The 144,179-nt window shown below is 39.4% G+C and overlaps 1 long non-coding RNA gene and 1 other non-coding gene across 2 annotated transcripts; one reads left to right on the top strand and one right to left on the bottom strand.

Annotated features, from left to right (window-relative positions):
• Positions 1–54,094: 54,094 nt before the first annotated feature.
• On the bottom strand, positions 54,095–133,005 carry LOC114112899 (uncharacterized). Its single transcript, XR_003588038.3, has 3 exons — positions 132,920–133,005; positions 56,258–56,414; positions 54,095–54,675 (listed from the first exon to the last, which is right to left on the bottom strand). It is a non-coding gene; the product is annotated as an uncharacterized LOC114112899 (long non-coding RNA).
• On the top strand, positions 114,964–115,089 carry LOC114113425 (U6atac minor spliceosomal RNA). Its single transcript, XR_003588460.1, has one exon. It is a non-coding gene; the product is annotated as a U6atac minor spliceosomal RNA (small nuclear RNA).
• Positions 133,006–144,179: the final 11,174 nt, after the last annotated feature.

Genomic DNA, 144,179 nt, shown 5'->3' with positions numbered 1-144,179 from the left:
GGCAAAATGGTGGCCATTAACCTTCTTCCATTACCCCTTCCAGTACCCTTGTCTCCACTGGCATGCTTCATCCCTGTCTCTGGAGCCCAGTGTCCCTGCCCATGGTAACTCAGAAGGCTTCTGTCTCCCTCTATGCTTCACTACAGCACTTCTTTGCAGTAACTCTGCATTCAATCTACTTCCTACTGCAAAAGGATCCAATGAAAACTCACAAAATTATACTCCTCCTTCCCCCAAGTAATACCCTCCTTTCAGAATCACACTTTTATCTAACCAAAAGAAGTATGCTTTTCTTATATACTTTGCTCCATAGGGAAAAGAAAATCACTTTAAAAAGTAGAGAAATCTGGATTTACCAATACTTTTTTCTGATTCTTGTGTATGAAATGTTGAAGAAGCAAAGATACTCTGTAAAGGTTCTTCTGGCCCATCAACTAAGAAAAATGTCAAACTTCCTTCTGAAAGTATTAAGACATTACCAGAGCTGTGATTAACTCTTATCTCTGAATTCACACACATACATACCCACACACAAAACAGAGGGGTATTTATTTTTAAATGACAGCATTTTTTAAAATCCAGCTATGTTGTCTGGTTGAAGTGGTGCAACTTCAATAAATCTATATCTTCTAGAACAAATGGCTGGAAAGGATGAGCATTTCCAGTCTTTCTCTGGATGCTACTGACATCAGAACAACTCTGACCTCATATATAATATTACTCCTTGGACACATTCACCAAGCACTCAACTGTATCACAAGCTAAGTGCTTTAAAAATGTATTGTCTCATTTAACTCTTTTGACTGTAAGTGCCAATAACTGACATCCTTGTCAAAAATTTATTGTACTTAATAGTTGTGTCTAGATTTTAGACTTCTGCTTTTGCCCTGACATTACTTTTATCAAGTCATTCATTTATTCCACTATATAAAACCAGAGTAGGTAATTTGATGAATACTGATTAATTTAAAGAATGCTTCTATAATATCTTCCCATAACCTTTTCTCTGCTGATGTTTTGTAACATATGCTCTTTGTAAGTATAATTACCATGTACTGCTTTTCACTGAGAACTGTTTGGGGGAAAGGAGAGGAATTTAACAGGATATATTTCTTTCTGGAATTAGAAAATAAAAGATTCAGGTTTAAATCTGGCTTTGTCACTTTTCTTTAAGTGTTTTTGCTCCAAGAAGTTTGAAATGTCTGTCAACCTATTAATGTCCTAAGATGATATATGAGTAATCTTGAAAATAAATGAAAGCGGGAGAGACCAGTCTTGAAATAAATGAAAGTGGGAGAGAATAGATGAGGAAACGCACAAGAAAGACTCTCCATCCTACATGAAAATATCCATCTTTTCTTCTCACATACCCACCAGGGGCTTAAATTCCCCTCAGTTCAGTTCAGTCGCTCAGTCATGTCTGATTCTTTGCGACCCCATGAATTGCAGCACGCCAGGCCTCCCTGTCCATCACCAGCTCCTGGAGTTCACTCAGACTCACGTGCATTGAGTCAGTGATGCCATCCAGCCATCTCATCCTCTGTCGTCCCCTTCTCCTCCTGCCCCCAATCCCTCCCAGCATCAGAGTCTTTTCCAATGAGTCAACTCTTCGCATGAGGTGGCCAAAGTACCGGAGTTTCAGCTTTAGCAACATTCCTTCCAAAGAACACCCAAGGCTGATCTCCTTTAGGATAGACCAGTTGGATCTCGTTGCAGTCCAAGAGACTCTCAAGAGTCTTCTCCAACACCACAGTTCAAAAGCATCAATTCTTTGGCACTCAGCTTTCTTGACAGTCCAACTCTCACATCCATACATGACGGCTGGAAAAACCATAGCCTTGACTAGACGTACCTTTGTTGGCAAAGTAATGTCTCTGCTTTTCAATACACTTTCTAGGTTGGTCATAACTTTTCTTCCAAGGAGTAAGCATCTTTTAATTTCATGGCTGCAGTCACCATCAGATTCCCTATTAAAATGCAATTTCCCAAACAAAAGCAACAACATATTTTATCCATTCTAAGATACTCTTCTATTTTCCCATTTTCTAAAATCTGAACATATTTTGCAATCAATGTCAAAGTATACATTTAACTTAGGAGTAATTCCTCTGCCCTCTGCAAAAAACTATAAAATCAGGGACATTGTTTATGATTAATGGACTCTTAATATTGAGGAATCATTATCAAGGAAATATGAAATTTAAGGTAGCTTGAAAATTAGTTTCACAGAGAGAGGAAAATAATTCTACATTTTAAGGACAGTTTACAGGAGCAAGGCATGGAAAAGATGATGCTTACAAGGGGAAAAGGAAAATATAAGAACAATATCACATTTTACTTGGACTTCAGTAAATAGAATTTTAATCTGAAAATTTCCTGAAGGTCTATATCTCTCCTTGGCACATAGGTAAGTTTGACCTTCTGATACATTTTCTTGACATGAAGTGAAACATTTAAATGCTGTCCTCAGATCTCATGAGATGTAAAGAAAAGGAAAACAAAGAAAGCAAAATGAGGCAGAGACTCACTGACACTACCCAGGGAATCTTTAAAACTGGCCTTAAAGCCAGCTATTTCTCAATCTGTTGCTCCTGTTCTTAAACTTGTGTCCTGATTTCCTAAAATCCCATTATCCTTGGGTGGAGTGATATAAAATTTTATTTTGGAGGCAAAGATCACATATAGAGCCCTTTCCACTCACTTCCAATGCCAAGACACAAGCTCAGGCTGCATTTCAAATCTTAGGTCCATGGAGGAGCTTCCAGAAGGGTTATGAACCAAGGAACACTCATAAGTTTTTACAATTTTTCTATTATTTTGGAAACTATCTTCATAGGCAAGAGAGTTAATGTCACTTTTGCAACAATCCTATTATTTCCTAATAGAAGTAAAAAGTGATATGCTGACAAGTGCTCAGTCATGTCCGACTGTTTGCAGTCCCATGGACTGTAGCCTGCCAGGCTCTTCTGTCCATGGGATTTTTCCAGGCAAGAATTCTGAAGTGACTTGTTATTTCCTTCTCCAGGGGATCTTCCCAACCCAGGGATCATACCCCAGTCTCGTGTCTGCTGCATTGGCAGGTGGATTCTTTACCACTGGCTCCACCTGGAAAGGTGATATATGATGCTAATATTGTATAGAATGGGGAAGCACGTAGCTTCTATCAGTTTCATAAAATCATTGATCAGACTAGAAATTGAAAAAAAATTTTTAACCTCCTCATTTTGATTATGGCACATGTCTGTTTGCCTCAGGATTCTTGTGCTAGAAAATATAAAAGAAAAAAGAGAACTACAAAGCTTCTGCATACTAAGGTTTTATTTTCATTCTGAAAAGTCAGAGTGTTCCCTCTTCATGGAAAGGGTCTTACCTTCTCACAACACAAGAAGTAAGCACAACCAAAGCAATACCACGTGTCTTCCATCTTGGAAATACATCCAACAGTGTGGCTGTTTCTTGAGAGAAAATTCTTGCAAAAGGCAAGGACTTCAGCCAAAATTGGAATTGTCCCAATACAAATGTTTTGCGTATTCAGCATAGAAGAAAGGACTGGTGGTGAAAGTCTGACTGCTCTTCTAAGTGACCAGTCTGGGAGAGAACTTTAGAGAAAACAAATTTAGAATGATGGAAGAAGAGCTCGTGCTGGCTGGAGTCAAAGGACTGTGTAGAGCTGCAGATATCCAGAAAACCAAATGTTCTTGAAGGTTCTGCAGTGCAGACCTCAGTAAGTGTGAAATGAAGATTCACAATCCTCTCCCAGCTGATGTAGATTCAAGAATGAGGATGTTGCAGAAATAATCTCACAGATTCCTGGACAAAGAAAATCCATTCACTTATTTAAATGTTTAGTGAGTATTTCCCATGTGCTGGGTACCAGTCTAGGCACTGGGGATGTGTCAGCTGAACAAATCAGTTAGGATTCCTGTCTCTGGAGCTTACATTTTAATGCAATGTGATAAGAATCTTTAAATTTTTGTTGTTCTTCCCTCCCTACTCTCTTCTGAGTTTCAATACCTGTTCTTGATTTTCATAGAAATGGAATCATTTAGTACATAGTCTAGCATCTTTCATTCATCATTATGTCTGTTATAGTCATCTGGTGGATGTTATAGCAGCTTGTTCTTTTTCATGCTGTGTGGTTTCTTATTGTGTGAACACACAACAATTTACCTAGCATACTATTGTGAACATCTGAGTTGTTTTCAGCTTTTTGCTTTAACAAATCAGGCTACTATGAACATTCTTCTGTGTTTTCCTAGAATTTAATAATAATGTTATGGTTTCATTATATTCTTTATGGTTACTTTTTATTAAGGCAAGTAATGCTGGTTTTCTATTTGAGATAGTAATAAGCTTTTTCTTTTCAATTTAATTAATTTGAAAAAAAGACTAACTCTATAGAAACATACACATAAAAATTTATAGATTAAGGAATGAATTTGTTCAAGTGCACAAAGGAAACAGTCAGAAGAACAAAGCTTGGAGAAGTGTTCCAAGACAATAGTAACTGATAGCTAGGAATGGAAGGGCTTCCCAGGTGGTGCTAATGGTAAAGAACACGCCAATGCAGGAGATATAGGAGATGTGGGTTCAATCCCTGGGTCAGAAAGATCCCCTGGAGGAGGGCATGGCAGCCCTCTCCAGTATTCTTGCCTGGAGAGTCCCATGGACAGAGAAGCCTGGCAGGCTACAGTCTACAGGGTTAGAAAGAGTCAGACACGACTGAAGCAACTTAGTACAGCACAAAAATGGAAAGGTTTAGAAAATAAATACTCTGGAAATTGAGCAAATGAAAGAATTTCATGGGACTGGAGCAAATACAAAGCCTTTAGATCTCATTGAATTATGAATACTTTGAAGGAAAGAATGATTGCTTATTTATATTGACATGTCCATCACCTGAAAAAAGTACCTAGTCTCAAAACTTGTTCCGTGAGTATAGGCTGTACCTGTACCTGAGGAACAGAGTTCTCTAAGAAGAAGTCATAGAGTAAATCTCTGGTGTTGGAGAAGACTCTTGAGAGTCCCTTGGACAACAAGGAGATCAAATCAGTCAATCCTAAAGGAAATCAACACTGAATATTCATTGGAAGGACTGAAGCTGAAGCTCCAATAATTTGGCCACCTGATCCAAAGAGCTCTCTCATTGGAAAAGACCCTGATGCTGGGAAAGATTGAGGGCAAGAGGAGATGGGGATGACAGAGGATGAGATGATTGGATGGCATCACCAACTCAATGTACATAAGTTTGAGCAAACTCCGGGAGATTGTGAAGAACAGGGAAGCCTGGCCTGCTTCAGTCCATGGGATTGCAGAGTCAGAAACAACTGGATGACTGAACAACAGGCCCCTGGCAGGGGAAACAATGTGCTATAGAGAAAAAGTCAGGCCAGAAGAAGTAATGTTCACAAAATAAAGAGAACCAGCTGACTCAAGAAGAGCCTTTTAGGGGAGCAGCAAAGGATAAAAGTGAGAAGGGAGGGGTGAAGCCAGACACAAGGCTAGGGAGGCATAAAGCTGAGTTGCAGATCTCATCTTTGTGGGCTGTAGTCAGACAGTTAATTTTGTAGACAGCGCACTTGAATGTTTTCCTCACTATGGGAACTCGAAAAACATGAAGTAGTTTATCAGCGGACAGCAGCTCAAGGAAAGCTTCTGAAATTTCCATAGTGAGTGGGGGCCTCATCAGCTTATCACCTTCCTCTTTATCTAAGAGTTTTCTGCAAAGTCTCAGATGTTGATCGCAGTTTGCACTCTTGTTCTTTGTGAGAGGGAATGTTCTCAAATGAATTACAAAGTACTGCCACTTGACTCACATGTTCCAGGAACTTTGCTTCCAGACAAGAAATTTAGTCTTTGTGTTCCCTATTTTTACAGCCCATGAACATCTCATATTTCATCTGAATGGGAAAGTTCTTCAAGAAGAGTCCCCCTCCCGGAACGTAACTGACATTGGTTTAGAAGGGACTAATTAAGTTTAAAGCTAGTCAGAAATATATGAGGCTGTAGACGGTGAAATATATTCTCATCAAATGCGCATGTTGCAAAAGCAGAGATGCTGCAAAATTCTGCATCTCTCATTACGAGTGTGCTTCACGGTGTAAACAGAAATCTTAATCTCCCTGCAATAATTATTCTTCTAGGCCTTATGAGTTGTAATCAGCTTTGTCATCTCTGCGAAGTGGAAACTTGAAAATATAACAAATAAGGACAGTACTAAACCCTGTGTGCTGATAAGAATATGCTTGCTAAGTCGCTTCAGTTGTCTCTGACTCTCTGTAATGCTATGGACTGTAACCTGCCAGGCTCTTCTGTGCATGGAATTCTCCAGGCAAGTATACTGGTATGGGTTGCCATTTCCTCCTCCAGGGATCTTCCCCACTCAGGGATCAAACCAGCATCTCACAGGTCTACCTACATTAGTAGGCAAGTTCTTTACCACTAGCAACACCTCATCTTGTCAACACATCTGTGTTGAGGAGCAGCAGAGTCCAGCACTGATTTGGGCTATGCACAGAGCAGAGTGTTGCCTCACACACAGGCTGGGCATTAGAACCAGGGCCCAGAGCAGGCCTCAGGTAGTGACTAGAAGGCAGGGCCTGCAGAATTTAGACTTAGGAACTCTAGATTTTTCCCTCTCTGAATTATATGATCTCGGGCAAGATGTTTTCACTTAACAGCAGCTTTCATTGTATGGGTAAGCAACTGGGGTGCAGGAATGGCTCCAAGGAACTTCTCAGCTCTAATATTTCAGTTCCTAGACCTTCTGCTGCTGCAAGGAAGTGGAAATCTCTAGATGAGCTCCTTGTACTCAAGCATAAATCTTGCAGAGGTATATTTTGCATCATCATAATTATCATCTTCGTTTCCTACGCCACAAAGAATGATGTTTGTGACACACAGCAAGACATGCATTTGGAATTAATTTTTCCAACAGTGCATAAAAGGTTTTCATGGGTCTAGCTTTATTCTTGGCCACCATTCACCTGGGAATAAAGGCAAAGAGGTGAAAATATGATCTTGTGATAAAAAAAAGTTTGGGGAAACGTTCGTATTATTTTATGCTTCTTAGTATTCATATCTAGAAAAGACCTTGATTCTGGAAAAGATTGAGGGCATGAGGAGAAGAGGACGACAGAGGATGAGATGGTTGGATGGCATCATCAACTCAGTGGTCATAAATCTGAGCAAACTCCGGGAGATAGTGAAGGACAGGGAAGCCTAGCATGCTGCACTCCATGGGGTATCAGAGTCAGACATGACTGAATGACTGAACAACAAGTATTCATATAGTAAAACTCTTAAAAATACTAAAGTAATAATTCCACTTCCTCTCAATTTCTTTCAGCAGGAGTGAGTGTTTCCCCTCTTTGCCAAAGCTCTTACCCCATCCCAAACCTCAAAACATTATTGTCCTATCACATTTTAAAAGATGCTATTGCTTTGTGCTTTATTAAAAGATTAAAAGAGAAGAGATCAATGTAGATTGAAAAATTTAACAGCATATAGAAGAATTTGTTTGGTAGAAATTAGATTTCCAGTCATTTTTCTAAGGATTAGACAAGAAAGGAAAGGTTTAAATGAGATGAAAATTGGGGGAAATTCTAGATTGAATCAGACAGCCAAAAGTAGTCTGGATTCTCTGCTAGAATTGGGAAGTAACTAAATGGGGAAGTCACAAGAGAAGAAATGCAAACAACTGATAACTGTATGAAAAACTACACTTCCTCACTAGTAGGGTACATTAAAACTTATTGAGATGTCATTATTTATTCTCTTGGACTGTCAAAGGTTTAAGAGATAGCTAAAGATCATGACTAAATGGAATGTAAATTGTTAACACCTCAATAATGGGCCATTTGGACATACTAATAAATGCATCTGAAAATAGAGGTTTCATTTAATGTAGAAATTCCACTTTGGTGGATGTATCCTGAGGAATCAATTAGACAAATGCACAAAGATGTATATAAGGTTGTTTATTGTAGTATAATTTCTAATAGTGGAAAACGGAAATGGTGAAAAATGGAAAGCCATTTAAATATTCATTTAAAGGTGACTGATGACATGGACCATATGTTCCATTAAAAACTACTATGGAAAGATATTTTACTCAATGGAAAGTGCTTGGGATGCATTATTAAATAACAGGAAGCAGATTTACAGCATAATGAGTGCTTTGATAAGATATTTTTAAACGTGTGTGATGATATACAGTCTACTATTAACGGCAATTATTTCTGGGGGCTTGAATTACAGCCATTTCTTGTTTAAGTTACCTGACTTTCTAATTTTTCTAAAGTGAAACATATTACTTATGTAATAAATTAATAAAATAAATTTAAAAAAATTTTTTAAGAAAATAAACTTCTCTTTGGAGGTAGCAGCAGCATGAAAGATTCCTTAAGAGATTTTCGGCACCAAAATGTTAAGACGTTCTGAGGCCCCCTCAAATGTACCACATAGAATATAAGTAGCAAAAAAAAAAAAAAAAACCTCATTCTTTTATTACAAGTTTCATGAGATTTCTTTTGAAAAGTAATCTCATTGCAAAATAAATTAAAGAAGCATTTTAGAAACTAGCTAGAGCTTTAAAAAAAAAAAAAAAGAATGACCTTGACTGATTTTATAATATGAGTTAGACTCCAAGGCCTTGCGTGTGTGTGTGTTCAGCCACTTCAGTTGTGTCCAACTTTTTGTGACCCCATGGACTGTAGCCCTCCAGGCTCCTCTGTCTATGGGATTCTCCAGCCAAGAATACTGGAGTGGGTTGCCATGCCCTCCACCAGGGGATCTTCCTGACCCAGCCATCAAACCTGAGTCTCTTATGTCTCCCACATTGGCAGGCGGGTTCTTTACCACCAGCACCACCTAGGAAGCCCTTGAAATAATCACAACCCTTGTTAATGGCAGACTGGGGTCAAAATTGCCCACATTCTTTCAACTATAAACCTATAGAGCAAAGAAGTTCATGGGTATAATATAATAAAACATACTCACTGGTAAAGGATATAGTCATCTGAAAACTATTCAGAACAACAACTGACTAGACAAGCAGTGAATAAGCCTTAAGATGTCATCAACAGCATCAGTATCTGTTCACCTCTATGTCATTTTTGCTATATGATTTTTTTGTTTTATTTTTTAAAATAACTTTTTCAGGAATTAAAAAAACATTTCAAAAGCCATAGAAAATACAGTTAAACATCAGAAAAATCATCAAAATCACCTGATATCCCATTCAAGATTTTTGTTCTATGTATTGAACATACATATTTATTTTAGAAAAATAGGATTATGTTCCATCTACATTTTGTAACGTTGACTGTTTTACTATTGTAAAGTTCACCATTGGTTTAATTTATAAGAGCTCTTTAAAGAGCGTCACTCTCAGTCATGTTTCAAACATTTTTCCCCATTTGCTGTTTAGCTTTCTATTTTGCTTATGATCTTTGCTATACTTTATTTTTTATAGTAAAACATCTCATTATTTTCCTTTATGGTTTCTGCCTGTTTTCCAAAGCCATTTACTCCTAGAAAAAGTATCAAATTACTTCATAGTCAACTCTATGCTTCTTTTTCTTTTTAATTGAAGTATAGTAGCTTTACAATATAGTGTTAATTTCTGCTGTACAATGATGTGAATCAGCTATATGTATATACATATGTCCTCTCCCTCTTGGACCTCCTTCCTCACTCCAATCCCACCCCTCTAGGTCACCACAGAGCACTGAGCTGAGTTCCCTGTGCTATCCAGAAGGTTCCCACTAGTTATCTATTTTACATATGATAGGTATGTATGTCAATCCCAGTCTCCCAGTTCATTCAACCCTCCTCCCGCCTGCCCTGTATCCACACGTCTGCCCTCTGTGTCTGTGTCTCTATTGGGGTGCCTTTTTGAATTGTGGCTTTTTCAGGGCACAGGCCCAGTAGTGGAATTTCTGGGTCATATGATAATCCTATTTTTCATTTTTTTAAGGAACTGTTCTCCATAGTGGCTGTATCAGTTTACATTTCTACCAAGAGTACCAAGTTTCCCTTTTCCGTACACTCTCTACAGCATTTATTGATTGCAGATTTTTTAATGGTGACCATTCTGGCTGATGTGAGGTGATACTTCACTGCAGTTTAGAGAATGTCATTCAGAGTAAAGTAAGTCAGAAAGAGAAAAAGCAAATGTTGTATATTAATGCATATACATGGAATCTAGAAAATTGTACTGATGAACCTATTTGCAGGGTGGGATAGAGATGCAGATGTAAAGAATGAATGTGTGGACACAGGAGGGAAGGGGAGGGTGAAATGAACTGGGAGATTGGGATTGACATATATAGACTACCATGTGCAAAATAGATAGCTAGCAGGAAGCAGCTGTATAACACAGGGAGCTCCGCTCTGTGCTCTGTGATGACCTGGAAAGGGAGGATGAAGGGGTATGGTGGGAGGGAGGCCCAAGAAGGAGGAGATGTATGTATGCATATAGCTGATTTATATCACTGTACAACAGAAACTAGTATAGCATTTTAAAGCAATTATATTCCAGTTTTTAAAAGGGGAAAGGAAAGGACATTTTCAGGGAACTTCAGTTGCTGAAGGTTGATGGGAGTTTACTTTTTTGGCTTGCTTGCTTCTTTCCATCTTTTGTATGTTTATGTCTGTCTCATACGGAAGGGAAATGAGAAGCAAAGTGAAGGGCTCTTTCCTCTTCGGCTCTGGTTAGTATCCAGAGCTACTTTCTGATTCCACTTTCTCTGAAGATAGAAATTATTTGTTCAAAGTCACACAATTTTTTCTTAGACTCACTTTCTCTCTCAGCAATATTTAGACATGCTTATTTCAGCTGTGTCTTAGGTAGTTGCAAAAAACGTATGTGCTCCCAATGTGTTTGTAGAGAACATTTTCAATAACAAAGGAAATATTTTTTCTTTCTCTATGTATGATTTTCGTCTCAGAGTGTGGCCCTTAAGAAGAAAATGAGATTGGTGACTCAAAACCAGTGAGTGTGCCCTCCTGGGATGATCAAGTTTGATTCACTGACCTCACAGTGGTCTGTCACCAGGAGATTTTCATCCTTATTCACACCTTCTGCATTATTCAGAGTCTCCAAAACACTGTTTTTCATTGCTGCAACAGCTGAACCCTTGGAAAACAATTAACATTTTCCAAATAGAATTATTCGCATGTCTGTCTCTGGATTTGCCTAACCTATGACATATCTCTGTCCCATATATTAATTATAAAAACTCGAAAATAACTTACAGAGATACGCAGACATCCCGTCAAAACCAAAGCACAGAAGAAAAATAAAGTAGAACTATTCTAGGGCAGAATATCTTGGTTACTGAAACTTTCTTGCTGTTTTTTTAGAGAGAAATTTTCATATCCCTTTTATTCTTAAGGCTGATTGAACCACATTCTGACTGATTCCTTATTTCTCAGGATTAAGCTCAACTTTGCCCTATAAAAACTGTCAGATTTTCTAGAAATTTAATTAAAAAAATAAAATCAATCAAGGAAAGAGAAAATACTCAGCCAAAGGAGGTAATACCTAGGATCAGCTTTCAGACTAATTTTTCCTCAAGAGAAAAGTAAGTAAAACTTGAATTAAAGTAATTAATCTTTACTAAGAAAGAAAAAAGGAATTTTGAGTCTTCCAAAATTAGATTTAATGTGTAAGAGAAAAATTATGAGTTTTCCAGTCAGCAGAGCTATGTTCTATCAGTTATTTAGTTGTATAAACTTCAACAGGAAATTCAACAATTCTGGATCCCTTTTTTCTTCTTTGTAAAAGGTAAAATTAATGACTCCTCCATAGGGTTAAAATACAGAATAATAAGAGTTAATATTTACTTCCTGTATCAGTTATCTATCACTGTGTAACAAACCATCCCAACACCTCTACTCACAGGTCTTTGGAACGGAGGGGTAGTTTCATGCGGGCTTGCCCCTATGGCTGTATCCATCTGACGGGACCACTTGAGACAGAAAGTCTGTTATGTTCTCATCCTCATGTCCAAGTTCTGATGGGGATGGCTGAAAGGCTGGGACCTCTCTCTTTACATGATTTCTCATCATTCAGTAGAGTAGCTCACTTCTTTCTTTCTTTCATTTTTTTTTTTTTTTGGCAGTGCCACAAAGCATGTGGGATCTTAGTTCCCTGACCAGGGATTAAACCTGCCATACTCCCTGCAGTAAAAGCATGGAGTCTCTGCCAGGGAAGTCCCCTAGCCCACTTTTCTTTAAATGGCATTTAAGACTCAGGAAAGTGAAGACAGAAATTTCAAGGTGTCTTGAAGCTTATACGCTAGAGCTCTTACAACATCATGTCAGCCACATTCTGTTGGTCAAAGCAAGCTACACGCCAATCAAGATTCAAGGAAGAGAAAAGAATCTACGTTTTGAAGGGAAGAATGGCAGCACCACATTGCCAAGAGTGTGAACATAGGGAAGTGTTATTCATTAGAGCTGTTATTATAATGACCTCACTTCTGCCTCTCTTCCGTAGTCTGGACATGCTGTTTTCAAACTGTATAAAGTTTAGGCAGAGTCTTTTATAATCCTGTTGATTAGAAACTGCAGTAAATTATTACAGTAGTGGTGGAGGTTTAGTTGCTAAGTCATGTCCAACTCTTGTGACCCCATGGACTGTAGCCCACCAGCCTCCTCTGTCCACGGAATTTCCCAGGCCAGAATGCTAGACTGGGTTGCTATTTCCTTCTCCAGAGGATCTCCCCAACCCAGGGATCGAGCCCAGGTCTCCTGCACTGCAGGTGGATTCTTTACTGATTGAGCCACCAGGGAAACCCATCGATTATTACAATAATGGCACCCAATGTATCATGCCTATCCATATCCATGCCTTTGTGTGCCCCCCTTCAAGCGACTCTGAACTTGATCATGAGACTTGCTTTGGCCCATGGGACATCAGTGAGTAGAACACAACCAGAAGCCTCATAAAGGCTGGTACACTGAGGCTTGTTCTCTTGAAAGTTTACCTTGAGACTGTCATGCCATAAAGAAACCTGGGATAAAAGACCAAGTAGAAAAATTTCACCTGAGCCCTGGTTGCAGAAGCTTCATCAGTTAGAAGCAGCTACATGAGTGAGTCAAGATAAGACAAGCAGAAAAACCACCCAGTCATACCATGGAATCATAAAACTAATAAAATGTACTTCCTTTAAGCCACTGAATTTGGAGATATCTTGTAACAGATAAATGAAACACAATAAAAAAATACTCTGTCCAAGGGTAGCTTAATAATCACTGATAAATAGGAGCTTCAATATAAAATCACTTCATGATTTTAAACATATCACAGAATCATATAGTTTTAGAACTTGAAAATTTTAGGGATAATATAATCTAGTGATCTTCAAAATATCTTTTAGATATATAATTTTTTAAAGTAAGAAGGATATTTAAAATAAAGAGGTATCTTTTAGGATAAATTTATTTTATTGGGTATTTTATTTATTAGGATAAATTTATTTATTTATTCACTTTATTGGTCCAGGTTTATAGCAACTGCTTATAAGGTCATTTAAAGAAAATGTAACTTCCTTTTTTAATACAAAGCTATAAACCCAAGAACTTACATGGTAGTGAAACAACTCTAGCTTTTTAAGATTACAATTGATATATTTTCTTTTAGCAAAATGATGTAATAGAAATCCTTATTCAAGAAAAGCAGTTGTAAATATTAAAAATCATTTCACTATTTGCCTTGAAAGCTCAGGATACCAAGTAGTCAGGGAAAGTATTATAGCTTATTTGTATTCAGAAATAAATGAACCCATCAGTACAAGCAAATAATTAATTGATGGCCTTCATCAGTCTATATTTAAAATACATGACATTTGGTGATATAAAAACTGCAATCCTGAAAGACTTTAAAACCTGTGCAAAAGTAAAATTAAAACCAAATATGTGTGGAGCCCTTGAAGAACTTCAATGGAACTCTGCTATTCTCTGGAATTTGCTTTGGAAACTACTGTAACATTTAAAAACTTATTTCTCTTTGTTGTTGATTTTGTTAAAAACTGAAGGAAGCTGATTGAACATATTTAAAGAGGTTTCTTCCATGTTTCAGGTGTCAGGGCATCCTCATAACCATTTTTTGGGCTATTTAAGAAATGTTGCTGCTATGTTCCCTCTTTATTTGTGAATAATTTTTTTAATTTTTTTTTAAAGAAAGGGAACAGAGACAGGAAGATGGGGAGAAAGGGACCACTCAGCAGAGGAAACACCACCATTAAAGTTGAATGGTATTTTTCAACTCATTTGTGTGAACTAGCAACGTACTTGAAGCCTAAGTAGGACATCTGAGTTTTGTCAGCTCAGCCAGTGAGAATGTGCTCTCTTCAAAGCTTGAGTTTGCCTTCACATCTATTTTTCCAGGGCCAGAGGTTTAAAGACAGGAAGTTTTGTGCTCTACATCCAATTTTAACAAACGCTTTGCTTCCAAAAGGGAAGACTGACAACACAGAAGTCTTCAAGTAAGCCAGGTAATTCAACCATTTGACTAGCTCTTGCAAGGAATGGAAGGGTTCTGCAAAGGGTGGAGAATGATCAATGTGGTTATTACTATGTTGCTACAATGCAAGGCCCAGCAGCCCAAGGGGAAAAACCAATTGATTTCCATTCTAAGGCACCATCAACAGTGAGACACAACACAAAAATTGTGCGTGCATGTCAAGTCGCTTCAGTCGTGTCTAACTATGCAACCCTATGGACTGCAGCCTGCCAGGATTCTCCAGGCAAGAATACTAGAGTGGGTTGCCACGCCCTCTTCCAGGGCATCTTCCCAACCCAGGAATAAAACTCACCTGTGTCTACCTGCCTTGGCAGGTGGGTTCTTACCACTAGTGCCACCTGAGAATCCCACAAAAACCTGCAGATGAAATATATATCTAGAGTTTAGGAAATCTGGAATTTTTACATTTCTGCTGCCTGATTAGAAGGAAGGAGAGAAGGAAAGGCAGAATGGAAAATGTCAGGCATTATTAATTCATTTTATTTATTCATTCAAAAATACGTATTGATCTTCTTTGTACAAGCACCCACTGAGCTAACACTAAAGCTACAGTCAGCCATATATATAAGCACATGGCCCCTACCTTCGTGTGGAGTTACATACACAAAAGGACAGAGTGGCACACCCCTAGAGGAGAATTTTCAAGAATGTGAGACCAGCCATGGATGGCATCTGGATGATTGGTGGACACATTTCTAATTCTTATTTAATGCCTTACTTATATTTACAGTGTGTTGAAGGTTGAATGGAAATGATAAGGTGAAATCATGATATCCCTGAGTATAGCTCTGTCCTTCTAGAAGTGAACCTCCCACCCTCCAACACACACCAGCATCACCTTGGTGAATTCATCACAATTCAGGTTGGGCTTGCAGGCTAATAACCCTGAATTGTTAGCACTCTGAAAAGTAAATCTGTCTTTAAAGCACAGCCCACAGTGCTTGTGTATAAACCAGGATACCAATTTATTAATTTACTCTAAGAAATAGAGCTACTAGATAAACTAGCACAGAGTGTCATCTTGTGACAGGTAGAGCTCCGTGCTCATCTAAATTATGGTCAAAAAAAAAAAAGGTGATTTTAGACAGCATTATCCACTAAGATAGTATACACCCAAATTCCTTACTACAAAGCCACTCTTGCCTATGAGACTATGTGGTAGCTTTTGGTTTGGGTCATCTCTGATACTTGTGCTATTAGCTCACTTCCAACTGGTGACAGAAAACACTGCCCTGCTCTAAGAATGGGCATAATCATGCATAGCTAATCAGGGCACTTCCAGCCCCTGAGTTAGTCAGTTCAGTGGTGGTCATATCACCCAAATCCAGCCAATCTGAGTTCATTTCCAAGATGCTCTCACCAAGGTTAGGAGCAAAGACCTCTGTGTTCTTGGAAATAACTCACTGTTGCTCTCCTTACTTGTCTATCACTCTGAGTCATCCTTAAAATTCTTTAATATAATAGCATTAAAGAACATGGTTCTTCGGAGACACTTCGTAATATCCTGTACACCTCTGCACAGATTGCTTTTTTCCCCTTTGAAAGATTCCTTAAGAAGTAGCAGGAATCTAATCCTTGTTGCAGGATATTTTGCACAATCATTTGAGAAAAAAAATTCTGAAAGCATTGTATTATAGAGTACCTGCTATACTCCAGGCAGAATACAGACCTGTAATTTAGGGCTAAGCAAACACATATACACACATGTGCCAAAAAGTCCCAGCCCTTTCTGACCATAAAGTCCAGTGAGAAGGTAGACATATCTTTTTTAATTTTTATAAAAATAAATACATAATTATAAACTCTCATGAACACAAAGAAAAGAAAATTAATAGAGACAAGCTTCCTAGTGTAATAAAAATGTGTAAACAAAGTTGCCATGGTTTCTTGACTAAATTATTGAATTTGCTCTGTGCTGGAGTTTTCATCTGTAAAATCAGAACACTAGAATATGCCTCTGAGTGTGGTTGTGGAGATGAAATAAGAAAGGACTAGAAGATAGCCCTGGTTGGTGGTCAATCAAGTTTAGTCATGACTAATACTGTATTGTCATCATCATCAACAACAACATCATTATTTGTGGAAGGGAACTTCACCTGGCCTGGGGATGGGGAAGCTTTCCCTGAGGAATAAACTTTTGAGTTAAATTGTAAAGGGTTAGCAAGAGTTTATTTGGCAGAAGGGTGGAGAAATAGCAGCATAGGTGTAGGGAAAGGTGGATAGCACATAGGCAACTTAGAATGAGAGAGGGCCAGTGAGTTCAGAGCAGTATATGAAATGCAGAGGGCATCAAGGCTGGAGAGGGTTTGTCTGTGGTCACAAAGGAGAGTGAGGTGAAAAGCAAGTCTGTCTGCAGTTCATGTATTGAAGCTGCAGCTTAAGCATCAGTCCATCCAATGAGCATTCAGAGTTGATTTCCTTTAGGACTGACTGATTTGGTCTCAGACCATTTTAGAGTCTTTATTAAATTTGTTACAATATTGATTCTGTTTTATGTTTTGGTTTTTTGGCCATGAGGCATATGGGAGCTTAGCTTCCTGACCAGGGGTCAAACTCACAACCCCTGCATCAGAAGGCCAAGTCTTAACCACTGGACAGCCAGGGAAGTCCCTCAAATTTGCATTTTTAAACATCACTGTTATGAGCCAGACGTCTGTGTTCCTGCAAACATCACCTGATGTAGCTCTAACCCTCCATGAGGTATTAGAAGGTGAAGCCTTTGGAAAGTGATTAAGTTTAGATGAAGTCACAAGGTGGACCCCCTCCATTATGGAGGTGTCTTATAAGAGGGGAAGAGATACCAGAGCTCTCTTAACCATATGAGGCCACTGCAAGAAGACACCTTGATCTTTGGCTTCGTAGCCTCCAGATCGGTGAGAAATAAATGTCTGCTGCTTAAGCCACCCAGTCCATGGTGTTTGTTATAGTAGCCTGGGCCTGGCTAATGTGAGTATGGAAAACCTTTTAACCAAATATTATGGTCACCTGCATAGGGCAGTGGCAGTGGGTGTAAAAGAAATAGAGATTCAAGATCTAGTTTGGGTCAAAACTCTGGAACTTGAGGAGAGTTGTTACCGATGGGAGCCAAGGGCGAGGGATGTCAAGGTCTTCTAGGTTGAGTTTATTGGTGGAGTTGGATGGAAAGTGATGCCACTGACAGGAAACTGTAAGAGGAAGGAAAGGGGAGCCAGGAAAGTGTCAAGAGAGAAGGATAAGAGATTCATGGTGGTTAAGAGTTCAGACTCCAAAAGGAGCAGAAATAATGGAGTTTCCCAAGGTCATTGAAACCCTGGTCCTGATAAAGCATCATGAACTCAGGGTCAGTTATGACCCTTCCTAGAGACCAGCTTTGGGTCTTCAAAAGTAACCTCCTATGAAGAGCACTTTCTGTCTCAGCCTCCCTGTGGTTTCCCTTACATAACCAGGCATTCCTTCAAGACTGATGTCCCAGATTCCATGAAGCAGCAGGAGGCTATGTGAAATGTCTTGTCCCCAGAAAAATAATATCAGAACAAGAAGTTGTTGACTCCAAGGGAACTTTCACTGGCCACACCCACAGCTGACTGATGCATGTCCTCCCAGCAGCCTTCATCACCCCATGCTACTGAAAGCAGAGTTAGACACTCCAAGTTCTAAATCATGGGCAAAACTGAAGACACCCTAGATTACTAACACATTTGAACAGAAAATGTTACTTGAAGAAATGCCTTGTTATTGTGTATAGGTAGTCCTTTACAAAAATAAATTAACCATGTATTGTATGGTGGAGTCCCAGAAAGAAAGCTTAAGCAGAGTGGAAAAATAATCCTTTGAAATTAACATGTCAAGATTTTAAATAAATGGAAACTATATGGCACTGATCTCAAACTGACAACTTTAAATAGTTTTGCCCTCAAAGTGTTTTTTAAAATAATTTAAATTAGTTGCCAACACTTAAAAACTCATAAATTCCAGTGAATATCTGGGCTTTCAGTTTTTCTTTAAAATGAAAAGTCCTGCCAAAACTGGCCCCTTCTCACAAACAACAACAATAAACCAAAGCTCCTAAGCATAGATGTGAGTTCCCTGGTTTATCTTAGTGCTCAGCACTCCTTGAGGTGTCCCATATACTATGGTTGAGTAACTCTTCTGTTTTTATCATGTTAATGCTACTATTTTTCTTAAACAGCATGAAAGCATATATTTCTACAACCCATGTTTCTATCAAAAGTTAAGGAAAAATTAAGACTACCTCAAGATAACCAGTCTGGTCCAAATACTCTTTATCACTATCAGTTTGGTTTGGGAAATCAGCAAGTGTCAAGAAAACAGTACCACTAGGCAGAAGTTAAAGTGAACCACTATCAAGAGGAGAAAAACTTGGATTCTGACATCTTTTTCTTTCAAGTCTTCTGACTTGAGTTTCCAATCAGAGACCTAACCAATCATGGATCAACTCCCCCACCACCATGAGACCTACCCCACTGATGCCTCTATATAGTGGATTAAATGATCAGAAAAATAGCTAAGATACAGTTTGCTCTACACGTGCCCTGGTAAAAAGAATGCTTTATGAAAGTTTGGCTGAAATTTTTTTTCTACTTTTTATTATAGGATTGGCTCTGAGCAGAGAAAGTAAATTTTCTAACTTCATGAGGAAACAAATCATATTAGTTTTCAGGGAAGAAAAAAGCTTGTTTTGTTGTCTTTAATGATAAACACATATTTATTATAAGCAAGATATTATGTTAATGAGTTCTACCACTGCTGGCTGGTTCAGAAGTGATTGGCAATAAAGACATGAATGTAAATAGAGAAAATGAGTCTTTACTTGTCTGTAATTTAAAGACTATTATTGGGAAAAATAATAACAATAAAATAATACTAATAAAAACAACAGAAGAGAAGACTCTACACATGGACATCACCAAATGGTCGACACCGAAATCAGACTGATTATATTCTTTGCAGCCAAAGACGGAGAAGCTCTATACAGTCAGCAAAAACAAGACTGGGAGCTGACTGTGGCTCAGATCATGAACTCGTTATTGCCAAATACAGACTTAAATTGAAGAAAGTGGAGAAAACCACTAGACCATTCAGGTATGACCTAAATCAAATCCCTTATGATTATACAGTGGAAGTGAGAAATAGATTTAAGGGACTAGATCTGATAGATAGAGTGTCTGATGAACTATGGAATGAGGTTCATGACATTGTACAGGAGACAAGAAGCAAGACCATCCCAAAGAAAAAGAAATGCAAAAAAGCAAAATGGCTGTCTCAGGCGGCCTTACAAATAGCTGAGAAAAGAAGAGAAGCGAAAAGCAAAGGAGGAAAGGCAAGATATACCCATTTGAATGCAGAGTTCAAAGAATAGCAAGAAGAGATAAGAAAGCCTTCCTCAGTGATCATTGCAAAGAAATAGAGGAAAACAATAGAATGGGAAAGACTAGAGATCTCTTCAAGAAAATTAGAGATACCAAGGGAAATTTTCATGCGAAGATGGGCTCAATAAAGGACAGAAATGGTATGGACCTAACAGAAGCAGAAGATATTAAGAAGAGGTGGCAAGAATACACAGAAGAACTGTACAAAAAAAGATCTTCACGACCCAGATAATCACAATGGTGTGATCACTCACCTAGAGCCAGACAGCCTGGAATGTGAAGTCAAGTGGGCCTTAGGAAGCACCACTATGAACAAAGCTAGTGGAGGTGATGGAATTCCAGTTGAGTTATTTCAGATCCCGAAAGATGATGCTATAAAAGTGCTACACTCAATATGTCAGTAAGTTTGGAAAACTCAGCAGTGGCCACAGGACTGGAAAAGGTCAGTTTTCATTCCAATCCCAAAGAAAGGCAATGCCAGAGAATGCACAAACTACTGCACAATTGCAATCATCTCACACACTAGTAAAGTAAAGTTTAAAATTCTCCAAGCCAGGCTTCAGCAACATGTGAACCATGAACTTACGGATGTTCAAGGTGGTTTTAGAAAAAGCGGAGGAACCAGAGATCAAATTGCCAATATCCACTGGATCATGGAAAAAGCAAGAGAGTTCCAGAGAAACATCAATTTCTGCTTTATTGACTATGCCAAAGCCTTTGACTGTGTGGATCACAAGAAACTGTGGAAAATTCTGAAAGAGATGGGAATGCCAGGCCACCTGACATGCCTCTTGACAAAACTGTATGCAGGTCAGGAAGCAACAGTCAGAACTGGACATGGAACAACAGACTGGTTCCAAATAGGAAAAGGAGTACGTCAAGGCTATATATTGTCACCCTGCTTATTTAACTTCTATTCAGACTACATTATGAGAAATGCTGGGGTGTAGGAAGTACAAGCTGGAATCAAGATTGCTGGGAGAAATATCAATAACCTCAGATATGCAGATGACAAAACCCTTATGGCAGAAAGTGAAGAAGAACTAAAGACCCTCTTGATGAAAGTCAAAGAGAAGAGTGAAAATGTTGGCTTAAAGCTCAACATTCAGAAAACTAAGATCATGACATCCAGTCCCATCACTTCATGGTAAATAGATGGGGAAACAGTGGAAACGGTGGCTGACTTTATTTTTCTGGGCTCCAGAATCACTGCAGATGGTGATTGCAGCCATGAAATTAAAAGATGCTTACTCCTTGGAAGGAAAGTTATGACCAACCTAGACAGCATATTAAAAAGCAGACACATTACTTAAAGGTCCATCTAGTCAAGGTTATGGTTTTTCCAGTGGTCATGTGTGGATGTGAGATTCTAACTATAAAGAAAGCTGAGCACCAAAGAATTGATGCTTTTGAACTGTGGTGTTGAAGAAGACTCTTGAGAGTCCCTTGGACTACAAGGAGATCCAACCAGTCCATCCTAAAGGAGATCAGTCCTGGAAGTTCATTGGAAGGACTGATGTTGAGGCTGAAACTCCAATACTCTGGCCACCTGATGCAAAGACCTGACTCATTTGAAAAGACCATGATGCTGGGTAAGATTGAGGGCAGGAGGAGAAGGGGATGACAGAGGATGAGATGGTTGGATGACATCACCGACTCAATGGACACGGGTTTGGGTGGACTCTGGGAGTTGGCGATGGACAGGGAGGCTTGGTGTGCTGCTTTTCATGGGGTTACAAAGAGTCAGACACAACTGAGCGACTGAACTGAACTGATTGGGAAAAATAGGCAAAAAGTTATCGAAAGAAAAAACTCTGAGATAATTGCCAAATATAAAAACTAAAGATAACATCAAAAATTCAAATTTTACACCTCTCTGTCTCATCCCCAAGGCAGAGTATGAGATAAAAAATTCAGTGGTGAGGTAGGGGTCAAAATTTGGTAGTTATAATATCATATATGAAACAAATCGCCAATGCAGGTTTGATGCATGATTCTGGATGCTTGGGGCTGGTGCACTGGGATGACCCAGAGGGATGGTACGGGGAGGGAGGGGGGTGTTCAGGATGGGGAACACGTGTATACCTGTAGCAGATTCATGTTGATGTATGGCAAAACCAATACAATATTGTAAAGTAATTAACCTCCAATTAAAATAAATAAATTTATAGTAAAGAAAAACTTTCAACATTTCTCAGAGTGCTTCAAAATAAATATTCCCTGGGAAATTGATAGCCCCTTAAATTTTTATAAAGTAAATGATAGCATGCATTCAGAAAAAAAATTCAAAAATTGTAAGCCTATAGATCAATAAATTACTACATAGTCAACATACCCATGTAACTACTACCTGGACCAAAAAATAGAACATGAATTCCTTTCCTCCCTAAGGTAACTATTTACCTGACTTGTAACTCTAGATTTCTCTTGCCTGGTTTTTGAAGTTCAAGTGTAGTCACAAAGAATGTGTTCCTTTGTGAATTACTTCTTTTGCTTAATGTTATAGTTAACAAATTTATCTATATTTATATGTATGAGTGAGTGAAGTCACTCAGTCATGTCTGACTCTTTGTGATCCCATGGACTGTAGCCTATCAGGCTCCTCCACCTATGGGATTTTCAAGGCAAGAATACGCGAGTAGGTTGCCATTTCCTTCTCCAGGAGATTTTCGCCACCCAGGAATCAAACCCGGGTCTCCCACATTGTAGACAGACACTTTACTATCTGAGCCACCAGGGAAGTCATTTATATGTATACCCATGTAAAAAATTTCATTGCTGTTTTGTATTCCATTGAGTGAACAAACCACAGCTTGGTTATTCATTTTGATGTTGATAATAGACCTTTGGACTATTCTTAGTTTGAGGATGGTATGAAATAATACTAAAACGAACATCCTTAGGCAAGTCTCCTGTTTCACATAAGTGTCTATTGAGAGTTGATTTGCTGTCATAACATCTGTATCTGTTCAGTGAGAATAGACAATGCTAGGTTTTCCAATGTGGTTCTACCAGAAGAGTTTTCCCATTTCTTTACAGTTGGTGTGGTCATTCTGATTAATTTTACTTATTCTGGTGGTTCTATCAAGGGTATCTCATTGGGGTTTCCATTTGCATTTTCCTGATTGTTTGTGACATTGAGCACCTTTTCAAATGTTTATTGACATTTTTGAAATCTCACTTTGTGAAGTAACTTTTCTAGTCTCTCACTACCTCCCCCTCTGTTTAAACCAGGTTATGTCTTTTTTATGAATTTGTAAGAATTCTTTACATATTCTAAATAAAAGCCCATTGCCAGTTTTATGAGTAGCAATTATCTTTTCCCACACTGTAGTTCACCCTCTCACTCTCTCAATTTTTAAAAGAACACAATGTATCTTAAAGTATATTAATTTATTAAATTTTCTTTATATTCAGTTCAGTTCAGTCACTCAGTCGTGTCCAACTCTGTAACCCCATGAATTGCAGCACACCAGGCCTCCCTGTCCATCACCATCTCCCGGAGTTCACCCAAACCCACATCCATCGAGTTGCTGATGCCATCCAGCCATCTCATCCTCTGTCGGCCCCTTCTCCTCCTGCCCCCAATCCCTCCCAGCATCAGAGTCTTTTCCAATGAGTCAGCTCTTCGCATGAGGTGGCCAAAGTACTGGAGTTTCAGCTTTGGCATCATTCCTTCCAAAGTACACCCAGGACCAATATCCTTTAGAATGGACTGGTAGGATCTCCTTGCAGTCAAGGGACTCTCAAGAGTCTTCTCCAACACCACAGTTCAAAAGCATCAATTCTTCAGTGCTCAGCTTTCCTCACAGTCCAAATCTCACATCCATACATGACTACTGGAAAAACCATAGCCTTGACTAGATGGACCTTTGTTGGTAAAGTAATGTCTCTGCTTTTAGATATGCTATCTAGGTTGGTCATAACTTTCCTTCCAAGGAGTAAGCGTCTTTTAACTTCATGGCTGCAGTCACCATCTGCAGTGATTTTGGAGCCCAGAAAAATAAAGTCTGACACTGTTTCCCCATCCATTTCCCATGAAGTGATGGGACCAGATGCTATGGTCCCATCAAAAGAGATGAAAATACCAGACCACCTGACCTGCCTCTTGAGAAACGTATATGCAGGTCAGGAGCAACAGTTAGAACTGGACATGGAACAACAGACTGGTTCCAAATAGGACAAGGAGTACGTCAAGGCTGTATATGGTCACCCTGCTTATTTAACTTATATGCAGAGTACCTCATGAGAAACGCTGGACTGGAAGAAGCACAAGCTGGGATCAAGATTGCTGGGAGAAATATCAATAACCTCAGCTATGCAGATGACACCACCCTTATGGCAGAAAGTGAAGAGGAACTAAAAAAGCCTCTTGATGAAAGTGAAAGAAGAGAGTGAAAAAGTTGGCTTAAAGCTCAACATTCAGAAAACTAAGATCATGGCATCTGGTCCCATCACTTCTTTATATTAGTCACTTTTATATACCATTTAAGAAATAGTTTCCTGTCTCAAAATTATGGGAGTATTCTCCTATATTATCCTTCACAAGCTTTCTGTTTTTCCATTCAAAATTAGATTTAAATGCATCTGGAATGAATTTTGTGTGTAATATAGGGGTCAAATTTTCTTTTTTTCACATGAGGATATCCAATTAATCCGCAATTTATTGAAAAGATCATCTTTTTTTCCCACCATTCTGCAGTGCCACATTTGTCATAGGTTAAATGTGGATTAGTTTTAGTTACTCCACTTTATATTAAGTCTTAAGATCCAGTAGAATATGTCCTCTCAATTTTTTCCTATTTTTCAAGGCCAACTTATATTCTTGGCTCTCAATTTTCATATAGGTTTAAGAATTAGCCTGTCAGTTTACAAACATACATAAGTACATTACAAACATACATATACACATTACAAACATACATACATACCATCTCCTGGGATATTGATTCTGATTGCACTGACTATATAGATTTAGAGAAAATTGACATTTTTATGATTGATTTTTGTATTTGATGACATATAATATTTTTAAATTTTATTTTCTAATGTTTTGTGGCTGGAATACATAAATATAACATTGCTTGGATTGCTCTTATTAACTCTAATAATTTATCTGTAGTCTTTTAGATTTTCTACTTACACAACCATTCAGTATCAAACTCTGATGGTCTGATTTTTTTTTTTTTACTTCTTATGACTTTTGTTTCATTTTCTTACCTCATTGCCCTGGTTTGGACCCTCAAAGCAATGTTAAATAGAAGTGTCAATAGTGACCATCTATCAGCTGGGGACTTAAACTTGAAAGCAATGGGAATATCCTTCAAGTCCTGAGCATGACACTCAAGGTGCTCATGAATTGTGATACAAATGGGGGCTGATAGGAGGAATTCAGTACATATTTGCTGAAAAGACTAGCTTCAGCTCCCCTTCCTCATCTCTCCTACTTTACCCTGCCAAGTTCCATCATTGCAAGAAAATGCATGCTTCTCCAAACAATTCATGCATTTTCACATCATTTTTGTTGCTCATACCCAGAAAGACCTAACCTAGCATTTCCACCTACTCAATCTTCAAGACTACATCATATGGTCCACCAATTAATTCATCCTCAGTTCCCCAGTAGAGATTAACCATTGCTTTACTATCTAAACTCTCTTTGGAATTTTAAACTAACCTTTACTATTATATCACATCTTATGTTACCCTTATTGTTTCAATATTTCTCCATTTTATTTCAGAATTTTTACCTTAGAATTACTAGAATATTTAGAATTTATGTATCTATTCTTGTGTTGTTGGGCTTCCTAGGTGGTGTAGTGGTAAAGAATCCATCTCCCAGTGCAGGAGACATGGGTTCAGTCCCTGGCTTGGGAAGATCCTCTGGAGTAGGAAATAGCAACCCACTCCAGTATTCTTGCCTGGAAAATTCTATGGACAGAGGAGTCTGGTGGGCCAAAGTCCATAGAGTCACAAAGAGTCAGACACAACTGAGTGACTGAAAGCACACATATACACACACACTTTATGTTATTAATTCTCTGTATATAACTCACCTGGTGGGCTACAAAGAGTTGGGGTCGCAAAGAGTTGGACACGACTGAACGACTTCACTTTCACTTTTCACATTCCTGCATCAGAGAAGGAAATGGCAACCCACTCCAGTGTTCTTGCCTGGAGAATCCCAGGGACGGTGGAGCCTGGTGGGCTGCCATCTATGGAGTCGCGCAGAGTCGGGCACGACTGACGCGACTTAGCAGTAGCAGCAGTATATAACTCACAGTAGGCACTTAACGAATGGTTGTTGAATAAATAAATCAAAGGAAGGTCCACACAGTTGTTCTCATATTTATTCAGGCACTAAAGCCCCTGAAAATTTACTATCCTCTGCTGGAACATTATAAAGTGTTGTTTATAAAGTTTTAAATGGAAAAATATATACCATTATGATAAGTTGAAATTATTAGCTTGAAATCTCTGAGTAAAAGAAGCAGAAATATTTAAAAGACACAGATGTATAGAACAGTCTTTTGGACTCTGTGGGAGAGGGAGAGTGTGGGATGATTTGTGAGAATGGCATTGAAACATGTATAAATCATATATGAGACAAATCGCCAGTCCAGGTTCGATGCATGATACAGGATGCATGGGGCTGGTGCACTGGGATGACCCAGAGGGATGGTACGGGGGTGGGGGAGGGGGGGGGGTTCAGGATGGGGAACACATGTATACCTGTGGCAGATTCATGTTGATGTATGGCAAAACCAATACAATATTGTAAAGTAATTAGCCTCCAGTTAAAATAAATAAATTTATATTTTAAAAAATAAAGTAAATCAAAAAAAAGAAATATTTAAAGGAGAAAAATTATGATAGAAAACATTAACAGAGCAAAATTGTTTCCAGTAATTTCATCTTTCTCTAGTCAGGAAGCGGCTCCCATTATTAGTGTCAAAATTATATTCTGAGGGGCCGTAGATTGTAGATCACTGGTCCCACCTGTATGACTTCTGTTACTGCTGCCATTCTGAAGTAAGGGAAAATGTAAGTAAGCTGAGAGACTCAGCATCCTCACCAATCTAGAAGATAAACAAACCTCAAGAAATAATTACTCTCTCAAAAAGAGTTATTTTTTTATTTTTTCAACCTGGCATTTAGGCTTCAAGCACTCTAATGCAACTACACGTCACCATGAATAACTTATCAAGTCATATCAAGTCAACAAAGGCAACAAAGTGTATTTGATATTTTAATAACTCATTTTACCTCTGAATACAAAAGAGAAGCGGTCTTGACATAGACTGGAGAAGCACAAATACTTTACATCTGTTTCAAATATCTTCTCATCTTCACTTTAACTAGTATAAAAGTGGCTTCCAGAAATAGCCAGTTCAGCTGTGTACAGTGGGAATGAGGCTTCCTAATGTCATGTCAAACAACTGCCCCGGGATCCCCTCCCCATTTCCACAGCCTCCTCTCCATGATAGACTGTCAGGTTCAAGTCCAAACTCACAGCCTAGAGGTCACAGATCCATACATAAATTGGGAATTCAGTTGGAGACTGGACGGCAGGAATGAGAAAACTCAAAGTTGGGATTGATTTGAGAGCAGTTCCAGCAAGCTCTTTTCAGATGCCTCTAATTCATCCTCTATTTAAATAAGGACATCATCACACTCCTGAAATTTGCATTTTTGAAGGACTATAAATGGTAGGATACTCTTTAATTTTGTACCCATATTTGTTCATATTCACCACCACTGGTTGATCTCTGTACTCGCATACTGTCCCATCAACCTCTTCCTAATGACTGGCTGCTGGCTTGACTTCATCTCAGTCTTGGTTGGTGCCTGATTTATTAGCAATCACTCACTAAATATTACTGAATGAATGAATAGACAAACAAGTTTCAAAGACCCTTTCTGTCATCTCTCTACCAAACCCTTTAGCTGTCACTCATCTAGTCATGAAGAAAGTTAGGATCTTTAATTTTCAAAACATTCCTGCCTCCATGAGGGTGGGAATCTTTGTCAGTTTTGCTTACTGATTATCCCAAATGCCTAGAATGGGGCCAGATATATTATAGGTACTCAGTAAATACTTCACGTAAATAAATAACAATATGTCTTTGTCTCCAAACCTATCCTTTTTTGTTAACAACACAATATATCAAAACTCACCCTACTTTGCAGAGAGTTTGATCTAATGTTGTACAGTTCTTTCCAAAAACCTCATTGAGATAATTTATTTTTGAAGGCTAAAGAACATACTATTTATTTCTCCTCTGAAGTCACTTAGTTCTCTCCCAGTATATACTGAATACCAGAAAGCTAGACCACATTATTTTTATACCCCATACAAATGTCTTCTCAAAACAAGAATTAATACCATCTGCTTCAAAGTAAATTTAGAATATGAAATGGTCATAGGAAAATATGTTTAAAATTTGTGTAAAATTGCCATTGAAAAGATTTTCAATTAAGTTGCTGGTTGTAAACAAACCCACAAAATAAATTTCTCTTGGAATAATGTGCTAAATTCATTTGCCTTGCCTAGAAAATGGCATGCTTCATTTATCAGACAATAAAGGTTATATAAGCCATTATGTTTTTTTTGTTTGCTTGCTTCTTATGTCATTGGAGAAATAGATGATCTCAGGAAAGAATGACAGCCTTCAACCACCAAAGCTAGCCATTCTCTGCATTAGCACCCTCACTCTTGGCTCTTCTTCCTGTTAGAGGTATGAACTGACACCCTTCTGTTCTAAGACACTCACTTTACCTAGATCACCACCTTCTTGTTTACTCAAAGACCTCATGTCTCTCTCAATTACCTTTCTCTTGCCAGGTGCTCAGTCATGTCTTACTCTTTGTGACCCCATGGACTGTAGCCTGCCAGGCTCCTCTGTCCATGGGATTCTCCAGGCAAGACTACTGGAATGAGTTGCCATTTCTTCCTCCAGGAGATCTTCCTCACCCAGGGATAGAACCTGCCTCTCCTGTGTCTCTTGCATTGCAGGCAGATTCTTTACCTGCTGAGCAATCACGGGGCCCATCTCTCTCTTAAGCATTACCAATGTTTCTCTCTCTCAACTGGGTATTTCTGTATCCATGCAAACAAGTTGAAATATCTCCCATGTCAAAAATGTATGTATTTAAAACTTTCACAGTTCTCCTTCAATCCTGCTCCATTTTTTTGAGTCCTTTTCTAGCAAAACTCCTAAAACAATTGTCTGCATTTGATGTATCTATTTTTTAAACTTTTATTCTCTCCTTAATCCTCTCTAGGCTTTCATCCCAATTATTCCCAATCATCAGATTCAATGGAACTCATCTTTTTAGACCTCTCAGTCTCATTTACATATCTGATATCTTCTTTTTTGAAACAAGTTAGTCTTTTGGCTTTAGGAAGGCTATACTCTCTTGATGTGTTCATATATTTTTGACCACTTCTTCATCTCCTCTGGATCTTCTTTCTTTTCTCATCCGTAAACGTTGAAGGGTCCCTAGGCTCAGCCCCAGTCTTCTTTATCCCCCATTTGCATGTTCTCCTTAAATGATCTCATCTGCCCCACAATTTTAAATATTATCTATATGTTTTCCAGTGGTCATGTATGAATGTGAGAGTTGGACTGTCAAGAAAGCTGAGCGCTGAAGAATTGATGCGTTTGAACTGTGGTGTTGGAGAAGACTCTTGAGAGTCCCTTGGACTGCAAGGAGATCCAACCAGTCCATTCTGAAGGAGATCAGCCCTGGGATTTCTTCGGAAGGAATGATGCTAAAGCTGAAAGTCCAGTACTTTGGCCACCTCATGCGAAGAGATGACTCATTGGAAAAGACTCTGATGCTGGGAGGGATTGGGGGCAGGAGGAGAAGGGGACGACAGAGGATGAGATGGCTGGATGGCATCACTGACTTGATGGACGTGAGTCTGAGTGAACTCCAAGAGATGGTGAGGGACAGGGAGGCCTGGTGTGCTGCGATTCATGGGTTTGCAAAGAGTCGGACATGACTGAACGACTGAAATGAACTGAACTGAACTGATATGCTAAAAACTCCATAACTTTTTATCTGAGCCACCTCTTCTCTAACCTTCAGAGTAGTATATCATACTGCCCACCAGCCGTCTCTTCTTGGATATCTAATAGACAAGGTAACATGTCAACCAAACTCTCATTGGATAAATGATTCATAATCAGACATGATTTTCCTGTATCCAAAGACTAAGTTTATTCACAATGTCAGTGGAGTTGGGGAAATGCTGGTTTCAGAAACAGTGAGGTCTGTTAAGCCAACACAGATTCCAGTATTTATTCTTTATATGCCAATGTTAAAACATGATTTGCTTTGCAGAGAAACTGAGAATTAAAATGGAATTTTACAAATAACAGAGCTGCTGTTAACTATTAGCTTAATACACAAATGCCCTCAAACAAAGCTTGGAGAACATGCTTAAAATTAGAGCAGGCTAGAGGCCCAGAGGCTTTATAATCCAATAATCCTATTGGTAGGTTTGATGGTGTAGTACATGCAATAAATTTCTTGGTCTACCTTCATCTTTCCTCTGGGACATTCTACCATCACACCTGTTATCACTGAAGCACCTGACCTATGAGCTTATATTCCATTGTCTCCCTACTGAACATAAAACAAGGAACACTCTCCTCAAGGTCAGTCTGCACAGGTGGCCAGGAGGTCACCAAAGACCTCTTGCCTTTTCCTTTTCTACCCCATCACTGACTCCTATCACTGCTCTGCACTTCTGTGCCTCCCCAAGTCATAAGCAAAATGATCATTCCTCACATTTTTCCCTTTGCATCCAGATGGCATTTGTACTTTCCTTGCCTTTTCTGCCTAACTCAGGGAGAGTTCTTGAAAGTGGGCAACTCCACAGGACACACACATGACACTGGTGTGGATAATCTCCAAGCTGGCAGCGTGTCTTTAAGTCTTTTAGGCAAACAGAGTCTACATAGGCCTCCAGCTTGATGTGTAAAGAAATGCCAAGAATGATTATAATCAATGACCACAGTCAGAAGCGAAGACTAAGATAGAAATAATGGCATAGGCTTTCCAGGTGGCTCAGTGGTAAAGAATCCACCTGCCAGTGCAGGAGATGAAAGAAACTCAAGTTCCATCCCTGGATGGGGAAGATCCCCTGGAGGAGGGCATGGCAACCTACTCTAGTGTTCTTGCCTGGGAAATTCCATGGACACAGGAGCCTGAAGGGCTACAATCCATGGGGTTGCAAACAGTCAGATACACCTGAACACACACACACACAATGGCACCAAGCCCTCTGGAAACAGTATACTCTAAAAGTCACTGCAAGAGCTAGACATATCGCCGGCTTTGAAATACCTGTGCAGAGTCTAAAGGTCTTAGCACTGATTTTGTACACTCCAAAGAATCACTGCCTTACACTCACATCAAAATAGTCATAAAACCAGAGTTCCTGAATCCTGAATGCCTTATCTGAATTGTTATCTGCAGAATATATCAACCACCCAAGCACAGAATAATAAATCTGAAGATTTTTCCAGAGGTTAGAGTGAGGGGAACATAGAATTTAGGAGCAATTTTTTTTTTTTTTTTTTTGCTACTTAGAATTTTTCAAAACTACTATAAATTACCTAAGTCTCCTATAATTAATAGGCTTTCTTGGGGTTTTATGAGCTCTCAACATGGCCTTTTCAGTTCCTATTAAAGAAGAGTTAGCTTCTTAGAGAAAATATATTAATTAAAAATCTTTAAAAGTGTGGTAACTTAAGGATGTTTCTTTGTGTTTCCATAGCCTCTTTTCTAAACTTTTAAAAATTTCTTTCTTTCTTTCTTTTTGGCTGTCCTTGGTGTTCATTGCTATATACAGCCTTTCTCTTTGCAGTGAGTGGCCTAGTCTGCACTTCTGTGCCTCCCCAAGTCATAAGCAAAATGATCATTCCTCACATTTTTCCCTTTGCATCCAGATGGCATTTGTACTTTCCTTGCCTTTTCTGCCTAACTCAGGGAGAGTTCTTGAAAGTGGGCAACTCCACAGGACACACACATGACACTGGTGTGGATAATCTCCAAGCTGGCGATTAGAGATCGCCAACTAGAGAATAGTAAACTATTCTCTAGTTGTGGTGTATGGGCTTCTCGTTGTGGTGGCTTCTCTTGTTGCAGAGCATGGGTTCTAGGACACACAGGCTACACGGGCCCATATAGTTACGGCTTGTGGGCTCAGTAGCTGTGGTGCAAGGGCTTAGCTGCTCCGAGGCATTGTGGAATCTTCCAGGACCAGGGATCACACCTATGTCCCCTGCACTGGCAGGCAGATTCTTAACCACTGGATCACCAGGAAAGTCCTCCATAGATTCTTAAAGAGCAATAATAGCTAATCAAAAATACTCAGAAATTTTTACCTCAAAGACCTGATTAGTATGTTAGGGGGCAAATTTTGACAATAGTTTGAAAATAAAGAATAATCTAAAGATATTTTATGTTGAATTATAGCTATTCTTATATTAATACTTACCCTTTACTGGTGTCAAGATTTATACTATAGATTATGGCTGTTGTATGGAGTTGTATTACACTTGTTTCATTTTTATTGCTACTGGTTTTGTTGTTATTACTGCTTTGTCACAGCTCTGTAATTTTTGGTATTGGTGCTGGGAATATTTGTCACCAAATCTAGAGACATACAAATGATGGGAAAAATGTTTTAGGGATCAGTCTATCCACTTCATTCATATGGCCTATAAAAAATACAGTAATTTTTGGCCCATCTAAAATATTTACACAGGAGATCCTGGTAGACATGGGAAAATGCATCTTTTAATAAGATCCCCAAAGTATGTAAAATGTTCATGTAGAAAGTCTTAAGATTCTGACAGGGAAATATTTAAGGAGACCCTTGTGTAAATAATCATCCTTGGAAATCCAGAGGTGCTATGGATGGAAAGATATGGGTGGAATTCGAGGAATTTTCTCATTAGTACTGCTGTACATTCCAGCTAATGTTGTACATTTGCCTGGAGGATTTATATTTATATTCAGTTCAGTTCAGTTCAGTTGTTAAGTCGTGCCCAGCTCTTTGCAACCCCACAGACTGCAGCATTCCAGGCTTCCTTGTCCAACACCAACTCCCAGAGCTTGCTCAAACTCATGTCCATCAAGTCAGTGATGTCATCCAGCTGTCTCATCCTATGTTGTCCCCTTCTCCTCCTGCCTTCAATCTTTACCAGCATCAGGGTCTTTTCCAATCAGTCACTTCTTCACATTAGGTGGCCAAAATATTGGAGCTTCAGCTTCAGCATCAGTCCTTCCAATGACTATTTGGGACTGATTTCCTTTAGGATTCACTGGTTGAATCTCCTTAAGTCCAAGGGAAACTCAGGAGTCTTCTCCAATACCACAGTTCAGGAGCATCAATTCTTCAGTGCTCAGCTTTCTTTATGGCTTAACTGTTGCATCATACTTGACTACTGGAAAAACCATAGCTTTGACTAGACGGACCTTTGTTGGCAAAGTAATGTCTCTTCTTTTTAATATTCTGTCTAGGTTGGTCATAGCTTTTCTTCCAAGGAGCAAGAATCTTTTAATTTCATGGTTGTAGCCACCATCGGTAGTAATTTTGGAGCCCAAGAAAACATGTCACTGTTTTCATTGTTTCCTCATCCATTTGCCATGAAGTGATGAGACCAGATACCATGATCTTAGTCTTTTCAATGTTGAGCTTTAAGCCAATATTTTCACTCTCCTCTTTCACTTTCATCAAGAGACTCTTCAGTTTCTCTTCACTTTCTGCCATAAGGGTGGTGTCATCTGCATATCTGATGTTATTGATATTTCTCCCGGCAATCTTGAGTCTAGCTATGCTTCATCCAGCTGTGCTTCTGACATTTCACACTATGTACTCTGCATATAAGTTAAATAAGCAGGGTAACAATATACAGCCTTGACTTACTCCTTTCCCAAGTTTCAACCAGTCCATTGTTTCATGTCTAGTTCTAACTGTTGCTTCTTGACCTGCATACAGATTTCTCAGGAGGCAGGTAAGTTGGCCTGGTACTCCCATCTCTTTAAGAATTTTCCAGTTTGTTGTGATCCACACAGTCAAAGGCTTTGGCGTAGTCAATAAAGCAGAAATATATGTTTTTCTGGAATTCTCTTGCTTTTTCTGTGATCCAGTGGATGTTGGCAATTTGATGTCTGGTTCCTCTGCCTTTTCTAAAACCAGCTTGAACACCTGGAAATTCTTGGTTCATGTACAGTTAAGCTTAGCTTAGAGAATTTTGAGCATTATTTTGCTAACGTGTGAGATGAGTGCAATTGTGCAGTAGTTTGAACATTCTTTGCATTGCCTTTCTTTGGGATTGGAATGAAAACTGGCTTTATCTAGTCCTGTGGCCACTGCTGAATTTTCCAAATGTGCTGGTATACTGAGTGTAACAGTTTCACAGCATCATTTTTTAGGATTTGAAATATCTCAGCTGGAATTCTATCATCTCCACTAGTTTTGTTTGTAGTGATGCTTCCTAAGGCCCACTTGATTTCGCACTCCAGGATGTCTGGCTTTAGGTGAGCACACATATCATGGTTACATGAGTCATGAAGATCTTTTTTGCATAGTTCTTCTGTGTATTCTTGCCACCTCTTCTTAATATCTTCTGCTTCTATTAGGTCCATACCATTTCTGCCTTTTATTGTGCCCATCTTTGTGTGAAATATTCCCTTGGTATCTCTAATTTTCTTGATGAGATCTCTAGTCTTTCCCATACTATTGTTTTCCTCTATTTCTTCGCACTGATCACTGAGGAAGGGTTTCTCATCTCTCCTTGCTATTCTTTAGAATGCTGCATTCAGATGGGTATATCTTTCCTTTTCTCCTTTTCCTTCCACTTCTATTCTTTTTTCAGCTATTTGTAAGGCCTCCTCAGACAACCACTTTGCCTTTTTGCATTTGTTTTTCTTGGGGATGGTTTTGATCACAGCCTCCTGTACAGTGTTACAAATCTCCATCCACAGTTCTTTAGTCACTCTGTCTATCAGATCTAATCCCTTGAATCTATTTGTCACTTCTACTGTATATAGTAAAAGATTAACAATTTTCTCCTGGAATCTCAGATATGAAAAGTTTTCTCTCCCGAGAGCCCCCATCAAGTTTAAATTCATTGAATTACAGGTATGTTCTTCCTTCAACTGCTTTGTCCTTCATGCTGAGCAAGATTCAGTCAATCCCCTGTTTCACATGGTGTTTCCAGTGTAGAAAAGGAGAATGAGCCAGTGGCCTGTGCTTATAGCTTGAATACCTACTGAACTGAAAGCTAGCTCCTTCTTCAGTGTCCACCAGGCAGATGATTTTGTTGTTGTTGTTCAATTGCTAAGTCATGTCCTACTCTGAAACCCCATGAATGGCAGCATGCAGACTTCCCTGTCTTTCACTGTCTCCCTTAGTTTGCTCAAACTCATGTCCACTAAGTTGGAGATGCCATCCCATCATCTCATCCTCTGCCACTTCTTTCTCCTCTTGCGTTTAGTCTTTCCCAGCATCAGAGTCTTTTCCAGTGAGTTGGCTCTTCCCATCAGATAACTAAAGTATTGGAGCTTGGCTTCAGCATCAGTCCTTCCAATGAATATTCAGGATTGATTTCCTTTAGAATTGTCTGGTTTGATTTCCTTGCTGTCCAAGGGATTCTCAAGAGTCTTCTCCAGCACCACAGTTCAGAGATACCCACCAGGCAGATGATGTTAGAGCTATGATTTTAGGCAGATGACTTTAGGCAGATGATTCCAACATTAGCTGGAATGTACAGCAGTAGTAATGAGAAAATTCCTCAAATTCCACCCATATCTTTCCATCCATAGCACCTCTGGATTTCCAAGGATGATTATTTATACAAGGGTCTCCTTACATTTCCCTGTCAGAATCTTAAGACTTTCTATGTGAACATTTTACATACTTTGGGGATATTATAAAAAGATGCATTTTCCCATGTCTACCAGGATCTCCTGTGTAAATCATCATCTAAATCATCATCATTTTATATGATCCAGGAAGAGGCTAGCCAAGCAGTATTTGGTTGGCTCATTCAAGGCACTGATCATTCAGGGATGTTTATAAAACCCAGAGATTTGCTCATCTGTCCTTTGCCCGGAATCTCATTGCACCTGACATTTAGTAGATTTAAAAGCCTTGGAGGAGACTGAATGCTTACTCTAGCTGATATTTACTTTCAAAAAGTCATAGCTTGTGTTTATGCTTCCTTATTGTCACACACTAAATAACAGCCTTGTGAAAAGCAGTGAAATCAGATAGGAAAATATAACACTTAGTCAATGTTGTGTCAGGGACCTAGCAACCCAGAGCTGCCAAAACTTGCTCTGTGGTACTTGGTGGCCAGTTTTCCACGTTCTTCTCCTGGTATTAGAGTCAAGTCCATACAGGTGTGATGATGACCATGATCACTTGGGATGGATCGATGACACTTAAGTCCTCCCACATCAATGACACATAGTATCCTGCAGTAATAACTATCTGTAGGATACTTGGAATCCAAGTTTTACCTTGTAATTACCAAGTATTACCTTGGACTCTGAAATCAGATGACCTGGGCTTTGATCCTGGCTCCAACACTTGCAGCTCTGTAACCCTGAAAAGATGGTTTAACCTTTTTAAGCTTCCTTTATTTTCCTTATTCAAAGGAATATTAATGCTTTCCTGTAGAATTATTATAAAACTACATGAGAAAATATGTGCACAGAAAAAACACTCAAAAATGTTTACTACTGCATTTCGAAAGAAATGAATCTAAAAGTTTTATGTAAATTTTCCTTGCAAGGCTTATAGCAACAATTCAGGAAAGCTACAGTTGAAACAGTAGTGATTCCTTCAACTTTTGAAGTCCAAACCATGGAGATGAATCAGTTTAGATAGACAAAGTGAAATGAAGTGAAGTGAAGTAGGTTGGTCGTGTCTGACTCTGTCCGACCCCATGGACTGTAGCCTACAAGCCTCCTCTGTCCATGGAATTTTCCAGGCATGAGTACAGGAGTGGGTTGCCATTTCCTTTTCCAGGGTTTAGAGAGACAAAACATTCAGCTTAATGGCTTGTGGGTCTGAAATGTTACATTATAAAATTATTTTCATTTATGTTTTCTTTTCCAAAAAGAAAAAAATTCTTGCCCCAATGAATAGAAAATATAGCACTATATTTGAGATTAATCAAGGAAGCATGTTATAAAGAATCTACCTGCCAGTTCAGGTGACACAAGAGATGCAGGTTCGATCCCTAGGTCAGAAAGATACCCTGGAGTAAGAAATGGCAACCTGCTCCAGTATTTTTGCCTGGAGAATCCCATGGACAGAGGGAGCTGGTGGGCTACAGTCCATGGAATCACAAAGAGTTGGATACAACTGTGACTACGCACAAGCCTACATGAGCGAACGTGAGTAGATAGCACAGTCCAGAGGTCAGGTCCCTTGTCAGTTGCTGTCATCATTAATGTTGGCTTACAGGTGCTGCATGGAGTCAAAAGGATGTCCATTGGTAATCAGTAAGTCTGGATCTGAATCACTCAAGTAAATATTAACCCAAACCTCAGTGCATTCATCAATGGGTTGTAATAACCATGCTTTCCCTATAGATCTTCTAGAGGCTATGTGTGGCACTCTCAGTGGGAAAAGGATATAATTGAAAGCCCTTTGGGATAAATAAGTACTAGGGGTATAATGTACAATGTGATAAAAATAATGTGAACTGCTGTATATTATATACAAAAGCTGTTAAGAGAGTAAATCTGAACAGTTCTCATTACAAGGAAAAGTTTGTTTTCTATTTATTTAATTTTGTATCTATTATGAGATGATGGATGTTCACTAAACTCATTGTGTTAATCACTTCATGCTGTATGCCAATTATATCTCAATAAAACTGGGAGAGCATAGGGGATGCTGGGACAAATTGAGATAGCAGTATTGACTCATGTATTCTATCATATGTAAAACACATAGCTAGTAGGAAGCTGCTGTACAACACAGGGAGCTAAGCTCAGTACTTTTTGATGACCTCGAGGGGTGTGATGGAGAGAGGGAAAGGAGGTCCAAAAGGGAGAAGATATGCATATGTGTATACATGCAACTGATTCACTTTGTGGTACAGCAGAAACTAACACAACAGTTTTATAATCCAATAAAAAATAAAAAAATTAAAACAATTAGAAGAAAAAATAATTAAAAAATAAATAGGAAAGCCCGTTGGAATGCATCTTAATAATGTAAGACCTTATCTTTCATGCAAAAAGAATCAAGACCAAGGAGAGATCAAGACCAAACCAATCCCTTAACTATAACTGTCTCCCTATTTAATCCATATTATAATAAACACAGAATGAACTGTGATTGACAACATTTAGAAACATGCATTGGATATCATTAGGCTTAAATTAGTTTCCTATGTTGTTGTTGTTATTCAGTCACCCAGTCATGACTCTTTGCAGCCCCGACTGCAGCACACCAGGCCTGCCTGTCCCTCACCATCTCCCAGAGTTTTCCCAAGTTCATGTTCATTGCATCAGTGATGCCATCCAGCCATCTCATCCTCTGACACCCTCTTATTCTTCCCTTGATCTTTCCCAGCACCAGGGACTTTTCCAATGAGTCATCTGTTCACATCAGATGATCAAAATACTGGAGCTTCAGTTTCAGCATCAGTCCTTTCAGCGAATATTCAGCTTTGACCCCCTTAAGATTGACTGGTTTGATCTCCTTGCTGTCCAAGGGACTTTCACGAGTCTTCTCTAGCAACACAGTTGGAAGGCATCAATTTTTTTGGCATTCTGCCATCAAAAAGAAGACCATAGCCTTGACTATATGGACCTTTGTCGGCAAAGTAATGTTTCTGCTTTTCAACACACTGTCTAGGTTTGTCATCGCTTTCCTGCCAAGAAGCAATAACCTTCTGATTTAATGGCTTCAGTCACTGTCTGCAGTGATTTTTGAGCCCAAGGAAAGGACATCTGTCACAAGTCCACCTTTCCCCCTTCTATTTGCCATTCAGTAATGAAGCCAGATGCCATGATCATAGTTTTTTGTTTTTTGTTTTTTAATATTCAGTCTTAATCCAGCTCTTTCACTCTCCTTCTTCACCCTCAGCAAAAGGCCCTTTAGTTCCTCTTTGATTTCTGCCATTAGAGTGGTATCATCCACATATCTGAGGTTGTTGATGTTTCTCCTGCCTATCTTGATTCTGACTTGTAAATCATCCAGCCCAGCATTTCTCATCATGTGCTCAGCGTATAGGTTAAACAAACAGGGTGACAGCAGACAGTCCTGTTGTACTCCTTTCTCTATCTTGAACCAATCAGGTGTTCCATGCAGGGTTCTAACTGTTGCATCTTGACCCACGTACAGGTTTCTAGCGAAACAGCTACGATGGTCTGGTATTCCCATCTCTCCAAGAGCTTTCTACAGTTTGCCGTGATCCACACAGTCATAGGCTTTAGTGTAGTCAATGAAACAGATAGTTGTTTTTCTGAAATTCCCTTACTTTTTCTACAATCCAGTGAATGTTGGCAATTTGATCTCTAGTTCCTCTTCCTTTTCTAAACCCAGTTTGGACACCTGGAAATTCTTGGTTCACACAATGCTGAAGCCTAGCATACCAGATTTTAAACATGACCTTACTAGCAGGGGAGATGAGTGCAATTGTCTGATGGCTATTACATTCTTTGGTACTACCCTTCTTGGGAATTGGGATGAAGATTGACCTTTTCCAGTCCTACAGGCCACTGCTGCGTCTTCCAGATTTGCTGACATAATGAATGCAAAACCTTGATGGCATCCTCCTTTAGGGATTTAAGTAATTCTGCTGGAATTTCGTTGTCATATTAATGGCAGTGCTTTTTAAGGCCCACTTGACTTTGCACCCCAGAATATCTGGCTCTGGGTGGTTAACCACACGATCATAGTAATCTGGTTCATTAAGACTTTTTTACACAGTTCTACTGTGCATTCTTTCCATCCCTTCTTGATCTCTTTAGCATCTACTAAAGTCTCTGCAAGTTTTATCATTTATTGTGTCCATCTTTGGGCAAAATGCTCCCTTGATATTTCCAACCTTCCTGAAGAGATCTCTAGTCTTTCTCTTTTTGTTGTTTTCTTTTATTATTAACACTGCTCATTGAAGAAGGCCTTCTTGTCTCTTATAGTTATTCTTTGAAACTCTGCATTTAATTGGATGTACCTTTCCCTCTCTCCCTCGCTTCTCACTGCTCTTCATTCTTCCACTATTCATAAAGCCTCCTCAGATAACCATTTTGCCTTCTTGCTTTTTCTTTTATTTGGGATAGGTTTTTTTCACCATAGTTTCCTATGGCTGCCATAATAAATGGCTGAAAGCAACAGGTATATATCCTCTTACAATCTAGGAGCCCAGAAATCTAAGATCAAGGTATCAAGAGGGTTGTACTCTCTCCATGGATTAAGAAGAATCCACACCTTGGCTTTTCTAGCTTATAATGGCCCCAGATGTTCTTGGCTTGTGGCCACATCACTTCGCATCACTGACTGTGTGGTCACACTGCCTCCTCTTCTGAGCATTTTCTCTGAGTGTCTCTTATAAAAGCACTTGTCTTTGGATTTAGGGCCCACATAGATAACCTGGGATGATCTTATCTCAAAATCCTTAACTTAATTAAATTTGCAATGATCCTTTCTCCAAATAAGCTTACGTTCATGCTCTATGAATTAGAATTTAAACCTATCTTTTTCAGGAGTCACCATTCAACCTACTACAAGCTTCAATTCCATATTTAAAAGTATTAAGCTATTCTGGTATCATCATCTTAACTAATGAAATAGCCACAAAACACTCAGTCTTTACCCTGTTTTACTCTGCTGAGGTCAAATGTCTCCTTGTAAGACAAAACAAACAGGAAACAATTCTCTTATCAGAAAATGAGTGGAGAAAGATTAACCACAAGGCTGGCATGGAAAAATACTGGAAAACAAAAGTTTTTCCATGAGTTCATGCTATTAGTTTGCTAGGGCTGTTATAACAAAGTACATACTAGGGAACTTAGTGGAAATTTATTTTCTTATAGTTCTGGAAGCCAGAAGTCCAGGTTAACCGTATCAGCACAATTGATCTCCTCTGAGGCCTCTGCCCTCGGCTTGTTGATGGCCATCTTCTCCCTGTGTCTTCACGTGTTCTTCCCTCCATGAATGTGTGTCCAAATTTCCTTTCCCAAAAAGGATACCATCCGTATGTAATGAGGGCCCACCCTGATAACCTCTGTCACTAAAAAAGAGCATCTGTGCAGCTCAGAGCTTCCATGAAGTGGAAAAGATTAAGTCCCTTGTTGGAGCGGATTTCTTTAAATGAAAGTCAATGAGATTTTTGCTCAGTGCATGCATTTTCTTATTGTGAACAATTATAATTTTGCAAAATGAGGGTAGAGTGATAAGAAAGAGCCTCTCTGAGGAGGAGGTGGCTTTAAAGTTGAGACTTGCATGAAGAGAAGAGAGAGCCACGCTGTGATCTAGAGAAGAGCATTCCAATTCCAAAAATGGCAGGTTTAAAGTTTCAGATGACCCTGGGGTATTTGGTGTCAGATAGAAGGCAAATGCCTAAGGCACCAGCCAGAGGATGCATCACTGACCCACACGTAGTCCTGGCTGATCTGCCCTCTTCAGTCTCAAAACTCATCACTTGCTCTTCTGCCCTGAGTCCTGCAGGCATCTGTTACCTCCTGATAGTCCTCCTGTCCCTTCAGGCATGCCTCAGCCTCAGGGCCATTCTTCCTGGTCTTTTTTCTGCATACAATGCTCTTCCATCTATATTTGTCTGTCCAAATCCCTCATTCCTTCAATCTTTGCTCAAATTTCACCTGACTACCCTGTTTGAAATTACATCAAACTCTGTCTCCCACCAGCTCATCTCCTCACCCCCAGCAGCCTTTTTCCAATCTATTGTTTCCATTTCACTTACCTCTTCTAATACACAATATGATTTCAGTTCAGTCACTCAGTTGTGTCCAACTCTTTGCGACCCCATGGACTGCAGCACGCCAGCCCTCCCTGTCTGTCACCAACTCCCGGAGTTTACCCAAATTCATGTCCATTGAGTAGATGATGCCATCCAACCAGCTCATCCTTTGTTGTCCCCTTCTCCTCCCACCTTCAATCTTTCCCAGCATCAGGGTCTTTTCAAATGAGTCAGCTCTTCACATCAGGTGGCCAAGGTATTGGAGTTTCAGCTTTCACATCAGTCCTTCCAATGAACAGCCAGGACTGATCTTTAGAATGGACTGGTTGGATCTCCTTGCTGTCCAAGGGACTCTCAAGAGTCTTCCCTAACACCATAGTTCAAAAGCACCATTACATACCGTAATAACTGTTTATTACCTTCCCCTCCAATACCATATAAGCTCCATGAAAGAAAAAATTTTTTTATTCACTGACATATCCCCAATATCCAGGAATCTCCCTGGCAAACTATAGCTGCTCAAATAAATATTTTTTGAATGAAAAAGTGGAGGTAGGGAGAGAGAAAGATTTGTTTTGCCAATGCTGTTTTCTTACTATGGAATCATAGTATACATTTTCACCCTTAGCTGCACATCTGCCTCCAGTCCCTGAAGTCTAATGTGTATTTTAAAGCCTTATGTGCTGGATGCTAGACTTGAATATAATGCAACAGGTGGCCCTGAGAAGAGGCCAGATCCCATTATAACCTCTTTCAGGGACTGTCCTTCCTTTTACCGCCTGGAACTGTAATATGCAGAATGCTACTGGAAATAAGTGGCCATTGGCCAAGACTTGGAAATACTTTAGTCATTGGTGTTGTTAAGGTGGCTTATTTTGTTGTGATAATATTGATTGTGAGAGAATTTTAAATAGCTTCTTTTATTTAAAATTTTACTTTGGGAAAGTTATTCCTAGCATCCTAGCACAGATCTTAGTGTCTGTCACAATTTATGCTTATATTAAATATATTTTATTATATTTCTGTATATAATTATCATAAATGCAGTTTTTATAATTTATATTTATATGTAAATTAATATATTTAATTTATATTAAACCGGAATGCTGAAATCCTGAATTTAAAACAAGCCATAGCTGTGCCCATTCCTTCTTAGATTTCCACACGGCTTCTCTTTTTGACTTGTTCTAATTTACAGGATATTTATTTCCTAGAGGAACAGGATATTTTTATCTGCCCATCACATCAGTAGGGTAAGGTAAATCAGAAGAAAAAATACTTCATCATTATAAGGTTTCACATTAAGGTTAATCTTGATAACATTTTACCCCAAATTCCTGAGAAAGCCAGGAAGAAATTTTACAGACATTTTTTTATGTGTACTAACTTCGGGGCAGGGGTGAGCATAAAATACATTTATAAAAGTTTACTGTTCTGTGTTTGTTGACCGCAAGTGGGAGCCTGGAAACCAGATTCCCAAGATCCTTAAGAACTGCAATAAAATATAGCCAAACGGGCTTCCTCATTCTCCAAATTGGAAACCTCTGTGTTGTCCAAGTTCTCACTATTTCTCATAATCAAAGGGGGAAACAGTGGGGTCTTTTGAAAGCATACCAGGCGCTTTGAAACAAAAATGCTGGATGTCCTGAATTTAGAATGCCTTAGGCATTTTAGGGGGCTTCCTATGTAGCGAAGTGGTAAAGAAAAAAAAAAAAAATCCACCTGCAATACAGGAGCCACGAGTTTGATCCCTTGGTTGGCAAGATCCCCTGGAGTAGGAAAAGGTAATCCACTCCAGCATTTTTGCCAGGAAATTCCATGGACAGAGGAGCCTGGAAGGCTACAGTCTATGGGGTTTCAAAAGAGTCGGACATGACTTAGTGACTAAACAACAAGGTATTTTTGACTCTTTAGGGATACAGGACTAATCTTTCATCATTGGTGGCTCCAATCATTTTGATTACAGAGATTAAGTTAATACAAATTAGTATATTTTATTTAAAATATTACAATATTTTGCATACTTTAAAGAGGGTTTCCCTTGTGGCTCAGATGGTAAAGAATTCACCTGTGGTGTGGGAGACCTGGGTTCCATTCCTGGGTTGGGTAAATCCCCTGGAGGAGGGCACGGCAACCCTCTCCAGTATTCCTGCCTGGAGAATCCCCATGGACAGAGGAGCCTGGCAGGCTGCAGTCCATGAGGTCGAAAAAATTTGGACATGACTGAGAGACTAAGCCCAGCACACAAACTTTAAAGAAAGAAAGACTATCTAAAACTATCGAATTAAACTCTGACCAGTGTTTTCTCCTTATTTAGGATATTTACTTGGTACTTGCAGGTATACTTATTTATTATATGTCATTCTATCCACATGTATGTACACATGTGGAATACATGTGGTATACATGTATAATAAAATGTCAGCAGGATAAATTGCTTAAGATATTTCTAAAAGGCCATCTCATTCGGACTTCAGTCTTCTGGATAAATTTTCAGTATCAAGTTTTAGTGATATGACACACAGAGTTCACTACTGTCTCTGGATTTTCTGCTAATCCTCTGATGTCCTTCCTGAAAGTTTTGTCACTGGCACTTTCTTCATGTTACCAAGTTGTCAACTGAAAGTTTTCAGACAAATAAAACCCAGGTCCTCTGTCAAATGACCTCTGTATGGTTTGTTGATGGCAGCTTCCAAGGACTACCATCATTTTTTCACTCTATTGAGCATTATAACCAACTTTACTTAAATGCAAGTAGTGAAAACTATATATTTTGACTGACAGAAATTGCAAGACACTGTAAGATACATCCTGTATTCAAAAGATGTTAAAAAGTGGAAAAAAAAGGATACATTTAAATTAATGAAATACAAAAATTTTTCTATCATTCTGTACTATCCTAACCACTTAAATGGCAAGACAGGGACAAAAGATCCTGGGAGAAAAAAAAATCAACATTCTAGGAAATATTTGCTGACTGTTTTTAATTTAAATATCCTATGTGGCCATATTCACTCAAGCACATACTTCATCGTATACAAATTTAACACTAACTCTTTGGAATCCTCTTTCTCAAAATTGCAGGTCTCAAAAGCTCTTGAATTCATTTTCCAAACCATCAGTATTGATGAAAACTATGTAAAAATGAAGGAGCAAAAAAGAACTTAAAAATCCTTACCAAATAATGACAGTCTTCTCCCATTAAGCTTCCATTAAACAAATCACCTCCAACACAACAATAACAATGAATTTCAACATCAGCTCAACTTTCTCAGTACCTTGGTCATCTGAGATCCATTTAAAAGTAGGTAGGGATAAATCTTAAATAAATTAAAAAGCTTATTACACTTCTTCCTAACATTCTTCAGAATTTAAGATTATGTTTTGCATTACTAAAATCCAGCCTGCTTTTCTGTTAAGTGGTATCAGTTTTAGGAAGAAAGTACTAACATTTTTATCACAATTATTTATCTCAACTAAATTGATAAATGGAATTTGGAGGCAAAGGATGTATTTTTCAAGTGGAAAATTTTCCTTGAAACCTGAAGTGTCATACCACTTGTTGGAGTTCTTAGAAACAAATGGAAAATATTTACCTATCCATAATTCTTAGTGTGTGCCTACTTCTTCCCCAAAGGAGTAAGCACATAGTAAATTAAACAAAGGAAATCGGTCCTGAATATGTATTGGAAGGACTATGCTGAAGCTGAAGCTGAAACTCCAATTCTTTGCCCACCTGATACGAAGAACTGACTCATTGGAAAAGACCTTGATGCTGGGTAAGATTGAAGGTAGGAGGAGAAGGGGATGACAGTGGATGAGATGGTTGGATGGCATCACTGACTCAATGGACATGAGTTTGAGCAAGCTCCAGGAGTTAGTGATGGACAGGGAAGCCTCGCGTGCTGCAGTCCATGGGGTCATGAAGAGTCAAACACAACTGAGCGACTGAACTGAACTTAAATGAAACAAAACCCACTTTTTTTCCACTCAATCTGGCACAAAATAGACTGGCATTTAGATGAGCAATAATATTTGAGAATTTCCTCTCTGAAATGTATTAATTATGAACAGTGCATATGGGCTAAGTCAACCTGAGTCATGTTCGACTCTTTGTGACTCTGTCCATGAAATTCTCCAGGTAAGAATACTGGAGTGGGTTGCCATGCCTTCCTCCAGGAGGTCTTTCCAATCCAGGGATTGAATCTATATCTCTTAAGTCTTCTGCATTGGCTGGCAGGTTCTTTACCACTAGCAACACCTGGGAAACCCATGAACAGTGAAAAAAGTGAAAGTGAGTTGCTTAGTCCTGTCCAACTCTTTGCAACCCCAGGGATTGTAGGCTCTTCTGTCCATGGAATACTCCAGGCAAGAATACTGAAGTGGATAGCTACTCCCTTTCTCCAGGGGATCTTTCCCAACCCAGGGATTGAGCCCAGATCTCCTGCATTGCAGGCGGACGCTTTAGCATCTAAGCTACTATGGTAGCCCCATGAATAATACCTAGTATCAAACAAAATAGTAGTGCCACACGGGATTAAACAAGCATTCCACTGATACAAGGCTTGCGTGTATGCTCAAATCAGTATCAGTTCAGTTCAGTTCAGTCGCTCAGTCATGTCTGACTCTTTGCGACCCCATGAATCACAGCACACCAGGCCTCCTTGTCCATCACCAACTCCGGGAGTTTACTCAAACTCATGTCCATCAAGTCGGTGATGCCATCCAGCCATCTCATCCTCTGTCGTCCCCTTCTCCTCCTGCCCCCAATCCCTCCCAGCAATCAGGATATTTTCCAATGAGTCAACTCTTTGCACTATGTGGCCAAAGTATAGGAGTTTCAGCTTTAGCATCAGTCCTTCCAGTGAACACCCAGGACTGATCTCCTTTAGAATGGACTGGTTGGATCTCCTTGCAGTATAGGCATCTTATATTTTCTGTTACTCTTTCCACACCCTCTCAGTGTGTCAAAAATGGTTTTTTGTTGTTGTTGTTCATTGGGAACACCACTGAGCCATATTACTATGTCATTAACCAAAACAGCTAAGGAATATTAGAATTGCATAGAAAATGAAACTCAGGTGGTAGTAATTACCAGGCCTAATAAACCCATGCATACTTTTATATATTGGCTACTTAATAGCTACAGGGCACAATATCAAATCCTGAAACCACTGCATGGTAGTTTCTTCTTTCCTCTGGATAAGAATTGTAAACTTTCCTGAACTAGAGAAACCCAGAGGAAAGCTAAGCTGACTTGGTCTTGGACTCTAAAACTACAAACGACTAAAAGATCTTGTCCATTTCTCTTATCATATAGATAAGGAAACTGAAGCTCCATGAGGCCGAATGTTGCCCACGATGGTATGATGGAAGAACTGAAGGCAAAGACAGGTTTTTAGGCTACCAAACCATATACAATATGTGATGAGGGAATCTCAGAGATATGTTCAATTTCCTTAAAGCCCTAACTTGATTAACCTACAAAAATTCTAGAATTGAAGCTCTGAGGACATTGGATGCCTCAGCACTGAGAGTCAGAATCCATCTGAATGAAACTATTCTTAACAATTAACATTAATTTCACACCCCTTGGTAGCTCTACGCTCATTACTGACATTAATTAGCAATCCTACACAATATCCCTTTCGGGTTAGCTAAGCATTATTGGTTTTTCAGAACAGATGAGGGATCCAGCTAGACATTGTGGATGCCAAGTGCCCTAGCTACTAAAACCCAGAGATGGACTCCAAATCCAATCACTCCTAGGAAAATGGTGGAATTTGAAGAGTATTAACTTCCAAATCTGGTTTTCAGTTCATGCTGATGTCACAGTGCTTGTCACTTAATTTTAGGCTAGCAGTCATGTCCAGCTCATTGGCTGAAAAAGCAGTCAATCAACAGATATCTATCCATCCCCTGCTGATGCTGTACTGTGTAGGGGCTGGTCATCTAAGAGGAAACCAGACAAATTGACCCCTGGCTGCCTGGAACTTCCCATGGAGCCCTGCCTCCGCCATTTGTCAAACTTTTCTTGACACTAACTTATGACTACAGAGATAATAAAGTGGGATATATGTTTTTACTATTATTACCTCCAATCTTGGCCATAAAACATACAATCAAGATTTGCAATCCACCTTCTAAGCACATTACCCTATACAATATATGAGGAATTAAGGAGTACCTTCCAGGTGTTTGACAGCTTGCTGACCTGCCTTTTACCAGGAGTTCACTTACAAAAAGGTTAAAAAAATTCTTTTAACAAAAAATAAAAAATAAAAACAAAGCAGCAGCCTTGTACTCATGATGGGAGTTCACTGTTACTAAATGGTTTCTATGTCCTTGGAAACTTGAATAGTTTGTTTTATTATTATTATTTTCACAACCCTATGACGTAGGTATAATAATACCTACCTAAAATGTCATAAATAATGACATTTTATAAATGGAGGAACTGAGGTACATAAATGCAATAACTTACCCTAGTGCAGAGTTGATTCAAACCCAAGCCTGTCTGCTACCAAAGTCCATGCTCTTACCACTGCTGCTGTGGTCCCAGCAAAAAGATGACAAAAAGAAGAACAGAGATGAGCCCCAACTTTACTCCCAGCTCCTGTACTAAAATCAGACTAGCTCTTTCTTAGCCAAAATCAACTGAAAGATGAACAATGGTAGAAGTCAAGTATAGTCAGATCTCGTCACTCTAAAGAAGATAAATTCTAGGAACTGTTCAAACTGAAAAGAAACCGTATGGAGATTATGATAATATGCTCTTGTGTGTGTGAGAGAGAGCGCCCGCGTGTGTGCTCAGTCATGTCCAACTCTTTGTGACCCCATGGACTGTAGCTCCTCAGACTCCTCTGCCCATGGAACTTTCCAGGAAAGAATACTGGAGCAAGTTGCCATTTCCTTCTCCAGGGCATCGTCCCGGACCAGGGTTCAAACCCACATCTCCTGCATCTCCTGCACTGGCAGGCAGATTCTTTGCCAGCTGAGCCAATAAGCTACTATGAAGGCTAAGAAAACATGAGAGAAGAGCTATTGCCATAACAATTTTCATAAACCTGACAAACAATTTAAATGGTTCACTGAACCTCTGTGTAAAAAAAAAAAAAAAGCCATGGGCTCTAAAATTAATCTCATCTTTTGCTAAGCTTTGAACTATTAAACAATAGTTTATTGAGTGCATATTGTAGCTCACATGGTGATTAAGAGTTACGGCTTTAGACTACAACTCTGCCACTTGCCATCTGTGTGATCTGCTGTGACTTAGTTAAATACTTTGAACCTCAGTTTTCTCATCTAGAATGAGCATGCAATCCTGCATCTCAGGATTGCTGGGGGGATTCCAGAAATAATTTATATAAAGCAATTGACACATAATCTGCATTCAATAAGTGTTATTAGTATTAGTCATTGCATGCTTATGTACAAAATGTAAAAAATGCAACAAACTATGAACAGGTGGTCCTTTCCTTCAGGGAACCTATGCTCTGTTTGATGAGACTAACAGACCAATCAGTGTATGACCCATATGAGAGAACCCAGAAGAAAGTGCAAGGCATTGTAACTACTGTGCACCAGAACTTCTCACATCTTAATGTGCACAGTGGTCCCCAAAGGGTCTTGTTAAACTGCAGTTGCACTTTCAGTGGGTCTGGGCTGGAGCTTGACAAGCTCTCATGTGATGCTCCATGTTACTCATTCATGGACCACATTTTGAATAGTGAGGCTGTAGATGTCCAGAGGTGGAAGAAGGCTACCAATAAGGACAGGGGCTGTAAGCTTTGGAAGAGGGATGGAAACAGAGCTACGGCTTGGTAGATAAATGGGACACGTACACCTTAAAAAGAGATAGGTGACCTAGGCAGAAGAATACCATGATAAAAAGGTGGAAAGGCATGAAGATGAGTGGGACAATGAGGAAACACTCAGCTGGTTAACAAAGTCTCTACTCCTGTCCTCTGTGGGGTGTACAACATCAGTATTTTCCATCTCAGTGCTCACTGGGCACTGGAACCATGTGGGAAGCTTATGGAATAGAGATATCTGACTCCACACACCACAGAGATTCTGATATAGCTGTTCTGACTCCATCAAACTTCAGGAGTTCGTGTCCCAAATATAGAGGGAAAAATATTGCACATAATCAACAAGTAAGCATTCATCATGAAAATCTGCCATGCTGCTACTTTACAAGTACAGTCAATAGTTCAGAATCTTGTAACTAGCTATGAGTTCCAGCCATGGGGAAATTGAGGCAAATTGCATTCTTTGATTTATTCTTGCCTGCATGACCCATTGCTGCTACTGTGTGTGCTCACTTGTGTTCAACTCTTTGCGAGCCCATGGACTGTAGCCCACCAGGTTCCACTGTCAATGGAATTTTCCAGGCAAGAATAGTGGAGTGGGTTGCCATTTTCTTCTCCAAGGGATCTTCTCAATCCAGGGATCAAATCAGCATGTCTTGCATCTCCTGTGTTGGCAGGCGGATTCTTTACTACTAGGGCCACCTGGGAAGCCCTAAGTGCTGCATAAATAACCTTGGAAAGATTTATTAATGACAAATTTATGTTCTTTTTATTTCCAATCATCTACGTCTCTGTCAATGATGGTTTATTTATTATTTGATATATTCTTTGAATAACTTTCAGGAGTTGATACTACATCATTCAATATTAATGTTTTAAAATAATTCTGAAACACAGGCTCACCATTTTCCCTTTGTTGTCTTCTGGAAGAATGTCAACCCCTTTCCACAATTTCTCAGAAATATTCAGTTCACTTCAGTCACTCAGTCATGTCTGACTCTTTGGAACCCCATGGACAGCAGCATGCCAGGCTTCCCTGTCCATTACCAACTCCCAGAGCTTGCTCAAACTCATGTCCACTGAGTCGGTGTTGTCATCCAACCATCTAATCCTCTGTCATCCCATTCTCCTCCTGCCTTCAATCTTTCCCAGCATCAGGGTCCTTTTTAATGACTCAGTTCTTCTATCAGGTGACCAAAGTATCAGAGTTTCAGCTTCAGCATCAGTCTTTCTGAAGAATATTCAGGATTGATTTCCTTTAGGTCTGATGGGTTTGATCTCCTTGTAGTCCAAGGGATTCTCAAAAGTCTTCTCCAATACTACAGTTCAAAGGATCATTTCTTCAACACTCAGCTTTCTTTACGGCCCAACTCTCACATCCATACACGACTACTGGAAAAACCATAGCATTGACTAGACAGACCTTCGTTGGCAAAGTAATGGCTCTGCTTTTTGATATGCTATCTAGGTTGGTCATAGATTTTCTTCCAAGGAACAATCTTCTTTTAATTTCATGGCTTCAGTCACCATCTGCAGTAATTTTGGAACCCAAGAAAATAAAGTCTGTCACTGTTTCCATTGTTTCCCATCTATTCGCCATGAAGTGATGGGACCAGATGCCATGATCTTAGTTTTCTGAATGTTGAGCTTTAAGCCAACTTTTTCATTCCCCTTTCAAGCCTTGATCAAGAGGCTTTTTAGTTCCTCTTCAATTTCTGCCATAAGGATGGTGTCATCTGCATATATGAGGCTATTAATAGTATTTAGAATCAAACTGCCAACATCCAATGAATCATTGTAAAAGCAAGAGAGTTCCAGAAAAAAACATCTATTTCTGCTTTATTGACTATGCCAAAGCCTTTGACTGTGTGGATCACAAAAACTGTGGAAAATTCTAAAAGAGATGGGAATACAGACCACCTAACCTGCCTCTTGAGAAACCTATATGCAGGTCAGTAAGCAACAGTTAGAACTGGACATGGAACAACAGACTGGTTCCAAATAGGAAAAGGAGTACATCAAGGCTGTATATTGTCACCCTACTTATTTAACTTCTATGCAGAGTACATCATGAGAAACGCTGGGCTGGAAGAAGCACAAGCTGGAATCAAGATTGCCGGGGGAAATATCAATAATCTCAGCTATGCAGATGACACCACCCTTATGGCAGAAAGTGAAGAAGAACTAAAGAGCCTCTTGATGAAAGTGAAAGAGGAGAATGAAAAAGTTGGTTTAAAGCTCAGCATTCAGAAAACTAAGATCATGGCATCCGGTCCCATCACTTCATGGCAAATAGATGGGGAAACAGTGGAAACAGTGGCTAACTTTATTTTTCTGGGCTCCAAAATCACTGTAGTTGGTGACTGCAGCCATGAAATTAAAAGACGCTTACTCCTTGGAAGGAAAGTCATGACCAACCTAGATAGCATATTCAAAAGCAGAGACATTACTTTGTCAACAAAGGTTCATCTAGTCAAGGCTATGCTTTTTCCAATGATCATGTATGGATGTGAGAATTGGACTGTGAAGAAAGCTGAGCATCAAAGAATTGGTGTTTCTGAACTGTGGTGCTGGAGAAGACTCTTGAGAGTCCCTTGGACTGCAAGGAAATCCAACCAGTCCATCCTAAAGGAGACCAGTCCTGGGTGTTCATTGGAAGGACTGATGTTGAGGCTGAAACTCCAATACTCTGCCACCTGATGTGAAGAGCTGAGTCATTAGAAAAGACCCTGATGCTGGGAAAGATTGAGGGCAGGAGGAGAAGGGGATGACAAAGGATGAGATGGTTGGATGGCATCATTGACTCGATGAACATGGGTTTGGGTGGACTCCGGGAGTTGGTGATGGACAGGGAGGCCTGGCATGCTGCGGTTCATGGGATCACAGAGTCGGATACGACTGAGCGACTGAACTGAACTGAACTGAGAATCAAACCCTGTACCTGACAGAGACATTCAGAAATATTTGCTTTTTCCAAAGTTCTTGCAAAAATCCAGGGTACAGGTCACCAGGTTTTCCATATATTTTGAAAGAAATTCAGTCCTTCTAATCTGTCATTCTTTCAAAAGCAAATCAATCCCAAAATAATAATCCATCTTTCATTTTTCTGTAGAGGATAAATTGGATATTAAGTGTGTCTATCTTTAAATCACCTTCTATAATTAGATTTCCCTTCCTCAGTGTGACAGATGTAAATTTTTACATAATTACTCTCTTCTATTTAATAGTCTAAATAACTTTGGGTGTCTTTGATGTCCCTTAGCAAATGATCTCCTGTTTAGCTGGCTCACTCCTAAAATAACACAGTTTCCATGACCCATGAAAGACGTTGAATACATATTTCCCAATGCACGAACTTGGATAATGTTTCTCTGAAGTTTTTCTGGTTCTCTAGTATAAATGAGACAACTGGGAAATGTAAGGAGGCAGGGAAGCAGGAAGAAAGGGAGGGAGGGAGGAAAAGAGGAAGAAAGGAAGATCAAAACCTCCATGTTACTTTTTTTGAGAAGCATGGATCTGGAGAGATATATTGAGGAAAATATTTCAGTAGAAAATTAAATGTAGACTGCTAATGCATACCTGTATCCTTGGTGGAGATATTCATTTGGGTTTCTGACTTTGCACAAGACTAACTCATAGCTATGGCATCTATAAGTTTCGAATGAAATGAATGTGAGCTCCTAAGACACTGTAACAGCAAAAAATGTGTAATAGATGTCTTTAACTGGAGGATCTAGATTTTAAATGTAGCTTCTCTTCTATGAGGAAATATAATGTTGTAGATCTTGAACCATTATTTTCACAAAAATATGAGGACTTAAATTTGGGAACACACACATGCATGTTCAGTGGTGCCCAACTCTTTGCCACCCCATGGACTATATCCCATCAGGGTCCTCTGTCCATGGGATTTTCCAGGCAAGAATACTGTAGTGGATTGCTATTTCCTACTTCACGAGATCTTCCCAACCAGGAGACTGAACCCATATCTTCTGCAGCCCCTGTGTTAGCAGGCAGATTCTTTACCACTGAGCCACCTGGGAAGCTCAAATTTGGGGATAGAAACTACCAAATGATTTCATACTGCCTTGGTCCACTTAGGCTGCTATAACAAAATACCACAGGTTGGGTAGCTTATAAACCACAAAAATTAATTGCTAAAAGTTCTGGGGACTGAAATTCTGAGATCAGAGTAACAGCATGGCCAGAGAAGGGCTATCTTCTGGATTAATACTTCTAGCTGTTTCCCCACATGGTGGAAGGGACAAACCAAGTTTCTGGGGCTCTCTTATAAGAGCACTGATTCCATTCATGAGGGCTTTAACCTCATGACCTAATCACTTCCCAAAGGCCCCAGCTCCTAATACCATCATCTTGGACATTAAGTTTTCAACATATGAGGTTTATTTTTTTATTATTTGGGATGGGAACATAAATATTCAGATCATAGCACACATACATAAAATTTTAGATTTGTAATCTTTTCACAACCTTTTTTTTTCTCCATTGCAAAGGGAAAATTGTAGAAGAAAATTAATTCCTTTAAGAAATATTGCATGAGGGAGAAGGGAGGCTCAACAAGGAGGGGATATATACATAGTTATAATTGATTGGCATTGTTGTATGGCAGAAACCAACACAACATTGTAAAGCAAGTATCCTCCAATCAAAAAATAAAATAAAAATAAAGTAGGTTCTTCAAATTACTCTCATAGGACCTACACATTGATTTATGTTCTTTCTTGCCAGTATCTTAGGGGCTTCCCTTGTGGCTCAGCTAGTAAAGGATCTGCCTACAGTGCAGAAGACCTGGGTTCCATCCCTGGGTTGGGAAGATCCGCTGAAGAAGGGAGCAGCTACCCACTCCTGTATTCTGGCCTGAAGAACTCCATGGACTGTATGCTCCATGGGGTCGCAAAGAGTCAGACATAACTGAGAGACTTTCACTTTACTTGCCACTTATTTACACCACAATGCAATTTCTATGAGATCTGAAAAAAAAAGAAAAAAGAAAAAAACAGCCTCATGAGATTGGTATTATTTTACCAGCTCTTTATAGCTATGGAAAATGAGTCTTACTAGAGACGTTAAACAACTTGAGCAAGATCAAATATTTTGTTAGCCATGGAACCAGAATTTGACCCCAGGCATACCCAGAGTCCATGATCTTAGCCAGCCTGCTAAATATAAGTCACACACCTTATATTTCAAATACTCCTGCATGATACACATTTTTTAAAACTTCTTTTGAGGAAACACAAATAAAATTGACACAAATTATAGCGCTTCCCCATTTGGAAAAAACTATGCTGTGTTGTGCTTAGCCGCTTCCGTCCTGCCCAACTTTGTGCGATCCCATGGACTGTAGCCCACCAGGCTCCTCTGTTCATGGGGATTCTCCAGGCAAGAATACTGGAGTGGGTTGCCATGCTCTCCTCCAAGGTATCTTCCTAACCCAGGGATCGAACCCAGGTCTTCCGCATTCGGGGCAGACTCACACTAGTCAATGACAAAGAAAAAGCTTTGTTCATATGAATTCATATCAATACCCTTAGTCAAATCAAAGACCTAAGGTCATTTTTTTTTGAAGTTCACCTTTCTATTAGTTAAAGACTAAAATGTTCTCTAAGACAAATTTAGAATTCCTAGAACAGATTGACCTTTAATGCTTATGTCACAACACAAATGTACTTTATGTGTCATTGTCATATTATCATTGATATATTTCTGTTATTCATCCTTCTCTGTTCATTAATCAGGCAAACATCCTGTAAACAGCTAAATTTATACAGAAATATAAATAGGATGGAGTTCATTGGTTATTCACCAAAATATCAAGAGCTCCATGGGGAGAAAATTGTGTTACAAAAACTGTGGCTTAAGGAGTAAACTTTCACAGTTGCTATCATTTTATCTCAAGTTTAATTTTCTTTTTCTTTACTTTTCTTCTTTTTCTTAGGTAGACCATGAAATTAAGAGCTTGAAAAGAAAAATGAAGAGTTTAAAAGAACAGTGAAATTGTTTCATGATATTCAACAGTTAGGAACTTTTAAGATAAAATAGAAATAAGAGATTGTCTAATAGTAATCATTTTTGCTCTTTCTTTTGTTTTTGAGTGTTTGCCATGTACTAAATCCTTTATACAAATTAATATTAACTTGGGTTTCCCAGAAGCAGACTCTAAAACATAGAATCAATTGCAAGTATTTCATTTGCAAGGTACAGGGAAAATCAGAAAGAGGGTAGAGCTATGAGAAGGAAAGGGAAAGCAGTCAATAAAATGGGCCTTATCAAGCCAGTTAACAGGTGGTGCAGCAGAAAAGAATCCACCTGCAAGGCAAGGAGACATAGGAGATGGAGTTCTATCCCTGGGTCAGGAAGATTCCCCTGAAGAAGAAAATGGCAACCTAATCCAGTATTCTTGCCTAGGAAATCCCATGGACAAAGGAGCCTGGCGGGCTACAATCCCTGGGGTCATAGAGTCGAATACAGCTGAGCACGACCATTGCAGGAGATGGAAGTTTAATCCTGCAAGAAAAGCATTATAAAACACATGCCTTGCAATTATCCTACCTGCAGGGTGAGGGAGCTGAGGTATTTATTTACTAATTCCCTTCAGTCATTGTTTGTGAGATCCTCCTTGGGTATGAATTCTTGGAGCTGCAGGCTTCCACAGCTTCAGAGAAAACCTCAGGGAAAGACATGCAGACAGGGAGCAATGGAAGGTGACCTGCAGGCATGGAATAAGGAACAAGAGCTTTAGGCAGTGCATGTACACAGTTGCTATAGATGATCTAATTTAACTGCTTGCAATAATCTTAATAACTCTGTGAGTCTGATGGTATCATTATCCCCATTCTAAAGATGAATATACTAAGGCTCAGAGACGGCGAGTAACTTACCTGTGGCCACACAGCAAGCAAAAGACAGAGCTTGCTTCAAAGTAGGCAATCTGACCCCAGAATCTGTAGTCTCAGATATGATTCTGTATAACCTTCCAAAAGTCACTGTCTGAAAAGATAAATCCACCAATTCCTCAAGGAGGAGATACGGCTATGTCCTGTTTGCATCAGTCAGGGGGATCTGATAGAGATTTACTTTCAGTGCTTTCCCTTATGAAAATATCAAGTTCTTTTTTTTTCTGACCACAATTTTCTGATATTTAGTAAATATTGAATTAATGATGAATGAATGAATAACTATGAGGTTAACTACAAATACATATGTGTATGCCCTATTTTCAAAGAATCCTCCTGGCTTCCAGTTTAAAAGGAGGTCACATAAATTCCATTATTTAGCCACATTATGCTGACCACCCCTCCCATTTGCCGGTCCACAGCTCTCTATGAAAGAAACCCAAGTATTACTAAAACGCTAAAAGAAATTTCTTAAATGGAGTCCCAGGCATCCCACTCACAGATGGTTCTTCCTTCTGCCCATGTCTTCATGTGCATGTGAATCCTGTCCATCCACCAGGCACCAGTTCTTCTTTCAGGCGTGTTCAGTGCTTCCACCAGCACCACCTCTAGTCCACGGCAACCCCACAGTACCAAGCTGCGTCGTGTCTGTGTGGAGGCAGGAAGGGACAGAGCAGCACTGCCCTGTTTGCCAATATCTTATATGGAGTAGTGAGTAGAAATAGTTTTCTGGTATTTATTCTCTTTCCCCAGCACCTGGAGAAGAGTCCAAAGGGTACTGAACCAAAGGGGAAGATACTAGGCTGGTCATACGTTGACTCAAGGTCCGTTCCAAGGCTGAGCTTCAGCTAGTTGAGTCCCTGAGCATGGATCCTCTCCCTGAGACCTTCTTGTCCTCCCAAGTTTGGGGATGCTCAGCAGTCAGTTTGCCCTCATTTGACTCCAGTGTTACAGTAATATTCCAGCTGAGCCCCTGATACCTCCATTTATACTTGGTTGAAGGCATTGGGTTTCCCAGGTGACACTAGCAGTAAAGAACCCACCTGCCAGTGCAGGAGACATAAGAGAATGTAGGGTTTGATCCTTGGGTTGGGGAAATCTCCTGGAGGAGGGCATGGCAACCCACTCTAATATTCTTGCCTGGAGAATCCCATGGACAGAGGAGCCTGGCAAGCTACAGTCCATAGAGTCACAGAGTTGGACATGACTGAAGCAACTTAGCACACATGTACGAAAGGCATTGGGTTAATATTTAATGCATGGTTTAAATCTGCAACATTGTATATAAGAACTCTGTCCTAATATTGTTATTTCTGGCTGACATTTTCCTCAGTCCCTCTCTAACCTTCTATTTGTCATTCACTATATCTACAAATGCACTCAGAATACACGCATCACCAAGAATAAATTTTTTAAGTTTAAAACCATATTCTCAAAATTTTCTTAAAACCTATATTATGATCTGAAAAGCCCACAAAATTTGCTTTCTTGACCTAATCAACTGATACCAAGAGTACTGTAATGAAAAAAAACAAAAGAAGAATTCTATTTTAGGCCAAGAAAGGAGTCTAATGATGAAATTTCAGGCTTGAAGCAGATACATGGGGGTGACATTTTGGGCAGAAGAGCATTCCTTGACATTTCTCAAATGTGTAGCTAAACTCCAACTCCAACTATAAGTTAAGCTTAACATAAATGAAGAGTTCTATCTTAAATGTTGACCTTTTCAAGTTAAATGACAATTTGCTCTTTTAAGTGATGATATTTAAGTGCCAAAAATTAAAGAACATCCACAAAAATGTCTCTGGTTTCAGAAAGACTAGTCTCCCAAGCTCAAAATTCCAGAGAAAGTCTTGGGTTTCCTCCAAGGTTTAATCCAACAGTTAGTTCAGTTCAGTTTAGTCACTCAGTAATGTCTGATTCTTTGCAATCCCATGAATCGCAGCACTCCAGGCCTCCCTGTCCATCACCAACTCCTGAAATTTACCAAAACTCATGTCCATCAAGTCAATGATGCCACCCAGCCATCTCATCCTCTGTCATTCCCTTCTCCTCCTGCCCCCAATCCCTCCCAGCATCAGGGTCTTTTCCAGTGAGTCAACTCTTTGCATGCGGTGGCCAAAGCATTGGAGTTTCAGCCTCAGCATCAGCCCTTGCAATGAAGACCCAGGACTGATCTCCTGTAGGATGGACTGGTTGAATCTCCTTGCAGTCCAAGGGACTGTCAAGAGTCTTCTCCAACACCACAGTTCAAAAGCATCAATTCTTCAGCACTCACCTTTCCTCACAGTCCAACTCTCACATCCATACATGACCACTGGAAAAACCATAGCCTTGACTAGAAAGACCTTTGTTGCCTCCTTTGTTGGCAAAGTAACGTCTCTGCTTTTTAATATGCTGTCTATGTTAGTCATAACTTTCCTTCCAAGGAGTAAGTATCTTTTAATTTTATTGCTGCAATTGCCATCTGCAGTGATTTTGGAGCCCCCCAAAATAAAGTCTAACACTGTTTCCACTGTTTCCCCCATCTATTTGCCATGAAATGATGGGACCAGATGCCATGATCTTAGTTTTCTTAAGCCAACGTTTTCACGCTCCACTTTCACTTTCATCAAGAGGCTTTTTAGTTCCTCTTAACTTTCTACCATAAGGGTAGTGTGTTCTGCATATCTGAGGTTATTGATATTTCCCCTGGCAATCTTGATTCCAGCTTGCGGTTCTTTTAGCCCAGTGTTTCTCATGATGTACTCTGCATAGAAGTTAAATAAGTGGGGTGACAATATACAGCCTTGACATACTCCTTGCTCTATTTGGAACCGGTCTGATGTTCCATGTCCAGTTCTAACTGTTGCTTCCTGACCTGCATACAGGTTTCTCAAGAGGCAGGTCAGGTGGTCTGGTATTCCCATCTCTTTCAGAATTTTCCACAGTTTATTGTGATCCACACAGTCAAAGGGTTTGGCATAGTCAATAAGGCAGAAATAGATGTTTTTCTGGAATTCACTTGCTTTTTCCATGATCCAGCGGATGTTGGCAATTTGATCTCTAGTTCCTCTACTTTTTCTAAAACCAGCTTGGAGCTACCCCACATCTGAGGTCAGGGGTGGTGGCAGAGTTGAGCTATCCCATGTCCGAGGTCAGGGGCAGCTGACGAGAGGAGCAACCCCACATCCAAGGAGTGGCAGCTTCACAGGTGCAGGAGGGCCAAGAAGAGCTACTCCACGTTCAAGGTCAGGAAAGGTGACCTCATCCAAGGTAAGGAGCAGTGGCTGCATTTTGCTGGAGCAGCCATGAAGAGATACCCCACGTGCAAGGTAAGAGAAACCCAAGTTAAGATGGTAGGTGTTATGAGAGGGCATCAGAGGGCAGACACACTGAAACCATAATCACAGAAAATTAGCTAATCTGATCACGTGGACCACAGCCTTGTCTAACTCAATGACACTAAGCCATGCCGTGTGGGGCCACCCAAGATGTCATAATGGAGAGGTCTAATGGAATGTGGTCCACTGGAGAAGGGAATAGCAAACCACTTCAGTATTCTTGCCTTGAGAACCCCATGAACAGTATGAAAAGGCAAAATGATAGGATACTGAAAGAGGAACTCGGAATTCCCCAGGTCAGCAAGTGCCCAATATGCTACTGGACATCAGTGGAAAAACAACTCCAGAAAGAATGAAGGGACTGAGCCAAAGCAAAAACAAAACCCAGCTGTGATAGAAGCAAGGTCCAATGCTGTAAAGAGCAATATTGCAAAGGAACCTGGAATATTAGGTCCATGAATCAAGGCAAATTGGAAGTGGTCAAACAGGAGATAGCAAGAGTGAACGTTGACATTCTAGAAATCAGTGAACTAAAATGGACTGAAGTTGGTGAATTTAACTCAGATGACCATTATATCTACTACTGTGGGCAGGAATCCCTTGGAAAAAATGGAGTAGCCATCATGGTCAACAAAAGAGTCCTAAATGCAGTACTTGGATGCAATCTCAAAAACGACAGAATGATCTCTGTTCGTTTTTAAGGTAAACAATTCAATATCACGGTAATCCAAGCCTATGCCCCAACCAGTAATGCTGAAGAAGCTGAAGTTGAACAGTTCTATGAAGATCTACAAGACCTTTTAGAACTAACACCCAAAAGAGATGTCCTTTTCATTATAGGGGACTGGAATGCAAAAGTAGGAAGTCAAGAAACACCTGGAGTAACAGGCAAATTTGGCCTTGGAATGCAGAATGAAGCAGGGCAAAGACTAATAGAGTTTTGCCAAGAAAATGCACTGATCATAGCAAACACCCTCTTCCAACAACACAAGAGAAGACTACACATGGACATCACCAGATGGTCAACACCGAAATCAGATTGATTATATTCTTTACAGCCAAAGATGGAGAAGCTCTATATAGTCAACAAAAACAAGACCAGGAGCTGACTGTGGCTCAGATCATGAACTCCTTATGGCCAAATTCAGACTTAAATTGAAGAAAGTAAGGAAAACCACTAGACCATTCAGGTAGGACCTAAATCAAATCCCTTATGATTATGCAGTGGAAGTGAGAAATAGATTTAAGGGCCTAGATCTGATAGACAGAGTGCCTGATGAACTATGGACGGAGGTTCATGACATTGTATAGGAGACAGAGATCAAGACCATCCCCATGGAAAGGAAATGCAAAACAGCAAAATGGCTGTCTGGGGAGGCCTTACAAATAGCTGTGAAAAGGGAAGTGAAAAACAAAGGAAAAAAGAAAAGATATAAGCATCTGAATGCAGAGTTCCAAAGAATAGTAAGAAGAGATAAGAAAGCCTTCTTCAGCGATCAATGCAAAGAAATAGAGGGAAACAACAGAATGGGAAAGACTAGAGATCTCTTCAAGAAAATTAGAGATACCAAGGGAAAATTTCATGCAAAGATGGGCTCAAAAAAAGACAGAAATGGTATGGACCAAACAAAAGCAAAAGATATTAAGAAAAGGTGGCAAGAATACACAGAAGAATTGTACAAAAAAGATCTTCACTACCAAGATAATCACGATGGTGTGATCACTCACCTAGAGCCAGACATCCTGGAATGTGAAGTCAAGTGGGCCTTAGAAAGCATCACTACAAACAAAGCTAGTGGAGGTGATGGAATCCCAGTTGAACTATTCCAAATTCTGAAAGATGATGCTGTGAAAGTGCTGCACTCAATGTGCCAGCAAATTTGGAAAACTCAGCAGTGGCCACAGGACTGGAAAAGGTCAGTTTTCATTCCAATCCCAAAGAAAGTCAATGCCAAAGAATACTCAAACTACTACACAATTGCATTCATTTCACACTCTAGTAAAGTAATGCTCAAAATTCTCCCAGCCAGGCTTCAGCAGTTAGTTAAAATAATATAATTCAAAATTCGGTTCCCTTCAATCATTCTGCTATATCAGCTGTGGGGTAAATCTTATTTTCAGGTTGGCTTTCCTCATAGTAGTGAAATGGGTAAACTGATTCCAGATTTTACAACTTCCTAAGTGGCACTAGTGGTAAAGAACCCACCTACCATTGCAGGAGGTACAAAGAAGCGGGTTCAATCCCTGAGTCAGGAAGATCCCCCTAAAGGAAGAAATGGCAACTGGCTCCAGTATTACCGCCTGGAAAATTTCATGGACAAAGGAGCTTCGCGGGCTGCAGTCCAGGGGTCACAGAGTCAGACACAACTGAGTAACTGAACAAAGTGTTACAGGGTGAACCATATCCCTCTAAAATTCCTATGTCAAAGCCCTAACCCCCCATATCTCAGAGAGAGACAGGGCCTTCAAAGAGGTAATTAGGCTAAAATAAAGCAGTTTATGAGGGGCCCTCATCCAACCTGAATATTATCCTTAAAAAAAAAGAGGTAATCTGGACACACAAGAGACACTGGAGGTGAGTGTGCACAGAGGAAAGGCCATGTGAGGACACAGCAAGAAGGCAGCCATCCTCAAGCCAAGGAGAGAGGCCTTGGGAGAAGCCAGACTGGTGACGTGTTAATCTTGAATGTCTAGCCTCCAGAACCATGAGAACATAAATTACCTAAACCACCTGGTCTGTGGTATCATATTACAGCAACCCTAGCAATCTAATACACAAGCAAGAGAGAGACTTCCAGGTAACTGCCACAGAAGAGGAAATAGATCTTTTCCCAAGAACAACAGGAGATGTCTCCATTATGTGAGTTCTGGTTTGTATTTTGAGGATGGAGTAGATCTATTTGCTTTGGCTATTCAAGGCCCACCTCTAGACCAGAAGTAAAGTCAATGTCACTCAACTCAAGGCATAGGAAGTGTTCCTCCTGATTGGTGAGCTCAACAGGATGCTCTGTGAACCTAGAGGGGTGGGATAGGGCGGGGGCAGAGGTTCAGGAGGGACAGGCCATGTGTAGCTATGGCTGATTCACATTGTTGTGTGGATGAGACCAGCACAACACTGTAAAGCAATTACCCTCCAAAAGCTTCTTTTTAAATATATCCATACCCGTGATATGATTTTATACGTATTTGTTGTTCAGTCACTATGTCCTGTCCGACTCTCTGCGACCCCATGGACTGTAGCGCATCAGGCTTCCCTGTCCTTCACTATCTCCCAGAGTTTGCTCAAATGCATGTCCATTGAATTGCTGATGCCATCCAACCATCTCATCCCCTGTTACCCATTTCTCCTGCCCTCCATCTTTCCAGCATCAGGGTCTTTCCAATGACTCAGTTCTTCACATCAGGTGGCTAAAGTACTGGAGCTTCAGCTTCAGCATCAAGGCTTCCAATCAATATTCAGGATTGATTTCATTTAGGACTGACTGGTTTGATCTCCTTGCTGTACAAGGGACTCTGAAAAGTCTTTTCCAGCACCACTTATATGTATTAAGAAGATACATATGTTACATGTCAATAATTTCTCAATAAAGTTGGAAAGCAAATAGATAAATAAGTACAAAAAAGTAATAGTTCCCCTTGAGGGATTCCTCAAGGAAATTTATACTGGATACAGTTTTCAAAAAGAGGAGACACTGACGTGGAGCACAGCATCTTGTCAAGACTGAGCATTTTCCCCAGATCCATATGAGTCAGTAACAGTTTTTCAAACCAAGCTTGCCTTTTTCCACAGTCTAATGTTCTTCACACTTTAAGCCAGCTCTCCAGTGTGGAGAGCATCTTCTACTTGTTTTCCCAGTTTAAGAAAGCTTTCTCCATGAGAAACTAGCCTTAGAAAGAAACAGGCTTAAAAATGGCATAAGGAGAACTGTTTTCCCCCACAGTACCAAAAAAATTTTTTAAACCATATAAAATATTAGAAGAAAAAAAAGTAACCTCACCTATAAGTTGAGACATTTCCCCCTTTTAAAATAAAAAACTCCGTACTATGCAACAGACATGAAGCATCTTTAAAATTGTTATCTGAAGAAGTAATGTTCTTGAGTCATTCTAAGATCAATACAGTGTTCCCTTTGTGTTTTCTCCATCCTCCTTTCTTTCCATCAATATGATAGAGAATAAAGTGTTTGGTCAGTTATGCACAGGAGAAAATACATTTCTTTTGACCCACACAATTCACAAAGTCTTTTCAGAGCAACCAAAGTGGGACTTCTTATCCAATCTTGGGTCAAGTGGAACTTCTTATCCAATCTTGGTTCTGGTCCACTTACCAGGAAGGCTCTTTCATTTCTACATTAGCAAAGGATGTTACTGAGGACTGCCTGGAGCTCTTGTTGGACTTTAAAACCTCAGAAATTATTAAAAGTTTTTCATTCGTTTCCTGCATGCTTAGATTGTCCTAATACTGGCTTAGAATGAGAGCCCAGAATGGAAGGACCTGGAGGTTTGTTAGTTCCTACTCCCAAGGAAGACAAGTGTTGTCTCACTTTTGTAGGAAGTCCCAAACCCTACCACCCCTGGACTCTGTGAGTTCCACTTTAGATTTCATGGTGCATATAGTTCTCTCTGTTCATCTCTAATAAGTAGAAGTTTTCTTACCCCTGAGCACAAAGCTTTGAAACAAGGCTTTGTTTTTTTCAGTTCTATTTTCAATAACACCAGTTCTTCTTTGAACACAGCCACTAACTGGCCATCAGGCAGGTCTCAGTAATGGGCACTTTTCTCACCCTTTCTGCAGCCTCTAACCTTCCCTCAGATCTTTATGATACAAGCTATAAATCCTCTCTATTGCTATGGGGAAGGAAAGAGTAGTCACAGAGTAAATGAGACGGAGTCATGGAATACATGTAAGCAGAAGCTTTTGGAAATGCACTGTCTATATGTCTGCAAAGGTTCTGACAAAGCCCTTTGTGTTTTCTGTAATGGTTTTTGATATCTGGTGGAGAAGAGTAAGCTTTTGGTTTTTTCCCAAGATAGGAGTGCTCCCTTACACTGTAATACTGTTGAAATATGAAACAACATGAAACAGGGATGGCCAGAGATCTAGAATTGAAATCCAGAAAGGTGATTCTATCCCCCAGCTTCAAGCTCTTTATCATAAAATGAGGAAGTCCATTCTGGCTTCAGCCTAGCAAGAAAATGTTACTGAAGCTCTGTTTCATGCCAGGCATGATGCAAAGCATCCTGACCAAGAAAATACATGCAGTACTGACCTCAAAGGGAATACAGCCCCACAGGACCCAGGCAAGTAAACAAACATCTGTGATATAAAGGCATAAGTGCTATGATAAAGTTTATAATAGCACTCTGGCTGCTGGGTATCATAGATTATTAAAATTTACACTAATATGGAAATAAAACTTCATATATGGTATTGATATCCTTAATTCTAGATAATTATAGTGTAGACACTAGGATTTGAAAATATAATCAGAACTTTTCAATATAGAAAGATTATCAAATATAATTTAATATATAAATATAGAATTGTTAAATTTTTAAAAATTGGAAAATACATCAGATGTCATACTGTTAAAGCGTACCCAAAATGTATAAGTAGAAACTTTTCTGTAGATTCATATATTTTACAGATTGAATCTTTCCAGGACCATATTATACAAGACACCAGTTTTCTTCAACTTTAACATTTTAATTGTAATAAATTTTCATTAAAATCCTGTTTTGCAAAACATTCACCTTAACTAGTTTTAGTGCAAAAATTCATATTCTGATACCAAATTAAATATGCCATGCCTATAATTCTCAATTTTTTATATCACAGTAACTCTATTTACAACTCAGAGTAACACACACACACACACACACACACACACACACATAAATACATTCTTCAGGTGTTAGACAAACAATAATATTTAAATTTTATTTTACTATATTTTTATTAGCTTTTGAAATTTAAATACCTGCTTCTACACAACCATTCCCAAAATCCACCTATCCAGAATAAGTGTTTTGACAGTAAAAAAAAAATTCAATCTTCCATCTTTCTAGAATTTAGGTTTTTTTTATATTATACAAGATCTTAATCTTTTTTAAAGAATTAATCTAACCTCTAGCACAAGCCTCTTAACAGTTACTTGGAATGTAGCTTCTTACCATAAGTTAAATTTTTGTCTTTGAGCTTTATGTTCTGCTGGGTGGAAAAATAATGAGATTAAGAAGAAGTTCATTTAAACAATTTGATATATTTTCAGTTATTCAGTTTATGCATTTGGTGTCACCCTGTCTTCTAGAAAAAAAATAAACAAAACATTAAAATCTTCAAATGCAAATTAGCCACATTCCATATCTTTTTGCCACACGTGTCCTAATTGCTTATTCGGAAGGCACATTTTCAAAGGGATAAGTTTTAAGATTATACATTTGAGGCACTCCAAGTTAGCTTTTTCTTTTCAGATAATAAAATCCTTTTATCTGCAAACCAGTACACGTTAAAACGGAACTGCCTGAATTGCAGCATCTACTCAATGTCTCTTGTTAAATTATGACTCTTTGTTTAGAACAGTAATAATTCTTCCACCTGTAGGCCCTTTTTAATCTAAGCCTACTGTGAAAAAAGAAAGTTATTGCATTTTGATTGTATTTCCAACTGCTCAAAGGTTAAGGGTAGGAAGGATTTCTCTGTTGGCTCAGACGGTAAAGAATCTGCTTGCAAAGTGGGAGATGGAGTTCAATCCCTGGGTTGGGAAGATCCCCTGAAGAAGGAAATAGCAACTCACTCCAGTTTTCTTGCCTGGAAAATTCCAGGACAGAGGAGCCTGGCAGGCTATAGTCCATGGGGTGGCAAAGAGTCAGACATGACTGAGCAACTAACATAACCTTGAGGGTAAGAAAGTCGAGGAATTAATTCGGTAAATAGACTTTTCTTGGAAGAAATCTATAGCCCATTTACTGTAGATGGGCAGCTACCACTGGTCATTATTTCCAGGAGAGTCCTGCTCAGGACTCAGAGACTTTAGAGATAATGCCCTGGGAGCTTAATCTGATACTGAGGCAGTCTGACACATGATTCCTCCCACCCCAGAAGAAAGAAATCTGTGCTCATGAGAGCTTGGTAAAGGGGTGATTTTAAGTATAGAATCAAACTATGGAATTTCCTGAGGTATGTAAGAGTACTCACTTTCCAAGTTGCCAGGAGAGTGTGTGTGTGTGTGTGTGTGTGTGTGTGTGTGTGTGTGTGTGTGTGCGTGCATGCATGTGCTTAGCACATTTACATTTTCAGCACTGTGATCTCATGGAGGGACAGGGGCATGTGCCTTCTCTAAAGTGTGAGAATTTGATCTTTAGCTCTTGGGGGATTTTCTAAAAACCTGAGATTTTCCCCCTGATGGTCCACAATGCCTAGGTTTTACAACTTCTGCTGAACATCTGTTAATTCTCATAACAACTTTCCAGGTAGTCCTGGTTTTATTCCCATTTTACAGATGAGGAGATGAAGACACATAGAGTTAGTTCACTTTCCCATGACCCACAAATGATAGTGATAGGTTTGCAAATCCAGGCAAACTCTAGAGCTGTACCCTTAAGAACTAAGGATAATTCTAAACATTGAGTGGAGGAACTGTTCACTCTACCCTGCTCTGAGTATATGCTAAGATATCCATCTTTTTTCCAGTATACCCCAGAATATTCAAGGCACATAATGAGTGCCCCTTCTCTGAAAATTCTGAATGGTCCTAAATAAAAGTCCCCTACAGAAGGGGAAATTGGCCAACACAGAACCCTCAATTCAGTTAACTTTGCCCAATTTTACAGAGCTAAAAATCAGTGTTGTAGGCTTCACTATTAAGTGTGGACAGACAACTACAGATTATCAAATATTTGAAATGCACAAATATAAAAGAAAGATATTAAGACTTAGAAAAGAGCAAAGTCAGTATTCCAACTTACAGAGCACTTCAAAAATGTAAGTAATATTCTGAGTAAAAACAGAAGACACTGCATCCATAAAGCAAAATCAGGGTGGTATATAAATGGTATAATCATAACAAACAATATGAAAAATAGCTGCAACCCTGTAGAGAGAAAGCAAAGATGACAAATTGCTGTTCAGTCACTAAGTCATGTCCGACTCTTTTTGACCCCATGGATTGTAGCACATCAGGCTTTCCTGTCCTTCACCATATCCCAGAGTTTGTAAATTGTAAAAAGAGGAATATGTAAATTGCTAATATCATTGGTAGTGAGAGAAAAGAGAATTAAATTGAATCTGCCATACAATGTCACAATCAATAGGAGAAAAAATTAAATTCTGAGAATATTAAGTGTTGACAAAAACAGGAACTGACATGAGCTCTGGAAGAGAGAGAGTAAACACGTCAATCATTTTTGAAAACAGTATCTTGCCAACTTGCAGATAAGCATATCTTATGAATAGCAACTCTACTCTTAGGCATGGTGCCAGAAAAATTCTTGAAGAAGCTTTGTGCAAGAATGTTCATGGTGGAATTGTTTGAAATAACAAAAGAAGAAAAACTGGAAATAAAAAAAATATATATATTCATTACAAGGAATGTGGATCAGTAAAATGTCTGAGGAGGCCTTACAAATAGCTGTCAAAAGAAGAGAAGTGAAAAGCAAATGAGAAAAGGAAAGATATACCCATCTGAATGCAGAGTTCCAAAGAATAGCAAGGGAAAAAAAAAAAAAAGAATAGCAAGGAGAGATAAGAAAGCCTTTTTCAGTGATCAATGCAAAGAAATAGAGAAAAACACTAGAATGGGAAAGACTAGAGATTTCTTCAAGAAAATTAGAGATACCAAGGGACCATTTCATGCAAAGATGGGCATAATAAAGGATAGAAATGGTAGAGACCTAATAGAAGCAGAAGATGTTAAGAAGTGGCAAGAATACACAGAGGAACTGTACAAAAAAGATCTTCATGACCCAGATAATCACAAAGGTGTGATCACTCACACTCACCTAGAGCCAGACATCCTGGAATGTGAAGTCAAATGGGCCTTAGGAAGCATCACTACAAACAAAGCTAGTGGAGGCAATGGAATTCCAGTTGAGCTATTTCAAATTCTAAAAGATGATGCTGTGAAAGTGCTGCACTCAATATGTCAGCAAATTTGGAAAACTCAGCAGTGGCCACAGGACTAGAAAAGGTCAGCTTTCATTCCAATCCCTAAGAAAGGCAATGCCAAAGAATGCTCAAACTACTTCACAATTGCACTCATCTCACACGCTAGTAAAGTAATGCTCAAAATTATCCAAGCCAGGCTTCAGCAATATGTGAACCATGAACTTCCAGATGTTCAAGGTGGTTTTAGAAAAGGCAGAAGAACCAGAGATCAAATTGCCAACATCTGTTGGACCATTGAAAAAGCAAGAGAGTTCCAGAAAAACATCTATTTCTGCTTTATTGACTATGCCAAAGCCTTTGACTGTATGGATCACCACAAACTACGGAAAATTCTGAAAGAGATGGGAATATCAGACCACCTGACTTGCCTCTTGAGAAACCTGTATACAGGTCAGGAAGCAGCAGTCAGAACTGGACATGGACAACAGACTGGTTCCAAATAGGAAAAAGAGTATTTCAAGGATATATATTGTCACCCTACTTATTTAACTGATATTCAGAGTACATCATGAGAAACACTGGGCTGGATGAAGCACAAGCTGGAATCAAGATTGCCAGGAGAAATACCAGTCACCTCAGATATGCAGATGACACCACCCTTATGGCAGAAAGTGAAGAGGAACTAAAAAGCCTCTTGATGAAAGTGAAAGAGGAGAGTGAAAAAGTTGGCTTAAAACTCAACATTCAGAAAACTAAGATCATGGCATCTGGTCCCATCACTTCATGGCAAATAGATGGGGAAACAGTGGAAATAGTGGCTGACTTTATTTTTCTGGGCTCTAGAATCACTGCGGATGGTGATTGCAGCCAAGAAATTAAAAGATTCTTGCTCCTTGGAAGGAAAGTTATGACCAACCTCAGCATATTAAAAAGCAGAGACATTACTTTGCCAACAAAGGTCTGTCTAGTCAAGGCTATGGTTTTCCATTGGTCATGTATGGATGTGAGAGTTGGACTGTGAAGAAAGCTGAGCACTGAATAATTGATGCTTTTGAACTGTGGTGTTGGAGAAGACTCTTGAGAGTCCCTTGGACTGAAAGGAGGTCCAACCAGTCCAAGTCCTGGGTGTTCATTGGAGGGACTGATGTTGAAGCTGAAACTCCAATACTCTGGCAACCTGATGCAGAGAGCTGATTCATCTGAAAAGACCCTGATGGGAAAGATTGAGGGCAGGAGGAGAAGGGGACGACAGAGGATGAGATGGTCGGATGGCATCACCGACACAATGGACATGGGTTTGGGTGGACTCCGGGAACTGGTGATGGACAGGGAGGCCTGGAGTGCTGTGGTTCATGGGGTCGCAACGAGTCGGACACGACTGAGCAACTGAACTGAACTGAACTGAACTGAACTGAAAATGTAGTATAGTCACAGAATGGGAACTATGAAAATGAATAGATGTACTCCATATATCAACACGGATTAGACTCACAAACACAGTTTTGAATAAAAAAGTAAGTTACATGGCAATTCTTACAGCATTTACCATTTGTATATAATGTTTAAGAATATAAAACAATATGTAAGGGAAAATTGTACTAAAACCATAAAATCCTTCTTGGCAGTGATAAACACCAATACAGTCCTCTAGAAAGTGAAAGTGTTAGTCACTGGGTCATGTCTGACTCTTTGTGACCACATGGATTGTAGCCCACCAGGCTCTTCTGTCCATGGAATTTTCTAGGCAAGAATACTGGGATGGATTGCCATTTCATTCTCCGGGGGATCTCCCCTACACAGGGATCAAACCTGGTTCCCAGCATTGCAGGCAGATGCTTTACCAATTGAGCCACCAGGGAAACTCCCAGAAAGGAATGCTTTTTATGCTGTTTTGTTATCCTCCTGGCCTTAAAATTGAAAAATTATTTGCAAGGGGCTTTTACAATAGCTTTTACAACTCTATCTATAATGATTTTCAAAGATCAGGTGGTATGTCTGACTCCTTATGTTTTTCTCTATGCCACTTTGTGTCTAACAGATTTTTTAAGTAAACAATAATAAAATAATAAAAATTTAGAAATTAAAAAATACCAGACAAAATTATGAATTAAATAGAAGGATTGGAATATAAGGTAAAAACAATCTTTCAGGAAGAAGAAAAATAGACAATGAAAATTTTAGAACATAAAAATTAAAACTACAAAGCCTAACATATAATTAATAGGAATTTGAGAAAGTAAGCAGAGGAAAATCAAGAAGATCTCAAATAGATAATAATTTTTTTAAAATCCCTTCTAGAACTGAAAGACATAGCTCTTCAGAGTAGGCAAGTTCAGTGAGGGTACAGAAAAAAAAATCAATTAAAAAAATCCACACTAAACATTGTAATATTTAAGTACTAAAGATAAAAATACTAAAATGCACAGAAAGGAAAGATAGGCAACACAGAACAAAAGTAAAAAAAAAAATTTGAACCTCTCAATATCAAAACTGCTTGCTGAAACATAATTGGAAATTATCTTTTTCAATTAAAATTCTATACTGCAACTATCAATCAACTGGTGGCTCAGCTGGTAAAGAATCTGCCTGCAATGCAGGAGACCTGAGTTCAGTCCTTGGGTGGGGAAGATCCTCTGGAGAAGGGAATGGCTATCCATTCCATCAAATGTTAAGCTGGGTGAGAAAAAAATCTTAATGAGGCAGCAATCATATTAAAAAGGCAAAATAATATAGCCAAAAATTATAATACAAACAGATTGACAAGGCATAGAAAATTGAACTGAGTATAAGTGAGTGAAAAAGTCGCTCAGTCATGTCCGACTCTTCTCCAGGCCAGAATATTGGAGTGTGTAGCCTTTTCTTTCTCCAGGGGATCATCCCAACCCAGGGCTCAAACCCAGGTCTCCAGGATTGCAGGTGGATTCTTTACCAGTTGAGCCACAAGGGAAGCCCTAAGATACTGAAGTGGGTACCCTATCCCTTCTCCGGGGGATCTACCTGACCCAGGAATTGAACCAGGGTCTCCTGAATTGCAGGAGGATTCTTTACCAACTGAGCTATCAGGGAAGCCTGAACTGAATATATGGGTGGATTAAATGGAGCTAAATTCTCTGCTAACATGACAGAAATTCCAATAGATAGATAATATCTAAAATTTTAAAACAATCACAAAATGGAAAATGTAGGCACTTTATTTATAAATTTGGAGGATCACAAAAAATAATGAGCTCAAAGGACTACAAATAGTGTCCTTAGGAGTGAAGTAGTGAGGGAAAAGATGGCTAAGCTTTCCATTTTGAGTTTACTAGCATTATTTCAGCTTCCCTGGTGGCTCAGATGGTAAAGCGTCTGCCTACAATGAGTGAGACCCGGGTTCAATCCAAAGTATTATTTCATTATATTATTTAATTGTATGCAGATATCATCTGTATACAAGTTAAATTAAAATTAATTAAAACAAAAATGCATATCAAGAAAGTTAGGCATATACTTTTAGGAGGCTTTTCAAAGGACCTAAAACACATTCACAGACCACATCAAGGTTCAAGGGGTCAATTTCAAGAAGAAAGTAAAAAGAGGTGTCAGAGGAGGCTAAAGGAGAAGGCATAGGTGGAAAGCTTGCTTTTGACCAAAGAATGAGCACAATTTCAATGGTAACATATTGAAAGGGAGGAGGCTGGTTATGGATGCAGCTTAAAGGACGGAAGTTGAAGAAATCCCTCTCTGAATGTGATGACGGGAAATGAAAGTGAAGAATGAGGGGAGGGCGGCAACCTTACAATTAGCATTCTCTTCTCTCTTCTGAAACTGGCTTTGTGTGGAGTGCCCTTTGTTTAATGCTAGAAGGAGAATGACATCACAGGATAGGATGGTGGTGACTGAGACTTAAGCCCCTTCATGACAGTCTCGCTCCAAGTCATTCCAGGCGTTCAGTCGCTAAGTCTTTTCTAACCATTTGAGATGCTATGGGCTGCAGCACGTCAGGCTTCCCTGTCTTTTACTATCTACCAGAGTTTGCTTAAACTCCTGTCCATTGAGTCAGTGATGCTATCCAACCATCTCATTCTCTGTCACCCCCTTCTCCTCCTGCCTTCATTGTTTCCCAGCATCAGGGTCTTTTTCAATGAGTCAGTTCTTCACATCAGGTGGCAAAAGTATTGGAGTTTCAATTTCAGCATCAGTCCTTCCAATGAATATTCAGGGTTAATTTCCTTTAGGATGGACTGGTTTGACCTCCTTGCTATCTTTGCTCTCCAAGACACTCTCTAGAATCTTTTCCAGCAACGTAATTCGAAAGCACCAATTCTTTGGCACTCAGCTTTCTTTATGGTCCAACTCTCATATCCGTACATGACTACCGGGAAAACCATAGCTTTAGCCATAAAAGGACCTTTGTCAGCAAAGCGATGTCTCTGCTTTTTAACACATTGTCTAGGTCTGCCATCACTTTCCTTCCGAAGAGTGTCTTTTATAAACATTCAAATAATCATCCACAAGCACAGTTCAAGACAAGTCTCTACCCCTTTCTTTCTAAAACTATTGCCCCAAGCCTATCTTACTCAGAAATTTTGAGAATTTCATTAATTAGTATAACCAGAAGTCAAATATTTGTGATCAGGGCATGAATCTTATCTTTTGAGCACTGGGAAGGATGTGAGTTCTGCCTTATGCACAGAGGCCACTCTTCCAGATCCCCAGTAACAATCAGTTCACCTTCTGCTGCCAACAAAACAATATTTTCAACTTGAGAAGTCTAGCTATAACTTTGTTACTTTGCTCATCTAGGCAGCAGGAAAGGTCCCAGGGGCATGCCCCACCATGTACGGATGAAGCCCTTCTTTCCAGAAGAAGGACAGATTACCATCAGTCAAGGGACTCCTGAATAGATCAATTCATGTGAGGAAGCTATCCGGAGATACTGTGTCCCCCTTGGGAAAAACCCTTGGCTTCTTAAATTTGAAAATTCTCCACTCTTCCAAATGACAGGAAGTTGAGTTCAGTCTGTGACAAATCTTCATAACATTAATTGAATTAGATAGGAAAATAGCTTCATGATTAACCTTTGCCACAATTCTCAGCTGAAATATTAGATGAATATAAAGTCAACTGAATGGCTTAGAAAATAAATGTAAAAATGAAGGTCTCACCATTCTTGGTTTGCCACATTGAGGGTAGAAATCTTAGATCTTTGTATCCCTCTGTGCCTTGCACGATGCCATTAATGTTAACCACTAGGGCTGGCAACTGTCCTTTCCCGGATAGTTGAAATGCAGAAAACTCTGCAAATTCGATTTGCTGACAGAACTGGCTGATAAAAAGTGCTGGAGAAGGTGTACTTTTTGAAAGTCAGTACCATGGCTGATGGAAATGCTTAAACATAATAAATACAGCCCTTAAAAATGTTTTAACATTAGGAAGCCAAAACAATCTGTCTACTAACTTCAGTTTCCAAAGGCAGCCATCCAATTACAGTTTTTGTACTCATTTCACAACTCTTCATCTTTCTGTCCTTGTTGTTGGGACTTTCTAAAGAAATGTTGAATTTTAATCAGCAAAATAAAAGATGAATGACTTCAACTTGAGGTCTTACAAAATCGTTGTGAACATAAAAGGGCTAAGTGGCATTTCGAAGACAGTGAGAGAAAGAATTTAACAGGTGAATACAATTTTTTTCCAACACATTCAATCTTTAAATATTTAATAAGCTCCTACCAAGTTCCAGTCACTATGTTAGGCACCAGATGTTGTATTAGCTTCTGGGCAATAAGATAAACACTGAATCTACACTGGAAAATAGGCCAAAAGACCCATAATGAAGAGATTCAACAAACATTTATACTCAGCCATATCTTTCTTTGCAGTAGTTGTATAAACTCTAGACATCATACTGTGATGATGTCACAGTAGCAAAAACAAAACTCTTAGATATTGATGAGTTCTTCTAGCTCTTGAAGTTGTTTTTACCTTAATCTCAGTTTCTCTAGTAGTAAATTTCAAATTGTGACATTTAACACTTTGTCAAACTGGCATTAGACTTGTTCAGCATCTAACTGCTCTGCTTTCTGATTAGGATCCACTATGCCCATTTTTAGGGTTTCCCCAGTGGCTCAGCTGGTAAAGAACAGACTTCCCACTACAGGAGATGCAAGAGACAGGTCTGATCCCTGGGGCAGGCATATCCCCTCAAGAAGGAAACAGCAACCTACTTCAGTATTCTTGCCTAGAAAATTCCATCAACAGAGGAGCCTGGCGAGCTACTGTCCATGGGGTTGCAAAGAGTTGGCCATGACTGAGCACAGCACATTGGTTGATAATTTCCTGTATCCCTGCCACAACTGTTTATAGCAAGATTGAATTAAATAAAAGTGCCTCTGACAATTTCTAAAAGTAAAAATAAAATCTGGAGCCTTTTTCTTCCTTATGGACTTTTTAAAATTTTGAGGATCATTGACTGAATATTTAAGTCAAGAAGCTAGAAAAAGAACAGCATAATAAATAAAATAGAAACATTTTTCATAAAAAAAAAGTATTTGTTTTTTAACCTTGGTGGGTTTTCTGAAACATAACACAGAAAATCCTGTGATAAAACTGCACATGAAGAAATAAATAAATAATGTTAGAATGAAAAAATGTATCAAAATTCAGACACAATAGACACTTTTAAAATAATAAGATCACTAAGAAAGACTATAGTTCAGTGTTTTATAAATCTTAAATGAAATAATTTAAAACTATAAACAAACAAAATTGATTTAAGAAGAAATAGAAAACCCAAAGGAACCAGAAGTAAGTTGTACATAGCCAGAAACCACCTGTCAAAAGGCACTAAGTCTAGAGGATTGAAAGAAACTTTTCAACAGGGAAGAAAAAATTTCAACCTTGTACAAACCATACTAGCAAAGAGAAAAAGAGGATGATATGTAAAAGACATTTAATGCAGCAAGTATATCCCTCAATATAGAGAGGAGAAAGAGAGGAAAAAGAAAGAGAGAAGGAGGGAGTATCAAATTCAGAGTCTGATCTGTTAGTGGAACCCTGTGGGGAAGGGGCACATTAGGCCAATTGACAGTCAACAGTTATTAAGACAACAGAGAAGGTAGGAAAGAGGTATTTTTCCTTTTAGTTATGATCTGATGTCCCTTTAATTTTTTTTTCTGAGAGCTCCAATAAAATGTTCAATTCTTTTTAAATAACTTTTAGCTATTGGAATTTTTTAAGTGACTATAAATACTAAGTAAAATAAGTAGTACCTTATGATATCACTAACATGTGCTCAGTCACTCAGTTGTGACTGGCTCTTTGCGACCCCATGGACTGTAGCCTGCCAGGCTTCTCTGTCCCTGGGACTCTTCAGGCAAGAATACTAGAATGGGTTGCCATGCCCTCTGCCAGGGGATCTTCCCAATCGGGGGCTCAAACCTGAGTCTTATGTCTTCTTCATTGGCAGGTGGATTTTTCACTCCCTAACTACCGCGGAAGCCTATCACTTACATACAGAATCTTAAAAAGCCCAACTCAGGAAAACACAAACTAGAAGTAATTGTTAGGGGCATGGGAGGCAATCAGGGAAATGGAGAGCTACTGGTCAAAGAGTACAAACTTGCAGTTATAAGATTAACAAGGTCTAGGGATCTAATGTACAGCATGATAATTATAACTAATATAGTATCATATAGCTGAATCTTCTCACCTACAAAAAAGATAATTATGAGACTCAGTGGAGATGTTAGCTAATACTCTTATGGTGATCATTTTGTAATATTCAAGTATATCAAATCAATACTTTACACATCTTAAACTCATACAATTTTGTATGTCAATTATATATCAATAAATTTGGGAGGGGGGAGTAACTGTATAAAAGAACTAACTGGATGGAGGGCCAAGAGAATTTATTTAGGTTATCAAATGGAATGTTCTACTCAGAAATAATGAGAATCCATCTCTCCCTTTTTAAATTGTTCCTTATATTGCTAAAGTAGAGTGGTCAAGTTCCAATGACCTTATAGCAAAAGTTGTTGTTGTTGTTCAGTCGTGCAATCATTTCCAACTCTTTGTGACCCCATGGACTGCAGTACACCAGGCTTCCCTGTCCTTCCCCATCTCCCCAAACTTGCTCAAACTCATGTCCATTGAGTCAGCAATGCTATCCAACCATCTCTTCCTTTGTCGTCCCCTTCTCTTTCCCAGCATCAGGGTCTTTTCTGATGAGTCAGCTCTTCACATCTGGCAGGTGAAATATTGGAGGTTCAGCTTCAACATCAGTCCTTCCAATGAATATTCAGGGTTTATTTCCTTTAGGATTGACTGGTTTGATCTCTTTGCTGTCCAAGGGACTCTCAAGAGTCTTCTCCAGCACCATGGTTCGAAAGCATCAATCCCTCAGCATTCAGCCTTCTTTACGGTCCAACTCTTATAGTAATAGTAATCTTACTATTCTAAATGATTTTTAAAAACTACATATGAAATAGTATGTATACATGTATATTCTTATGTGTGTATATAATATAAACATAAAATGTACATACTATTAACTTTTAAGATAAAGTGCCAATATATTATCTGGTAAGTGACCTATGTTTCTCCTACCTCTCTGTCTCCCCAACTATCTAAACTTTCTGCTTATCATATCGTGCCTTTTACTATAGTTTATCATTCTCCCAGAACACTACATTGACAAAATTTTCACATCCTTAAGCTTCATATAAACTGAATATCTACCGTGCTTTTTCAATAATTATGTTTTTGAAACATAAGTATATTGGTATAAATAACCATGGTTGCTCAGTTTCATTGTTATAGAGTATTCCACTGTCTAAACAGTCTACAGATTATTTACACATTTTGATGTTGAGGAACATTTGGCATGTTTCCAGTTTTTAGGCGTTGGGAACAATCTGGCTATGAAAAATTATTGTATATGAAACCAGAAGTGTGTGTGTGAAAATTTATCATGAGCATAGAACCAAAAGATTAAATTCTGAATAAAAAACCATGTAAATTTCATACAAAATAATACAAAATTGTCTCTGCAAACAGTTTTACCAACTCACGAGCATTCATTAGTTCCTGCTTTTTATGATTAGATGTTTAAATTTTTGTGAACCTGATGCTCTCAAAAATAAAATTGTGATGTTATTAGCATTTCCCTAATAACTAAGGTTGGCAAACTCTTCGTATGTTTTATTGCCATTCAGTTCAGTTCAGTCGCTCAGTTGTGTCTGACTCTTTGCGACCCCATGAATCGCAGCACGCCAGGCCTCCCTGTCCATCACCATCTCCCAGAGTTCACTCAAACTCACGTCCATCGAGTCAGTGATGCCATCCACACATCTCATACTCTGTTGTCCCCTTTTCCTCCTGCCCCCAATCCCTCCCAGCATCAGAGTCTTTTCCAATGAGTCAACTCTTCACATGAGGTGGCCAAAGTACTGGAGTTTCAGCTTTAGCATCATTCCTTCCAAAGAACACCCAGGGCTGATCTCCTTTACAATGGACTGGTTGGATTTCCTTGCAGTCCAAGGGACTCTCAAGAGTCTTCTCCAACACCACAGTTCAAAAGCATCAGTTCTTCGGCACTCAGCTTTCTTCACAGTCCAACTCTTGCATCCATACCTGACCACAGCAAAAACTATAGCCTTGACTAGACAGACCTTTTTTGGCAAAGTAATCTCTCTGCTTTTGAATATGCTATCTATGTTGGTCATAACTTTTCTTCCAAGGAGTAAGCGTCTTTTAATTTCATGGCTGCAGTCACCATCTGCAGTGATTTTGGAGCCCAAGAAAATAAAGTCTGACACTGTTTCCACTTTTTCCCCATCTATTTCCCATGAAATGATGGGACCAGATGCCATAAAAGATGTCAAAACATAGATTAGAAGAACTTCTCTGGAAAGAAATCTGTAGGAGTGTGCAGCCGCTCCTCGGTGCTCTGCCAATCTAGGGCATGTTCAACCCACACTTTAGCACAAGTCTCCAGCCTCCAGCTAAGATTCAGGGTGTTCCTCCAAACTGAGACTTCTCCAGAAACCCTAATTGTCCCTCCAATAGAACCTTCTCAAAATACAGCAGACCTCACAAGCCAACCCCAAGAGCTACTGAAGAAACCAACCAGCTAAGAGAAGTCTTTCTGAAGGTACTTCGTGAACTTGTGTGTGTTTTTTGCCCTTTATTCTATCAATATGGTGCAATGCATTCATTGATCATCATATGTAAAACTAACCTTGCTTTGTTGTTGTTGTTTAGTAGCTAAATTGTGTCTGACTCTTTGCAACTCCACGGAATGTAGACTATCAGACTCCTCTGTCCATGGAATTTTCCAGGCAAGAATACTGGAGTGGGTTTCAATTTCCTTCTCCAGGGCATCTTCCTGACCCAGGGATTGAACCTCTGTCTCTTGTGTCTCCTACATTGGCAGGCAGATCCTTTACCACTAGCGCCATCTGGACAACAAACCAAAAAATAATAATAATAATAAAGTAGGCCATGGTGCCATCAGTGCCTGAAAGAAAGACTGCACTTTTTGCCATGGCCCCATGATCATACACAAGAAGCCTGTATGAAGAAGCAGTCAGATTTAATAGATAAAACTTGAGTTTATACCTATATGTCATGAGAAGTATTTTAATGTGAAGGCCTCTATTTCCCAATGTAAACCCTGTTGTATTTATGAAAAAGTCATACTTTACAGAATTATAATTATCTGTACAAGGAAAGCCTACCTTTCTGCCTGTTCAAACTCTTATTTACTAGTATTTTATTCTCAAAAGCATCTATGCTTCTCTACTTCTATTTTTTAAAAAAAAATTTTCCTAAAGCTGAAAATATTGGCATTAAGAAAAGCAAGACCTCCAAAGAAAAGGAAAAAAAAAATTGTTCTGAGTTACTGCCCAAACTTATTGTATCAGTTTTCACTCCAGTCATCCATGATGAAGTTCCTGTTACTACCACATTCTCTTGAGTGATCTAGGCAGATCATTTAACCACACTTAGAAGGTGAGGAATAGCTCATTATTATTCTAATCTTGTCTTATTCATTAACAGAAATAATATTGTGAAATTTAAATTCTGTGGGTTGCAGACTGCAGACGTGCATACACAGTTGCTTCAGTCGTGTCCAACTCTCTGTGATCCCATGGACAGTAACATGTTAAGCATCTCTGTCCATGGGACTATCCTGGCAAGAATACTGGAGTGGGTTGCCATGCCCTCCTCCAAGGAATCTTCCAGACCCAAAAAAATGAAAGCGTCTCTTGTGTCTCCTGCATTACAGGTGGATTCTTTACCTCTGAGCCAACAAGGAAACCAGGGTTGCAGATTACTATATGCTTTTTCTGGTAATTTCCCAGATACAGCAGCAACAGTTTACATCAGAAGAAAAGAGATGATAGGCTTTAAAAAGAAGAGGATGGGAAGAGTGGAGGGAGGCTCAGGAGGGAGAGGATATATATGTACTTATGGTGATTCGCATTGTTGTATGCAGAAATCAAAGCAATATTATAAACAGATTATCCTCCAGTTAAAAATGAAAACATTGTTCATGAGGGAGAGAACATAATTATACCTCTGGTTGATTCATGTTGATATTTGGCAGAAAAACAAAATTCTGTAACTATCCTTCAATTAAAAAATAAATAAATTTTTAAAAGAAAAGACTAAAACTAAAAGCAAAAATATTAAATTAGTATGCTAATATGACAAATGCTGCTGCTGCTGCTAAGTTGTTTCAGTCGTGTCTGACTCTGTGCGACCCCATAGACGGCAGCCCACTAGGCTCCTCTGTCCCTGGGGATTCTCCAGGCAAGAATACTGGAGTGGGTTGCCATTTCCTTCTCCAATGCATGAAAGTGAAAGGTGAAAGTGAAGTCGCTCAGTCATGCCCGACTCTTAGCGACCCCATGGACTGCAGCCTACCAGACTCCTCCATCCATGGGATTTTCCAGGCAAGAGTACTGGAGTGGGTTGCCGTTGCCTTCTCCAATATGATAAATAAGTGATTTTCTTTCCACCATGATACTAGTTCTATCACTAAAGATCATCCTTTCCATGTTTCCTTCTACAGGAAATTCTGAATACATTACAGCTAGTGTTTGTAAGATGAATTGTGACTGTTATGGTAAAGATGCAAAAATCCAAATTTTTCTTTTTATAAGAAATTCTTTATGAGGAGAAAACAAATTCAGTTTCTCTTCTAGTTAATATCACTGTAGACAGGAATCAGAGCAAAATAAATTAAGATGCGAAGACATCTTTGATCAGATATTTTGCATTTTTTTTACTCCTAAGTTTTGATCAAGTCTTAGATGCTCAACTTTAGAGTAATGGCCTCAGGCAATTAATTTAGTCAATTATAAATGATAGAATTACATATTTAATAATAAATGCTTTCTAAAGTATACAAAACTCAGATAAATAATAGAGCAATAAGTAAGATAAAGCTATATCGAACATACTACATACACAGTTCTAGCCTTATATAAGAATGTATAGGATTCTAACCTTACTTTGCAGTTCTTTTTTTTTTTTAATTTGTTTGGTTATTCATTTGTTTTTGGTTGCCCTGGGTCTTTGCTTTGCCCGAGCTTTCTCTAGCTGCAGTGCTTAGGCTTCTCATTGAGGTGGCTTCTTCTGTTGCAGAGCGCAGGCTCTACAGCACAGGCTCAATAGTTGTGGCTCACGGGCTTTAGTTGTTCCACAGCTTGTGAAATCTTCCCAGACTAGAGATAGAACCCATGTTCCTTACACTGGCAGGCAGATTTTTAGCCACTGTGCCACCAAAAAAGTCCTTTACTTTGTAATTCTTATTTTATTGTTACTCAAAAAGATAGAAATTGAAGAATATGTTTATCAAGGTGAAAGAATTCAGAAACCTTCTTTGAATAAACTGAGGATAAACTTGGGAATATTATATAGTTTTTATAACAATTGATTTGCAAAGTTTGCTTTGCAGCCTTTCTTTCCTAGAATTAATTTCCAGTATAAATGTAAGTGATATGAGTGTTCCAGGTAAGCGATTGGAATCCATTTCCTCAGAAATTGCAATTGTAACTTTAATTACATGAAGATCTTTCTCATTGTTTTGATATTTGGATCTATGTTTTAATGTTTTTGTTCCTTATGTAAGATTTTCATTTATCAGTTTCTAGAAATAAGGATCTCTAGAGGATTTGCTGCCAGAACTTCTGACAACTAGATGTTCCTTTGCACAAATTTGATACAAGGTTGAAGAGATCATCAGAATCTTATTTTTTTTAGATAAAAACTCTATACTTTGGACTTGCCTGCTGGGCCAGGGATTAAGAATCTGCCTACTAATGCAGCAGGCAGGGATTCAATCCCTGATCCAGGAAGATCCCAGATGCTGCAGGGAAACTAAGCCCGTGCACCACAGCTACTGAGCCTGAGCTCTAGAGCCAGGGAACCATAACTATTGAGTCCACACACCCTAGACCCTGTGTGCCCTAGAGCCTATCTCTGCAATCACAGATGCCACCACAATGAGAAACTTACACACCATAAATAGAGAGTAGCCCCCATTTGCTGCAACTATAGAAAAGCCCTCACACAGCAATGAAGACCCAGAGCTGCCATAAATAAAAAAATAATTAATTTTTTAAAAAACTGTATACTTTGTATACTTTGATATTTCACACACTGTCTAAAGCCCTCCATGTGAGTAGTTAGGTATCTAAATATAGACTGTGTATTAGAATAAGTCACAAACCATATGTTAATTAAATATTAAATAACTGAAGATTTATGGCTTACTGTTCAGTATTTACCTTAATCCACAATTAGAAATGAAAATAAAATCCTGGACAGATATATCATAATGACCATCAAGAAAGGTCAGTGATTGGCTAGTCTCATGTTCTTCCACAGTGGAGCCTATACCAAGATTTATATGCACATGGGTCTGCCCGCAAGGCCCCAAAATAGAAAAGGCAAGCTAACATTAGAGGTCAACTCAGTTCAATTGCTCAGTCATGTCCAACTCTTTGTGACCCACGGACTGCAGCACACCAGGCTTCCCTATCTATCACAAACTCCTGGGGCTTGCTCAAACTCATGGCCATCAAGCTGATGATGGCATCCAACCATCTCATCCTCTGTCATCCCTTTCTCCTTCTGCCTTCAATCTTTCCCAGCATCAGGATCTAGTGGAGGTAATACACATAATAAAAGTAATCAAAGTGAACAACCTAATCAACTCGTAACTGTAGTGCTTTTCTTACATACAGAATATGTGTAATGATAAAAACAGATTTTTTAGCTGTAAGAAACTTGGTAAGTAAAAATGGCTATTGTCCTCTCCTAGCTTGGGAACATGTGTACTTATTTCAGTGATACTTCTACAGCACAAAGAACTCTGATTTTCAAACTGCTTTCAGGCATGATTGTGCAGACTTTCACACACACACACACACACACACCCCTAACCTATTTCTTAATGTGTTATCTCTTTTGTCCAAACAGATTATTAGCCAGCTTGAAACCAAGAACCACATCCAACATAAGTTTCTAAAAGTCTAGTCCATTGTCAGAAAATAAAAATCTACGATTATTTCAAATGTTTTAGGATGATTCAAAAAAAAAAACAAAAAACCTCAAAAGTGGTTTTCAGTTTTGAAAACCAATTTTGGATCATAGGGATAAGCCTCCCAACGTCCTATATTAAAAGAATGTTTACTTATATTCAGAGGTTCTCGCAAGTTTGTGAATTTTTTTTAAATCAGTTACAAGGCATACATGTTAAAAACTGATAAAGTCTACCATATCTTCATAATGCAGTGGAATGTGGAACAGTTCTGAGAATCTTTTCTATGCTGGAATAGGACCACTGCCAGTGAGTAAAATGAGATCCACTATTATATTTTTTTAAGATTTTTTTTGATGTGGGCCATTTCTAAAGTCTCTATCAAATTTGTTACAATTTCTGTTTTGGACTTTTGGCCCTAAGGCATGTGGGATCTTAGCTCCTCAAACAAGGATCAAAACCCTACCCCCTACGTTGGAAGGTGAAGTCTAAACCACTGGACCACCAAGGAAATCCCTGAGATTCACTATGATTTTTAAACATAAGCATTTCTAAGCATAGGTGGGTAATAAAAGGAAGAAGGGGATTGCAGTGATCAAAGGAGATTTGTATGCATAGCTATTGTGTCATTCAGCTAAAGGGTGTATTGAATGAACTCTGCAAATCTGGTTCATTGTGTGTGTGTAGAGAAGAAACCAAGATGGTGAGATTTCATCATGTTCATATCCTTAATCACAACTGCCAACTTACAGAACATTATAGATAAGGTTGAAGCACAAAATTTTAGCTTATGTTAATTCAATCAGATGACGTTCTGAAATTTCAAGAGACTCACTATACCACATCCTTTCTTAAATCAAGAGCCCTTTGGTCTCCAAAACTTCAGAAATAAAGGCCCCTGAAGACTCACCATGGAAACAACCTAGATGTCCATCAGCAGATGAATGGATAAGAAAGCTGTGGTACATATACACAATGGAGTATTACTCAGCCATTAAAAAAGAATACATTTGAATCAGTTCTGATGAGATGGATGAAACTGGAGCCAATTATACAGAGTGAAGTAAGCCAGAAAGAAAAACACCAATACAGTATACTAACACATATATATGGAATTCAGAAAGATGGCAATGATGACCCTATATGCAAGACAGCAAAAAAGACACAGATGTGTATAGCGGACTTTTGGACTCAGAGGGAGAGGGAGAGGGTGGGATGATTTTGGAGAATGGCATTGAAACATGTATACTATCATGTAAGAATCGAATCGCCTGTCTATGTCCGATGCAGGATACATACAGCATGCTTGGGGCTGGTGCACGGGGATGACCCAGAGGGATGTTGTGGGGAGGGCAGTGGAAGGGGGGGTTCATGTTTGGGAACGCATGTATACTCATGGTGGATTCATGTCAATGTATGGCAAAACCAATACACTATTGTAAAGTAAAATAAAGTAAAAATAAAAATTTAACAAAGTAAAATAAATAAATTAATTAAAAAAATAAAATAAAATAAAAAAGACTCACCAGGTCAGCCCCTCCAGGAGCTCATGCAGTTGCCCTGGAGCATCCAAACAGCATACATTTACCATATTAAACTATCCTGAGCTCAACAGGGAGTCCTGGATGTGAAGCATTGCAGGCCTGTCTCACAACTTTAGAAGAAGTTGTTGCCCCAAGCAAATACTTGTTGAACATGTCACTGTGCATCAGGCTTTAATTTGCTATGGAAACCCCAACAACACATCTCAGCATGTGCCCAAATTTTTATGCATCTGTCCTATTAGTATGGCTCAATTTCAAGAGAAATTCATTTTCCTGGGGGATAAAACCTCTGCCCATGTGTCAGTCAGAACTCATTATTTTGCAAGTGATAGAAGATGAGGGGAAAGCCTGAGAGAGAAGAATCCATTCTCCCTCAGCTTTCAAGGAAAAATCTTGGACTTGACTGCAGTTGGACTGTTGCATACCCAGCCCATGCCAGTCACTGTGGCAAGGAAAGCATCTTGTGCTTTAAACAATCAGGGCCCACCCCGAAGCTAAGTTATCAGTGATAACAGTCCCTTGATGTGAATGAAAAGGAGACCAAGGTATAAATAATAAGGCAATAAAGAAGCATTCCACTAATCAAGAAAATGTTTATCTCTTGTAATGTCTTCTCCCGTATGGCTATCTTCTAAACAATGTTTAGGATACCTGAGTTTCTTGAAAGTATCTTTGCTTTCATGAAACTGCTGAGTTAAAAACTAAGAGTCATAATCTGAGATTTCAACTTGGAATTAGGATGGAGATCAGTGTTATGTGAATATATAATCCACCTCTCAAGAACTATTTAATACCCACAGTCCTAGTTTCCTCAGCAATAATCAGCAGACAAACAAACCTGAAAATCTCTATAAATGAAGCTGATACATTTCTAGATATGATATGAAAGGGAAAGTCACTCAGTCGTGTCTGACTCTTTGTGACCCCATGGACTATAGAGTCCATGGAATTCTCCAGGCCAGAATACTTTCCCTTCTCTAGGGGCACTTCCCAAACCAGGGATCGAACCTAGGTCTCCCTCATGGCAGGCAGATTCTTTACCAACTAAGCCACAAGGGAAGCCCTTTTCTAAACCTGATACTAAAATCTCACCTCTTTTTTAGTTAACAGACTATATCTCACTACCATTCTCAGTACATATCTCTGGGACTAGGACACACATTCGTCTCATGGCTGTCAATGAAAATACTCCTGGATTTTAAGACGTTCTCAGGATCTCTACTATTTAGGGAGCATCATGAAAGAGAGAACTGTCTACAGGAAAGATTTAGACTATATATTTGGCCATGTTGCAAGGCACGTGGGATCTTAGTTCCAAACCAGAGATTGAATTCATGCCCCCTGCAGTAGAAGTATGGAGTCTTAACCACTGGACCACCAGGGAAATCTCCAAACTCAATCTTAAAAAGATATGCTTGTGGTAAAGGGTTCTACAATCTGCTTCATTTGGGAAAATTTGCTGAGGAAATTGGTAGATTCTTCTTTGCTGAGATGCTAAAATCTAGTTGGAGTGACTTGGGCATATTTGACCATTTCTGAGCCCAAAAGAAAGAGTAGGAGAGAAAGGATCTGAAGAGTGGGGTCTCTGACTATTATTATTTTGTTGGGAAGAATGAGTCCAGGTACCCCACCATTCAGAAGATCCCATCCATATTCTTAAGTTAGCATAATAAAAAACAATGAATCTAAGGAATAAAGAGGTGGTGGTGTCATAGATCTCATTTAGTAAAACCATCTCTCTCTGTAGCTCATCTACAGAATAAATTTGAAGGTATAGAGATTACCTCTGCCTATCAGAAAGTGTCTACATTTTCCTCCAAATCTTGTGCAGTTTGTGAGCTCATATTATAGACTCTCAGAAGATTGGAGGAACAAGACATTAAGATACTGTCATCAGTTTCAAACTAGCTGTTCCACTAAACACATTCTAATAGGAAAAACTAACCTAAGTCTGGTTGACTTGTGGACCAAAATCCCATTTACATGGTCAGGATGCTTGTCTAGGTCAGTATCTAAATCCTCAAGAATAAGATTTAACCATGTTTGGTTAAGTTTGAATAGCAAAGGATCCAAATACCATTATGTAGCAATATAAATATGCAGTGACATCTTAGAACATCAAAGCCAGGCATTCGGAGATGACGTAAAAGAATAAAAAAGGATTTTCAGCCGTTGATAGTCTGCTGATTTTCTGTGCATGACATTCTCCATAATTTGAATTTTCAAGGTTTCCTCATCAAGCAAATAACCTCATAATATATCAGAAATTTATATATATATATATATATATGTGTGTGTGTGTGTGTATGAATATATATATATATATACACAACTACATATGTATGTAGGTATAAATAAATCACCTTTCTCATAGTTACATAGAGAAGAAATTCCTTTATCAGTTTTCTTTAGGCTAAATTAATACTCCATTTCCCTACTAGTTTTCAAAGACCAGTGTGTGTACAGTGGCTGTTAGGAAGAACACTGGGATAGCAGTCAGGATTTCAGAATTCTGGTTCTGTTTCAGTTCTGCACTGGCCAGTCCTGCAGTAGCTCCAGAGTGGAATAATGAAGAGCCATCTCAGTCCCTTGGCTCCAGTGGGGCTGGTTCCATCTCTGTTGCCGCTTCATCTAAGCCCAGTTCCTCCCTCTGCCCAATTCTGCTGGCCTAACCCTCTCACAGATGTTGCCACAGAACAAGTGTTAGTCTCAGTCATGTCTGACTCTTCGCAACCCCAGGGACTGTAGCCCGCCAGGCTTCTCTGTCCATGACATTCTCCAGGCAAGAATACTGGAGTGGGTCACCATTTCATACTCCAGGAGATCTTGTCCACCCAGGGATCAAACCTGGGTCTCACACATTGCAGGCAGATTCTTTACCAGTCAGAATCCATTTCCTTGGAAACTCAACCAGAGGCACCATCCAAAGCAGGCTGGTGGCCTTCTAAAGAACTGGATTCTCAAGGATAATATAATTCCATGGACAGCTTCGTATATAAAAAGTGGCAGGGTGCTTCATATAGAAGTTCATTTGAAAGTCAGAAAAGAATCAGAAAATGTATCATATCAAGGATCTAGAAAGATCTCAGCACATAATAAGTGCTCAGTAAATATACTAATTGCGGAATGATTGAATCAATACTGCTTTTACCAAATCAATGGGCTAAATAGAGGATATGCTGAAGTTAAAACCAGAGGGCCTTGACCAGAGGCTTTTAACTTCCCTCCAAGTGCTCCTCAATCCCTCCCTCCCTCCCTCGGGAGACTAGGTCAGAACACAAGCTTAAATCCTAATTTCATCCTGAGGCCAACGCCCTTTGCTTCTAGAACAACTGTACCACCAACTCGGGAACCACTGCTGACTCCAGAAGGAGCTCTTTCTCGGAAAATAAAACAATTTAAAGAAAGCATTTTGTTTTCCCAAATAAAATACTAGATCTTTCTAAATGAATTTGTTTAGAGATTTGGAAAAAAAGACAAAGGGGAGGGAAAAGGCAGATGAGGGTTCTGGTGGTATGTGTCTCTTCTTTTCTATTATTTGGTTTGGACAGGAAATGCGTGCATCTCATGATTGGAAGCAGCTGTGGGATGTGACATCTGGAGCAAGAATCGAACAGAAGTTTCTGGAGATGCAGCCCTTGAAGCAGGTCCCTTAGTTCTTCACTGCTCCATTCTAAACCTCCCCATCACATGGAGCATAGCCTTTCCCTCCCATGTTTCTGGCTCCTTCCTCTGAGTAGCAGAGATTATGTGTGAGCAGTATAATTGTGCAGGAGACAAATTTCACTTGGGAAAGTTTCCAGAAGAGAATAATCTGGCTAAAGGGATGACACAGGCTCAGATGGACCCCAAACTGAGTAGGAGTTGACCAGGAAGGGATTTTTCAGACTCCTGTCAGCATAGAGCAAAAATCCTATAGCTACAGTGCACACTTGCAAGAATATCACACCATATCAGTCAGGATGACCAGCTAAAGTCAGCATCAGTCAGTTGGAGGTGGGAACAGCTACCCCACTCCAGTATTCTGGCCTGGAGAAGTCCACGGACAGGGGAATCTGATGGGCTACAGTCCATGTGGTTGCAAAGTGTTGGACACAACTGAGCGACTTTCATTTCAGTTAAGACAAGCCTAGTCATGCTGTGGTAACAAATGACTCCAAAAATCTCAAGAATGTGCTCTTCTCACGATCGCTGCTCACCGGGTGTCAGTCTCCCATTTGCTCTACTCTGCCCTCACTCCTGGCTATAAAGGGAAGGAGCAGCCCATATTGAGGACATCCTTGGGCTCACAAAAGAGGGAAGACAGAAAGTGTTGGCTGAGGGCCAAGAGCTGGCACGTAAACCTTCCACATGAAAGTGTTGCATGTCACTTTTGCCCATTTCATTGGTCGAAACAAATTATGTGATGACATCTCAGCTCAACGGGATGGGAACAAATAACCCTCCCCTTCCACCAGCAGGGGTACCAAAGGTCACATGGTCAAGCCACTCAAATAATAAGTGGCAAAATGGAGAGTCTACAAAATTTATATCAGATCTCTTTCTACCGCAGTGTCCTCTCCTCAGCCTAGCACAGTGCCTGGCACCAAGCAGTGATCCAATAAATATTTTTCTGAATGAGTTAAATGAATAAAAAAGTGAATGAATTACTAGATAACCATGGAGATGCAATTCTGCCCAGGTTTTATTTTAGCAATGTTAATTAACAAAAAAAGACCTATTGGCTTTCATTGAGAAAGATCTTTTACAAAGTAACCCTCTAAATGTCACCTTTCACAGCTCTCATGAGGACAAGTCATCTCTGGCAAAGCTGTCAACACAAATAAGCCAGAGAAACTGTCAACACCCTGACTCTCCATTTTTATATTTAAAAAGAGGCACCAGGGAGGCTGGCCAGCTTACATTCTGAACCAGAGCCAAAGTGCTATCGCAGTAGCATGCATCAAGACTTTGTGTACTTTTCCATTGTGAGAGATTGAGCTACTGGGTAATATTTCCAGCCTGGCCTTCTTGTGACAGCTTGAACCAGAGTTTAACAATTTGTAAGAAAAATCTTAAGTTACATGCCCAATGTATACTACACTCCTCAACTGACTGAGAACAAGGCTCTTATCTCACTACAATACTGAGTAAAATGAAAACAAGATTCTACTAAGATAATTTGTCCAGACTGCTTTTCAGTGAAAATACATAAAATACAAAGGCAACTGAGAGTCATTTTTTTCAGCTCATTCTGAAATGACTTCATTTGGGCAATTTCAACTCATGAAGACAGATTTAAGGCTTTTTTAAAAAATTGGATGGAAAAAAGTACTCTTTTTTTCCATGTGAATATCTCCCCTTTTCTGAAATGAAAGAAGGACGAGAAACCTACTGAAATATGTTATATACTACTATAGTCTGTGCAGAGGAGAAGGCAATGGCAACCCACTCCACTACTCTTGCCTGGAAAATCCTAGGGATGGAGGAGCCTGGTAGGCTGCAGTCCATGGGGTCACTAAGAGTTGGGCACAACTGAGCGACTTCACTTTCACCTTTCACTTTCATGCACTGGAGAAGGAAATGGCAACCCACTCCAGTGTCCTTGACTGGAGAATCCCAGGGATGGGGAAGCCTGGTCGGCTGCCATCTATGGGGTCGCACAGAGTCGCACACAACTGAAGTGACTTAACAGCTTAGCAGCATAGTCTGTGCAGTATGCAACAAAGTGGATAGAAATTTATTGCAGCAAGGGAATCAACTTTCTACAACTCTGAAAACGAATAGCCCAGTGATTTTTACTTAAGCATATGAAATTAATTTTGCTCTCATTAAAATTATATATATGTTATGGGTAAATATTGTAAGCTTCTAAACTGAGAAGTTTAGGTCTGTGTTCTGTATGTTATACATTGGATCGCGAGTGTAGCCCTAATGTCATAGATAATTAGTGCAAATTCATCAGCAGTAATGTCCCCACCAGGGATGGAAAGTTGGCAAATGTGTACCATTTAGTCTATTCTCAAGGCTCATTATTTATTCATTTAACATCTTCTTCCAAGATTTAAAGGTGTTAATAAATAAAGAAATGTTTCAGCTTCACAAACTTGCCTTTCTCATTAGGAACCAGGGCCACTCAATCTCCTTTAGGGAAGCAAACATGGAAGGTTCACCTTCCCAGTGCTACTTATCTATGTAGAGAGAGAAACACAATTCATGAGTGGATAACTGCCCTCAGCAGTCAGAGACCTAATCTAAGTCTTTGGCCAGTCTATGGTTAGTGTGTGAATAATGAGCTGTTATGTATTCAACATTTGGTTTGGTTTTCAGCCATGTGCCAATATTAACAACAAAACAGGAACAGTTACTGCTCCTCTTCTACCTGCCTCTTCAGTGATCCCAGCATTTGGTGTGTGTGTGTGTCCTCAGTTCTGTTTGACTATGTGCAACACATCTCCTGCATCTCCTGCATTAGCAGGTGAGTTATTTATCACTGAGAGGCTACCTGAGAAGCCCCTAAAATAATGGGCCATGGAATAGAAATTGAATCAGATGTTTAAGTACATCCCAGAACTTGTGTTGTTGTTCAGTCACCAAGTCATGTCCAACTCTTTGTGACCCCATGGACTGCAGCATGCCAGGCTTCCCTATTCCTCACCAACTCCTGGAGTTTGCCCAAGTTTATGCCCATTGAATTGGTGATGCCGCCCAACCATCTCATCCTCTGTCACCATTTTCTCCTTTTGCTTTCAATCCTTCCCAACATCAGGGTCCTTGCCAATGAGTCAGTTGTTCACAGAGCTTTACATGTACAAGTACATGCCGGGCTGGATGAAGCACAAGCTAGAATCAAGATTGCCGGGAAAAATATCAGTAACCTCAGATATGAAGATGACACCACCTTTATGGTAGAAAGTGAAGAGAAACTAAAGAGCTTCTTGATGAAAGTGAAAGAGGAGAGTGAAAAAGCTGGCTCAATATTCAAAAAACTAAATCATAGCATCCAGTCCCATCATTTGATGACAAATAGATGGGGAAACAATGGAAACAGTGACAGACTTTATTTTCTTGGGTTCCAAAGTCACTGTAGATGGTGACTGCAGCCATGAAATTAAAAGATGCATGCTCCTTTGAAGAAAAACTATGACCAACCTAGACAGCATATAAGAAGCAGAGACATTACTTTGCCAGCAAAGGTCTGTGTAGTCAAAGCTATGGTTTTTCCAGTACTCAAGTATGGATTTAAGAGTTGGACTATAAAGAGGGCTGAGTGCCAAAGAATTGATGCTTTTGAACTGTGGTGTTGGAAAAGACTCTTGAGAATCCCTTGGACTGCAAGGAGATCCAACCAGTCAATCCTAAAGGAAATCAGACCTGAATATTCACTGGGAGGACTGATGCTGAAGCTGAAACTCCAATACTTTGGCCACGTGATGCGAAGAACTGACTCACTGGAAAAGACCCTGATGCTGGGCAAGATTGAAGGCAGGAGGAGAAGGGGACAACAGAGGATGAGATAGTTGGATGGCATCACCAACTCAATGGACATGAGTTTGAGCAAGCTCCAAGAGTTGGTGATGAACAGGGAAGCCTGGGTTGCTGCAGTCCATGGGTTCTCAAAAAGTCAGACACGAGTGAATGACTGAACTGAATTGAACTGACTGAGGCAGCAAAATTTCCAGCCCTGTGAACTCAAATAGAAATAATGTTGACCTCTAATTCTGCCTGTTAATGGCTTTAAGATGCCATCTTAAAGATGTGGATGAAATTTCCCCTCAGCATGTCTAAACCATACCTACAAACTGCTAGACATTGTCATCCTACAGGGACAGTAAACAAGAGCTGGCTTCCATGGACCCTGATGAGTTAAGAGAGAACAGCAGGATTATGCACTGGACTTATTTGTCTGAACTTGAGTTCTGCACCAACTCTCTCAGAATAAATAAAATTGAGAAAAGGAGCCTGTATACACATCCATGACAGCGTAATAGGATTTAGATGACTTTATCTCATTAACTTTGCAAGGGAACCCTGGCAAAGTATGAAATCCAAGCATCGTGCCAGGCTGACTGAAAACAGTTGTCTGTATTTAAGTCACTGCACCTGCCCTACACTTCAAAAACATGGTCAGAGCTGCTTCCCCCAAATATATCCTAAAATTTCTAACTTAGTTGACATGCACAGAGAGGCACGCACACACAGTCTGGTAGCAAGAGGTTCTCCTTTTGAAGTTGTCTGTGCATGGTGAGTTCCCAGTTTTTATTTAGGTTGCAAATGTATTTGGAGTGGTGCTGACGGAAATTCCAACAGGGCTGAAGCCTTTCCAAGCCTTACCTTTGCTCCAACACTTGTGTATCTGAAATGAACAAGAATATAAATGGCTGGGTAATAGACAGTTCAACATACTCTACAAGCTCTATGATATTGTGGGAAGCTTCCTCGTCTGTAACTTTCCTTTTTCTATTTTGGCAAAAGTAAAAGGACAAAGAGGAAAAGCATGAATAGAGAATCTCCTAAGAATGTTATGAAGAAATCCCCAAATTCTTAAGTTGTTTAAATGTTGTGAAACTGACTGTTCAGAAATTAAATCATTTTTGAGCATTTCTCAGAACAAATAGACTTTCAGAGAATCAAGAGATTGTCACTTCCCATCTTCGAAACCATTGTGTGCCACTAATGTATTTTCCTGTAGGGGAAACTATCCCAAGGAAAAAAGGTCATGAGTTTATGCCATCGTAGACCTAGACATAACTGAATAGATTTCCTGAGAAAGAAAAACAATTCATCCATCTTGTCAGCAACAGAATTTGTGAATGAATCAAGCATGTGTCTCTTGATAAGGCTTGAGAGATTAATACCATCTGAGAAAGGGTTAATGCAAACACCATCTATTTTTATAGCTGTCCTGAAATAACCCTGTGAGAATATTGTGAACCTGGTGCAGGTCACTGAGTGAAGAAAGTCAAAGGCAGCTCCCCTCACAAGAACAATCTTGGCTACTTAGTAGCAAGAAAAAGCTCTGGCGACAAGACTCTTCAATGAGGAAAGTGCCTGAGCTTGTCAATTACCAGAAAGTCATCAGGGGAGGGCTTGCTATTCAGGGAATCCAGTTGGCAGAGTCGATATGAACATATTTGCAGGTGATTTACTATATATACATTGTTCAAAGGTTTTGGCTCTGTTCTTTGACAAGGGAAGAATCCACAGAGCTGGAATGTGGACAACTGACTTTTACATTCAACTTTAAAAGTTTCAGTGTTGTGGATATCATCTCATGGAAGTCTTCATTTATTTTTCAGAAAGTGTTGCATACCGATAATGGGCTTCCCAGGTGGCGCTAGTGGTAAAGAACTCACCTGCCAATGTAGGAGATGCAAGGGACAGGGGATTCGATCCCTGGGTCAGGAAGATCCCCTGGAGGAGGAAATAGCAACCCATTCCAGTATTCTTGCCTGGAGAATCCCATGGACAGAGAAACTTGGAGGGCTGCAGTCCATGGGGTCACTAAGAGTCTGATACGGCTGAAGTGACTTAGCACACACGTAACGATAATACTATATCACTGATATAAGACCACTCTTTACCTACTCTTTGGAGACTCAGTTCGGGGATCACTTGCTTTAAAAATTCTTCTGATAGCCCTTCCCTGCCTGGCATCGCAGTTTCCATGTTTCCCTCCCAGCAGTCCATAATTACCCTTGCAGCAGCCCATGTTAACCCCAGGCTTTCCTGAATCACAGACCTCACCATAGTGTAGAGAAATTTCCTGCTTAGAAATATTTTTCCACAGTGGACTAGAAGTCTCTGCAGGCTGGGGTCTGTGTCTCCTCCTTCCTGTGTCTCCAGGCAGAACTCTGTGTCTGGCACAAAGCAGGTTCTCTGTAACTATTAGCTGAACTCAAATGAATTCAGACCCTTGGGGATGGGATTTCCCAGCACAGTAAATGGGCTATTTTAAGTCCCCTTCCTATGTGAAATAAAAGGGGGCTTTCACAGCCATTAAATCTCCTATGAGCCATTTCTCAAAACTAAAATATTTTTATATGTATTTTCAGCTAACTAACCCCTGGCATTTTCCGGTGTTCAGCCAGAGCTGATCTGCATGCTGGGACCCATTTCCTTCTTTTCAAGTATCTTGATACTTGTTTTTTTTGTTTTTTTGTTTTTTTTTTTAATCTCCATGGTGTTTTTCCTTCTACAAATTATGTTTCCCTTCGGACCTCTTTCCTCTGGCCCATGAAAGTAAAATTTGCTTAGTGTTCTTGATGCTTTTTACAGAAAAACCTAAGGAAAAAATAGAGGGATAGTCTCCATGATTTAAATAAAATCATTCATATGGTGATTATCTACCATTGCACTATCCTATGAAAATTCGATAGGGAAAAAATGTTGGCAACCTATTTATAAAAGGTAGGCTATTTTGATGTCGTCTATTTATGAAAAATCCACAATTTTATTGAAATGTCAACAATGAGTTAAAGAAAATTTAGGTTAAATATCTTGGGGAAGTAATTTGCTGTCCCAAAGGTAAGCAACGTTCAGTTCAGTTGCTTAGTCCTGTCCACTCTTTGTGACCCCATGGACTCCAGCACCCCAGGCTTCCCTGTCCATCACCAACTCCCAGAGTTTGCTCAAACTCATGTCCATTGAGTCAGTGATGCCATCCAGCTGTCTCATCCTCTGTCATCCCCTTCTCCTCCTGCTTTCAGACTTTCCCAGTATCAGAGTCTTTTCCAATGAGTCAGTTCTTCACATCACGTGGCCAAAGTATTGGAGTTTCATCTCCAGCATCAGTCCTTCCAGTGAATATTCAGAACTGAATTCCTTTATGATGGACTGGTTGGATCTCCTTGCAGTCCAAGGGACTCTCAAGAGTCTTCTCCAATGCCACACTTCAAAAGCATCAATTCTTCAGTGCTCAGCCCTCTTTATAGTCCAACTCTCACATCCATACACAACTACTGGAAAAACCATAGCTTTGACTAGATGTACCTTTGTTGGCAAAGTAATGTCTCTGCTTTTTAATACGCTGTCTAGGTTCATCAAAACTTTTCTTTCAAGGAGCAAGTATCTTTTAATTTTATGACTTCAGTTACCATGTGCAGTGATTTTGGAAACCAAGAAAATAAAGTCTATCACTATTTCCACTGTTTCCCCATCTATTTCCCATGAAGTGATGGGACCAGATGCCATGATCTTAGTTTTTTGAATGTTGAGTTTTAATCCAAGTTTTTCACTTTCCTATTTCACTTTCATCAAGGGGCTCTTTATTTTTCTTCGCTTTCTGCCATAAGGGTGGTGTCATCTGCATATCTGAGGTTCTTGATATTTCTCCCGGCAATCTTGATTCCAGCTTGTGCTTCATCCAGCCCAGCGTTTCTTATGATGTATTCTGCATATAAGTTAAATAAGCAGGGTGACAATCTACAACCTTGACGTACTCCTTTTCCTATTTGGAACCAGTCTGTTGTTCCATGCCCAGTTCTAACTGTTGCTTCCTGACCTGCATACAAATTTCTCAAGAGGCAGGTCAGGTAGTCTGGTATTCCCATCTCTTTCAGAATTTTCCACAGTTTGTTGTCATCCACACAGTCAAAGGCCTTGGTATAGTCAATAAAGCAGAAGTAGATGTTTTTCTGGAACTCTCTAGCTTTTTCAATGATCCAACAGATGTTGGCAATTTGAGCTCTGGTTCCTCTCTGCCTTTTCTAAATCCAGCTTGAACATCTGGAAGTTCACGTTTCAGGCACTATTGAAGCCGGGCTTGGAGAATTTTGAGCATTCCTTTGCGAGTGTGTGAGATGAGTGCAATTGTGAGGTAGTTTGAACATTCTTTGGCATTGGCTTTCTTTGGGATTGGAATGAAAAATGACCTTTTACAATCCTGTGGCCAAGCTGAGTTTTCCAAATTTACTGGCATATTGAGTGCAGCACTTTCACAGCATCATCTCTTAAGATTTGAAATAGCTCAACTGGAATTCCATCACCTCCATTAGCTTTGTTCAAAGTGATGTTCCTAAGGCCCACTTGACTTTGCTTATCAGGATGTCTGGCTCTAGGTGAGTGATCACACTATTGTGGTTATCTGGGTCATGAAGATCTTTTTTGTATAGTTCTTCTGTATACTCTTGCCACCTCTTAATATCTTCTGCCTCTCTTAGGTCCATACCATTTCTGTCCTTTATTGAGCCTGTCTTTGCATGAAATGTTCTCTTGGTATCTCTAATGTCCATGAAGAGAGCTCTAGTCTTTCCCATTCTGTCATTTTCCTATTTCTAGGCACTGATCACTGAGGAAGGTTTTGTTTCCTCTCCTTGCTATTCTTTGGAACTCTGCATTCACATGGCTATATCTTTCCTTTTCTCCTTTGCCTTTCACTTCTTTTCTTTTCACAGCTATTTGTAAGGCCTCCTCCGACAACCATTTTGCATTTCTTTTTCTTGGGGATGGTCTTGATCACTGTACTTGGATGGAATCTCAAAAATGACAGAATGATCTCTGTTCATTTCCAAGCAAACCATTCAGTATCACAGTAATCCAAGTCTATGCCCTGACCAGTAATGCTGAAGAAGCTGAAGTTGAGCAGTTCTATGAAGACCTACAAGACCTTCAAAACTAACACCCCAAAAAAGATGTCCTTTTCATTATAAGAGACTGGAATGCAAAGTAGGAAGTCAAGAGATACCTGGAGTAACAGGCAAGTTTGGCCTTGGAATACAAAATGAAACAGGTCAACAGCTAATAGAGTTTTGCCAAGAGAACACACTGGTCATAGCAAACACCCTCTTCCAACAATGCAAGAGAAGACTCTACACATGGACATCACCAGGTGGTCAATACCAAAATCAACTTGATTATATGCCTTGAGCCAAAGATGGAGAAGCTCTTTATAGTCAGCCAAAACAAGACTGGGAACTGACAGTGACTCAGATCTTGAACACCTTACTGCCAAATTCAGGCTTAAGTTGAAGAAAGTAGGGATGACCTACTTTCTCTGACCTGACTTTAGGTCAGGTATGACGTAAATCAAATCCCTTCTGATTCTACAGTGGAAGTGACAAATAGATTCAAGGGATTAGATCTTATAGACAGAGTGCCTGAAGAACTACGGACAGAGGTTTGTGACATTGTACAAGAGGAAGCAAGGTACAAAGGGGGAAGTAATTAACTCAAAAGATAATCAGAATTAGAGAGCACCTTGCAATTGTAGATCTGCAAAATTCTTCTTAATATGCAAACCTGTTGGTATCGTATGATATTAGACTGGAATGTAAGCCTCATGAAGGCAGGGACCATGTCTGTCTTATATATTCTTCTTCCCACCCTTCAGCAGAGCACGTGGCTGATAGGGATCTCAATATTTGTTAAGAAAATTAATGTCTTTCTGAATTAGTGAGTGGGTGGCTCTAGAGAAGTAAGTGAATCCAAGCAGATAAAAATATTACCTCCTTCCTTCATGTAGCACTGGAAACAGAATTTTTTTCAATCCAGATAAATGAAGCTTCTTAAAAATACGTACCAGACATTGAGATCATATGAAAGTAATGCAAAAGATAAAGCTAAAAGATTGGTTCTTCTCAAGGCAATACTGTAACTATGGTCACATGAAATATACACATGAATATATACATGAATATACACATGAAATAACAATAGGAAAGACAGGAAACTCTTCTCTCCTTCCATCTCTCCTTCCACTTTAAACACTTAGCCAGGAAAAAACTATTCGTGATAATATACCTCCATTCCAAATTCCATGTTATTTTTAAAAGACTATTTAAGAGGAAAGACAAATATTTCCCCAACTGCCAGTTTAAAAATGAAAAGTGTTTGTGGTTAGGTCATTAGAGATGAGAAAAATTCAGAAATGAGAACTTCTAATTAAAGGTAGAATATTTAGCTATATAATCTGAAATACTGCCAGTAATGGTAGAAGTTAATACTTGACTTATTTGTAGCAACATGGATGCAACTGGAGATTATCATACCAAGTGAAGAAAATCACAAACAGAAAGACAAATACCATATGATATCACTTACATGTGGAATCTAAAATATAACACAATTGAACCTATCTATTAAACAGAAACAGAATCAGCGACATAGAGTATAGATTGGTGGTTGCCAAAGGGAAGGAGAGAGATGGATTGGGAGTTTGGGATTAGCAGATGCAAACTGGTATGTATAGAATGGATAAACAAGGTTCTACTGTAGAGCACAGGTAACTACATTCACTATCAGCATGATAAACTATAATGGAAAAGAATATGAAAAAGAATATACATACATATGTATAACTGAGTCACTTTGCTATACAGCAGTAATTGTGCTATACAGCAAAGTGCTCTACAGCAGTAATTACACAACACTGTACTTCAATAAAAAGTACATTTTCAAAACAAAAAATTATGTACTGAACTTAACATGAACCAAATCAAGAAATTTCCCGTATTCATTTACTACCCCCACCCACCTCATGAAATAGTTATTAATTATCAGAATTTTAGATGTTTTTTAACATGGAGGATCAGAATGGATAACTGTTCAAGGTTATGTAAGTTATCTGTCAAATTTAATTTCTGGATGGCATCAAATTTCAAATTTAATTTCCCACTGAATGGGCTGGGCCTGGATCCAAACACAAGCAGTCAGACATGAGAGTCAGCCTCTGCCACTGCAGGCAGTGATAACGAGGCCTGCCCTGGGCCTTACAGCTGGTCAGTGCTGTCATTTACAGAGTTCCCACTGAGCTTCCTAACAATTTGGGAGGTATCATTTTTGATGGAATTCCAGTTAAACTATTTCAAATCCTGAAAGATGATGCTGTGAACTGAAAGTGCTGCACTCAATATGCCAGCTAATCTGGAAAATTCCCCAGTGGCCACAGGACTGGAAAAGGTCAGTATTCATTTCAATCCCAAAGAAAAGCAATGCCAAAGAATGCTCTAACTACCTCACAACTGCACTTATCTCACACACTAGCAAAGGAATGCTCAAAATTCTCCAAGCCCAGCTTCAACAGTACGTGAACTATGAACTTTCAGATGTTCAAGATAGATTTAGAAAAGGCAGAGAGGAACCAGAGCTCAAATTGCCAACATCTGTTGGATCATTGAAAAAGCTAGAGAGTTCCAGAAAAACATATACTTCTGCTTTATTGACTACACCAAGGCCTTTGACTGTGTGGACCACAACAAACTGTGGAAAATTCTGAAAGAGATGGGAATACCAGACCACCTGACCTGTCTCTTGAGAAACTTGTATGTAGGTCAGGAAGGAACAGTTAGAACTGGGCATGGAACAACAGACTGGTTCCAAATAGGAAAAGGAGTACGTCAAGGCTGTATATTGTCACCCTACTTATTTAACTTATATCTGGACTACATCATGCAAAATGCAGGGCTGGATGAAGGACAAGCTGGAATCAAGATTGCCAGGAGGAATATCAATAACCTCAGATATGCAGATAACACCACCCTTATGGCAGAAAGTGAAGAAGAACTAAAGAGCTTCTTGATGAAAGTAAAAGAGGAAAGTTAAAAAGTTGGCTTAAAGCTCAAATTCGGAAAACTAAGATCATGGCATCTGGTCCCATCACTCCATGGGAAATAGATGGGGAAACAGTGGGAAAAGTGAGAGACTTTATTTTTTCAGGCTCCAAAATCACTGCAGGTGGTGATTGCAGCCATGAAATTAAAAGACACTTGCTCCTTGGAAGAAAAGTTATGTCCAACCTAGACAGCATATTAAAAAGCAGAGACATTACTTTACCAACAAAGGTCCATCTAGTCAAAGCTATGGTTTTTCCAATAGTCATGTATGGATGTGAGAGTTGGACTATAAAGAGGTCTGAGCGCTGAAGAACTGATATTTTTGAACTGTGGTGTTGGAGAAGACTCTTGAGAGTCCCTTGGACTGCAAGGAGATCCAACCAGTCCATCCTAAAGGAAATCAGTCCTGAATAGTCATTGGAAGGACTGATGCTGGAGCTGAAACTCCAATACTTTGGCCACGTGATGCGAAGAACTGACTCATTGGAAAAGACTCTGATACTGGGAAAGACCGAAAGCAGGAGGAGAAGGGGATGACAGAGAATGAGACAGCTGGATGGCATCACTGACTCGATGGACATGAGTTTGAGCAAGCTCCAGGAGTTGGTGACGGACAGGGTTGGTGGACAGCCTGGGGTGCTGGAGTCAACAGGGTCGCAAAGGGTTAGACACAACTGAGCGACTGAACTGAACTGACTGATAGATGAGAAAATGAGAGCACAGGGAAGCCAAAGAACTTCTCAAATCTACAGAATATGTACCCAGAGACACCAAGTCCTGACACCATTTTATTATAGCACAGTGGCTCTCAAATGACAAGTATGTGTCATTATTCTGTCACAGAATTTGGGGGAAGCCAAAGCTTTGGCAACCCACTCCAGTGTTCTTGCCTGGAGAATCCCAGGGACGGCGGAGCCTGGTGGGCTGCCATCTCTGGGGTCACACAGGGTCGGACACGACTGAAGCGACTTAGGAAAACAAAAAAGCTTCTAGAAAAATTTGACCTTCAAGATGTTCACATGACCTAAAGCTAAGAGAACCACAGTTGCTGCTTGCTGATATTTTTTCTTATTTAATGGGAATTCATTTCCTCCATCTACCTCTCTTTCAGTGACTACTACTCTTTGGGAACTAAGTTGTCCAAATCTCCCCATAGGTTTTTTTTGTGTGTGTGTGTGGTTTTTTTTTTTTTTTTTGGTTTTTTTGGAGTATAACTGTTTAACAATATTGTGTTAGCTTCTACTGCACAATGAAGTGAATTAGCTATATGTATACATATAGTCCCTTCCTCTTGAACCTTCCTCACAGCCTATCATCTCACCCTTCTAGGTGATCACAGAGCACCACACTGAGCCCCACCCTATAGGTTTTTATGCACTAGAAATATGTGTAGTGAGCCAAAGAGTGCCTTAGTAGCCCAACAAGCATCAGAGACCATGTCTCACATTCCAGTGGTTGTCTCAAATGGGAAGAATTTTTGGTAATCTCCCCTCAGAGGTTTAAGTCTTTGATTAAGTAAATTCTTCAAGACAGCACAAGATCCATGTGGTTTACTTTTGACATAAATCACATCATGGGCCCTGATAACATTCCAGTTACTCTTTGTAGTTACTCAAAGAAATGAAGTCCCTTCTGAAATGTGCTAGCCAGGAAAGAATGCCGTGTTCTGGTGAGGCTGCCTGAAGGCTGTCATGTGATTCAGATAAAAGATTTCCAATGAGCAGCTGGGTCACAAATCATTCATTTAATGATTTAAACTTATCAAGAAGCATCTGCTCCCCACAACTCAAAATGTAAAATGCTGATAAGTTCTAAAAAAAAAAAGTTAAATGTAATTTAACATCCTCCTATGAGTTCTGCAGTTGTCAGCATCAACAGAATCAAATGACAGCTTTCCACATTGCTGGAAAAAGTGGAAAAGTGAAGGTAACTTCAGACTCAGCAGAGAATCTCAGAGAACTCAGGCTATAGCAGACACCATTCCTTCTGCCTCATTTTCCCTATCTGAAAGATTTTCACCAAATGATAAGGTTGAATTGGAGACTGTTCTTAGGATTCACAGCCCTGTTGTCAGGGCTCTCCAGAGAAACAGAAGCAATAGGAGATATATAGACATAAATGTAAACATATAAGGAGATTTATTATAGAAATTAGATTAGGCTACTATGGAGGCTGAGAAGTCCCATGAGCTATCAACTGCATGCAAAGAACCAGGAGAGCCAATAGCGTAGTTCAACCCAAAGTCAAAAGCTTGAAAACCAAGTCCTAAAGTCCGAAATCCTGGGAAAGAGGAGCTCTGATGTCCAAGGGTGGGAGAGGTGGATATCCCAACTCAAAAAGTGACCTTCCTCCAGCTTTTGTGTTCTACTGGGGCCCTCAATAGATACGATGTTCCCTCCCACATTGGTGAAGGTGGAGCTTCTTTACTCAGTCTACAGATTCAAATGTTAATCTTTTCCAGAAACATCCTCATAGACATACTCAGAAATTATGTTCTATCAGCTACCTGGGCATCCCTTAGCCCAGTCTAGTTGACACATAAAATTAATGATCATAGAGACCATATTTAGGGGATCCATTCAGTTCAAATTAGGTCCCCTGAGAGCCTCCTTTTGTCAACCTCTCCACTCTCTGCTCTCCAAATCCTGGATTCATACAATCTTTTATTTTTAGAAGTATATAACTGGAAAGGCCCTCAAGAGATCTTTACTCCAATTTCCTGATTCACAAAGGTTTGTAATTGATCTAGTTTTTGGAGATCTCAAGAACCGAATCCATAGTTTTCTCTTGCTGATTAGGCTTTTTTACAAGCTCCAGTGGTCTAACAAAACACTTTTTATAGAAAATTAAACTCATGTTCTGTTGGATTCTATACAGTTGCAGAATAGTGTTGACTTTTTATACCTGAAAAAGCAATCATGGAGTCTTCAATGCTTTTTTTTTTTTTTTAATTTTAGTTTTTTATTTTTTAAATTTTAAAATCTTTAATTCTTACATGTATTCCCAAACATGAACCGCCCTCCCACCTCCCTCCCCATAACAACTTTCTGGGTCATCCCCATGCACCAGCCCCAAGCATGCTGCATCCTGCGTCAGACATAGACTGGCGATTCAATTCACATGATAGTATACATGTTAGAATGTCATTCTCCCAAATCATCCCACCCTCTCCCTCTCCCTCTGAGTCCAAAAGTCCGTTATACACATCTGTGTCTCTTTCCCTGTCTTGCATACAGGGTCGTCATTGCCATCTTCCTAAATTCCATATATATGTGTTAGTATACTGTATTGGTGTTTTTCTTTCTGGCTTACTTCACTCTGTATAATCGGCTCCAGTTTCATCCATCTCATCAGAACTGATTCAAATGAATTCTTTTTAACGGCTGAGTAATACTCCATTGTGTATATGTACCACAGCTTTCTTACCCATTCATCTGCTGATGGACATCTAGGTTGTTTCCATGTCCTGGCTATTATAAACAGTGCTGCGATGAACATTGGGGTACATGTGTCTCTTTCAATTCTGGTTTCCTCGGTGTGTATGCCCAGAAGTGGGATTGCTGGGTCATAAGGTAGTTCTATTTGCAATTTTTTAAGGAATCTCCACACCGTTCTCCATAGTGGCTGTACTAGTTTGCATTCCCACCAACAGTGTAGGAGGGTTCCCTTTTCTCCACACCCTCTCCAGCATTTATTGCTTGCAGATTTTTGGATCGCAGCCATTCTGACTGGTGTGAAGTGGTACCTCATTGTGGTTTTGATTTGCATTTCTCTAATAATGAGTGATGTTGAGCATCTTTTCATGTGTTTGTTAGCCATCCGTATGTCTTCTTTGGAGAAATGTCTATTTAGTTCTTTGGCCCATTTTTTGATTGGGTCGTTTATTTTTCTGGAATTGAGCTGCATAAGTTGCTTGTATATTTTTGAGATTAGTTGTTTGTCAGTTGCTTCATTTGCTATTATTTTCTCCCATTCAGAAGGCTGTCTTTTCACCTTGCTTATAGTTTCCTTTGTTGTGCAGAAGCTTTTAATTTTAATTAGATCCAATTTGTTTATTTTTGCTTTTATTTCCAGAATTCTGGGAGGTGGATCATAGAGGATCCTGCTGTGATTTATGTCTGAGAGTGTTTTGCCTATGTTCTCCTCTAGGAGTTATATATTCACCACTACTATTCAACATAGTTCTGGAAGTTTTGGCCACAGCAATCAGAGCAGAAAAAGAAATAAAAGGAATCCAAATTGGAAAAGAAGAAGTAAAACTCTCACTGTTTGCAGATGACATGATCCTCTACATGGAAAGCCCTAAAGACTCCACCAGAAAATTACTAGAGCTCATCAATGAATATAGTAAAGTTGCAGGATATAAAATCAACACACAGAAATCCCTTGCGTTCCTATACACGAATAATGAGAAAGTAGAAAAAGAAATTAAGGAAACAATTCCATTCACCATTGCAACGAAAAGAATAAAATACTTAGGAATATATCTACCTAAAGAAACTAAAGACCTGTATATAGAAAACTATAAAACACTGATGAAAGAAATCAAAGAGGACACTAATAGATGGAGAAATATACCATGTTCATGGATTGGAAGAATCAATATAGTGAAAATGAGTATACTACCCAAAGCAATTTACAAATTCAATGCAATCCCTATCAAGCTACCAGCCACATTTTTCACAGAACTAGAACAAATAATTTCAAGATTTGTATGGAAATACAAAAAACCTCGAATAGCCAAAGCAATCTTGAGAAAGAAGAATGGAACTGGAGGAATCAACTTGCCTGACTTCAGGCTCTACTACAAAGCCACAGTCATCAAGACAGTATGGTACTGGCACAAAGATAGACATATAGATCAATGGAACAAAATAGAAAGCCCAGAGATAAATCCACACACATATGGACACCTTATCTTTGACAAAGGAGGCAAGAATATACAATGGAGTAAAGACAATCTCTTTAACAAGTGGTGCTGGGAAAACTGGTCAACCACTTGTAAAAGAATGAAACTAGATCACTTTCTAACACCGCACACAAAAATAAACTCAAAATGGATTAAAGATCTAAATGTAAGATCAGAAACTATAAAACTCCTAGAGGAGAACATAGGCAAAACACTTTCAATGCTTTTTCTTTCATAAGCCAACTGTCTTAGTTAAATGTGGTTGTTGTTCAATTGCTGTCATGTCTGACTCTTTGTGACTCCATGGACTGTAACCTGCCAGGCTCTTCTGTCCTCCACTGTCTCTGAATTTGCTCAGATTCATTTTCCATTGAGCCAGTGATGCCATATAATCATCCTCTGCCATCACCTTCTCCTTTTGCATTCAATTTTTCCCAGCTTTAGGGTCTGTAGGCAGGTAACAGAAACTAACTCCAGCCACCTTCACAGGTACTTTGTTAAAAAGATGTGAAGATATTACATACTACATAAGATGATACAGCTAAACATAAGGAAAGAACTGGAACTACAAAATGGAAAGACTCTAGAACCAAGGTGATCCTCTGATCACTAGCAAGTAAACAGTCAGAATACAGACAGAAGCAAGACTCCCCAGTTTCAAGTCCCTACTCTACCACAGGCAGCTGCTTTCAGAAAAGAGCCTTTGTTACAAATACCTCCTTCTCGCTCATGATCAAATCATATAGTGTTTTTGATATCCCTGCAAGTCTACTACACTTCCCTAAATGTTGTCACCAAAGTACAGAGCAAATTCCATGGGCAGAAGAATAGAAATGCACTGTTATTCCTATAAAGTATCTTCCCTGGTGGCTCAGAGGTTAAAGCGTCTGCCTCCAATGTGGGAGACCCAGGTTTGATCCCCTGGAGAAGGAAATGGCAATCCACTCCAGTATTCTTGCCTGGAGAATCCCATGGATGGAGAAGCCTAGTAGGTTACAGTCCACGGGGTCGCAAAGAGTAGGGCACGACTGAGCGACTTCACCTTCACCTATAAAGCTTAACACTCTACATGCAATGAGAAATACTCATAGAGTTTATATATGTACCTAATGTCACTTCTGCCATCATCCATGACATTGTGGCAGACCAGCTTGCTAATTTACAAGTAAGGTTAAAACTTCAGGCCTGACATAGTCCTGACAACCTCTAAAGAACAGAATAAGAAGACAGACACAACATAATCTTCCCATCTCCACCATACCTTCATAGTATCCCCTGAAGGCTCTTAGGAGGAGTATCTGGGTGTCCCCAGAGGTAAAAGGACATAATTCAGGAAAAGTAAAGAGCTGTCGACGATTAGACAGTTTGCTATCTGCAGAATCCTTGAAAATAACCTCCACTGGCTTCAGAGTGAAAAACACTAGCTTGTGTTAATAGTTTCTTCAACTTTGTTCCACTCTTGACATATGGGCACTTTTATGTTCTTTCTGATTCTTCAAAAGCTTTTCCATGACTTTTACTAACCTTCACAGTTAAAGAATAACTTAACTAACATATAGCAATGGCCAAAGTACCCTAGAAAGCAGTTTATCCATGGTGATACGAAACAGATTTTTTTTAACTACTGGCCATTACTGGCCATTTTTTCATACTTTTGAATCCATTTAGTAAATCAAGATGTATTACTAAAATAAAACAAAATACAATTTTCTTAGTAAAAAAAAAAAAAAAATGATGCTTTTAAGCCCAGATAACAAAATGCTATGATTCAAACTGTTTTAAAGAGTAGGAAATTGTATTCTGTCACACACAAAAAATGTTCAGAGTTAAGGTGAGCTCCAGATGTGCTACTTCAGGACCCTCACTCTATTTCTCGGCAGTTCTCTCGGCTCAACCCTTCTCCACCTGGTAAAGATGGCTGCAGGAACTTAAAGCATCATACACAATTAACTTTGTAACCAGAGAAGGGATCTTTGTTTTATGAGAATGAAACCTTTCCCAGTGGCACCTAATAAACTTCTTCCTAACATCTCACAGTCCATAATAGGGGCACTCACCCATTCTTAACCTAACCGCCGGCAAGTGGAATGGGCTATCTTTGGTTTGGACCCAGAATCATGTTACACTTGCTAAATTCTGGGTTTGGAAGGGGAAAATGAGAATAAAAATTGATGTTAAAGCTTGATTTTAAGATTTCTGTGACTTTACTTCTGGGAATTATAACATTCTGTGCTATTCTTATTGTCCTTGTCACATTTTTTCAGTCAGCTATCCAAGAAGTGTTTGTTGAGCACCAAGCATGTGCCAGGCATTGTCTTCATTGTTGAGACATACAAGTGTTCAAGACAGACTCATTGCTTTCATGGAGCACACGTTCTTCTGACTTGTATTAGAGTTATCTTGGTACTGCATCAGTCACAGCTCTCCAGAGAAACAAGATCAACAGGTGATAGACAGATGATACGTAGATGTGTGCATGCCAAGTCACTTCAGTCATGTCTGACTGTTTGTGACCCCATGGGCCGTAGTCTGCCAGGCTCCTCTGTCCATAGTATTTTCCCAATAAGAATACTGGAGTGGGGTGCCATGGGAATCTTCCCAAACCAAAATTTGAACCCACATCTCCTGCATTGCAGGCTGATTCTTCACTGCTAAACCACCAAGGAAGCCTGATAGGTAAGTAGATAGATAGATAAAAGAGAAGTAGGTAGATAAATAAATTTTAAGAAATTGGCTCACTCAAAAAAAAAAGAAAGAAAGAAATTGACTCACTCAATTGTGGAGGCTGGTCAATCTGAAATGTGTAGGGCAGAGCAGCAGGCTGGAAATTCAGGTACAAATTGGTGCAGTTTTGAGGTAGAATTATTTCTTATTTGGGAAACCTCAGTTTTTTCTCTTTAAGTTTTCAATCAGTTGGATGAGACCCATCCACATGATCAAGGCTGATCTCCTTAAAATCAACTTATTGTACATATTAACTATATTTACAAAATACCTTCATAGCAATATCTGGATTAGTGATTGTTTAAATAACTAGGCACTATAACCTAATCAATCTTATACCTCAAACTAACCATCACAGATGCCTTGTTTATGTCAATGCCAGCTTCTTGAAAAAGAGATTGCATCACATACCTATCCCTGGTGGCTCAGACGGTAAAGAGTCCACCTGCAATGCAGGAGACTGGGTTCGATCCCTGGGTTGGGAAGATCCCCTGAAGAAGGGAATGGCAACCCACTCCAGGATTCTTGACTGGAGGATCCCATGGAGAAAGCAGCCTGGCAGGCTACAGTCCATGGAGTCACAAAGAGTCAAATGCAACTAAGCAACTAACTTTTCATATACCTATCAATCTGTAATCTCCATGGAACCTTACACACAGCTTTCCAGCAACTAGATGTTCCAAAAATGTGTGCCGTTGAATTCCTTAAGCTTCATTTTATGCCACATGGTCTGTCTGAATGTCCGCGAATGAGAAGTTCTTATCAAAGAGGATCACCCAGAGCTGAAACAAAATCATGAACCATAAAGAAAAAGGTGACAACCCCACCCCCACCCACTCAGGCTGATCTGAAGACTCTTTCAAGTTATACACCCCATCTTGAAGCACATCCCAGACAATCACACCAATGTCAAAGAATTACATTCCACTAAAAAATGCTAGTAAGTACACCACATGCCTTTTGGGGGGAAATGAATTTAAGCCTAGGGCTTAAGAGACTTCATTTTTCCCTTCTGACCCTGATCTTTTCTTGAGCCATTTGATCTGCTTCTTTTCATAAAGCAGATGTTCCTGGAGAGATCGCACATGGAGCCAGGGGCCAGAGCCAGTCCTCTGATCTGCGTGTGTTTCCACTGGCCACCCAAGGGGCGCCAGGCAAACTGCGGCCTCTGAGTCAGAGTCTGGCCTTTCTAAGCATGCCATATACCTGATAACTTATTGCTTCCTCCCCCCTCCCATCCAATCTTTAAGGAGAAATATGCTTGCAGTGTGTTCTCTTGTTACATATGCAGATGCCTGATCCACAAGGCATTTTGTATAAGCTGTTTCCTCCATGGAGTTAATCTAGACACACTCTTAAGACTTGAGCTTCTGTAGCCCAAATTAAGAAAAAAAAAAAGAAGTTAATAAATCTTCACTCAGCACCTACTCTAAGCCAGGCACTGAACAAGGCATATACATTAATATAATTAATCTCCCTTAAAACATTATGATGTATTGTTATATCCATGATATTAATATAAAAGAAGAAATTCAAATCAGCTATAATCCAAGGCACAGATTGCAAGTCAAAAAAGAGGCAAAGCTAATTAAGTGTAGTCACCCACCTTGGTTCTCTCACTGACTGAACAAACTAATCATAAGATATCTATGTCCACCTACCAGTTGAGTACACTCTGGTGCAGTGTAACTCAGAGTATTCTGAAATATCCAGACTTTTCCAAAGCAAACAGGGAAAGTTAGTATTGGGATTTTTATTGTTGTTGTTGCTGTTTTAGCATGAAAGGAGTGATATGTGTGTGTGTGTGTGTGTGTGTGTGTGTGTGTGTGGAATGGAAAGTGAATATATCATCTTAAATAAAATTCTTTTCTGAAAGCGTATAAATCTATCATTGAAACAGAAGCAGTATTGAAGTCACTATTTAAAAGGATATGGATCGCCAGTCTATGTCTGACGCAGGATGCAGCATGCTTGGGGCTGGTGCATGGGGATGACCCAGAGAGATGTTTTGGGGAGGGAGGTGGGGGGGGGTTCATGTTTGGGAATGCATGTAAGAATTAAAGATTTTAAAATTAAAAAAAATAAATTTAAAAAAAAAAAGGAAGGGAAAAAAAAAAGGATATGGATTTCTCGACCTGTTTTCCAAAGCCACCTTCTTTTTTTTTTTTTTTTTTTACTTTATTTTACTTTACAATACTGTATTGGTTTTGCCATACATTGACATGAATCCACCACTTGTGTACATGCGTTCCCAAACATGAACCCCCCTCCCACCTCCCTCCCCATAACATATCTCTGGGTCATCACCGTGCACCAGCCCCAAGCATGCTGTATCCTGCATCGGACATAGACTGGCGATTCGATTCTTACGTGATAGTATACATGTTACAATGCCATTCTCCCAAATCATCCCACCCTCGCCCTCTCCCTCTGAGTTCAAAAGTCTGTCATACACATCTGTGTCTTTTTTGCTGTCTTGCATACAGGGTCGTCATTGCCATCTTTCTAAATTCCATATATATGTGTTAGTATACTGTATTGGTGTTTTTCTTTCTGGCTTACTTCACTCTGTATAATCGGCTCCAGTTTCATCCATCTCATCAGAACTGATTCAAATGTATTCTTTTTTAATGGCTGAGTAATACTCCATTGTGTATATGTACCACAGCTTTCTTATCCATTCATCTGCTGATGGACATCTAGGTTGTTTCCATGTCCTGGCTATTATAAACAGTGCTGCGATGAACATTGGGGTACATGTGTCTCTTTCAATTCTGGTTTCCTCGGTGTGTATGCCCAGCAGTGGGATTGCTGGGTCATAAGGTAGTTCTATTTGCAATTTTTTAAGGAATCTCCACACTGTTCTCCATAGTGGCTGTACTAGTTTGCATTCCCACCAACAGTGTAGGAGGGTTCCTTTTCTCCACACCCTCTCCAGCATTTATTGCTTGCAGATTTCTGGATCGCAGCCATTCTAACTGGTGTGAAGTGGTACCTCATTGTGGTTTTGATTTGCATTTCTCTAATAATGAGTGATGTTGAGCATCTTTTCATGTGTTTGTTAGCCATCCATATGTCTTCTTTGGAGAAATGTCTATTTAGTTCTTTGGCCCATTTTTTGATTGGGTCGTTTATTCTTCTGGAATTGAGCTGCATAAGTTGCTTGTATATTTTTGAAATTAGTTGTTTGTCAGTTGCTTCATTTGCTATTATTTTCTCCCATTCAGAAGGCTGTCTTTTCACCTTGCTTATATTTTCCTTTGTTGTGCAGAAGCTTTTAATTTTAATTAGATCCAATTTGTTTATTTTTGCTTTTATTTCCAGTATTCTGGGAGGTGGATCATAGAGGATCCTGCTGTGATTTATGTCTGAGAGTGTTTTGCCTATGTTCTCCTCTAGGAGTTTTATAGTTTCTGGTCTTACATTTAGATCTTTAATCCATTTTGAGTTTATTTTTGTGTGCGGTGTTAGAAAGTGATCTAGTTTCTTTCTTTTACAAGTGGTTGACCAGTTTTCCCAGCACCACTTGTTAAAGAGATTGTCTTTACTCCATTGTATATTCTTGCCTCCTTTGTCAAAGATAAGGTGTCCATCAAATTCTCTTTTAAGGAGAATCATCAGGCATGGTCCCATGCCTCAAAACATAGTTCAGTTGAGCTCAGTTCAGTCGCTCAGTCATGTCCAGCTCTTTGCGACCCCATGAACCACAGCACGCCAGGCCTCCCTGTCCATCACCAACTCCCAGAGTCCACCCAAACCCATGTCCATTGAGTCGGTGATGCCATCCAACCATCTCATCCTCTGTCATCCCCTCCTCCTGCCCTCAATCTTTCCCAGCATCAGGGTCTTTTCAAATGAGTCAGCTCTTTGCATCAAGTGGCCAAAGTATTGGAGTTTCAGCTTCAACATCAGTCCTTCCAAAGAACACCCAGGACTGATCTCCTTTAGAATGGACTGGTTTTATCTCCTTGCAGTCCAAGGGACTCTCAAGAGTCTTCTCCAACACCACAGTTCAAACGCATCAATTCTTCGGTGCTCAGCTTTCTTCACAGTCTATCTCTCACATCCATACATGACCACTGGAAAAACCATAACCTTGCCTAGATGGACCTTTGTTGACAAAGTAATGTGTCTGCTTTTTAATATGCTGTCTAGGTTGGTCATAACTTTCCTTCCAAGGAGTAAGTGTATTTTAATTTCATGGCTGCAATCGCCATCTGCAGTAATTTTAGAGCCCAGAAAAATAGTCAGCCACTCTTTCCACTGTTTCCCCATCTATTTGTCATGAAGTGATGGGACCAGATGCCATGATCTTAGTTTTCTGAATGTGGAGCTTTAAGCCAACTTTTTCGCTCTCATCTTTCACTTTCATCAAGAGGCTCTGTAGTTCTTCACTTTCTGCCATAAGGGTGGTGTCATCTGCATAGCTGAGGTTATTTATATTTCTCCCAGCAATCTTGATTCCAGCTTATTCTTCCTCTAGCCCAGCTTTTCTCATGATGTACTCTGCATATAAGTTAAATAAGCAGGGTGACAATATACGGTCTTGATGTACTCTTTTTCCTATTTGGAACCAGTGTGTTGTTCCATGTCCAGTTCTAACTGTTGCTTCCTGACCTGCATACAGGTTTCTCAAGAGGCAGGTCAGGTGGTCTGGTATTCCCATCTCTTTCAGAATTTTCCCCAGTTTATTGTGACACAGTCAAAGGCTTTGGTATAATCAATAAACCAACACATAAGACCCTATTAAATAAGAATAAATTTGTTAGCCAGTGAAAAAAACATATTTCCTACTAGGTCTTCAATTAATTTTGGTTCACACCACAGAAAATTCTTCTGCTCATAACCTGAGAAAGTAAATCAATCAAGATTTGGGTCTTACCTCTATGAGTTGTATAATGAAATGGATGGATAAATGGAATTCTGAGGTTGTGAAAGCTATTTCATGGAATCCTGAAAAAAATATATATAGTACCAGGAAAGCAAAAAGACAGTCCTCAAAATGAGAGAAAATATTTTTAAGTCATAGATCTGATGAAGGACTCATATCTAGAATATATAAAGGACTCTTGAAATTCAGTAACATAATGATAAATAACCCATTTAAAAATGAGCAAATGATCAGACCAGTGATTTCTCTAGAGAAGAAATCTGAATGGCCAGTAAGCACACAAAAATAAAAATCAGCACTGCAATGAGATATCATTTCACATCCAGCTAGAATTGCTGTGATCAAAGTGTCGGTCACTAGTGTCGGTGAAGATGTAGAGAAATTGGAACTCTCAAACACTATTGGTAGAAAAGCAAAAATAGTGTAGCCATTTTGGAATACAATTTGGCAGTTCCCCAAAGAACCAAACGCAGAATTACCATATGATCCAGGAATTTCACAGCTAGATATTTATCAAGAGAAATGAATACATATGCCCACACAAAAATACACAAATATTCAGAGCAGCATTATTCATAATAGCTACAAAGTGGAAACAGCCCAAATGTCCATCAAATGATGAATGGATAAATAAAATGGGATGTATCTATACAATAGAATAATGTGTGTGTGTGTGTGTGTGTGTGTGTGTGTGTGTGTGTGTGTGTGTGTGTGTGCTCAGTCATGTCCAAATCTTCCCAGGCCCAATGGACTATAGCCCACTAGGCTCTTCTGTCCATGGAATTTTCCAGGCAAGAATACTGGTGTCATTTCCTACTCCAGGGGCTTTTCCCAACCCAGGGATCAAACCTGTGTCTCTTTCATTTCCTGCACTGGCAGGTGGATTCTTACCACTAGCGCCACCTGAGATATTATTTGGCAATAAAAGGAATAAAGTACCAATACTTGCTACAACAAGGATGCACCTTGAAAACATTATGCTAAGTGAAAGAAGCCAGTCACAAAAGACTGCACACTGTATGCGTCCATATATACAAAATGTCCAGAATAAGTTAGTCTAAACTAACAGAGAAGAAATGGGTGCTGGCCTGGTGCCTGAGACATGAGGTTTGGGGAGAAATCAGAAGTGCCTACTAATAAGTATAAATTTTTTGCAAAGAGTGATGAAAATTTTGTAAGATATATTATGATAATGGTTGCACAGCTCTGTGAATATACTTTAATAAAGCATTTAAATAAATAAATTGTATGGTATATGAATAATGTCTCAAAAAACCTTTAAAGTATTTTATCAAATTGAGGATAGCCTGGGGGGAAAAAAAATGAGATTTTACTCCAAGGATCTAAATAGAATTTTTGTGAGTAGAATGCATCATCTTTAGGTAATTTGACTATCTTGCAGTGATTATATTGCCTATTGTTTGGGTATGAAAAGTTAGAGCAATATCAATCTTGTTCCTAACACCATAATATTTAGAAAGAAGAATATGGCAGTATTCTACAATAATTATTTCTCAATGAATTTCTATAGCAATACATTCACCTTAACTAGCAATTTTACTATTATTTACTTATTATATTTTTAAATCAAGTACTTTCCCTCTTAAAGTACATATATTTTAAAGACATTATTTTCTTATCATAGTTAGAAAACTAGCTTCACTTGCCATAAATAAAAGATGACTGTTAAGTACAATAAAAATAAATCAATATTTTTAAATTATATATAAATAAATGTTGCTACCAGAATACTTGAAACCCAGGACTTGTTATCTTTTTTGTTAAAATACAAGATTGATGTGTTGTATAAAAGGAGAGAAGATTAGCACTCCCCTTGACAAGGAAGGAAGAGGCTCTCTGGCCTGACAACATTCATGCGGTTAAGGCATTGCCACCTTCTTTGTGGCATCAAACCACTGTTTTTTAGATGTCAGCTCCAGGAAGAAAACTATTAAAAATACAAACGCATGGAGGCTAAACACGCTTCTGAATAAACAACAAATCACAGAAGAAATCAAAATATGCATAGAAATGAATGAAAATGAAAACACAACAACCTCAAACTATGGGATTCAGTAAAAGCAGTGCTAAGGGGAAGTTTCATAGAAATACAAGCTTACCTCAAAAAAAAAAAAAAAGAGAGAGAAATAAAATAAATAACCCAACTCTACACCTAAAGCAACTAGAAAAAGAAGAAATGAAGAACCCCAGGGTTAGTAGAAGGAAAGAAATCATAAAAATTAGGGCAGAAATAAATGAAAAAGAAACAAAGGAGCCATAGCAAAAATCAACAAAGCTAAAAGCTGGTTCTTTGAGAAGATAAATAAAATAGACAAGCCATTAACTAGACTCATCAAGAAAAAAAGGGAGAAGAATCAAATCAACAAAATTAGAAATGAAAATGGAGAAATCACAACAGACAACACAGAAATACAAAGGCTCACAAGAGACTACCATCAGCAACTATGTGCTAATAAAATGGACAACTTGGAAGGAATGGACAAATTCTTAGAAAAGTACAACTTTCTAAAGCTGAACCAGGAAGAAACAGAAAACCTTAACACTCCCATCACAAGCACAGAAATCAAAACTGTAATCAGAAATCTTCCAGCAAACAAAAGCCCAGGTCCAGATGGCTTCACAGCTGAATTCTACAAAAAATTTAAAGAGCTAACACCTATCCTACTCAAACTCTTCCAGAAAATTGCAGAGGAAAGTAAACTTCCAAACTCATTCTATGAGGCCTCCATCACCCTAATACCAAAACCTAACAAAGATGCCACACAAAAGGAAACTACAGGCCAATATCACTGATGAACACAGATGCAAAACTCCTGAACAAAATTCTAGCAAAGAAAATCCAACAACATATTAAAAAGATCATACACCATGACCAAGTGGGCTTTATCCCAGGGATGCAAGGATTCTTCAATATTTGCAAATGAATCAATGTGATACAGCACATTAACAAATGGAAAGATAAAAACCATATGATTATCTCAATAGATGAAGAGAAAGCCTTTGACAAATTTCAACATCCATTTATGATAAAAACCCTCCAGAAAGCAGGAGTAAAAGGGACATACCTCAACATAATAAAAGCCATATATGATAAACCCACAGCAAATATTATCCTCAGTGGTGAAAAATTGAAAGCATTTCCCCTAAAATCAGGAACAAGACAAGGGTGCCCACTCTCACCACTACTATTCAACATAGTTTTGGATGTTTTAGCCATAACAATCAGAGAAGAAAAATAAATAAAAGGAATCCAGATTGGAAAGAAGAAGTAAAACTCTCACTGTTTGCAGATGACATGATCTTCTACATAGAAAACCCTAAAGACTCCACCAGAAAATTACTAGAGCTAATTAATGAATATAGTAAAGTTGAAGGATATAAAATTAACACACAGAAATCCTTTGCATTCCTGTACACTAACAATGAGGAAACAGAAAGAAATTAAGGAAACAATTCATTCACCATTGCAACGAAAAGAATAAAATACATAGGAACAAATCTACCTAAAGACACAAAAAACCTATATATAGAAAACTATAAAACACTAATTAAAGAAATCAAAGATGACACAAATAAATGGAGAAATAGACCATGTTCATGGACTGGAAGAATCAATATAGTGAAAATGAGGATACTACCCAAAGCAATCTATAGATTCAATGCAATCCCTATCAAGCTACCAACGGTATTTTTTCAGGGAACTAGAACAAATAATTTCAAAAGTTGTATGGAAATACAAAAAAAAAAATCAAATAGCCAAAGCAATCTTGAGAAACAAGAATGGAACTGGAGGAATCAACCTGCTTGACTTCAGACTATATTATAAAACTACAGTCATCAAGACACAAAGACAGAAATATAGATCAATGGAACAAAATAGAAAGCCCAGAGATAAATCCACACACCTATGGACACCTTATCTTTGACAAAGGAGGCAAGAATACACAATTGAAAAGACAATTTCTTTAACAAGTGGTGCTGGGAAAACTGGTCAACCACTTGTAAAAGAATTAAACTAGAACACTTTCCAACACTATACACAAAAATAAACTCAAATGGATTAAAGATCTAAATGTAAGACCAGTAACCACAAAACTCCTAGAGAAAAACGTAGGCAAAACACTCTCTGACATAAATCTCAGCAGGATCTTCTATGACCCACCTCCCAGAGTAATGGAAATAAAAGCAAAAATTAACAAATGAGAGTTAATTAAACTTAAAAGCTTTGCACAGCAAAGGAAACTATAAGCAAGGTGAAAAGACAGCCTTCAGAATGGGAGAAAATTATAGCAAATGAATCAACTGACAAAGAATTAATCTCAAAAATATATAAGCAGCTCAATTCCAGAAAAATAAATGACCAAATTAAAAAATGGGCCTAAGAACTAAATAGACATTTCTCCAAAGAAGACATACAGATGGCTAACAAACACATGAAAAGATGCTCAACATCACTCATTATCAGAGAAATGCAAATCAAAACCACAATGAGGTACCATTTCATGCCAGTCAGAATGGCTGCTATCAAGAAGTCTACAAACAACAAATGCTGGAGAGGGTGCAGAGAAAAGGGAACCCTCTTACACTGTTGGTGGGAATGCAAACTAGCACAGCCACTGCTGAACAGTGTGGAGATTCCTTAAAAAACTGAAAATAGAACTGCCTTATGACCCAGTAATCCCACTGCTGGGCATACACACCGAGGAAACCAGAATTGAAAGAGACACATGTACCCCAATGTTCATTGCAGCACTGTTTACAATTGTCAGGACATGGGAGCAACCTAGATGTCCATCAGTAGACGAATGGATAAGAAAGCTGTGGTACATATACACAATGGAATATTACTCAGCCATTAAAAAGAATACATTTGAATCAGTTCTAATGAGGTGGATGAAACTGGAGCCTATTATACAGAGTGAAGTAAGCCAGAAGGAAAAACATCAATACAGTATACTAATGCATATATATGGAATTTAGAAAGATGGTAACAATGACCCTATATGCGAGACAGCAAAAGAGACACAGATGTATAGAAGAGTTTTTGGACTGTGTGGGAGAAGGCAAGGGTGGGATGATTTGAGAGAATGGCATTGAAACGTATATTAGCATATGTGAAACAGATCACCAGTCCAGGTTCGATGCATGAGACAGGGTGCTCAAGGCTGGTGCACTGAGATGACTGTAAGGGATGGGATGGGGAGGAAGGTGGGAGGTGGGTTCAGGATGGGGAATACATGTACACCCATGGCTGATTCATGTCAATGTATGGCAAAAACCACTACAACATTTTAAAGTAATTAACCTCCAATTAAAATAAATTAATTAATTTTTTAAAGAAAATTTTTTAAAAAATAAAATGCAAGATTGATACAGAGAAGTATTAAAATCTAATGTAATAGAATGACAATACAAAGAATAAAAAAGAATGGGGGGAAAAATTAACTATGCAAGCCAGTGTTGTTTAACACTACATCTATAAATGACCTAATGCTATCTCTTATCCATATAACTAAAATCTGATGAAGGTGTTACTGGTTAGTGGGTATCTCTTCTCTAAGTAGCAAAACTCCAGATCCAGGTGCATTCAGTCTTGCAGCTCCACTAGAGTCCTCTGTAACCAACTGGAAAACCAATCATGGGAAAAGCACACTCACTTCCTAAAACCCTGGCTCAGAATCAATACATGTCGCTTTTGTTCACATTCCACTGATGAACATCAATCACATGGTCATTTCTAGATGCAAGAGGGGCTAGGAAATATGGTTCCTACTTAGACCATTAGTTCCCAGGACAAAACCTCCACACCACAGAAGGGGAACAGTTTTGAAGGTGGACAGCTCTCTGCACCACAACCGAGGATAACTCCAGGATTCTTGTAAAAATAAACCATTATCTAAGGCTGACATGACTTGTGAAAGGCTGCCAGGAGTGTCGTATGCCTTCTAAAAAACTGAACTTAAGGGAATAGAGTTATTCAATGGGATACTACTCAAAATTAATGGCCATTTAAAAGAAAAAAGCTTCTAAACCAAGCAGGCAACTTTAGATTCTTTGAGTTAAAGTGACCCCAAAGAGCATCGCCTTATCACACAAAATATTTCTCCTACAACAAATGCTCCAAGAGCAGATATGTCGGTTGCCTCTCCTTGAGACTGACCTCCTCAGGCTTCATCATCAGGCCTCTATGTCCCTTGGTCCCTTACCACAAGCAGAAAAACCTTTCTATGGCTAAACTGAAAGAAAGGAAAGTTAAGAAACATACACTGCCTGTCTCACTTAGGGATAAACTGTGAAAGGTATCAGACACCATTACTTCTAAGTCAAAATAAAAGCATTCCTAGGCTATCCATTTTTTCCAGGAAATCCACTGTGGTAGAGAGATCTTCCAGTTAGTGAAGTGTATCCTTTTTACAACAAAAACTCATTTTAAAAAATTAAAATACTAAATATGTGCTTCATATCTTTTAGAGCAGAAAATCATGGAATGGCATAGTCTTTTCCTGATGGCTCAAGGATTACCCAGAACATTCATGTAATAAAGGACCTTCTTAACCTCACATTAACTACCAAGACTGGGGTAGTTTAGGAATTCCTATGGCTTCCCTGGCTCCTCCCATGTAAGCCTGCCCCAGTCTCTCCTTACTTATTTCTTCCTGCCAGTAGTGGGCCCCTCATTGCCTAGGGATTTACTCATTAACAGCTGTTGATTTGAAACCAAATAGCAAAAAAGCTAACAGTAGCTTGACTTCAGCATTATACACAATCCTAAATAAAAGACTTGCACATTGCCAGATCCAAGTACTTAGATAATATCATCAAAGCTCCATGTCTCAATGTATTTGGCTTTACTTTCTGCCAAGTTGCCTTTGATCTCAGGCAAAGTTGGCTACTAGCACCTATGGGTTTACATACTACCAATTTTCCAATCCTAAATTGAACAAAAATCAGTGATTTTCATTGGCCACACTGGGTTACATCACTGTGCTTGAACTAAACACAGTGATTCATTGCCCAGATTTTAACCATATACCTAACCCTGGAATTCAATCCATCCAAAACTACTTGGGTTTAGAATAGGGAAAATCAAGGTTAATTCTTTTTTAAGATGAAACCAAGGTGCTATCATCAGAAGAAAGGACAGATGCTGGGCAGGCAAAAAAAAAAAAAAAAAAGTAAAAAGAGATGTACACTGAAGTTTATTACAGTCCATTTAATCTAGATTTCTAGAGGTTCAAGACCAAAGATATTTTTGAACAATCATTTTGCTGTCGAGTCTTTCCTGTTAGTAACACTCCTAACAATTTTCTATATTCAGGAAGATAAACTTGGCCCTAAAACATACAATATACCTCTGACATTAGGCCTACTTAAATAGAACATATTTCTATCTCCTGATTACAGCATGTTTCTATCATCACCCTTATAATAATTTTCACACTTTTTCTCTCACTTGAAATAAAATTTTCAGTGTGAAATTTCTCTTCTGCCTTCAATGCCATTATGTTAGCAGTTTTTCAGTCTTTGTAAGTCTTTCTGGAATATGATTTTCTCCTAAAACAGGAAATATGAGAGCCAAAAATAATCTTTCCTTTTAGCCTAGTAGCTCTCCAGTGAGTGCTGCTGGAAGCTTTAACAAAAGGCTGGATTAGCAGCCAGGGCACTCTGAACTGGTACTGCACAGAAGCATCTGCTAAGCTCCTCTGGGTGTCCATCTCCCAGGCAGATGTCTGCTCCCTTCCACAAGGACTAGGACTAGTTATACCCTTAGTGTCAAATAGGATCTTCTCAGATGCTGGCAAGATGCACAGAATCCAGTCCTACTCCGTTCTGTGGCCAACATGCTTACACAGCGAGAATCGGCTATGCACCCTCCCACACATCCTGCCCTCCCACCCATCCTGCCCTCCCACCTCCATAAATCCTACCATGGCGTAGGGGCCAGGGAACAGATCTGTTCTCTATTCAAAGGCCATGGAGCCAAGAACGCCCAAAGTTTTTGCGTCAGAATCACCATTCTCTAACTCTACTGGGCAGTCTTCCTTGACCCCATCTGGCAAGGGGCCACAACATCTCTTGGCGTCATCCACCTCCTTGTGGTTCTGGGGGAAGAACACAGCACATGGAATAGGAAAACTGGGGCTTAAAACTTGATCCTGCCACTTACCGGCAGAAGGATCCTTCCTATTCACCTCTGCAGGCCCCTTCTCTCCCTTTTCTGACCACAGTCCCTGTTGCCTTTTAGAGCTCCTCTCTTATCCCACCACAGTGATTGTGGTCCAGGCAGGTCTTTCTCTGAGCCTAAGTCAATCAGCACATCTGCATCCCTTTGGCCATAGCCACTGGTTCAGGGATGAGCCCTGGTCTGAAATAGTTGGGCATAAGCAAGTCAGAACAGTTTGCAGGAGCTACTCAAAGAAACATGCTCTTTCCTGCTGGACTTAAAGCTGACTTGATGAGAGAATCAACTTGTCACATTTTCCTAGGACTTTCCTGGCTTTAAAATTGAAAATATACAGGCAACCCGACCATCCCAAACAAACCAGAGTAATTATTCACCTTAGTTGTGAGCACTGGATGTGAGGGCTGGAACTGTTGAAGCCATTTTGTTACCACATGAAACCTAACAATGAAACCAGCACAAAGAAAAAGGAGCTGACAGATGGAAAGAATTCAGTTCATGGTCACATCTGCCAACCCCTGAATCTGTCCATGCTTGTAGTGAAAAGCCTTTGGAACTTCTCACTATAAGAGCCAATACAGTCTCTTTTTGCTTAAACTAACTTAACTTGGATTTCCTATCACCTGTAACAGAAAGACTGCTCACTAACACATCAGTTATATATTATATGAGTTGCTCAAATTCTCTAAGCCTCAATTAGTTCATTGTAAAACTGGAAAGATTTTCCTGAAGATTAAAGGAGGAAATAATATCAAGTTTCTGTCTCAATGATTAGCATATATCTTGTTTCCTTACCCTTTACAAGCTAGAACACTCACACTCTAAAGAATGAAGGCTGAAAAAAAAAAAAAAAAGAATGAAGGCTGGAAAGGAAAAAGAGATGTAATTGTTCCAATAGCTAATTATATGGATGAAGAAACTGAGACACAGATGAAAACTAACTTAGCTAAAACCCTTCAGCTAGTGACAAAGTTAGAATTAAAACTAGGCTCTCTGAGTTCTGCCTAGTGCTATTTTTATCACATCATGAACCTGAAATCTCATTTTCTCTTCTGAGAGGGTCAGTTTGCTAATGCAAAGAGTGGGACAAGTCTTTCACAGCCCAAGAAGATTCCACCCAAACTTTGGTATGTCAGGGGCAGTGCCAGGAGCCGACCCAGAACCAGGGCTCACCTGACCAGTCTTCCTAACTAGACACCAGTTCAATGTCTTCATAGGTCATTGGCAATGTGGCTCTTCTCCTGCTCCAGAGCATCTGCACCAACCAGGAGAATTTGTCTTCTGAAGTGAAGACTTAAATGCAAAGCTGGGGGACCCTTCCTTCTGCCATTCACTTAATAATAAAATGTATCAACAAGAAACTGGTCATGCAAGACTCAGCAGCTACCTTTAGACATCATTTTATTCTTAAGAAGGTGAAATTCATTCTCAAAATGAAGCTACCAGCTGCATTTGTAAATGCTTCTCCCAAAGCAACTGATAGTAGGAGGAGAAAAATGGAGAAGAAAGACTGTATTAACTGCCTACTACCTGAATCTGGGGTGGGGTTAGAGAGAGGTCAGGGAAGGCTAGCACCTTGTTGTCATCTGAGGTCTCTGCTCAGTGCTCAGCTGATCTGCTCTCTCCTGCAGTTTAGATACATGGCCAGGGGTCCACCAGAGCATGGGGAGGTGGAACCTGGCTGTCTTCTGTAAGGATGATTTATTTGCCCTGTCCAAGCCTCCTCTCTTATAGCCTAGCTGTTTTTACTCTAAGCTGACTTAAGATCGTAAAAGGAATATTCTCCTTGGCTGTCACATGTTTGGAAGGGAGAGACTGGGACACAGTGGCCAAGAAATTCCCCCAAGACTGCTGGGCTTGAGTCCAGCTGCTTCAAAAAATATCGTAGAGGAATGTACAGTACTGAACTAAGGAATTTTTCTCTCCATAGACTAGCAGTATAACCCCTGTGAATCGAAATGCATCTGCCAGGCTCTTGAGAACAGGTAACACTTCTGGTTTGCTCTCAAAGTATCATGAGACTATGCATTAGGAACATAAATAGAGTAAGTGTGAGTTTCATTTGTGTAGTGCTTACAGATCCATTTCATCCCATTTCTCAACCCTGTATGTTCTGGGCCAGTTAACAAATACAAAAGAGTCAAATCATAATCTAAGCATCAGTTTTGTCCTAGTTGTTCAGTTGCTCAGGTGTGTCCAACTCTCTGTGACCCCACAGACTGCAGCACGCCAGGCTTCCCTGTCCTTCACTATCTCCTAGAGTTTGCTCAAATTCATCTCCACTGAATCGTTGTTGACATCTAACCATCCCATCCTCTGCCACCATCTTATCTTTTTGTTTTCAATCTTTCCCAGCATCAGGATCTTTTCCAGTGAGTCAGCTCTTTGCAGCAGGTGGCCAAAGCATTGGAGCTTCAGCTTCAACATCAGTCTTTCCAATGAATACTCAGAGATGATTTCCTTTAGGATTGACTGCTTTGATCTCCTTGCAGTCCAAGGGACTCTCAAGAGTCTTCTCTAGCACCACAATTCAAATTCATTAATTCTTCAGGATTAAAAGCCTTGGCATGTGCACAGGGCCAAAAGAAGCTCTTTTCTCTTTCTGGTTAGGCCCTCCCAGCTGGGCCTTCTGACCCAGAGAGAGGTGGGTGGAGCAGCTGGACCTCTGCCTGCCCCGCTCCCACCAGGTCCTGCCATAGCGAGTCTTTTCCAAGGAGTAGAGGAAACCTCTGGGCAGGCAGCTCTGATGAAGGAGCCATGAAGGACACGAGTTCAATGTGCTACCTGATTTCCTTTCCCCACTCAACCAGTCAGATAAATCACCCTTTTTATCTGCCTCCTGAGAAATCTGTATGCAGGTCTAGAAGCAACAGTTAGAACAGGACATGGAACCACGCTGCTGCTGCAGCCAAGTCACTTCAGTCATGCCCGACTCTATACAACCCCATAAATGACAGCCCACCAGGCTCCCCCATCCCTGGGATTCTCCAGGCAAGAACACTGGAGTGGGTTGCCATTTCCTTCTCCAATGCATGAAAATGAAAAGGGAAAGTGAAGTTGCTCAGTCATGTCTGATTCTTAGCGACCCACTAAGCCCACCAGGCTCCTCAGCCCATGGGATTGTCCAGGCAAGAATATTGGAGTGGAGTGCCATTGCCTTCTCCACATGGAACCATGAACTGATTTCAAATCAGGAAAGGAGTACATCAAGGCTGTAGATTGTCACCCTGTTTATTTAACTTCTATGCAGAGTACATCATGAGAAATGCTGGGCTGGATGAAGCACAAGCTGGAATCAAGATTGCTGGAAGAAATATCAAAAACCTCAGATACGCAGATGACACCACCCTTATGGCAGAAAGTAAAGAGGAACTGGAGAGCCTCTTGATGAAAGTGAAAGGGGAAAGTGAAAAACCTGGCTTAAAACTTAACATTTGAAAAACTAAGATCATGACATCTGGTCAGTCCCATCACTTCATGGCAAATAGATGAGGAAAAAATGGAAACAGTGACAGATTTTATTTTCTTGGGCTGCAAAATCACTGCAGATGGTGACTGCAGCCATGAAATTAAAAGATACTTGCTCCTTGGAAGAAAAGTTATGACCAATCTAGATAGCATATTAAAAAACAGAGACATTCTTTTGCCACCAAAGGTCTGTCTAGTCAAAGCTATGGTTTTTCCAGTAGTCGTGTATGGACATGAGAGTTAAACCATAGAGAAAGCTGAGCACCAAAGAATTGATGCTTTTAAACTGAGGTGTTGGAGAAGACACTTGAGAATCCCTTGGACTGCAAGGAGATCCAAGCAGTCCATCCTAGAGGAAATCAGTCCAGAATATTCATTGGAAGGACTGATGCTGAAACTGAAGCTCCAGTACTCTGGCCACCTGATGCAAAGAACTGACTCATTGGAAAAGACCCTGATGCTGGGAAAGATTGAAGGCAGGAGAAGAAGGGAACAACTGAGGATGAAATGGTTGAATGGCATCACTGACTTGATGGACATGAGTTTGAGCAAGCTCTGGAAGGTGGTGATGGACAGGGAAGTCTGGAGTGCTGCAGTACTTGGGGTCGCAAAGTGTTGGACACAACTGAGTGGCTGAACTGAATAGATTCCAGAAAGAGGAGGAAGTCACTGAAAGAGTGCAGAAGGATCTGGCCCACTGCTCTGTTTCACACCATTGCCCTTGGAGTTCAGAAAGCAGACCCACCAAGGTAAAAGCGGCCCCTTGCTAGGACTCTCAATTCTCCTATAAATAAATTTCTTGAAATGGGCTCTCAAATGAGCCCACCTTGTCCTCAAGTCCACATGAGAGCAAAAAGCCCCACAGTAAACTTCTCACACCACTTTGTATTCCATCACGCCTCACCAAATTATTTAATTTTCATGTCTTCAGAATAAAGAAACAAATATTTCATTTTAAAAATGCAAAGATTAGCAGCCCTGTTTCAAAATTTCTAGTAGTCAGCCCAGCCCATGTACCAGCAGTCTGAGGTGAGGTGGCTAGTCGCAGTCATGGAGATCCCTCCCTGCTGAGTCAGGTTTAGGGCCAGACTTAAGGGGAAACTATAGGCGTTTAATTAAACCTCAGGACCTCTCATTCATATAGGCCTGGGACAAAGAGGAGCCTCTGGAGATGTCACATGGTGGTAAGTTTTTGGAAATTTTAAAAAAATAAGTTAAATCAAGTCCAATCAGCTAACACCATTGTCTATTTCCACTCTGATGTCTCCTCCGTGTTCAGTGGTATTGGATGGCCATGGGAATTTGGAGATCTGGCTAGAGAAAAATTGAGTTAGAAATGCATTGATTTGAGCTTAGCAGTCACTTCCATGTATAGTTAAGCTATTGTTAACTGTCATAGAATAGAAATAATTCTCGAGTATTTTAAAATTTACTTTTCATTGACATTTTAATCAGGATAGTTGTAGATCCACATGCAGTTTTAAAAAATAGTACAAAGATCCCTTGTACACTTTGCCCAATTTCCCCAATGATAACATTTTGCAAAACAATAATATCACAAACAGATTTCAACTTTGATATAATCCACTTATATTCAGATTTCCTGATTTTCCTTGTGTTCATCCTTATGTGTGTATGTGAGTGTGTATTAAGTTCTATCAATTCTATTGCCTGCTTGTGTTCATGAATATATTATCATAATTAAGGTTCTGAACAGTTCCAAAGCCACAAAGGACCCCATGTTGTTCTTTTATAACCATACCCAGCTCCCCTCCTCCCCCTTCCCTCTCCCTAATCCCTAGCAATCACTCATCTGTCCTACATCTCCAAAATTTTGTCATTTCAGATGTTATATAAATGGAATTATGTAACATCTTGGAATTGGCTTTTTTCACTCAGCACAGTTCCTTGGGGATCCATACTTCTGAGTAATATTCCATGGTTTGGCTGTACCATAGTTGCTTGCCCATAACTGACCTGTTGAAGGACTTCTGGGCTGATTCCAGCTGCTATGAACATTTGTATAGGTTTTTATATGAACATAAGCTTTTATTTCTCTGGGATACATTTCCAGACATGCAATTGCTGTGTCATATGATATTTGCATGTTCATCTTAAAAAAAAATAAAAATGAACAAAGTGTTTTCCAGAGTTTCTGGGCTTTAACATTCCCAGCTGCAATGTATGAGTGGTCCAGTTTCTCCACATCCTTGGCAGCATGTGGAGTTACCCTTTTCTTAATTTATTTTAGTCCTTCTGATGTGAAGCGACATCTCACTGTGATCTTAATTTGTGTGTCCCTAAGACGCTTACTCCTTGGAAGAAAAGTTATGACCAACCTAGATAGCATATTCAAAAGCAGAGACATTACTTTGCCGACTAAGGTCCATCTAGTCAAGGCTATGGTTTTTCCCGTGGTCATGTATGGATGTGAGAGTTGGACTGTGAAGAAGGCTGAGCGCCAAAGAATTGATGCTTTTGAACTGTGGTGTTGGAGAAGACTCTTGAGAGTCCCTTGGACTGCAAGGAGATCCAATCAGTCCATTCTGAAGGAGATCAACCTTGGGATTTCTTTGGAAGGAATGATGCTGAAGCTGAAGCTTCAGTACTTTGGCGACCTCATGCAAAGAGTTGACTCTTTGGAAAAGACTCTGATGCTGGGAGGGATTGGGGGTAGGAGGAGAAGGGGACGACAGAGGATGAGATGGCTGGATGGCATCATGGACTCGATGGATGTGAGTCTGAGTGAACTCCGGGAGTTGGTGATGGACAGGGAGGCCTGGCGTGCTGTGATTCATGGGGTCACAAAGAGTCGGACGCGGAACTGAACTGAACTGAAGGGTTAATGATGTCGAACACATTTCCATGTGCTTATTTGCCATCTGTATATCCTCTTCAGTGAAACGTTTTTGTCTATCTTCTGTTCATTTTATAATGTTCGCTTGTTTTTTCTACTGTGGCATTTTTGAGAGTTCTTTATATAGTTTTGGTACTAATCCTTTGTCAGATATGTGATTTTTGAATATATTCTCTCCATTTGCAATTTGTCTTTTCATTCTTTTGAGCTTTTATGAGAAAAGTTTTTAATTTTAATGTTTCCAGTTTATAGGTTTTATCCTTTATGAATTATCTCAGTCCATTCAGGCTGCTATAACAAAACACCACAGACAGGGTGGCTTATAAACAACAGAAGCTTATTTCACAGTTCTGGAGGTGGGAAAGCCCAAAATCAAGGCACCAGTATGGTGGCACTCTGGTGAGGCACTCTGGTTCAGAACTGGTGTCTTTGTTCTGTGGGTTCACAAGGGGCCAGGGAGCTCTGTGGGGCCCTTATGTAAGATACTAATTCCATTTATGACCACCCTCATGACCTAACCACCTCCCAAAGCCACCACTTACTAATCCATTGTCTTAGAGTCCTAGGATTTCAACATTATGAATCTGTGGTTGACACAAACATTCAGACCATAGCATGAGTCATTCTTTCAGTGTCAAGACTAGGAATATTTTAAATGATGCTGCCAATTCATTCATCAAGAAGCATGATATGATTGTGCAAGGCATGAGGTTATAGGGCAACATAAATATGTCCTAGGCCACCAACACCAGGAAGAGGGTATGGAAGAAGCAAGATTTGAAATACATGGTGTCAGAGGCAAAACTTTAGAAAATTTTTATCATCAACAGATGTGCAAAACTGTAAAGAGAATATTCCTATTTTCATTAATGCCTAGTAAAATTAGTTTTTAAAAAAGTATTTTAAATTATTAAAATGTTTAAAAAAGTTATTAAAAATAAAATACAATCACATGGGAAAACTGAATTATCTTTCAATTATTTTTACAGATTATGTTATAAAGACATCAAAGAAAGAACACAACCCAGAGAAATATGTAGAAAGAAAAGTTTATTATGAGGGTAACTAGTTAATAAAAAGTATTGTTTATGTTTCTGAATTTTTGTGATGTTTACATTGTCAGGTGTTCAAAATTTATAATTTGCTGTGCTTTCTTATTCTGTGTATCTATTTGTGTTTGTATCTAATATTGTGCTCTTCTTATTAAAGTGGGGGCCCTGGGACTTCCCTGGTGGTCCAGTAGTTAAAACTTTACCTTCCAGTACAGGGGCACAAATGCCACCACTGATCAGGAAGCTAAGATTTCACATCTTGCAGTAAAAAAAAATAAAATAAAATAAAACAGAAGCAATATTGCAACAAATTCAATAAAGACTTTAAGAAAAGTCCACATCAAAAAAAAAAAAAAAACCCCAAGGTGGGGGTCCCAAGTCAAGCAAGCTTCAAGTCCCACAAAACCTAAATCAACCACTGACCACGCAGTAACCCATTAGTTGTCAGAGTATGAGGTATTCTGAGGTGCCCCAAGGGAAGTGGCCATGGGGAACAAGGCAGAGATGGATCAAGAGCATCCACTAAGCTCAGAAGTGTGTGCGTGTGTGCTAAGTTGCTTCAGTCCAGGCTCCTCTGCCCATGGGATTCTGCAAGCAAGAATACTAGACTGGGTTCCCATGCCCTCCTGCAGGGGATCTTCCCGACCCAGCCGTCAAATCCCCTTCTCTTACATCTTCTATATTTGTAGATGGGTCCTTTATCGCTAGTGCCACCTGGGAAGCCCAGGCTCAGAAGAGTAATTACTTATCAACTCGTCGAGAAAGACTTCAATATTTTACCTGGTATGCTCCTACTGATGAAGTCCAGCTAAATACAAGCCCTGGCCCTTGGATTTATATAAGAACTCTATTGGAGTGTCAGAAACTGGGCAAAGAACCAGAGACCTTCAACCTCAGGCACTTTGTGAGAGAAATAATGAATATGACCCTTGAAGTGTTCAACAGAAATTTACAGAAAAAAAAATCACTAAAATTTAAAGTCAGTGGCCCAGAATAGAGAATAATAAGAACATTCTAAATCGCTAATAATTATTAAACCAGAAGGTTTCAGCTACTTCATCCCCCTCAAGACTTCTGTGTCAGGCAAGCAACAGGCTAGAAATGAACTTCTGTTTTTGTGGAATCTTTCTGGTCACTGTCCCTGCCCCAGCACTCTAAATCATTAGATGGGCTACCAAAAGTGATGAAATACTTGACTCAACTATGGTGCAGTCAACTGTGGTCAGGCACTGGATTAAGGGCTTTCTCTGTTCAGCCTCACTTAAGCTCTGCTGCTGCTGCTCAGGCACTCAGCTGAGTCTGATGCTTGTGGACCCTATGGACTGTAGCCTGCCAGGTTCCTCTGTCCATGGGATTTTTCAGGCAAGATTACTGGAGCAGGTTGCCATTTCCTCCTCCAAAGCATCTTTCCAACCTGGAGCTCAAACCAGAATCTCCTGTGTCTCCTGCCTTGCAGGTGGATTCTTTACTGCTGAACCACTGGGAAAGCCCCCATATAAGTTCCTGTGGATGCAAAGCCTCTCAGGTCAGCTACAGTTCTCACTTCTCTCCAGAATCCCCTAAAGATGACTCACAGAGTTCAAGACTTATATAGAGCTGTTTGACAGCCAGCAATCTAAAGAAAACAACACTTAGCTAAAAGGCAAATATCACCAATTAATTACACTAAGGATACTGGACAGTATATTAAACAGCAGAGACATTACTTTGCCAACAAAGGTCCATCTAGTCAAAGCTATGGTTTCTCCAGTAGTTGTGTATGAATGTGAGAGTTGAACCATAAAGAAAGTGGAGTGTGGAAGAATAGATGCTTTTGAACTGTGATGTTGGAAAAGACTCTTGAGAGTCCCTTGAAATGCAAGGAGATCAAACCAGTCAATCCTAAAGGAAATCAGTCCAGAATATTCATTGGAAGGACTGATGCTGAAGCTGAAGCTCCAATACTTTGGCCACCTGATGCAAAGAACTGACTCATTGGAAAAGACCCTGATGCTGGGAAAGATTGACTTCAGAGGGAGAAGGGGACGACAGAAGATGAGATGGTTGGATGGCATCACTGACTTGATGGACATGAGTTTGAGCAAGCTCTGGGAGTTAGTGATGGACCAGGAAGCCTGGCATGCTTTAATGTCAATGGGGTTGCAAAGAGTCGGACACAACTGCAAGACTGGACTGAACTGAACTGAAGCATACTGGAAGATGTCATTTAACTTCTAGCCTCAGTTTTCCTATAACCTAATGATGCCTCTTTGGAGTACTATCAGACAATCTTCCCCACTTTCTTTGAGGTTCTTTAGAAACAAAGTCAAAGTGGAATCCCAGTTCTGCCATCTACCTGTAATGGGACCTTGGGCAAGCCATTCTCAATCTGCGTTTCAGTGGTTAGAGATCCTTTCTCTGCAGTGTGGTTCCTTGGCTTAAAGAAGAACATGTGAATGAAACTTAAGCAAAGACCTTAGAACCTAGACAATTCTCAATAAAAAGTAACTACTGCCAAATCATATACATTTTTAAACCATCAACAAACAGGAAATGACATTCAACATTGAGATTCTGATGTTTATTTTCTGTAAAGCAGTAGTGCCTTCCAGTCATTTTATCAGATGTTAACTATTATGGGAGAAGACTATTAATGGAACTAGTGTGAATGCTCAAATTTTTATTTCCATTTGGCTACTTATCTTCCAAGTTATCTCTGCACTAGAAAAAAAAAGTCTTTCACTTCATTCCATCCACTTTTGAACAATTTTGGAGAGCAATTAATTAAATTTAAAAGGAAACAGTGAGTTAATTTACAAAGTTCTCAAAGCTACAGAGATATGTTCACAAGTATCCAAATGCTCTGTTAAATCGTGAGTTAAACTGTGAGATCAGCAAGGTACTCTTTCCAGTGTTTATGAAAAAAAGGATGTGGTAAGCAAATAAGCATTATAGATGAGATGTCAAGGAAAAACACTGTCACTTCAAAAGATTTCTAAGAGTTTGAAGAAATTGCATAACCTAAGTGCTACCCATTCTTTGTTATTCATTTTTTCATGAGAGCAGATCCAGAAAACATTACTTTTGATACTATTAGCACTTTTAGTATGAGAACCTCAGAGGCATGAAGCTGCATTGGGAAGTGGTTGTGGTGTCGGGGAGACCACATGATGATCTTTATAGTCTAAGGCACAGATTCAATCTGGGTGAAAGGACCTATTTTAAGTTTTCTCACCTTCAGTTTTCTTATCTGTAAAATCTAAATAGTGCTTCAAAAGCAATTATACTCAAAAAAATAAAAAGCAGCTATACTCCAATTAAAAATAAATTAAAATGTTGCTTCATATCAGGATTATTATAAGAAATTAAGGATGGCATCACCGACTCAATGGCCATGAGTCTGAGTAAACTCTGGGAGTTGGCGATGGACAAGGAGGCCTAGCGTGCTGCAGTCCACGGGGTCACAAAGAGTTGAACGTGACTGAGCGACTGAACTGAACTGAAGAACCCCAACATTTTCTTACTCAAATCATAATTGTTTTGAGTAAGATTTTTTCATACCAATTATGTTAATGAAAAAATTTTATTTTATGTAGATTTTAGATGAGACCTCATGATGGTCTGGGCAATTTCTTATATTAAAACTTTGGGAAAGTAGAAAATATTTGAGAAGAAATATCCTATTGAGACATTTTGGGCCGCAGTTAGTTACTTTAACCTCTCTCTTGAAAAAACTGCTCTAAATTTGATCTTAAAAAATAGTTCCCCTGATAACTATAAACATTGGAGCCCAACCTATATTTCTTGTGGAAGCAAAATTCCTGCCAATCTCTCTGACACTCCTGCCTACAGAAAGTCTGAAAAATTCAGGCCAATATTGCTTCACACTATTTCTTTTTTCCATTCGTTTACACAAACCCAGGAGGGTCTCAGGGAAGGTAATTAAATATAAGAAACAATCATCATAAAGATTTACTTTTTAAAAACATTTTGTTAGTCAATTTCAGGAACTTGGCTTACTTTGAACACTTTGAGCCTGTTTCAAAAACATAGCAAAAATATCTAAGGCACCAAGTAGCTGCCAGTTTCAAATCCTCACACAATGATAAGACAATGGAACTTTTAAATAAACCAAATGGTTTTCTTGGCCAAACCTTTCTTCTAAGCCATGTAATAATGTGTTTAATGCAACTTACCAAGGTGGTTTTGGTTTTATCTTCATGTTCTCAAAGGACTGAATGGGATCCGGGTTGGACAATTTGCCTGGCAGGATTTTTACAGTGAGGCGTCACAGGCAGGCAAACTGGCACTCAACAGCCTAGTTAGCATAATTCTGATCTGCAGGTCCCATGAGGCAGTCCTTCCAGTCAAGGGTGGAGTCAAAGAAGTCAGCAGACCAAAAAGTCAAAGCCAGATGGAAAATCACAGACCCAACAACACAAATGTCCACTTTCTCAAGAATACAAACATGCTAGGGCACACGTAAGCTAGCTTTCTTACTTCTGAGACGTGCAACAGGTGCTGCTCTAGGCCTTGAGAACAGGGAGTCACTTGGATCAGACTATCTTTGCTTCAGGATGCTCACCAGAAATGGCCCTTTATAAACAATTTGTTTTTCCAAGAAAATATAGTTTATTTTCTTTTTTATTAGGATATAGTTGCTTTATAGTGTTGTTTGGTTTCTGCTGTACAACAAAGCAAATCAGTCATATAAACATATATTGGGGGCTTTCCTGGCGGCTTAGGTGGTAAAGAATCCACCTGCAATGAAGGAAACCCATGTTCTACCCCTGGGTGGGGAAGATCTCCTGGAGAAGGAAATGACTACCTACTCCAGTATGCTTGCCTGGAGAATTTCATGGATAAAGAAGCCTAGCAAGCTACAGTCCATGAGATCACAAAAAGTCAGACACAACTGGGTGACTAACACACACACATACATATATTCCCTCCTTCTTGGACCTCCCTCACACCTACTTCTCCCCATAGCAACTGTCTCCAGCTCTTCTGGGGGGGAAGTTCAGGAATATTGTTGGGATTTGCAGTGACCTCAGACTCAAATCCTGTTGGCAATCAAAAAAGCTGTGTCTCTCCTAATTCATCAGTTTGAAACAGTAAGTTTATTCAGGGTCTAGGGACCCTTCTATGAGATAGAAAAGACACCTCCCTTTTAGGTTCAAAGTTTTAGGCTCAGTTTGTTTAGACTGGGGGGCTTCCCTGGTGGCTCGGTGGTAAACAGTGCACCCGCCAATGCAGGAGACTCTGGTTCGATCTCTGGGTTGGAAAGATCCCCTAGTGAAGGGAATGGCAACACACTCCAGTATTCTGCCTGGGACATCCCATGGACAGAGGAACCTGGAGGGCTACAGTTTATGTGATTGCAGAGTCAGAAACCACTAAGCGGCTAAACAACAACAACAACAATTAAGATTGGGGCCAATTGTAAGAAAATAAAACAGCCAAACAGGAAACTTCACAGAAATAAGAACTTAGAGTCTAGTTGGGTGGCCTGAGCTAAGCACTAGCGCCTCAGTGTTAAGAACATCTGATTTATGATGATGTCATGGGACCCTTTCTAACTAGTCACCAAGGCAACCTGAGCATGTCCTCAAGGCAGGGTCAGTTTAAGACTTTCAGAGGCCTCAAATGCTGAAAAGAATTATGTGTTCCATCCAACCACCGTTTCCACCCTAAATGTCATTCAAAGTAATAATTATCCTGTTTCCAGCAATGCCTTGGAGATAGAGAGTCCAGGGCTGTGGCAATATTTCAATCTGAGACTAGGGCAGTGCAATGAAAATAGAGCATTCGACAGAGAAATATTGTAAATTAAGAGACTTTTTGGTGAATCGAGATTGTAAGTTTGGGGGACAGAAGGATTAAGCAAGGGTTTTTCTTTTGGGTTACAAGGATGATGGTTATGCTACCAATCAATATAAAAATTATCAGAAGATGTGTAGGAGGTAATTAAAGTGAAAGGATGAAGAGACATGTGGTGATTTGGGTTTATGGCAGGTTGAACTTGTTGACTCTCTTTCCAAGCAGATCCGGATGTCCCTTGGAGTGGGGACACAGAAGTGGACCTAGAGCTTATGAGAAGAACTTGAAGTCACACTGATGGTTGAAGATAAGGAGCATATATATATATACACACACATATACATATATGTATTTTAATATAATATATAAGCTAAGTTTTAATATAATATACAGCATGTGTTTTGATATATAACATGTGTATTTTAATATAATACATAACATGTGTATTTTAATATAATACATAACATGTGTATTTTAATATAATACATAACATGTGTATTTCAATATAATACATAATGTGTGTATTTTAATATAATACATAACATGTGTATTTCAATATAATGTGGTGGTTTAGTCACTAAGTTGTATCAGACTCTTGCAACCCCATGGGCTGTAGCCCACCAGACTCTTCTGCCCATGGGATTCTCCAGGGAAGAATACTGGAGTGGACTGCCATTTTCTTCTTCATTAATATAATATATAACGTGTATTTTAATATAATATATAACATATATTTTAATGTAATATATATAAATCACATTTTTAATATGCTAAAGAGTAATTTGGTCATCATAATATGATGTGGTCTTTAAGTATACTGTGTATTTTCTATTCTTCCAAAAATAGTCAATATTTATAAAGGGGGTTGACAGGAATTAACCATGAACCTGGAATTTATTTCCTACTTCATGTTTCTCCAAAGTCTGCCTTCAGCTCTGGTTGTACACACTAGATTCCTAATCAATCCTAACACTAAGAATAAATGAGGGCAACTCTTATCAGCTTTCTCACCTATAATGAGATGCTAAGAGTCCCAAGAAAATATAACTCAGCAAAAGAAATTGCATCTGCCAGAGGAGTTGGGAAGGCAGGAAGTAAGTTTCATCCTGCCGACTTAGCAGGACAAATCATTCTCTGGATTAATGACATCTCTCCTTTCTAGCCACACATATTTTAGCATGCTGGCAGTTTTCCTCTCAAGGCAGTATTTTACAATTTTCATAACACAAAATTTGTTGCAAAGACATTTCTTTCTTGTTGCTAACTTAGGGTACCTGACTAAGAAGTTCATCTCTTTCCCCTTCAGCAAAAGATGAAGATACTAGGGAACATGATCTGCACAGTCTCTTCTCATTCTAATGTCCTAACATTAAAGGTCAATGTCATTGCCAAGTGTAAAGAATAGCTAGTAGGAAGCTGTTGTATAGCACAGGGAGCTCAGCCTGGTGACAACCTAGAAGAATGGGACTTGTGGGGCGAAAGAGATTAAGAGGCAGAGCCTATATGTATACTTATGACTGATTCACATTATTGTAAGGCAGACTCTAACATAATATTGTAAAGCAATTATCTTTTTATTAAAAATAAACTTTTTAAAATAAATAAATTTTAAAAATCAATGTCAAAATGGCATCTCTTTAATAAATGGATCACTACAGTTTTGTCATCCGTTTAGAGCCTACATTCCTTTTTTATGTAACCAGGATGCCAGATGATACTTCCATATGTCTTGATATTTATATAAGATTGTATCAAAATCTCAGTTCCAAACCCTGTTCACGTCCTAATCCATCTTCCACAATTTCTGCAAACTCCTGGGAGAGCTTTTGTTCTCATGAGAACTTCCAGAACTAACTTTAATTTGCTTAGTTGATGAACCAACTTGCCATTTTATATCTGGTCGCCCATCAACCCAGATGAGAAACTCAACCCTTTCCTGTATAAAGATGAGGGTGTTATTACTTCTGTATGACATCGTGCATTAAGAAAATTTAAAAAAACATAGAAAAAATTTTAGAAGTAATGTGAAAATTTAGCAAGATGCTAGATACAAAATGAACACATAAAAATCAACTGTAACAAACATTAGAAAATGAAAAAAATTAAATGATATAATTTGTAATAGTATCAAAATATCAAGTATATTTTAATCAGCCTAACAAGAAGTATGCCATGTCTACTGGCAAAACCACAAAACATTATTGAATGACATTATAGAGGACTGAAATGAATGAAAATACATACCATGTTTATTAATAGAAAGATAACATTGTAAAGATATATATGACACTATAAGGAAATGTATGTTTATGCCTATATAAAGATATAAACATTTCAATTGTTCCCAATTGATAAAGGGTGAATTTAATCCCAATTAAAATTCCCAAAGTAAAAAAAAATAAAAGTAATACAATGTTGTAAATCAGCTATACTCCAATAAAAATTTTTAAGAAACTTCAACCTTTTCCTTCATTCCCTAAATTCCCAAAGGGAATTAGGGAGTGACTTTACTACAGATTTGAAAGGAATACAAGGAGTGGAAACAGAAAAATGGGCTTCCCAGATGGTTCAGTGGTAAAGAATCCGCCTGCCAAGCGTCAGATGCTGGTTTGAAATCTGAGTCAGGAAGAACCCTGGAGAAGGAATTGGCAACCCTCTCCAGTGTTCTTGCCTCGGAAATCCCATAGACAGAGGAGCCTGGTGGGTTACAGTCCATGGAGTCGCAAAGAACTGGACACGACTGAGCTACTAAACAACAACAAAACAAAAATATAAACAACCCATGTGAAAATGAGGTATCCCCCAGTCTCCACTTGGGAGGCCACATGCCGACTGGTCCTTTCCGCTGGCCAGTTCACCTCTGTGGTCCCCAGTCTCACTCTGAGGGTCTCACTTTGTTCCTCTGAGAGCAGAACTGCTTTTATTTTCTTGTTCTGAGCACTCTGCCTTTTCTGTCATTTTGGCTCTGTTCTATTAACCTCAGGCTCTTTCTCACCTGCGCTCCCAAATGTCTTAGTAGACAGAAAACAAAGACAGCTTTCTCTCTAAGAAGTCAAGTGCCAACTGCTAAGAGAATATGTTTTTCACACAAACTCTCCCAGCACACACAATGGTAACAGCATGCTGCTATATTAAGACCTGTCATACTTTATCCCACACACACATTTCAAAAAGTTCTCATTGTCTGTTTCACAAAATGCCCCTGACCAGATGTTCTGCATCAAAGACTTAAGGGCCTTGAAAGTTCTAACAAGCCAGAAAAGGGTTACGTTCCCCTCCATGGAAAACAGCGTGGCCTTCAGCAGCACAGATATTCCCAACTGGTAAGTCACGGCTTACTCTTGCCTGGGAGAACTTGTGAGGAAATTGTAGGATGTTTACAAAGTAAAGCTTATGTTTAAAGCCATTCAGTGCTTCCAAAAATTAAAATTATGCCTGAAAACCATTTGTATGGTTCTTCCCATAAATTTCTAAAGTCAGTAACTAATATTTTGGTGCATATAGAGGGGTATACCAAGTAATATTTCCCCTTGACCATCCTGGCAAATCATTCCAGTTAAACTGGTTATTACTTCAGTCACTTATTTGTCACCAGCAGTGAAAATTTGTGGACAACATGTAAATTTTATAAAATTTATCGTATTTTCCACAATCTTTTCTACAAATAAAGGAGCCATATATGATTTTTGTCCTTGTTATTGTTATCTAGTATTACATGTTCCTAAATTAAGTATATCTAATTTTATTTTCTGAATTGTCTTTCCTCAACTTTTTAATTAATAATTTACATTGATGAAAACAATTAGCTCAGTTATGAGCTTGATAGAACTTCCTAATGGCATTTTCTAGACATACAAATAAACCCTACTCCTTAAAACAAATTATATTTAAATATCATTTCAATAAATAGATTTTGAAGATTATTATAGTTCTACATTTCAGAATATTAATTTTCAAAATACATTTGAACATATATGAATGTGTGCACAAGTGATACTTTGTGAAATTTCAGGATGTTGATTACAGAGTTCAATGTAAATTTATATCTCAGCCCTTGCCATTTTGCTTACATAGACTTTGTTTTTCAATTTTTTTAATTCAATTTAGTTTTTAAAGTTCTTAAAAATGCAGTCGACTTAAAAACTTTTTTGGAAAGTCGAGTTTTCTGAAACTAAAGAAGGGCTATAATCCTTGTAAGTATCTTACATTTAAGTAGGTTTAAATTTTTCTGACATTTATTTTCTCATCATTATGGACAAGACTTTGATTAAAGCCAGAAGGCCATCAGACTCACAAAACAAATATAGAAGTCCAAAAAATGTGTGAGGCCCTGTTTAAGCATTCTACTGAGGATAATCTCAAATTTGAATTTATGAGACCTAATCCTTCTCCTCCTCTGCTCAAATGATTTGTTTTCACACTCAAGTTAGCAAGAGAAGCAATGGTGCCAAGTAAACTCACCCCAGCACCTTGCAAAAACATCCATCTCACAGAGAAAAGGATTGGAACATTTCTAAGTAACTCTAAGTTACTAAGAGATCTAAGTAACTCTAAGCTATGATAATATCACTATTATGTAGTAGTAACTGTTCCTATTGCAAAATTCTCAAGCAATGTGATCTGCAAAGCACTCATTTCTTATAATATTGAGTCGTGATAAGAGGAAAATATCAATGGGAAATGCTGTTCAAAAGAATTAAGCCCCTATATTGAAGAAATATAGAGCTTTGATGTGCTGACTTGATGATGATATGATTGAAATGACAGAAAAAAAAAATCTCCATCACGTTCCTGGGTCTACAACTACCTGCTCAAGCTAACTTACTATTCTTTCCCCTGTTTCTAACAAAAATCCATCTGCTTTGGCTTTTCAAACCCCACCTCCACCCTTTATCCATGTGCAACACACCCTCCCTCAAAGCTTTGTGCTTGCTTTGTTTATCTTCTTCTGCATGTATCTATGCTTCCTTCATTTCATTCATGTAGCCATTCAAAGGGCACATACTCGGAGATACCTCACTCTCCTCTCTATGCAGAGTGAAATGGTACCTGGGTCACTCTTTATGACTTCCCTTGCTCCCTCTTCCTTCCCTCCTCCCCTCCTCTTTCCCTTCCTCCCTCCTTCCTTTTTCTTTTCTCTCTTCCTTCTTTTCTTTTTTCCCTCCTTCCATCTTTTCTTTCTTTCTTTTTTCAAATTTGGAGGCACTTAACCTTGGTGCAAGGGAAAGAGCAAAGAAAAGAGCAAAATCCTTTTACAAAATCATCCACAGCAGTACAAGACAAAATTTAAGAAGCTACTAGTTACATCTCACAATGAATAGCTAATGCCCAAACTCCACGTGAATTGCACATCCCTTGTTCAAACGGCCAATCTGAAAACCCTCAATGTGTTTGGAAAGTAATTCTAAGAGTAAGCTCACTGACATCACATCACATGGCATAGAGATAATTCTAATCAAAAATAAGATTACACGCAAAGAATTTCATTTCCAAATGAAGGATTTATAGGTGTTACTGAGTTGGAGCACAAGGCAGATGACAGTGAGTTGGACTGAGATTTTAAAGAGTTGAAGGTGAGTTGAAAGCTATTAAGCTGCCCATGAGGTCACTTAGAAGCCTACCACCCAACAGAGAAGTTGCATCCAACACAGTACAGACACTGATTGAAGGAAAAAGGAACAATGTCACGCTTCAGTTCAGTTCAGTCATTCAGTCATGTCCAGTTCTTTGCGACTTCAAGGACTGAAGCACACCAGGCTTCCCTGTCCATCACCAACTCCTGGAGCTTGCTCAAACTCATGTCCATAGAGTCAGTGAGGCCATCCAACCATCTCATCCTTTGTCATCCCCTTCTCCCATTGTCTTCAATCTTTCCCAGCATCGGGGTCTTTTCAAATAAGTCAGTTTTCTCATCAGGTAGCCAAAGTATTGGAGTTTCAGCTTCAGCATCAGTCCTTCCAATGAATATTCAGGACTGATTTCCTTTAGGATTGACTGGTTTGATCTCCTTGCGGTCCAAGGGACTCTCAAGAGCTTTCTCCAACACCACAGTTCAAAAGCTTTCTTTATAGTCCAACTCTCACATCCATATGTGGCTACTGGAAAAACCATAGCTTTGACTAGATGGACATTTGTTAGCAAAGTAATAGCTCTGCTTTTTAATATGCTGCCTAGTTTGGTCATAGCTTTTCTTCAAAGGAGCAAGCGTCCTTAAATTTCATGGCTGCAGTCACCATCCGCAGTGATTTTGAAGCCCCCCAAAATAAATTCCCTCATTGTTTCATTGTTTTCCCATCTATTTGCCATTAAGTGATGGAGCTGGATGCCATGATCTTATGTTTAGTTTTAAGCCAGGTTTTTCACTCTCCTCTTTCACTTTCATCAAGAAGCTCTGTAGTTCTTCTTTGCTTTCTGCCATAAGGGTGGTGTCATCTGCATATCTGAAGTTATTGCTATTTCTCCTGGCAATCTTGATTCCAGCTTGTGCTTCATTCAGCCCTGCATTTTGCATGATGTAGTCCAGATATAAGTTAAATAAGCAGGGTGACTATATACAGCCTTGATGTACTCCTTTCCAGATTTGGAACCAGCCTGTTGTTCCATGTCCAGTTCTAACTGTTGCTTCCTGACCTGCATACAGATTTCTCAGGAGGCAGGTAAGGTGGTCTGGTATTCCCATCTCTTGAAGAATTTTCCACAGTTTGCTGTGATCCACACAGTCAAAGGCTTTGGCATAGTCAATAAAGCAGAAGTAGATGTTTTTCTGAAATTCTCTTGCTTTTTCTATGATCCAACAGATGCTGGCAATTCGATCTCTGGTTCTTCTGCCTTTTCTAAATCCAGCTTAAACATCTGGAAGTTCATGGTTCACATACTGTTGAAGCCTGGCTTGGAGAATTTTGATCATTCCTTTGCTAACATGTGAGATGAGTGCAACTGTGCAGTAGTTTGAGCATTCTTTAGCATTACCTTTCTTTGGGACTGGAAAGAAAACTGACCTTTTCCAGGCCTGTGGCCATTGCTGAGTTTTCCAAACTTGCTGGCATATTGAGTGCAGCACTCTCACAGCATCATCTTCCAGGATTTGAAATAGCTCAACAGGAATTCCATCACCTCCACTAGCGTTGTTCGAAGTGATGTTTGCTAAGGCCCACCTGACTTGGCATTCCAGGATGTCTGGCTTTAGGTGAGTGATCACACCATCATGGTTATCTGGGTCATGAAGTTCTTTTTTGTATAGTTCTTCTGTGTATTCTTGCCACTTCTTCTTAATATCTTCTTCTGTTAGGTCCATACAATCTCTGCCCTTTGTTGAGCCTGTCTTTGCATGAAATGTTCCCTTGGAATCTTTAATTTTCTTGAAGAGATCTCTAGTCTTTCCATTCTGTTGTTTTCTTTATTTCTTTGCATTGATCACTGACGAAGGCTTTTTTATCTCTCCTTGCTATTCTTTGGAACTCTGCATTCAAACGGGTACATTTTTCCATTCCCCTTTTGCCTTTAGCCCCCACCCTTGTGCCCCCACCATCTAGAACTGTGGGGTAGGCTAATTCTGTGTATGAAATCGTGGCGATAGCAATATGAACTTTGTTTGGATCCTCTGAAGATTAAATGAGATAATGTCTTACAAGCACATGCCATACAATGAATATAAAGAAAGGATGTGGGGAAGAAGAAAAGGAAGGATATCAGTGGAAGAAGGAGAAGGGGTTTGATATAGTGAATGTGATTATCTGGGTTTCTGCTCCATCAGTGGTCCTCTGGGAATATGCATTGCTCTGTAGTGTGGTTGGGCTTCCCAGGTGACTCAGTGGAAAAGCATCTGTCTGCCAATGAAGAAGACACAAGAGGCACAGATTCAATCCCTGGGTTGGGAAGATCCCCTGGAGGAAGAAATGGCAATCCACTCCAGTGTTCTTGCCTGAAGCTCATGGACAGAGGAGCCTGGCAGGCTACAGTCCATGGAGTCGCAAAGAGTCAGATGCGACTGAGAACAAGCGCAAGAAGTATGGTTAATGATTTGGATGCTGAGGTCATCTGCTAAAGACCACAGAAATCACAGTCTCCTCAAAGGATGGCTGGGCAGAGTAGCAGCTCAGAGGATATTACTGAACAGGTGGCAAATGACAGTCCAGACACTCTCAGCGATCCTGGCAGGCCACAGCCATCCAACCAGCAATGCTGGATGGTCTCATTTCCTGGGTCCTGGCTGCTGCACACATTACTTCTTTCCACCAAGGAGATGGGCTCTGATGAGACTCTCCTACAAACATCAGCTCTGCCTCTTTAAACTTTCCTGGCCTTTTTAAATCTCTGGATAACTGCCACTTTATCCATGAGAGAACTGAAGTGAAATGTATCCTCCAATAATTTTAGAAGAGGTTGTGAGAGCTTTCTGGGTAATTGTAGTGCTCAGTAACTTCTGCTAACGGTGCCTTTCCCGTCAGACCTGCTGTGAGTGATGGGGCATGTCAGGCCTCATTTCATTACCCAGGCTGAGGACACCCAAGAGCAGTGCCAAGAGACTGCTTAGTCTCCAGCCAGTTGCCCTTCCCTTCCCAATATCCACTATGCAGGCACAGAGGTAAGGCCTACAGCTCCTCTAAGCTTGATCTCTCCTACACGGCAGCTGGGAGAAAATCATGGTCATATAAAACAGTGGTTAGGGGCATGTGGATGCAGCCTAGAATCAAATAATTAATGCCTCCATTGCTTATGAGTGGGGGATCTTTGGGCAGTGTTATAAACTGAACTGCGCCCCCTCAAAAATTCTCATACTGAAGCTCTGGTGCTCCAACGTGACTATATTTGGAAATAGGGCTTTCAAAGTGGCAGTTGAGGTTAAATGAGGTCATAAGAATGGGGTCCTGATCCAGTGTGACTGATGGCCCTACAAGAAGAGGGCAAGACATCAGAGATGAGGGAGCACAGAGAAAAGGCTAAACGAGGACACAGAAGGCGACTGTCTGCAAACCCAGGAGAGAGGACTCAGCAGAAACCAAACCTGCTACACCTTGATACTTTACTTCCAGCCTCCAGAACTGTAAGAAACTTAATTTCTATTGTTGAAGAGCCTGAGTTTCTGGGGGTTTGGGGGATTGTTTTGGGGGGTTGGGGGGTGGTTTTGTTCATGGCAGCCTGAGCAGACTAAGACAGGCAGATTTTCCGTCTCGGTCTCACGTCGCCTCTGGAAATGGAGGTAATCTTAGACTCCACCTCAAAGGGCTCATGTGACAACCGCAGGAGACGATGCCCATAAAATTCTGGGCCAGTGCCTGACTCAGAGAAAGCAATGCACACTTGTGAGGTATTGATTTTACTATTACCACTTATCCATTTTTAAAATGTATCATATGAGGTCCAGAGAAGTTAAATCACAGCTCCTGCTGCTGCTGCTGCTGCTGCTGCTAAGTCACTTCAGTCGTGTCGGACTCTGTGTGACCCCATAGATGGCAGCCCACCAGGCTCCCCCGTCCCTGGGATTCTCCAGGCAAGAACACTGGAGTGGGTTGCTGTTTCCTTCTCCAATGCATGAAAATGAAAAGTGAAAGTGAAGTTGCTCAGTTGTGTCCGACTCGTGGCAACCCCACGGACTGCAGCCTGCCTCCGTCCATGGGATTTTCCAGGCAAGAGTAC

Source organism: Ovis aries, chromosome 2 (genome assembly GCF_016772045.2).
Source record: "Ovis aries strain OAR_USU_Benz2616 breed Rambouillet chromosome 2, ARS-UI_Ramb_v3.0, whole genome shotgun sequence".
Taxonomy (NCBI): Eukaryota; Metazoa; Chordata; class Mammalia; order Artiodactyla; family Bovidae; genus Ovis; species Ovis aries.
This window is presented reverse-complemented; position numbering and strand designations above follow the sequence as displayed.